General features: G+C 45.3%; 4 protein-coding genes across 6 annotated transcripts; 2 read left to right on the top strand and 2 right to left on the bottom strand.

The window, feature by feature from the left end:
• Positions 1-8,016: 8,016 nt before the first annotated feature.
• On the bottom strand, positions 8,017-32,218 carry TRIM3 (tripartite motif containing 3). 2 transcript variants are annotated; one of them, XM_039218874.1, is made up of 12 exons: positions 32,130-32,218; positions 23,774-23,939; positions 17,916-18,147; positions 17,541-17,692; positions 17,133-17,313; positions 16,143-16,875; positions 15,919-16,022; positions 10,626-10,793; positions 10,270-10,438; positions 9,936-10,006; positions 8,749-8,889; positions 8,017-8,599 (listed from the first exon to the last, which is right to left on the bottom strand). In XM_039218874.1, exons 2-12 carry the CDS (start codon positions 23,902-23,904, stop codon positions 8,447-8,449), a joined length of 2,235 nt encoding a protein of 744 aa, XP_039074805.1. In that variant the 5' UTR covers positions 23,905-23,939; positions 32,130-32,218; the 3' UTR covers positions 8,017-8,446. The 2 variants fall into 2 exon arrangements, with proteins under 2 accessions (XP_039074805.1, XP_039074807.1); XM_039218876.1 differs by lacking the exon at positions 32,130-32,218 and adding an exon at positions 31,920-32,063.
• Positions 32,219-34,593: 2,375 nt separating this feature from the next.
• On the bottom strand, positions 34,594-39,473 carry ARFIP2 (ADP ribosylation factor interacting protein 2). 2 transcript variants are annotated; one of them, XM_039218862.1, is made up of 8 exons: positions 39,330-39,473; positions 38,409-38,549; positions 38,054-38,150; positions 37,215-37,333; positions 36,807-37,028; positions 36,122-36,279; positions 35,802-35,976; positions 34,594-35,410 (listed from the first exon to the last, which is right to left on the bottom strand). In XM_039218862.1, the coding sequence occupies exons 2-8, from the start codon at positions 38,505-38,507 to the stop codon at positions 35,231-35,233; spliced, it is 1,050 nt and encodes a 349-aa protein (XP_039074793.1). In that variant the 5' UTR covers positions 38,508-38,549; positions 39,330-39,473; the 3' UTR covers positions 34,594-35,230. The 2 variants fall into 2 exon arrangements, with proteins under 2 accessions (XP_039074793.1, XP_039074794.1); XM_039218863.1 differs by having other exon boundaries at positions 34,594-35,358.
• A 113-nt stretch (positions 39,474-39,586) lies between these two features.
• Positions 39,587-40,444, top strand: TIMM10B (translocase of inner mitochondrial membrane 10B). The gene is made up of 3 exons (XM_039218812.1): positions 39,587-39,662; positions 39,839-39,934; positions 40,108-40,444. Exons 1-3 carry the CDS (start codon positions 39,624-39,626, stop codon positions 40,282-40,284), a joined length of 312 nt encoding a protein of 103 aa, XP_039074743.1. The 5' UTR covers positions 39,587-39,623; the 3' UTR covers positions 40,285-40,444.
• A 12,986-nt stretch (positions 40,445-53,430) lies between these two features.
• DNHD1 (dynein heavy chain domain 1) lies at positions 53,431-131,502 on the top strand. Its single transcript, XM_039218861.1, is given in 43 exon segments — positions 53,431-53,531; positions 53,800-54,628; positions 57,820-57,993; positions 63,450-63,653; positions 63,733-63,843; positions 65,894-66,050; positions 74,542-74,796; positions 74,906-75,043; positions 75,181-75,232; positions 83,380-83,645; positions 83,736-83,979; positions 91,111-91,268; positions 91,729-91,896; positions 91,898-92,225; positions 97,501-97,628; positions 97,725-97,923; positions 98,332-98,426; positions 98,949-99,156; positions 100,677-100,802; positions 101,108-101,205; positions 101,307-104,190; positions 104,395-104,572; positions 104,747-104,939; positions 105,201-105,489; positions 113,777-115,385; positions 115,572-115,780; positions 115,980-116,184; positions 116,257-116,359; positions 119,445-119,594; positions 119,830-120,012; positions 120,143-120,574; positions 120,793-121,252; positions 125,475-125,756; positions 125,980-126,132; positions 126,311-126,489; positions 126,620-127,585; positions 127,784-127,970; positions 128,177-128,299; positions 128,385-128,586; positions 129,556-129,647; positions 129,779-129,928; positions 130,143-130,942; positions 131,121-131,502. Coding segments are annotated over 43 exon segments (14,382 nt in total). The 5' UTR covers positions 53,431-53,467; the 3' UTR covers positions 131,472-131,502.
• Positions 131,503-142,109: the final 10,607 nt, after the last annotated feature.

The following is a 142,109-nucleotide window of genomic DNA, read 5'->3' as shown; positions in this document are numbered from 1 at the left end:
CACAGGACGGCTCCGGGCACCTGGCTGAGGCCTCTATATAGATACGGCAGCAGCACCACCCCCACCATGAGCCTGCTGAAACTCCAAGTGCTGTCTGTCAGAACTATGCCAATATTGGCTGATTACATCAACGCAAATAAGGTCAGGGTCTGGACAGAAATCTGAGTCCAAGACTAACTCTTCCCGGCAAAAGGCCCCATCCCCCTTCAATGACTTCTGAGCAGTAACTAGCCCATGCCATTGATGCCCAGTTGTGACTCTCATCACCTCGGTGATGGGTCCATAGATTGATTGAGGAGCACCTTTCTGTGGTTGGATTTACCTCTATAATGAGGGAGGAAAGAGGAAACTACCACTTTTGTGTACTAAGTGTCAATCCCTGCTCTAAGACAGCTAAAAGTTTGATACTTACACATATTTAGCAACCACACATTCATACAAACATACTTAGACATACTCAGAGAACAGCTTTTTCCAAGCTTCATCAAGGGTCTTTCTGGGAGCATTCCCAAACCTCTTCAGCTTTGCCCTTGATGGGTCAATAATATTTCACTGTCACCAAATATCCAAGTCCCACCTGCAGCCCCACCCCTACTGGAAAAGAGCTTAGAAAAATCACCTGGCAGGGAAGGGCTAAATGGAGAAGAAAGAGGTGTCTCTCTCCCAGATTGCATTTCTAGTAATTAGTCTTTCTTGGTAGTTTCCACCTTAAGGGAAAAGTACTTTATTTACCCATCACAGAATAAATAAAACTGTAACTGGGGTTTCACAATATTTACTGCTGAGTCTTGCTTAAATGCTATCTTCTCAATGAAGCCTTTCTTGACCACCTTATTAGCCATTTCAGACACTTGCGTATTTCCTTTACGCCACTTAATTAAAACTTGAAATTATTTAATCTATTATTTGTTGTTCTGTTTGTTTTGCCCATCCTCTTTACCATTACATTCTATCCACCTATAATAGAACCTGGCGCATAATAGATGCCCAATAACTATTTGTTGAATGGGGGAGAAACAGATTTCAACTACCAACTACTGTTGCTAATGTTGCAGTCGAATTTATGACAATTTGTTTTCCTTCTGGGGAGAGGGGAATATCAGGAATTGGGGGTGTGTTAATGATGGGAGGCATATTGTGATCAAGGAGTCACACGTCCCCTTGTCACTGCCTTTCAGCTGATGGTCTTGTTTCTCTTTGTCCCATCCCCACATCCCTCTCTCGCGCCAGCCCTGGGATCTCACCTGCTATCTCTAGTATCTGCTATCTTCAGTACTCCTTGGGGCCACTCCCAAAACCTGCCCCATTTCCATCTGAGACATGACTTCTGAGTCAGAAGGCAAATACAGACAGTCAGCTATGGGCCAGGCTGAGTTTCCAGGACCCTTATTCCCTAGCCCAGCCTGAAAGGGCCCTGATTCCTCTCAGATGGCCCTATGCCCCCAGCCTTCCCCCATGTAGTCTTAGCAAAAGTCTCAGATCCCTCTTCTACTCTACAAAGTTTCCTCCCAACAGAAAAACAAAGATTTCTGGGACCTCTGGAACAATCTGTCACTAGGCCTCTGCCATCAGGCTCAGTGGACCTCTGCCCTCAGGCTCAATATTCTCCTCTGACTTACAGATGAAAATATGCCTTTTTACATCATTCCTCCTTAATGGGCAAAGCTGGACTTCCCGAGCCTTTGCCAGTATGGGCAAATGTCAGGGCTCCTATAGCAGACGCTGACACCCACTTTCTCCCTACTGCAGGGCACCTCTGGCAGGACCTGCTCTGCCCCAGCTTCTGGGCACTGGATACAGAGAGCACTACCTCCAGACTTGCTCTCACCTGTTTGTTTGTTTGTTTGTTTGTTTGTTTGTTTGCCTCCCTCTCAGTCTCTAAAACCTCATATAACCTTCCTGGAATTATCCCTTCTGAGCACCCAGTGACCCTTCCTTAGCAACCTCCTCAACCACTGTCTCTAGCTCCAGACCTGTGCCTACATGTTCTACAAGATTTCACTGAGCCTACCAGGGGAGATGGAGTTTTTCACACTGAGTCACAAACACCCCTCAGAAAAGCCATGGTGAGGGTCTTCAACAGCTGTATTATCAGGGCTCTGCATGACCCTGCCGCCCCAGGGGAGCAGCCTACCCTCTGGCCTAGCAGGACATTTTGAGGGGAGACAGCACATATACTGGATGGTGGTTTTTCAGCTTGGCCTCTTTTTCTCCACACAGCTCTGGTCCCCTTCACAGCATCCCTGGGTCTATCTTTCCTAGAAGAGTGATTTGTGGCACTTTCTCACTGTTGTTTCCTAATTCTCTTGTCTACCCTAAGGGCGCTTAGATAGCATTATAGGAGACTTTCTCTTCCCTCTCTGTCCCCCAAACCCCCACCACCCCCCTACCCCAACTCCCCTGTCCCACCCTCCCAGGGACTAGACCAGTAGAGTCTTTTGAAAGGCAGGCAGTTCTGTTCTGAAGCTCAAGTTCTGAGCAGGAGCTGAGAGGCAGAGGACTTTGTCCATTTGGGAACCTAGCTGTGGATATGTTGGCCATTCTGGTGCTGGTCACAGGGCACAAGGCAACTCTTCTCAGGGGACCCATATAGGACTGGCCTTGCTTCTCTGCTCACTTGAGGTGGCCATTTCAGCTTGTCCTGAGTCCTTCCCAGCCTTCTGGACTGGGCTGAGAAAGTACTTGTCCATACTTGGGCCTGAGCGCCCCCTGGAGGCCAAAAGGTTCAGTGTGCACCCACCCTGCAAAGGGAGGCCAGTTTTCCTACCTGAAACTTGGCTCTCCACAGCCTTCTTTCCCCACTCCTCTTAGCCTGGCTGTGGGGCCTTAGTGGTACATCCCTTCCTCCTTAAACTTCTGCTGCCCTCTGGGGAACCTCAGTTTCCTGCTTGATTTCCTGGGGAATTCAAGCCCAGAAAGAGCCAACTATCCCTCTTCCTTGTGGTCTTCTCAATCCTCCTATCCAGCAACTTTCAGGCTTCCCACAAAGGGGATCTTGAATGTGGGTCTGCAAATATCTTCATGAACACAGCCTCCTCTTGCATTGCACAGGCTACATTACAGACCACCGTCCCCTGGAATCCCCTGGCCAGTCCCACCTCTGGTCTGAGTTCTCTGATCTCAATGATTTCTCCTGGGGCCCACTCAGTGCTTGTGTGTGCTGGGCCTGCAGCCTGTGGCTATGTACTCCCAGGAGCAGAGCCTGGATTTCTTTCCCTTGACTTAGAAGGCTTGGGATAAAGCTCCAGGCATAAAAAAGAGTTAGCTGCTCCCAATTGACCCCTCCAACATGCACATTTTCTCTTGTTCTGTCTATAATGGGCCTTCCTGCATAGTCCATTCCTGCTTCTCTGTCAATAAATATATTAATAATTTGCTCATTATCTATTGGACACATGCATGTGCTTGGCAATGTGCTTGACATGGATTATTTCATTAAATCACATATATGACATATATACATACAGGATACTATTAGTCCCATTTTACAAATGAGGAAACTAATATTAGGTATTGTAGCCAAATCCCATTGTCAGCAAGTGGTAGAGCCATGATTAAGTTCTGGTTGCCTGACTTTTCAGGGTGTGCTCATTACCCTCTCAAAGGGTATACTTGTACATAACAGCCAGCTTTCCAGAAAGGAAAAAACCATGATTGTAGCATTGCTAATTTCTGTGGTGTAAATCTCCTATTGTGGCCACCATCAAACTACAAACAAGACAACATCAAAGTGGAATTACGAAGAAATGCACAGGAACGTACTACTTACTATAACCACAAGAACACAGGTGATAGTAAAATACAGTAAAATAATTAGGAAGTGATGAGTTTTGAGTACTATATTTGATTTCAATAAAATGTATTTAATCTTAAATTTACATAATTTAATTTTAATAATGGCTGGGTTGCAACAATCAGCTGTCACAATACCTGAAAATTCAACAATGAGCCCTTGTGAGCCAGTATGAACCAGTTCCAGCACCCCACTGCCCACCAGTCTTCTTTAATGAACAGGACAAGGATGTCATCTGCTTTATTCACTGCTATATCTGCAGTACTTAGAGCAGTGCTTGAAATGCGGTATATGTTTAATAAATATTGAATCCTGTTGTTCCTAACTTTCTAAGTATACCTAAAATTTATGTACTTCTCTCTGCCTCCCTTGAAGTGCAAACATCATCATTCCTTGTTTGACCACTGAAATCACTTCTGCCCCTCTACAATACAGTCTTCATAGCAAGAACAGTAATTTTCAAAAACTACCTAAAACAAGCTTATGCTTCTGTTTAAAAGTTTTTTTCCCTTGAAGACAAAAGTCAATTTTAATTCTACTAACCAGAGAACACTACTATTAATATTCTATTTATTCCATTCTTTTTCTGTTCTTTCCACATCCCCTCAGAAACAAAGATATAATTTTATAAAGCTTTTTTCTTCCTTAGTGTATCTTAGACACTGGCATTTTTAAAGGATGCATATAATTCCATTATATATTTAAGCAAAACTTTATATAGCCATTCCCTGATAGTGGACATTTAGGTTTCTCTGGGATTATTATTTCCCATTATAAATAAAGCCATGACACACGTTGTTACACACACCTCTTTGTGCTTTTGCCCAGTTATTTCCTCAGAAAACATACCTAGAACTGGAAGACTATAGATGATTTTAGGGTATCTGTGGTCTGCAAGGGGAACAGTTTAGAGATGTTGAATTTTCCTCTGTTCTTTCTTCTCACTTTTCTTTCCACCCCACAGTGTCACTGTCCAGATGCTAGTTCATCCCAAAAGGCAGCTTTCACCTCTTTCTGTGGTTTACTATTATATTCTGGATCAAATCCAAACTCTTTATCTGAGTTAAATGATCCAATGTAGGCCTGACTCTCCAAACTTATTCTTTCCTCTCTCCCTCCACCTTCCTTCCTCCCCAACACCCAGGTCTCTTTTCAGGTCCTCCCAAACACTGAGATCATGACTCCCCAGGACCTTTGTATCTGTTCTGTCTTTATCTGGAAATCTCTACCTCCTCCTCCTCTTTTTTTTTTTTTAAGTTTATTTATTTACTTTGAGAGAGAGGGAGACAGCACATGAGCAGGGGAAGGGCAGAGAAAAGGAAGAGAGAGAGTCCCAAGCAGGTTCCACACTGCTAGTACAGAGCCTGATATGAGGCTTGAATTCACAAACTGAGATCATAACCTGAGCTGAAATCAAAAGCCAGACGCTTAACTGACTGAGCCAACCAGGTGCCCCTCTACCTCCTCTTCCTAAAATAGGTGGTTCCCTACCCACCACCCACCCCAGCCTGCAGGTCACTGCACAAAGAGGCCTTATTTGGGACACCTGAGTGGCTCAGTGGGTTGAATGACCAACTCTCTGTTCGAAGCAGGGCTCAAACCCATGAACCATGAGACCATGACCTGAGTTGAAATTAGATGCTTAACTGACTGAGCCACCCAGGTGCCCCTTGAGTGACCAACTCTTAATTTCGGCTTAGGTCATGATTCCAGGGTTGTGGGATTGAGCCCTGAGTTGGGCTCCCCATTGAGTGTCAAGCCTGCTTAAGATTCTCTCTCTCTCTCTCTCTCTCTCTCTCTGCCCCTCTCCCTTGCTTGTGCTCTCTTTAAAAAAATTGTTATAGGGGTGCCTGGGTGGCTCAGTCAGTTAAGCATCTGACTTCGGCTCAGGTCATGATCTCACGGTTCGTGGGTTCAAGTCCTGCGTCGGGCTCTGAGCTCACAGCTAGCTCAGAGCCTGGAGCCTGTTTCAGATTCTGTGTCTCCCTTTCTCTCTTACCCTTCCCTGTTCATGCTGTCTCTCTCAGAAATAAATAAAACATAAAACATTTTTAAAATTTTTGTAAATTTTTTAAAAAATTTAAAAATTTTTAAAATTTTAAAAAATTAAAAATGTGTGTGTGTGTATATATATATGTATATATATATATAAAGAGAGAGAGAGGCCTTCCTTGTGTACCCTATTTAACACCATATTCTTTTATTTATTGCTTTCTATTTATTTCCATTACAGCTTTAACACAACTGTTACTATACATTTGCTTCCTTGTGTTTACTTATTTGCCTGCCTTCCTCACCGTACTATCAACTTCATAACGGCAAAGAACATTTCTGTCTATATTCCCAGGGCCCACCACTCTGACTGGTAGTAAATGCACACAAGCACTCGAATGAATACATGATCCCGCAGGCCACACATGGCCAGAGGGACGTTCTTCTCACTTGATTACCCTATGTAAGCAGGTGTGAGTCCTTGCGGGACCACAGAATAACTTTCTGACCTGTCCCAGCAAGGATTCTACTGCGATCTCCAAGTCTGTAAAGATTATTTAAGACTTATGCCAAATAAGTAAAGGCATAGCCTCCACTGCCAGGCACCACTTCTGCCTACTTCTGGGCCCACAGACTTAATTGGGGGGAAATGCCCACTGTGATCAGGTCTAAGAGGAAGTAAAGTAACCCTACCTTGAGACACCTTCTGCATGGCTTAGGCAGACAACCTAATCTGGTATCTATGGGAATCAGCCCAGCAGCTATTCTTGGGCTGGTAGGAAAGCCATCTGGGGCTTCCCACCCAAGAGACTTCATTTCTATTGCCATTTTATTTCCCTGCTACTTTTAGGTGTCAAGAATGTAAGCGTGTGAGAGTTGACAGCTGGGAACTTTGAGCTTCCACCCTCAATGCCACCGCTGGTGCTTTGTCAAGAAGGGAGTACATACACCTGAAACTAAGATAACATTATGTGTCAACCATACTTCAATAAAAAATAAATATAAAGAAGGAAGTGCAGGGGACTATCACCTGAGGGCTCCCAGTCACTCCCAACAGTCTAGTGGTGCTGAGTGACTGATAATTGAACATACCATTTATGCTGGCCAGGGCATGGGTTCAGGCGATCCTACTTGTAGTGCAGAAGTGCAGGCCCTATAAGAACACTTGCTCTAGAACTTCAGGGAGTTCACCTGTCCCTACACCTGCCTACCAGGTCCCAACCAGTAGGGACAAAGAGGCTCAGGGAGGTGAATAAAACCAAGACTTCCATGTGGGAGGTGAATATAACCAAGACTTCCATGTGGTCTGCCTGGTGCCCCCTTGATCTCTGTAAAGTCCCCATGGTCTCTGTGGACAGGGCCTCCTAACCCCAGGAATCAAACTATCCCAGGACAATGTCGAGCTTTCCCATGACCTCTCATAACCAACCTTCCCTGATCCGTCCTTCCCCAAACCTCGTGGAGTGCTTTCTCTGCTGGCTACTATGCCAGATGTAAGGAATGTAATGATGAGTAAGTGCTACAGTTTTCAGGTTAGGAGTATGACAGCTACAGATTCCAGTCCAGGCTCTGCTCTTCATCAGCCATATGCCCTATTCCTCTGAGCCTCAGCCTTTTGTAGAGGGAGAAGTCAGAGCCCCTGCCTCCCAAATCACCAATAATCTCCAAATTATCCCTGGAACTGGCAGCCAACCCCAGGAGACCGGAACTCAGGAAGGGTGCAAGGACTCTCACTGCATTGTGGAGAAGGGGCTACGATCATGGAATGGAGAACAGGAGGATGAAGCAGGGCCCCACGGCTTCAGCACTAAGCTTGAAAATTGGCCCTGGAGTCTCCCACACCTGGCTTCCACCTGGGCTAGCCCCAAGATCCCCAACCCAAGCCTGGGCTTCAGGAATTACTGTCATACCCTCAAACTGTTCTCCCTACAGCTGTTGGCTGGGTTCTGGGCGAGGGTCATTTTTTCCCAGGCTCCTTCTCAGCTGTAGGGCACAGAGCCAAAGAACTCACGATTTCTGCAGAAGACATGGGCCTAGGGACAGGCATTTGGCAGGTGGCTAAGAGTCCCAAGGGTTCACCCTCTCTTGTCCTCCACTCCTGAAACTTTAAAACATCAGGGCTCTTAGGCCTCTGGATCCCCTGCCTGCCTGCTTGTCCACCTTTTAGTTCAGAGTGAATCCCACCCTCCCATACCCGAGCAGCCCCACCCCACAAGAAAGCAACAAAACCATCTTGGTGAACACATTTACTTAATATGGGGGGGTGGGGTATTGCTGTCTCTGTCAGTGTGTATGGTGTGGTAGGGAGACAACCAGAGGGACTTCTGCCCTGGAGTGAGAGGCTGTTCTGGCCCCAGGCTGGGGGGATGGGGGGCAGACTGAGGGGATAGGGCAGGTGTGTAAGGTGGGGAGAGGGGGAAGGGTGAAGCTCTGCACACATCCTTGGGACCACAGTCCAGGCCCACCCAGTCACCAAAGCAAGAACCGAATAAATAAAGTGCAACCGTGGGATTGGGAGATGGGGAGAGGGAGGGCACTGGGCACACCCATGCCCACAGCCCACATTCAGTGCTGCCAGGTCCGGCTCAACTCCCGGCCAGACCCTCTTGTCCAATCCCCCCATGTCTGTCCCTCCATGAGCCAGGCAGGGCCCCTTTGCAGCTACTGGAGGTAGCGATAAGCTTTAAAGCAGTGGTTGCCAGCATCGGCCACCACCACGTGTCCATCTGAGGTCAGTGCCAGGCCCTGGGGCCCATACAGTGGCTCTGCAGACGTGTTGATGTAGGACAGGAAGGAGCCAGAGCTGTCGAATACCTGGGGAATGAGTGGACAATGGAGGGAGAGGTGAGATCAGGCAGATGAGAGGCATTTCCAGGGGTATGGCAGGGGGTTGCGGAGGTCGGGGGGTGGGGTACACGGAGCACAGCAGGAAACCTCACCCCCATGCCATTCCTGGGCCTTACCTGGATGCGGCTGTTGCCCCAGTCAGCCACGATGATGTTCCCATTGGAGTCAACTGCTACTCCCGTGGGGGCATTGAACTGCCCATTGCCCTCGCCATGGGAGCCAAACTTGAACAGGAACTCTCCATCAGCAGTGTACACCTGGCAGGGAAAAGGCTGGGGACTGGGGACCTGGCCTTGGGCAGAGCCTTTGAGGAGGATAGGATGAAGCCCCAGGCCTGAGGACCCCCAGATCTACAGCTCCGGCCCAGTTCTTCATCCCAGGCTTCACATCCATGCTTCCCACTGCCTACTGAATAGGTCTGGCCAATTTCCTTGGGCTTATCAAATCCAACAGCTTCACTTCTCTGCGTTCTTTCTTGGTGAATGTCAATGCCCATTTGGCCAGGAGACATTCTCAACTCCACCTTCTCCTCTGCTTGACAGCCAGTGAATCAACACAAACTGCTGATTCTCTCAAATCTGAACCCTACTGTATATATTGCCACTGCAGCAGTCCTCAACATTTCTCATCTAGATTACTACGAGACAGATCTTCCTGACACCAGTCTCACCCCAGCCAGAGTGATCTTTCTAAAATACAGGACTGCATTACCCCGCTGCCTGCAACTCTTCAGTGACTCCCCATAGCTCTTAGGAAGAGAGCAAGCCCCTTAGCAGAGTACACAAGATTCATCTGCACTTGATCCATACTCCCCTCTTCAAACCCAGTCTGACCTACTGGTGGTTTCTCAAGCACACTATAAGGGTTCCCACCTCCAAATCTTGGCTCCTCCTGTCCTCCATGCCTCAAATCATCTCTTCCTTCTCTCTCTTCTGGTTAAGTCCCCGCTGCTTTAGATGGTTCTCAGTCTCACCTGAATCAAATACTTCTGCCATGCCCTCACACAGTGCCCTGCACTTCCCTACCACAGAATCTATCACATCATACTGTAATATAATAATACACTGTAATATGCTGCTTTACCTCTTCCCTACTAGACCATAACCAAGAAGAGAGCGTATTTGCTTTATTCATCTCTGTATCCTCAGCTTCTAGCATAGTGCCTGGGACAAAGTAGATATGCCACAAATGTTTATTGTTCAAATGAATGATCTCAAGAGGGGATAATGGTGAGGGAAAGAGGAGTCTTGCAAAAGAGGAAAAGATGTCAGGACAGGGTCACAGAGTGAAGAAAGACACTGACCTTCACTGAATGGTTATGGAAATCCGTCACTACAATCTCATTCTTGTTGTTTACAGCCACAAAATGGGGCCCTGAAATAGAAAGAAGTCTCTAGGGTAGTAAACTGGGATACTGAGTGGGATGAAGAATATCTGAGATGATAAAGCTGGGGTGTTGGAAAAGGGGTGGGGTGTCAGAGGCTGACAAGTGCCTTTGAGATGATGGTACTAGGGTACAGTGAAGGGAGGGGGTGCCCTGGGGTCAGGATATAGGAGGGGTAGTTAAAGCTGGAGTATCCAGGGTAGTTCTCTGGGACTGGGGTATCAGAATAGATCTCTGAATTATTCCCCAATACCTGCAAAGTGGCGATCAGTGGCCCCACGGCCCCCAAAACGGCCAACCAGCTTGCCGTTGGGCTGGAAGGTAAAGACGCAGCAAGACTTGTTGTCGACCACAATGATATGTCCATTCCGGTCTACAGCCACTCCTTTAGGGCCCATGAGGCGGCCAGCTCCAATCTTGGTCTAGAAGAAGGGGATACCCATTAAAGCCTTTATCCTACCTGGTCGGGAGAGTAGTCCCAGCCTGACACTAAAGGAGAACCTTGGGCTGGGGATGGACGATTGCAGTCTCTGACCACCAGGAGGCACTAGAATGCTCACCTGAGCTGGCCATTAGGAATATAGAGCACAGTGACAGTAGGCCTCTCACCTTGAATTTGCCCTCAGGGGAGAAGATGCTGACCCAACGGTTGTCATAGTCTGCCACAATAATGTCTCCATTGGTGTCCACTGCCACACCTGTAGGGCGCTGCAGCTGCCCAGGTGAGCGCCCTCGGACCCCAAAGCGGAACTTGAACTGGCCTTCATTGGAGAAAACCTGGAGCAGAGGAGCAAGGGAGGGAACGGGTAGGAGGGGAGAGACTGTGGGCACAGAGGGAAGGGAGCAAGATCCTGAGGGAGGAGGACCCCCCCATTCATTCAGTCATTCAACAAGCATTAATCGACACCATGCTGGGGCTACAGTGAAGAATCAGACAAGGCTGCAGACCTGAAGTGACATATAGCACAGTGAATGGGACTGTAAGAATATGACAGGGAATATGGGGTGCCTGGGTGGCTCAGTCGGCTAAGCGTCCAACTTCAGCTCAGGTCATGATCTTATGGTTTGTGGGTTTGAGCCCCATATCAATCAAGCTCTGTGCTGACAGCTCAGAGCCTCGAGCCTCCTTCAGATTCTGTGTCTCCCTCTCTCTCTGCCCCTCCCCTGCTCACACTCTGTCTCTTAAAAAAAAAAAAAAAAAAAAAAAAAAGAATATGAGAGGGATGACAAGGAATGGCCAGGAAGGCTCTAAAAGAGGAATATCTGAGCTAATAGCCTAATAAAGATGCCAAGAGATGAACCAAAGCTGCCCAGTAAAGGAGGTGGAAAGGCATTTAAGCAGAGTGAACAGTGTGTAAAAGGCCCAGGGTCCAGTATGGGCACTGCTCGTCCAGTGAGGCTGGGTTGCAGGGAACACTCCCATAAACAGCAGGAGTAAGGTTTTACCCTGGGTATAATGAGAATTGACTGAAAATTTCTGGGCAGGGGAGTGACAAGATGAGATTTCGTTTTGTGGTATAACAAGAAATATATTTGGTCTTTGTCCCCAGTGCATGGCACAGAGCTCCTCAAACTTTTGGAATTTCCTGATTAATAGGATTATCTTTTGTCATTCACAAGGAGCCCCTTTTGAGTTTATGCTAATGAGGTGACTGGGGGGGGGCCCTATGAAGCTTCAGGATGAGGCTGGTCACCAGAAAGACCCAATGATTAAAGAAAGGGCTGGAACTTTCAGCCCTACCCACCAACCTCTGATAAGGAAAAGAGGGGAATGGTACAGATCTTTAGTGCTTCCACGTTGGTGCCGGGAGGGTGATTCACCCCAGTTCCACAGGAACCAAACTTCCCACACTAGAGACTCTTTCAGACCTCACCCTGTGTACTTCTCCATCTGGCTGTTCGTCTGTAAGCTTTATAGTATCCTCTGTAGTAAACTGGTAAACAGAATAAAATGCTCCTCTGAGTTCCATGAGCCACTCTAGCAAATTAATAGAACTCGAGGAGGGGGGTCGTATGATCCTCCAATTTATAGCTGGTCAGTCAGAAGCATAAGTAACAACCCAGACCTGTGACTGGCATCTGATGTGGGGGCAGTCTTGTGGACGTGACGCTATCTCTAGGTACACAGTGTCAAAACTGAGTTAAATTTGCAGGACGCCTAATCAGTGTCCACTGAGAGTTGCTTGGTGGTGTTGGAAAAAACACAGGGAAGCTTTTAAGAAAGAGCACACTGGAGTCAACACCGGACACTGGCTGGGCAGTCAGAGGCACTGCACTAGTACAGGTGAGAAGTGATGATGGCTTTGACTAGGGTACTTGCTGGAGTGAAGATGGACTCAAGAAACATGGGAGGAAGACAAGACTTGGTAGCAGACAAGAAAGAGCAGGGTGTGGACAAGTATGAGCACATCCAGGCTAAGAGGCTGACAAGGTAAACTTCCTCCTGGACAGAGTGAACCTTCCAAACTCTTTCTCTCTTACCTCCTCTCTTAGCTGCCCAACATGCTCAGGTCTCCCCACCCTTCAATTATCCCTCCCTCTATAGCCTCTTGCTTCTCCTTCACAGCCAAAACATCACTCACTACACAAGTCTCACATGCTCTGCTTTGTTATCGACTCTAGGGACACAAGATGAGTCAGAGCCAGGAGCAGCCTTGGGGAACTCAAGTTCTGGGCCCTAGCCTTGCTCTTCCATCCAGACCTGCTCCCCCTAAGTGGGCTAGGCTCCCTGCTCCTGCTCCATGCCTCAGGCCTGCAGGGCTGTTTGAACTGATCCTCCCTCCTGATGTGGACTTCTACCATGCCCTCAGCTGGCAGGCTAGCACAGCCCTGGGGTTTGCCCTGGTCTCCTGTGGCAGGCCAGCACTAGCTAGCAAGAGAGGGAGGCACCGTGATCTGGAGAGATGATGTGAGAGCGACTAAAGGTACTACTAGATCAGCAGTGAGGCTGTGCACGTGCCTCCTCCAGTCTGAACAGCTCAGTTTTCAGCTCAACGCTGAGGCTTGCAGTAGGGGGGAGGGGAAGTGGATAGGCTCTTCCCATCCTATCCTATCCCACCCCTGACACCTAGTCAACTCCTACTCATCTTTTGATTCTTAGAAATTTCCAGGTCACTTTTTCAGAAAAGCCTTTAATGATCAAGACCAGCCCCTAAATCAATATATACACATAAAGGTAAGCCTCCATGATATATGCTTTACAGTTCTTTTGCTAACAACTGACACTTCTGGAACTAACTGCTAAACACCCTTGTCTCCAAAGGATGTAAGCCTCAGGTGGGACAGGGACTGTGTTTCTTGTTTGCTGCTGCATTTACAGCATTGTTACAGCACCAATAAGGACATGAATTCCTCAGCTCAATCTCAGACAGAACTAGCCATCACCACTTGGGTGCCACGCAGCCATCTCACACTCAACATGTGCACAAGAGAATTCATCAACTTATACCCAGGCCTGCTCCTGAATGGCAGCACCAGCTACCCAGTGCACCAAGACCTGCCATTCTTGACCCCTTCTCTCCTTTGACATCTGGTGGCTCATCATCATCTGCCATGCTTGCTTTCTTAACCTCTCTAGAATCTGTTGGTGGCCTAGTTTGGTCCTAACATCGCACTCCTGTACCACAGTGGCACTAAGTAACTTCAGGATCTGAGTCTAGTTGAGGGGAGAGAGACTAAATAAAATAAAATGAAACAAAACAAACAAACCAGAGATGCTGGTAAAGTATGAAAAGTACGATAGCAAACGCTGAGGGAACGCAAAGGAGAATGTGATTAATATTCTTCCTGAAGGAGATGAGGAAGTTTTCACAGAAGAGCTGATAAAATTTCTGGACTAAGACGATTACACAAGGATATAATATATACAAATCAAATTCTTCATTCAAAATCACAAAATGTTTTTTCCCTCTGTCAGCTGATGCTGATTTGGCACAACGAGGGGATTTGCCTCAGCTGTCACTACAGATGACCCAGAGGAGGAAAAGTTCACAAAGTCACCAAACCTCACGAACAGGTTGGGAGGGCAACATCCACCTGAGGCCCGCCCCATACCAAGCTGGAGGACCCCAAAATAAAAGAAGCAGAAACTCAGCTCTGGGATCCAAGAGTCCACCTCCTAGTGGTTATGCTGCTGGGGTGCCAGTAGTAGGAATGAGAAGGAGGGCTGCCATAGGAGTGGCAGGTGTCTGGAAGGGAGGAGGGCTGCCCCAGGCCCTCCCTCTCAATTCCCCAGCCCCTCATCAGGGAGACTAAGCAGCATGCATCTTTGTGTGCATATGTGCATATGAGCACTCATGTGTGTGCACACCAGGGAAGGCTTCCCAAATCTCAGCTCTTGTGCTGAGAAGGCATCCCTGGCATAAGGAGGAGGAAAAGAGCTGGAAGGTGAAGGGTGGGACTGAGTGGGGCCCCGGCACCAGCCCTACTCACTTCATCCCTCTCCCACTATCTGGCCTGGACCCAAATGCTTCCATGTGCTGCCCTATGCCTCTCCATTCTTCTGCTCTTAGGAGGAGGGTAGGAATCAAAGCAGGCGGGACGGGACTGGGAATGTGATCATGGAAGAGTTCCTGGCACTTTCAGCCTGCTACATGGAAAGCAGGGGTTGGGAGGAGCTGACACTGCAGCGACGGACCTTTGGCAGAGCCAGGTCTGTAACGGGGGTACTCAGTCAGGGTTAGAAAGGACTTTAAATGTATAGGTGTAGTGAAGTAAGGATCTTCAAGAAAAGTTGTGCCACCTGATAAGATGTTTCCAAAAACTGAATGAAGTGCTTGGTCGTTAGAAACAATCCTGCACGGGATAAAAATCACAATTCCACAGCATCCTCTCTAAAACCATATACAACGTTACCTCAGCTACTGGGCTTCTAACAGTAATCCACCTCTAGTCGCTGGAATCCTTCCAGTTCCCTGAACAACCCCCTCCAGCACTTTCCCACCTCCTGGCTTTTGTTTACAGTCTCCACCTGGACAATGATATTTTTAACAATAGCTAACATTAGAAGGTTCACCAGGTGTCATGCACAGTGCATTATGTCATTTTAATGCTCCCAGCAACTCCATGAGGTATTCTTTTCCTAATTTTACACATGAGTTCACTGAAGCTCAGGGAGGTCACATGACTTGTCAGTAAGTGGCAGAGCTAAGATTCCAGCTCAGGTGTCTGGTTTCAGAGCCTGAGCTTTTAACTGCTATACTGTGTCTGCCAAGCTGGTGCCTGTCACTAGGCTCTGGGCTCACTATACAGAATACAGAGAGAAAACCACACTTCCTGGCTTTAAGGAGCTCAAAGTGCAGCACAGCCATGTCCATTTGTGTGGCAGATGTTTGAATCAGATATGTGAGGGCCTGGGAGCACCAAGAGCAGCACCACCTGTGAGGTTGTACTGTAGCCTCTGGAAGACACTTCTTTTCACAAGTTACCCCCTCTTGACTGTCTAGCCAACTAGTTGTTTGCAGAGACTGGCACAGACAAGATACACTCTGGAGCCAGGCTGGCATGATGGAAGAAAGCAGGGGAGGGCAGAGCCTGCATTCTGACCACATGGAAAAAAGGAGACAAAGAGGGCCAGCCAGGTGGAGGCTCAAAGGGAGACAGAGGGGCATGAAGAAAGAACCAGATCTTCAGGGTCCAGGAGCTGGTCTGGCCTGAGCCCCAACCTGGGAGGTAGAGGCTGCAAGCACAGGAAGACCCTGGGGCCTAACTGTGACGGTGCTGGACAGTGTGGCCAGTGGAAGCGGGTGGGTGCGGGTGGTGCTATGATTTATTGTTCTTTAAGGACTGACACTCTCTTCAAGGACTGGCTCACCTTTCAGGAGGTGACCTGTATGCTGTTTTTTCAGAGGGCTGTAGTTTGAGAACCTTTATTGGGTCAAGGGAGAGTGGGAAAGGTGCTTACCTGGATACACTGGTTGTTGCTGTCTGCTACCACTATGCGGCCGCTGCTAGCTGCCGACACGCCCTGTAAATTGGTGAATTCACCCTTCTCCCTTCCTCGACTGCCTGTGGGGAAGGCAGGGGAGGAAAACAAAAGAATTCACTCTTTGGTCATTTTGAGCCCTCTCCCAGGTCTGCCCAGCCCACGGCCCGCCCCCATCTGGCTAGGCCCTTGGCCATCTGTACCAACTCGGAAGACAAGTTCGTCCTCAATGGGGTTGTCCTTCCGTTTGCCGCCGGTGCTGTACATGGAGCTGGGCCTGCGCACCGCCTTCTGGCGTACGTGGCTGCCCGGGCCGCCGGGGGACTTGACACGGCGCTTGACGTCGTCTGGGGAAGGTGGCAGGTCCCCAGGACGCAGGGCACGCACGCGGAAGGGGCTGCCACGCACTGGCTGGCCGTAGAGTAGCACCGAGAGGAGCAGCTCTCCTTCGGTGCGCGCCGTGTACACCAGCTCGTACGTGCCGTTCTTGTGGTCCACCACCGGCACAGGAAGGCGCGTGCCATCGGGGCCCGTGATCTCCGCGCGCAGCTCCGCGCTGCCTGTGCGCACCAGCCTCCCATCCTTGTCTTTGGTAGTGACGGTGAGCGAGGCGGGCTGGCCCACGAGCGCCTGGCGCAGGCCCTCGCCCGTGGCCACGGTCTCATGTGCAGTGGCGCTCGTGGTGAGCAGCGCGCCGAGATTGAGCACCGATCGCCGCAGCCCGTCGACCTCCAGGACCAGTTCCAGCTGCGCATTCTCATGTGGCCGCTCAGGGAAGGCCTGAGCCGCCAGCGCAGCCAGACGCTCTCGCATGTGCTTCCGCACCAGCAACACCTCCGGGGCGGAGCCCAGACGCAGTGCTTGCTCCGCGAAGCTGCAGCTACTGCCAATATGTTCCTGCCCCTGGCGCAGTGTGTCTAACTGGGTCTGCAACACCTGAGAAGGGGACAGGGGGAGGTTGTTCACAGAGACAGGGTCTCTGTGATTCCTTGGGAACTTACAGTACTATAGCATGAAAGAAGTGCAAGAGGGTGAGTATGGACAGGAGACACAGATACCGTGGTACCTATGGGACAGTGTCAGAAACATATATTCTAGGGAAAGGGTTGCCCAGGTGTGGAAAGCAGAGAAAGCGTGGAGGCAATAAGGCCATGTCACAGTGGGTAGTGGTGGAGAAGAGTGAACAGACGCACCTTCTGCTTGGCCCCACAAATGGCTTCCAGGTCGCTGACCAGAGCCTGCTTGCGCTGCTGCAGTGCTTGCTCCAGGTCCTCAAAGGCTGCGCTGATCTGAGCCAGGGCCTCTGCTTTGCGCTCCTGCAGCTGCTGGCTGATGCCCCCCACTAAGGCGATAGCTGCGGACAGCTGTGGCAGTCTGGGGAAGGGAAACATCTCATATCCCGTTGCTTGAGGATGCCTTCACCAAACCAGTCCTTCTCAGGGGGCACCCCACTGTGCCCTCTAGGAGAGGCCCTACCTCAACCTCCCTGCCCTCCCTAAGAATTTTATTTCTGCCCTCCCCAGGGTCCCTCCCCTGCCCGCTGCCCCAGTTGAGATGCTCCCAGATGGCCCCACCAGCCGGGGTTCCCACCAGGCTCCTACCGGCCGCGCACCGCCTCGAGCTGGCGCTGCAGGGCCGCCTTGTGCTGTTCCACCACATCGCGCAGCAGCACCGTGCCGTGCTCTCGGTGCTCGCCCGCGCGGCATTCGCCACACATGGCCGTCTCACAGGCTTCACAGTAAAACTCCATCGTCTGGTGGCATAAGCACTCCAGTCAGGCAATGGCTACACCCCAGGTTTCTTTGTCTCCTCCCCTCCCCACCTGCCCTCCTTGCTCCTCGCCTTCCAGGTGCATCCCCTACCTGGACCACTCATCCAGAAAAACACCCTCTTACCCACACCCACTTGGCCCCTCCCCCAGCCTCTCCTCCCCCTCCACCCCAAGTCCTGGCCTCACTGGGCCTGCTTGGGCCCACCTTGCCTTCATGGTTGGGGCAGGAGAGGGGGCGGCCAGCCACTGCGCTGAGGGGGTGGGGGTCCTCGGGGTCGTGGGCCCCATCAGGTGCCTGCTGCATGGCCTCCATGAGGCTGCTGATGAAGAAGTTGTTCTGCAGTGCGGAGACGCCCTGCTCGGGGAGGATGGACGTCTGCCGACACACCGGACAGGACAGCGTCAGGCTCTGGGCAGGGATGTAGTTCTGGAGGCATCTGGCCAAGGAGGAGGGGGAGTCAAAGGAATGAGGGGTGTGCAAAATCAGCGCACCCCTCCTCATGCCTTCCAAGGATGCCAATCCTTCTCTCAATCATACACTTCATTTTGAAACCTCTCTGGTTGGCTCACACATCTTGTCCTGCCAACGGGTGTAAAGGGCCTCACCTTTCACAATTAAGTGGAAACACATCCCTGATCTCTCTCAGAAGAGCAGATAGATCTGCATTCCTCACAGTGTGTACAGACACAGGCTCACCTTCCACAGGTGTTTACAAACCCTTCTCACAGAAAATGCGCAACTAGCTCCCCCTCCCGTTACGTCATTAAACATTTACTGCCTACTCTTGCCAAATTTGTGCAAAGCTCTAGGGATACAAAGATAAAGCACAGGGCCCATCTCTAAAATACTTACAAATCTAAAAAGAAAAAAAAAAGTCACAGAAGGAGTTTAGAGAAGTTAATAGTATAATGATAAGGGCATGGGTCCTGGAGTTAGGCTGCCTGGGTTCAATTCTTAGGTCAGTCATCTATTATACTACGTGACCCCTGACAAGTTACTTAAATTTTATGAGTCAAAGATCCTTGCTTTGTAAAATGGAGATAGCACAGACTTCACAGGGTGCTGGAGGAAGGATTAAATGTGAAGTGCTTACATGCTGACTCATGGCAAGCACTATATATTGTAGGGCATTAGGATTATTTATTATTAACATAAAGAAGACTGTACATGCAGTGATAAGGAAATGCACAGAATGGGCGTCTGGCCCAGGGTGGGAGGAGAGAACAGCTTCAGAGGAAAGGCTTCAGAGGAGATGGTGTAAGCTAAATCTTCCTGGATACATCATTGTTAGCCTAACCAAAGCGAAGTGCAGGGAGAAGAGAAGAGCTGTTCCAGAGAAAGAAGGCGGCCAGAAACAGCATCATGTAAGTAGGGAAGCAGTTTGAGGTGGCTAGAGACCAAGTCCAAGGAAAGAAATGTAAGAGATGTCTGTAGAAAGGGGCAGGGGCCAATCATGGAGGGCCACATGGACCACATGAGGAGCTTATAAATTAACCCAATAGCAAGAGGTAGCAGTAGGAATATGATACAGCCAGGTTTACATTTCATCCTCCTCATTGCCTCTGTGTGGAGGATGAATTTGAATGTGATGAGACAGCAAACAGGGTGTGGTAGCATCATCGTCGTCATCATCCAGTTACCATTTATTAAGTACTATGTCCCAGGTGCTATGCTTTGTGCTTTATGTTTATATTAATAGACTAAAAAGGGTAAGTCATCCACAGTAACAAAACGAGTGAGCACTGAAGCCTGGATTCAAATCCAAGACAAAACATGTGCTTAGCCAAGATACTCTTGCAATCACCTTGTAAGAGATCTTGCAGTAGATGAGAAAAACCTGGAATTAGGCAGTAGCAATGCAGACTATGAGCTGGAACAAATTTGAAAAGTATTTAAGAAGTAAAGCAGTGGGAGGTGTTAGGTCTGAGTAGATACGGGGAGTGAGAGATGAGTCTTGGTTGACTCCCAGATTCCTATCTTAGAGGACTGAGTGGATGACAGTGACAGTCACTAAGGTGAGAAACACATTAAAAGGAGTGGTTTATAAAGGCATTCACCTTTGACCTGGCTGAGTTTACTGGAACAGTGGGACATCCAGGGGGTGGGGAGCAGGAGATGGTTGGGGAAAAAGTAGGTTAGAGAGAGATGGGGATGCCATCAACACTGAGATGGCCTTTGTAGCCACAGAAGAGGTTGAGATCAGCCCAAAAGGTGGATTCAGTGACAAGAGCAGGGCAGAGCACACAGGAAATACTGAATGAGGAGAGCAAAGAGGAACCAGTAGAGAGGTAAGAGGAGAGACACTGTGAAGACAGCGAAGAGACCAGTGCATTTCCAGATGGAGGGAAGGAGCAGTCATCAGTGTCAAAAGCAGCTGAGGAGTCAGGGGAGGAAAGGATTTGAAAACGCCCCCTGAATTTGGCCAATGTGACAGTACTTTTGTCTGTAAGGAAAAGGGGTGAGTGAGTGTGGGGTAGGGGTGGGGGTAGGAGAGCTTGACTGCTGCCAGTTGAAGAACGAATGGGAGGTTTGGAGTTTGGGCAAGAAGGGGGTTGAAGGACTGCTTGGCAGCTAGCTGGGACAAAGGGACAAAGGAGAGAGCTTATCTGTTTGTAATGGGAGCCTTGAGCATGTTTATGCATTGAGGAGCCAGTAGAGAGGGGGACAGAAGAGACAAGAAGTGTGGACAGGTAATGGCTCCGGTTGGCCTGAAAAGGAGGAGTGGACCCCATCCTGTGAATGGGGGGAAGAGGGAAAGAGATGTGGATGTACTTGAGCACAGGGGTGAAGTTAGAGACCATGCTTCATTTGCCTCAGGCAAGACCAGCTGCTGAGAGTGAAGGAGGGGTACAGGAGACCGTTGAGTGCTGGGATTAGTCACTGGAGAGAGGACGAGAGGAAGCTTGCTAGAAACACACAGACTGTAGCTGTGTTGGGAGACCACGATCTGCATGGTGTACACTTTCCCATATCCTCAATCTCTTCTCTTAATGTTCTATACACCTCTGGATCTGCATTAACTAATTTTTATTTATTTAACAAACATGATGTGCCAGGCACGATTCTAAGTGCTTCACAGATATTAACTTATTTGCGACCTAGTTTTCCCTGCAGTCTTTTCAAGTAGAGAGTGGCTTTGTCTCACATTCCACATTCCTTAGGGCCAGAAGGTGGGGTTGAGTCCTCCCTGCCCCCAACTGGAACATTTCTATTCTTCTTCAGCTCCTTGGAAGCTCATGCCTTCTGTCCATATCACCCCTCCTGTTATTATCTCCATTGACCTCATGGGTGCTTCTCCCAGTTCCTAAGTCTTTCTTCTGGCTCACTCTCTTCTTCTGTTACTGTTGCCCCCCTCAAACCAGCACCCCCTCCAACCCATGCACTCCTGCCATCATTCTCAGGGGCTCTGACATCCACGACATGGTCCATCCACCATCAGCATCTCTTAATTCCTAGACCTCCTCATGCCCATTGATCTTTTCCTCCACTTCACTTCATGTCTACTCCCATGCTCCCCCCACTTCCCGTTTCTCATCTTCAGTCACTGCATCAACCCTGAAATCTGAATTTCAGCCATTCTACTCCATCCCCCTGCAGCTCTCTTCCCAGCTCACTGAATCTGGGCTTTCCTCTGCAAAATACTTGTAAACTTGTCAAGACCTCCTTCCCATGTGTTGAGTATACCTGGCTTACACTACCTTCCTAACTGGTTTCCTTTTTCCATTCTTGCTCCTCTGTAATCCATTCTCCACACAGCAGCCAGAGTGAGTTTTAAAAATCTAATTTATTTCACATTATTTCCCTGCCTTAAAAAAACAAAACAAAACAACAACAACAACAAAAAACCTCTTCCCATGGTTTCCCACTGTGTTTAGAAATAAAATCTAAACAACTCTCCTAAAACCAAGTCCCTCCATGAGTTGCCCTGATGCTTTTGGACCTTACTTTATCCTCCTCATTCAGCCACACTCACTTCTTTTGATCTCTGAACATGCCCAGTCTACTCCTTCCTGAAGGCTTTGGCATGGGTTTTTCCCATTTCCTGGAACAATCTGCAAGTCTGTCTCCTCATCGGGTCCCAGGTCCATGTCACCTCTTCAGGGAAGCCTTCCCTGATGACTCTATGTAGATGACTCTATGGCCCAACTACCCCCCACTCACTCCCTGTTTATTTCCTGCAAAGCACTTAGCACAGGCTGTGACTCCTGTTGGACTATTGCTTGCTTACTGTCAGTCACCATCCATGAGAGCATAAGCTCTATGAGAGCAGGGACCAAGAGATAAATGAATGAGTAGTAATTAACAGTGAAAGCCCTACAGTCAAACCTGGATTCAGACCTTGGCTACTTACTTACTACGGAGCGTCAGAAATATTTCTCAATATAGCCATTTCTCAGTGGCTCTGAACCCTAGTTTACTCCCCTATAAAATGGGGGTAATAAAGTATCTATTGTGAGAATTAAGTAATTCAATGCATGTATATCAGTCCCTGGCCAATAATAAGCAATCAATACATTGTAGCTCCTGCTAGCATAATTTCTCAGGCACTGATTTTCTCCAGAAGCTGTCAGTGATCGGGCCTAGGAGGAGGTGCAGAGATGTCCAGTTACCGTTCTGGTCCAGGTTTGAGTGTCTGCTGCATGGGTTCTGAAAAGAACAAAGACCTGAGGGAACCGGGCAGCCAGTCAGATGCTCAGCCATCCCAGGGGAAAAGGATGGAGCTGGCAGCTGGGAGAAGAGTTGAGGGGGCTACGTGTCTATACCCAGTCAAAGGTGCCACAGTAGGAGTGGGATAATGGGAGCCAGGAGTGGGATACCAGAGTTTATGCCTACAGAAGTGATATTATTCTGAGTACAGCTGGGAGAAAGTATGACTGAGGAGGTATGGAGGATGTTCCTGGAGAAACAGTAGAGAACCAAGAGGCCAAAGTGAGTAGTGAAGCCACCCAGGTTGATGGAAGAGCATGGAATAGGCCAGAAGGCTGAGAGTGTTTCCAGCTGACAAAGGGGAGAGAGCAGCAGAGCTGAAATCTTAAAGAGCATGGGGGCTGGGGATGCTGGAAGGGAAGCGGTGTCCATGTGGCAGAAATGAGTTTCCATGAAGGCAGGAGGTAGCTGGAAGGTGTGAATGGAGGCAATGGCAAAAAGACCCAGGGACCAAAGGCTCTCAGGGTAAAGGCAGAGTTCCTTAACAGGTGTACAAAGCCCCCTGTGGTGTGGGCCCCACCTGCCTGTGTGGCTTCACCTTTACCACCTCAACCACACTTGCTATGCTCCAGCCTCACCAGACTTCCTCCAGGCCCTCCTGACACGTTCCCTCATGCCACACGCCTTTTCCCACGTTCTTCCTTCTGCCTAGAATGCTTGTAGCACTCCCTTCACTTAGCTAACTTACTAACTTCACTTAGTGCACCCTCTGCGTCATACCTCAGGGAGGCCTTCCCTCATTCTCTGAACTATAACAGATCCTACCTAAACTCTCATATTTTAGCACTTTACTTGCAGCCTTATAAAGGGAGCAGTGCTTACATTTATCTGTAGTCTGGCTGTATGCTCCTTTGATCACTGGCTTTCTGCTTAACTATACTCTAAGAGCAAGTATCACATCTGTTTGCTTATCATACCCAATGCCTGGGACAGGTATGGCACATAGTAGGTGTTTAATAAATAATATTTGTTGAATGAGTAAATAATGGATAAAAGCCTGAAGGCTAGGGGTGGTTTCCTTTCACTCAGTGCCTCAGGATAACCATGAAGACAAGCAGGTGACAAACTCTTCTGAGGCTGCAGCTTGTTGAGAGTCTTGGCTATGTTTGAATTCTGTGATGGTGTTAAAAGCTGCCTTGAGGTTTGGGAAGGGGCAGGGCACGGCCCAGTGTTAGCAGCTTCTGGTCCTCTCTCACATATTCTTGCACCAAACCCTCATCTCCTGCAGGTTGGGGTACATCTGCTTCCCTCCATGTGTACCCATTTTCCTCACCTCCTACAGGTTTGCACAGGCAACCCACTCTCAGCAGGGCTGGCGAGGTCCTCACCCCTCCCTGGTACACACTCCCTCTCACCTCTCACAAAAGGTATGCAGGCAAGGCAGGACCTTGGGGCACCGGTACCGATCCAGGCAGATACTGCACACCAGAAACTGCTTGTCCATCGGCTGGACCTCTGGGCCAGGGCTGTCGTCCCTCTTTGCCATGGTGTTCACGGATGGCTCCTGCCACTCACACCAGCCTGTATACAGAGACAAGGTCAGCCCCAGGGAAGCTTGTACTTCCTCTCCCCACCTGATCCCCACTACTGAAATCCCCTGCAGAGAACTAACCCCATTTCTTCCCAGACAGAGGCAGGACAAGCAGTGATTGGGAGGGAACAGGGTGAGGAAGGTGGGCTGAGTGACCCCTGAGCATGGTGCTCTGGTTAAAACCACAGATTTAGGGTTAGGTTGAGTTTCAAGCCCAGGGTAGCCAGGGTAGCTATGTGACCTTGGGCAATTCATACAACCTCTCTGAGCCTCAGTTTCCTGATTTGCAATTATAGGAATAATCCATACCTCAAATGGATGTTTTAAGAATTTGCAATAGTGTCTGTTGAGCACAAAGTACAGAGATGCCCACTTTCTTTTTTTTTTTTTTTTTAATTTTTTAAAAAATGTTTTATTTATTTCTGAGAGAGAGAGCGAGTGAGCAGGGGAGGGTTAGAGAGAGGGGGAGACACAGAATCTGAAGCCAGCTCCAGGCTCTGAGCTAGCTGTCAGCACAGAGCCCGATGCAGGGCTCGAACCCACAAACCATGAGATCATGACCTGAGCTGAAGTTGTACGCTTAACTGACTGAGCCACCCAGGTGCCCCCAGAGATGCCCACTTTCAATGACACACCTGTCCTTCACTTCCTCTGCCTTCCCCAAATCCTCATCCTACTGAGTCTCTCCTGTGATACAACAGCCTCCTAACTGGTATCCTCGTTTCCTTGCTTGTGCCTTCTCATCTATCTCCCTTGCAACTAGACTGAGGCTCCTAAGACACAGGTGCCATCTTGTCACTTACTCCCTATTAAAATCCCTCATTGGTTCTCTATTGTCCAGAGAACAAAGTCCAAACTCCTTATGTCAGCCAACAAGGTTTAGCTTTTTGGACCATAAGTCCCTCTACTACCTCATGTCTCATGATTCTTGATCAATCACAGGGTGCCTGGATGGCTCCGTCGGTTGAGTGTCCAACTCTTAATTTCAGCTCAGGTCATGATCTCATGGTTCATGAGCTTCAGGCTCTGCACTGGCAGCACGGAGGCTTCTTGGGATTCTCTCTCTCTCCCTCTCTCCCTGCCCCTCCCTTGCTCATGCTCTCTCTTAAAAATGAATAAACATTTATTTTTTTAAAAATCACAGTGGCTTCTTTTCAGTTCCTGGGAAATTCTTTGTTCTCTTCTGCTTCTGGGCAGTCACACATTCTGTTCCCTTAGTCTGAGATCCTCTTACAAGCCCCCCTTTGCCTGGCTGACTCTCACTGATCTTTCAGGTCTCCACATAAATGTCATTTCCTCCAGAAGGTCTTCCCTGATTTCCTGAAGTCTGGGTTCAGTATTCCACCTTTGTGTCCCTCCATACCCTGTATTTCTTCCATTCTAGCCGATATATGCTATACTATAATTTCCTTGTAACTTGTCTACTTCCTCCACTGCATGAAGAGCTCTTGAAGGCAGACATAATATTTTACTTTTTTTTATCCCTAAAAGTTAGCAGAGAGCCTGACATAAAGATTGATCTATATGTATTGAATAATTATTCCATAGTTCAACAAATATTTATTAAGTGCCTACTTTGTTCAGGCGCTGGGGATAGAGTCATAAAACAGATATGGTCACTGTCCTTGTAGTGGGGAGGTTTTAAAAGTAAGCAAACAAATACATACTTACAAACTTCAGGGGAGGGGAGTGCTATAAAAAAGAAAGGATCCTATGAGAAACAACACTGTTTCATTTGGGTGATCAGAGAAGGCCTCTCCAAGCAGGTAACTTGTAAGCTGAGCTCTGAGAGATGGAAGGAAAATGGTACGGATGAGGGTGGGGGCATCAAAGGCTGAGGAAAGGAAATTATTCTGGGCTGAAGGAATAGTAAGAATGAAATTCTTAGGGAGAAGGCTCACTGAGAACCCAAAAGGACCATGTGGTCAGTGTGAAGTGAATAAAAGACAAGAGGTGAGTCTGGGAAATGAGGCTGAAATGAGATCACCAAGGACCTTGATGTTAAGAATATGGACTTTATCCTGATTGGGCGTGAGGGGGAGGGATGATGCAATTTACAAAAAATAAAAATAAAGTAGGGGCGCCTGGGTGGCTTAGTCGGTTAAGCGTCTGACTTTCGCTTAGGTCATGATCTCGCGGTTCGTGGGTTCCAGCCCCGCGTCGGGCTCTGTGCTGACTGCCAGCTCAGAGCCTGGAGCCTGTTTCAGTCTGTGACTCCCTCTCTCTGACCCTCCCCTGCTCACTCTGTCTCTCTCTCTCTCCTAGAAATAAATAAAAAAACATTTAAAATAAATAAATAAATAAAGTAAAAAGCTCTTCTGGTAGCTATGAGGATTCAGGAGAGGCCAGAGTGGAAGCAGGGTTAGAAAGCTGCCTCAGTCCTTCGGGTCAGATGATGTTGGGTATTGGCAGAGATATAGGCAAAAAGGTAGAATGATTTGAGAAATACTCATTAGACTGAATAAAAAAAACATCACAAAGGATTGGGTGTGAGAGGGAAAAGGGAATGCCAATAATGACTCCCAGGTTTCTCACTTAAGCAAATGGTGGGCCATGCCCAAGACAGTGAAAGCTGAAGAACTGATCTGGGGCGTTCTGGTTTTGTCATGCTAAGTTTGAGATGCTGTATGGTATCTGGGGAGAGATGTCAAGTAAGGAATAGAATAGAATCTGGCTGGTTACTGATTTGGAAGCATTGGCATATTAACAGCACTTAAAGCAATGAGAATGGATGAGGCTGCCTAGAGACAGAAAGTGGAGAGTGAAGGAGAACCCAAAGGAATAGGAAAAAAAAAAACCCAAGAGACTATGGGACCAAATGAATCCAAGGAAGAGAATGATTCTAGAAAGAAAGGATGGTGAAGTCAGATGAGGACTGGAATGCCCACCAGGTTTGCTTCTGGTGGCACAGCAGGGGCAGCAGCCAGGTTAGAGTTGAATGATGAATGGAAATGAAGAAATTAACATAGAGGAGTAGACAATTCATGAGAGAAATGTGGCTGTGAAGGAAGGCAGAAAGATAGCTGGACTACTTCAAAATAGGGGGTGACTAGAATCAGGTCACCACCATCTGTACCCAGCTCAGTGTATCATGGTCTTCTGAAAGACAATGAATGAATGAATACAAGCATGCATGCGTGCAGTGGGTCCAGTCCAGAGTCTTCTCCAGGTATGAGGAGAAACAGAGGGCTGAACTGCATGTGTCTTATGTTTGTATAAGGGTGGGCATGAGTAGGAACAGAATAGGAAGGGCATCCCTGTGAGAGCATCCTCTCCTGATGTGGGCACTGGGACTCAGAGATTCTCTCTCCAGAGAGACTTAACACCAGGACGACATAGCAGAAAGAGGACAGATTGAGGGTTGGTGGAAGGAACAGGAGGTGGGAGCAGTTTGGCGAAGGGGAGGGCTGGGAGGAAAAGTAGGAGTGGTCTACCGGGCCCTGCTGGGGCAGCTGGATGCCAGGCTCCGCCTCTCTCTAAGCCCAAGGGGCTCTCCCAGCCGGTCACACAGGGGCGGGGACTGGGCTACATCCAGGGACCGACAGCTCCTCCCTCCCTTCCCCTTCCTGCTTCAGTTCCCCACCCAGAGTTGCCAGGCATGCAACCGCTGAGGCCATATCCCAGCCTGAATCACTAAGATTCCCTTCTCCTGGGCTTCTATTCCCACCTCTCCCATCCCACCTACAGATCTGCCCCCAAGGTCCTCTAGGCGATGGTTTAAGTGGACTGTTTATCACAGCAGAAACTTGGAGGATCTTGAACTCAAACCTGAGATTTCACCCTCCTTCCTCAGGCTGCCACTGCCATCCCCGCATCCCTTATCCTACCCATCTTTTATGGCTCAATTCTAACGGCACCTCATTTCCCCAATCAGCATTCACTCAATACCTCTGTTAGGACTGGGAACACAAAGATAAATGGTCACAGTGCAGCATTCATGGATTCCAGTCTAATAAACAAATGACTCCACGGTAAATATGGAAGGCTTTGTGGGGAAGCACAGGTTGCTCCAGGAGCACAAAGGTCACCTAACCTAGAGCTGGGGCAGGGGAGGGGGGTTAGTGGAGGTTGGGAGTCAAGGGGGTTCTCCTGAAGAAAATGCCATTCATGCTGAGAGCTCCAGGCTGTGTAAGAGTTACAGAGCATGATGCCTTCTGCATCTGGAGACTGAATCACACACTGACAGGGGAGGGCTAAGAAACGAGATACAGTAACAGGTAGGAGCTAGATCATACAATGTTTTGTTGCCTGTATTAAGGAGTTTAGACTTTACTCTTCCCTGCTTGGGGATTAAGGCTTTATCCAAAGTGCAAAGGAAACCTTGAGTAGGGTAGGGTGAGGGGTAGGTGGGCAGAGAAGGTTTATGTAGAAAGTGTTAGAGCCAAAAGATAGCTTTTTGACTGCTGTGTGAAAAACAGTTTGGAGAGGTTACCAGGGGAAAGGTGAGACTGCATGATATTCCACAGGAGAGGTGATGGTGGCTTTGACTAGGGAAGTAGCAAATGGGAGGTGGGCAGAAGTAGATTTCACAGGGAGGAATCAACAGAAATTGATGACTGGTTGGTGTGATGTGAAGAGTAGATGGAGAAGAAAGAACTGGAGATGATTCCTTCTTTTCTGGCTTGGAAACTCTGGGAGAGAAGCAGCTGGATGAGAGGATAAGTTCAGTGTTTTAGCAAGACAGATCTGAGGAGCCTACTGGACATTTTGAGTGGAGAGGTCCAGCTGGCAGTGGGAAAGTTAGGCTGGAGCCTAGGAAAGAGATCTGCCTGGAGACAGGGATTTGGGAGTTACTGGTGTAGACATGGTGCCTGAAGCCATGGTATTAGCTGACATCACCCAGATGGAGCATAAGGAGAGAATGGAGAGCCTGTAACTGTGCTGAGGAACCTCAACATTTAAGGGATAGGCCCAGGAAACAAAGCTTGCAAAGGAATTGAAAAGGTATAGCCAGAGAAGCAGGAGAAACAGGAAAGAGATATCATAAAGACCAAGGAAGATGAAGCTTCAAGAATAAGGGAACAATCTTCATTGTGAAATGCTGCAAAGAATCCCCAGGATCTAAAGCCAAAATGAAGCTTTCATTAACTTTAGGGAGTGTCGTTTCCAGGGGCTGGAGGAAAGGAAGCCAGATCCAGAGGGCTGAGGAGGAAGTTGATTGTGAGCAGATGAAGAAAGCCAGTGCTGACTCCACTAGATCCTTGGCATCTGTAAAAGATATGTCTCAAGGCTTTTCAGTTTCTCCAAATTCTCAAACAGCATCCAATTTCCCCCATGACTTCCTCCTACAGCCTTACGAGAGTCCAATATACATGCTTTACACAGCTGTGACTGGAGGTAGGTGACCAAGGCATTGTTAAAAAATGATGCAAGAGGTCATCTAGGCTCACTTGTTTCCTAAAGTCAATTGTTCCCCTTCACTAGCCCCCAAGTGTATTTGATGATTGGAGACCTCAGAAAAAAAAAGAAATATAACTTTAGGTTACAGTTTTGGGGGCTTCTCTAGGACAGAGAAGCCTTGGAAGAGGTAGAGTCCTGAAAGCAAAGGAATCCTTTCAATAAGATTGGCAGGGAAGGAAAGTGATGCAATTCACAGTGCCATCTCCCCCATCACTGCCAGACTGAGCAGAAGGATGAACCATTTAATCCGCTGATCAACCTATGAAACAATCAAACTTCCCTGGGCATACTCTGGGCCAGGCTCTTAAACTGGGAACTGGAGACACAGAGCTGAAGCAGATGCACTCCCTGTCGTTCACGAATTCTCAAACTAGTGTGGGGAAGAGACATGAAAATACAGAACTATAATGTGGTAACTGTCATGATATTGACATATTCTAACTATTATGGACAAAAAGAGGAGGAAGTATCTAACTCTGAAGGTGCTGAGGAAGAATAAAGAAGGCTTTCAGAGAAAGGGATATATGAGTTGACTCTTGAGGGCGTTTGACAGGTACACTAGGAAAACAGTGAGTAAAGGAATCGAAGCATGAAAAATTAAGAAATATGGACCAGTTGAGGCAAGAGAGCAAGACTCAGAGAGAAAGACTCAAAAGGACAGAGGTTGTCCTAGATGTTCTTAGAACACACTCACGGAGGACTCTGCACCTGCCTCTCTAGCTGTGTCTTCACTGCTCATTCCTTAAATGTTTAGCTCCCAAGGTCCTTGATCTGGGGCCTCTTCTCTTAGTTTCATATACTCTCCCTGGGAAATCTCACCATCTCCCGTGGCTTCAGTAACCATCCACCTGACTCTCAAAGCCTTATCTCTGCAGAAAACTTTCTTGCACACCAGACCCATATACCCAGCTGTATCTTGAACATCTCTATGTGGATGATGCATAGAGATTAGTCTAAAACTGATTTTCCTCCTAACCTACTCTTCCTGCTGGCCTTTCTTATCTCAACGAAAGGTACCATCATCCACCTGGCCACAGCAGCCAGAATTATGGGAATCTTCTCAATTCTTCCTGTTCTTTCACCTTTCAGATACCAACTATGATTATATCCTTGATTCTGCTTCTAAAATGTGTCAAAGTTAAAAGGTCAGGAGATTTAGGAGGCAGTCTTGACTCTGTCACTAATCTCACTAATTCAAGGTAAGACGCTGGACAAGTTTCTACTCCAGCCCCTTGTAAATTGGGATGGGGAGGGTCTTTTTGTTCTCCAAATCTGCAATTCCTGGGGTTCTCTTTCCAGCCAAATGTCCCTACAGACTGTAATATGTGCCATGATTAAATCTCATCTTGTACCACCTTGAGGATTTGATTACTGCTTTCCATGGTAAGGTTAGGTGTGCAGCTGTTTCCACTGCCCTTCCAGAATAAACATCTGCTAAGTTTAGGGCACCCATGACACTCCCTCTGGGCACCCTCTCTTCAGCCATAGGGTTTTGCTGATTTTCTGGACACAGGCTGTACTATCACAACCATGGGCCTTTGCTCAAGCTCTTCTCTCAGCAAGAATGCCATTGTCCCCTAAGTGGCTGAGGCAGCACCTGGCACACAGAGGGTGCTCAGTATATGTTGGTGACAGGAGAGCCATGTTTAAATCACTGCAGTTTCCTCTCACCAGACAGAGACGCAAAAGCACAGACAATAACAAGACAAGAGAACAAAGTTCCAAGGAAAAAGACCTCTGCTTAGCATACAAAAGCTTCCCCACAGCATAAGGTAGTAAGTGCTCTGTCACTGGAGGCATGTAAGCCAAGAGAGGCAGGGCACCTGTCGGGCCTGCAGCTAATTCCAATCCTGCAGCAAATCAGAGCCCTACTTAGGGGATGAATGGGCACTGGTGAGCTGGACAAACAGGGAGAGACCTGTAAAAAAGACCTCCGTACCGATTGCACCGACTCCAACCTCCCAGATTTCATCTTCCTACTGGGGCTAGTCCTGGGTGTATGGTGTCTATATCAGAGACCCTTCACACAAGAAACAAGCCCAGCACCTGCCTTCAGTCAGATCGCCCTCTCTGGGGTGCAGCCTGCCCCTCCAACCTGCAACCCATCTGTCCCTGCAGGTTTGCAGCCCAGGATCTGAAGCCAAGTCCAGAAGGGAGGAGGCTGAAACCAGGGAGGGGCCTGGGGTCCTCCAGGCAGGGCCCAGGCTGAAGGGGAACCGGAGGGGTCCTTTCCTACAACAAGCAGCCTCCGGATGAGGCTTCCTGTCAAGGGAGCAGCACTAGAGGAGGAAAGAGGGTCCTCCACCCTGGCTGGTGGGCTTCTGGGTGTCTGAGGAGGATGGTGGGGGAAGCTAGGGGTGGAAGTGTCTGCATCCAGGGAGAAAGGAACCCTTCAGACAAGCTGGGCCACAAGATTCCAGAGTTCCATTCAGCAACCCCACCCGCCACACCACCGCCACCCTCGGCCGCAGCGTTCGACACCCTCCGTCAACATATAGAAGCTCCCAAACCCCGCGCTCTTCCAAGGAACCATCACCCATCCACCCGCGCCTCCCCCCTCAAACATGGACCTCACGTGAGCAGCCACAGCCCGAAGAATCCCCCCACTGCTCTCACGGACACGGACACGCCTCACGTGGACAGAGACAGGCACAGCTTTTGAAAAGCATCTGTGCCCCCACCCACAGATACTCGGACGACACACCGCGGCTCGGATCTGGACACGGACCCGAGCAAACAGGGACACAAACGCGCCCCTGGGGGCCGCCCGTCGCACTCACCGCGGCGGAGCAGGATGGGAGGGCCAAGGCCCAGACTGCGGCCACTCGGAGCGGCCCGCGGCGCTGCCCCCGCTGCCAGCGCCCGTCCGCCCGGCCCTGCCCGCGGCGCCGCCCCACGTCCCGCGCCTCCGCCTGTCCCCGCGCCGGCGCCGCCGCCGGACCCGCCGCACAGGCCGGAGGGAGGGGCCGGGGCGGGGCTGCGGACCCGCCGGGGGAGGGGGCGGCTCGGGTGCTGAAGACCCACCCACGACCCGCCCGCCGCCGCGGAGGCCCCACCCCCTTTACCCCACCCGCCCGGCTCCCCCAACCCCCTCGAGGCTCCTACGGGAGCTGCCTCAGCCCGCGGGTAGGGGAACGCGTGAGCCGGATCCCGGATCCACGATCTCTGCCAGCTGCCTCCGGCTCCCCACCGCTCCGAGGCAGTTCTCAGGGACTGGGGTGAGGCTCCGTCAAGAAAACGCAGCTGAGCAGCAGAAATTTCGGACTCTGGGAGCCGGTCCGGGCCCTCCAGGAGGTGCACTTCCCAGCTTTCTTCGGGGGCTCCTTGGGAATATGCTAGCGTGTTCCCTGCTGCGCAGGGGGACACGGGATAGTCTGTACCTCTGCATGGATCTCTAGGCGACAGAAGGGCCCCCAGGTGGAAGGGCAGTACCCAGACCGCTAGGAGAAGGAGTGGACGGGGTGAAAGGTGGGGGACTTGATTTGGCTGTAGGTGAGGAGCCCCCTTGCGAGGAGATTATGGTTCAGACCATCCAGCGACTCCCTTCCACACTCCAAAGACCAGAGCAATTCAGTCATCGCATTGTGGAAAAGCAGCCCCGGTGGAAAATAATAAAAATTATAATAACAGTTAACAGGGACTGAGTGCTTATTATGTGCCAGACACATAACGAATCACTTTACATATATTATCTCCTTCAATATTCATAATCTTAATAGGTATCTTCTTTTATTAGATGTGTTTTACAGCAGAAGAAACTGAGGGCCCTTGGCTCCCCAGACGTTAACCCTGATCAGCTAACTCAGCTAGAAAGTGGTGTAGCCAGGGTTAGAGCACTGCTTTAGATCTTGCCCCCAGTCACCTGGAGACTCAGTATATTTCATGTTGGAAGTCCCCAATGGCCCATAAGTTGGGGGGGGGGGGGATTGTACGTGGACCACCCAACCTAATAATCAAACTCCAGTCAGATGACTGCAGGCTGACCAAAACCCAGAAAGGCTGCCTGGGAGCTGCAGAGTCAGTGACAAAGAGCAAAACCAGGCTGCAGATCTCAGGTCTATGAGAATCTGCTGACTGGGTTGTCCCCTTCTTGCAGCTCTCCAGAGGTAGGGGAGAACATTGAAAAATCTGGAGCTCTCCTTGGCCAAGGAGCACAGAAGTGATGGTACCTGGGCCCTGACTGAGTCAAAGTGCTGTTGGAGTGCTTTCTTGCCCCACACAAGGTTGATAAGGGTTCAACATCTGGGTGCACCCTCAACCTCTCATCCACTTGATGAGGTCTGGCACCCAGCACAGGTGCTCTAATGTTTCTGAATGAGCCTCAGGGTTCATGCTTGCTTTGGGGTTTTGGGCCAGGGCGACTAGACTACCCAATGTGAGGGAGCCAGGGTCTGTATAACACTATTTCAGGCTTCATGAGGACTACTTTCTCAACCATAGATTTCTCCCATCCCATCAAACTTGTGCTTGAAAAAGCTTCACAGCTCCCTTTCTCCTCTAAGGACAAAAGTTCTTAATGAGCCTGAACAGGCCCAGTGCAACCCCTCACTGCCTCACCTCTGTAGTCATCCTCTAGCCACTCCCCTTCCACTTTTCCTTCCAAAGTGAATTGCACTCTGGTTCTATCATGGCCAACACATATACTGGTATCTCTGCCTAGGTTGCTCTTCTCCCTACTCTTTGCTGGCTGTGCCTATTTGCCATTCGGGTCTTAGTTTTCAAGTTGACATCTCATCTCTGCTCTAGTCTGGGCTAGACGCCCCTCATCTGCACTCCCATAGCTCCCTGAACTTCTGTATCCTAGTACTCATCACTGTATTGTAGTTGCCTGGTTACTGGTCTCTATCCCCCACTAGGCCATGAGCGCTGTGGGCAGGGACTGTGTTTTATTCACTGATGTTTCCCCAGGGTCTAGCGCAGTGCCTGGCAAATAAAAGCACTTAGTAAATATTTGCTGTATGAATGAATGGATGATGAAGGTCAGCGGGCCCAACCCCCTCTAGGCCCTGTGCTTTTAAGACCATAGCTATCTCGGTGCTGGCCTAAAGAGCAAATAAAGCTTAGGCTCCAGATGGGGCTGGGGGAGGAGTAGGATCTCGAGACTGTTTGTGAAACCTGTGACTTCAGCTATCTGGCCTCTGCTCTTCTGACTTGATAGGATTTTGGTGTATGATCAGACTGAGTACTTCTCCACCCAGCCCGCCCTCCTAAAGTCCCCCCTCCACAAATTGACCTCACTGGGCCTGCTTTTATGAAAGGTTTATTCCTAGTGCTAGGTCCCAATCTTCCAGGGCTCTAAGCACAATTAAACTGGGTGGGTAGGTGAGGGGAAGCCCATTCAGATGCAGGGCTAGAAATGGGGCTCCCCATTATCCCCACCCCTTTGGTCCCAGTCCCCTCCTCTGCAATGGGGACGCATAGAGGAGGGACAAAGGGTATTGGAGGCAACATCATTGGCCCTGGGGAGCCCAAGAAGAGCTGCCATTGGCTGACAGGGCCTTTTGAGGCTCTGCCATTGGTCAGGGGGCACACCCCAGGAGCTGGGGATAGGCCTGAGGAGTAATGCCATTGGCCAGGGAGTGGTTTTGTCATAGCCTTTGGCTTTGGAGTGGAAGGAAAAGATCTGGGAATGAAGCCCAGTGGCCAGGAAGATAAAGGACAGGGCAGCAGCTGCTGGGCCTGCAGGCCCCCTCCCTACCACAGCAGTTTGGGCAAAACTGGTGTGAGGCCCCAGCCAGGGAAAAGGAACCCAAGCCAGAGGGCTGGTGGCAAGGGATGTCCCATGTCCAATCTCTCCCACCCTGGGACTGCCTCTCCCAATGTCCTTGATAGCCAGGTTTGGCTAGGAGCAGCTCACTGCTCCTCTAGCCAGGAGGGCTTCTCAGCGCCTGGAGGCCGCAGCTTGATGTTGAACTGCTGCAGGGTCTGCTCCAGTTGTTTCTGGTTCCCAGCAAAGTAGGCTGACACGGCATTGTGGAAGAGCAGCAGCTGCTTGTGCATCACCTTGATCTGGGGGTCCAGCAGGGTCAGCTGAGACTGGACTCAGATGCCCTTCTTGAGCCTGAGCCCAGACCAGGGGTACATGGATTCTGCTCTGATGATGCTTTTAGGGTGGGGGCTGAACTCCACTAATGGAATCAAAGGATAAGGGCAATCTGATGGGAGAAAGCTGACTTGATTTGCTGGGCCTGGCGTTCTGGTACCCCAGCCCAGGGTTGGGGGCGATTTTTCCCAGTTATGTTCCTGGGATCAGCAATGAAATACTCCAATAGAAAAGGGTCAGGGATTGGAGGGTGGGTGACTGAAAAGGTCCAGGAGGTGAAGGGGCTGGGGGAAAGATCTCACTTCTTAGCCAGGCTGCATTTCCCCATCCAGTGATGGGGAGGGTTTTAGGGGTAGGTCAGTGTTACAGATGGGGAAGTGGACTGGGGTCAAAGGGGTGGGGTTGGCACCTTGTTTTCTTCCAGGAACTTGAGCTTGATGGCCACATCTCCCCGCAGCTTCTCATATTTGTCCCGATGGGCCTGGAAAGTGGCTTGGGCGCTCTCGAGTCGACCACGCGTCCCTGCATCCCGAGGGCCTAGGCTCAGCTCCTCTAAGTCTGTTCGGTAGGCATCATATTCCAGTCTGGGGAAGGGGTGATACAGGCTGGTCTCCACCCCTGTGTCACACATACTCTTCCTTTCCTTCCTCAATTCTTATAACCCCAAAGCTCAAACTTCCACCCATGCCAGCCAACTCCCAAAACCCTGGGCCCTGCTGATGCCCACACCTGGCAGCCTCATACTGTTTGACAGTCATGAGCGTGTCTTCCATGGTCTTGGTGACCAACGTGTTGATGCTAGAGACAAAGAAGTTCACAGCCCCTAGCAGTGTCTCTCCATTCTTGCACAGCAGCTTCTGTGTCTCTGCATTGTAGCCAAATTCCTCCTGAAGGCAGAAGAGGAGGACAGCCTTGAGTAACAGTTCCTACCTGAATCAAGCTGTAGGGCCCTCATTCCCCTCCTCCCCAGGGAGGAAACAGCCATTGAAACTGGAATAACAAAGGACTGCCTCCAGCAAGGCTCTCTCTTAGCCAGAAAGTTGGTGGGACCACCCAGAGATGCCTAGGGTAGGAATGTGGGAGTGGGATTCTCAGATAAGTTCACAGGACTAGAATAAGGAAAGCTAGTGCAGCAGGCAAGGGAAGGGCTCTGATTAGGCCGAGCACTGATGCAGAAAAGGGTTACTTGTGAGGCATCTAGTGTGTCGTCTCCCCCACCCCTCCAACTTCTGAACCTCTGTACAAACCCTTAGGCTGCCTCCACAGGTGAGTGCTGCCGGGGGTAGGGCTGGGCCCACCCTGGAGGGGTTCTCCCTCTGGGCTGCAGGAGGGAGGGAGGGAGGGAGGCTGAGGGCTGACTGCCTGGGAGGGCCCGGGCCCAGTCCCCCCACCCTCTTTGGCCTGACCAAGGCACCTGAAGCTCTGGGGACTTCTGGCTGAGGTCAGCAAAGGCGTCACCTAGTGCATGCTGAGTCTGCAGCAGGCTGTAGAGGTGAGCTGTCAGTGCCCGGCCCAGCTGCAGGACACTCTCATACTTGCGCTTCGTCTCACGCAGCAGCTCAATCTGCAGCTCCAGCTCCAGGTCCACGGTCCGGGAGCCTCGGCCAAATCGTTCTGATAACAGCTGCTTTGTGCACTGATTGGGAAATGGGGGAATAGGTCAGAGACCTGCCCCCCACCCCCCACCCCTGCCCCTCCAAACTGGTATCTACCCTAGCATCCCCAGGCTCCTAGTCTCAGCCGTAGATGGAATAGTGGAATCCAGATGGGAAAAGGGTAGCCAGGGGGAGTTTGGGGAAAGGGAAAGGTGCTTAAATCCCACCTTATATGTATTGATGCCCCATTTCTTGACGATGTCAAACTTCTCTCCAGCGATGCCCCGAGCCACCTCATCTCCAGGGCCAGCAGGAGTGGTACTGTGAGATGGATGGCGGCCAGACCCTAAAGGACCAAGTTCTCTGACACCAGCCTCTCTCAGATATAATCAAATGTCTCTGTGGCTCCACCCATACCTCCCACCCAGCATATGAAAATTACTTCCCTGAAGTAGCAGAAACTACAGACAATGAGATTCTCCTACTCACTAGGAAGAACTCATACCTTGTCCCCTGAGACCCAAACCCCAATATACATCTGGCCTCCTTCTGAGGTGGTGATGGGGGCTGGAGTGGGGGAGAGAGTTGCTGGTGTATGGGGACAGAGGAAACTGAAAAAAATACATTGAATATGGGGTGGCAGGTCAAGGATGGTGGATCACTAACATTCCCATGTGGAACCCTAGTCAGTGTGAGATTCAGGGACTTTTGCTCCTCTAAGCTTTAGAGTCTAAGTAAAACTCTAAGAAGCTTCAGAGTTCCAAATCAGGCTCAAGCTCTAGAGCATGGAGAATTTCTGTGAAACAAGAGTTCTTAACATGATTCAGGTGGTGGTAGCAGAGAAAGGACACATTGACACATGTAGGGGCTAAGTGGCAAGTGGGAGCAGCTGGACAACCCTGGGCACTAGCTTTGGGCTGAGGACAGTCCATATGGTTCATACTAGCACAAGTTCCCAAGATCTCCAGACATAATTCAAGCTTTCTTTGACATATCCTATACTCCCCAGAATCATTCCTCTCTCTCTCTGCACTAAAGCTTCCTGTCCTGTTCTGATCATTCATACCTGTGGGGATAAGTCCATCACCAGAGCCCCCATAGCCACCAGACACAATGCTGGTTTCATTGAGGTTGGGTCCCGACACCATCACCTGCTGGAGGTCCTATAGGCCAGAGAAGAGGGGGGCTTCAGGAACATAGGGGCAGCTGAAGCATTTAGGGGGTCAGAACAAGCTTGGATTGAAGCATCACAGAGAGAGCACACAAGGGAAGTCTGCATAGAATCAGAACGAAGATTTGTAAAAAGATTAGAGGGAGTTGGAGAAGTTAGGGGAAGGCTATTGGAATGGGGTGAGAGCCCAGGGCTTATGATTTGGGATTCCTAAACTGAAAGAATATGGAGAAGAATCAAACAGAAGCACCTGTTCCAGCCCATCATCCTCAGGAAGCTGCCCCGCTTCACCGTTCCCATGGATGGGGATCTCCATCGTGGCTGCCTTCCCTAGGATCCCGTCCGTCATGGCTAGGGAAGGGATTGGAGTCAAAGTCTCCACCCCAGCGCCCTGCAAAGCCCAACAGAGACAGTTCTGGAAACTGGCCAGTACTCCAGAAAGAAAGGTCTCCTTGCCATTTCAGAAGTTTTAGAGGTTGTCCTAGGACTTGAGTATTCTGGGGTTCAGCCACCACTCCTTTCTTCTCATGGATATGTATTTTTCCTCTCCAAGGCACATTATTTTTACACATGCACACCAAAGCCCCAAGTGTCTTCTCGTGAACCCTCAACCCCACCAGGGCTCCAGTGTTCATTCATGCATTCAGTCATTCGACAGACACTTAATGAGTGCCTACTATGTGTCATGCATTATTTGAGGTGACAGCAGTGACCAAGAGAGATAAAGTGTGTGCTGTCTTGGAGCTTATCCCCATGCATCTGTTTCCCCTCATCAGATTAACCCCTTTCCAAGGCTCAAGAGCCTACTCCTCCCATCCAGGTATGTTTTTCTTTGCTTGGCCTTTCACACTCCTGTAGTGTTTCTTCCCCTTTTCTTCAGGTGGTCTCCTCCTCCTCCATCTCATGCACCTCCTCTTCCTCGGGCCCTCCCCCCCAAGGCCTTAGTTGAAGCAGTTGGTGTATGTTCCCGGCCTCTGGGAAAAGCCTCTTTTTTCCAGGACATAGGTGATCCCTTCCAAAGTCAGTTATGTCCCCCAGGTGTGTGAGTCCCCGCCCCCCCTACACCTGGGCATCAGGTGTGTCCTCATCCTTCCCCAGAGCTCAGTGGCATCTTTCCCTCAGGGCAGGTTCGTGCGTTCAACTTCCCCTCGCCCAAGTATGTCCTTCTCACCTCCGGCCGGGCCGCTCTTCCCCTTAGGGCGCCAGGCCCGGGCCGCGCGAGGACCTCGGGCTCCAGTTCCCGTCGCGATCCTAGCAGCAGGTCAGGGATTCGGTGGAAGTGACGTCCCCTCCCGGGCAGAAGAAGCCGGCCACGTCGCAGATTATAAGGGCGGAAATGATGTTAAAGCCGGGGGTAGGGCGATCTTTGAGCCAACCCCTCAGTCCCTGTGGAAGGAGGAAAGATCACTTCCGGGGCGTTACCAAGAAGCTGTGGAGAAGTGACGTAGGGTGCGCCGGTGGCGCGATGGAGGCACAGCAGCAGCAGCAACAGCAGCTGAGAAACGTGAGTGTGCCCTAAGTTGCTGCAGGGTCATAAGTTCAGTCAGCATCCGTGTACGTTTGGCTGGAGATCTGAGGGCTGGGAACGTCGGACTGCGGCGCGGGGCCCTGTGAAATCTCGGAAGACGCGGCCTCGAGTTAACCCCTTATCGCTGAGTTCTTTGTCCCCTTTTCTCTTAGTTGCGGGATTTCCTGTTGGTCTACAATCGGATGACGGAACTCTGCTTCCAGCGCTGCGTGCCCAGCCTGCACCACCGAGCTCTGGATGCTGAGGAGGTTAGGCGGGGAGCTCAGTAGGGAGGTGCGCCGAAGACTGTTCCCAACCGCCACTCCCCGTACCTCTGTCCCTGGCCTTTCCACGACCCTCACCCCTAGGCTAGGGATGGGAAGGAAAGAGACGGACCCGAGAGGACACCTTTGGCCTCTGCTTCACCCTGTCTTCCTTCCAGGAGGCCTGTTTGCACAGCTGTGCTGGAAAGCTGATCCATTCCAACCACCGCCTCATGGCCGCTTACGTGCAGCTCATGCCTGCCCTGGTACAGCGCCGCATCGCAGACTACGAGACTGCCTCAGCTGGGCCAGGTGTTGCTGCTGAACAGCCCGGAACCTCGCCGTCAGGCAGCTAGCCCTCCCCAGCCCCGGGAAGGGAGGCACTGGATGGACCCTCAAATTGAAGGAGCCAGTGAACCTTGGGCTGGATGCAGCCTTTATGTAGAGTGAGGGATTGCCTGAGAGCTGGGTGCTATTGCTCCTTTCCCTGGAGCCAATAAACCCGCTTTTACTCTGTTTGGTTTATGTTCTGGGCAGGCGGCTTTGCCTACTTTATTGGCACCATCCTTTTCTGTCCGTTATTGCATATCTGCTGGCCTTAGCCCTGTCAGTGGAAAAATTGCCTTCTATGTGTAGAAGATTCCCGGGCACCTGGTTAAAGCAAGGTCTGTAGGTACAATTTTAATGTTGGTAATAGCAACAGGAAGTTGGTTCCTGCCCAGATGACAGGGAAAATGAGAGCTTTTTCTAGCTGTCCTTCACTTAAATCTGTCTGACTTAAATGGCTCATTTGTGAGCCAGATATGCATTCATTCATAACTATTTTTTCATGGACTCTATCTTACAAGAAGAAATTCAGCTAAATTTAGGGCAAGGAGGAGATATTTAAGGACAATAGATTAAGAAATCACAGGGCTTTTAGGGAACGCCTCTTGGAAAGTCAGTATCCCAGAACAGAGATGAAACCTATAAGAATTTTGGGGTGTTTTGGAACTTCAACCATTTCCCCAAGTTGTTACTTTCTATTTTCTGTCTTCCGCAGGATGAGCAGTATAGCCTCTAAACAGAAAAGGTCTATGTGCTTGTCTTCAGGAGCAGTCAGAAAGGGGAAACTTGAGGGACTATATTCTGTAATAACAGCCAGATCTGAGGGAGAGGAACCCAAGGGAGAAGTAGATGATGATGATGGTTATGGGGGGAGGGGGGGAAGGGATAACACAAATCCTTGGGACCTCTTTAATGTTACCTGCATGTCTGTAATCTAATTCCAGCTCTTCCATCCTTTATACCACCTTGTCACGCAGTCTCTGTTCTTTCTATATTGAGCCTCTCCATTTTCCTCTCATTATCGCCCTCCTGGGGGAATTTACTTCTGTATTCACCAGTCTGAATGGCCTATCCATCACTGCATTTTCTTGCCTCCTTTGCATCCTCGTCCTCATTGTGTCATTCCAGTTGTTTTATCTTTTCTGGTCCTCTGTTCAGGCTGCTAGAGAAAAACATAGCTGTGTAATAAGTGCCACTGAGTACTCCAGGTCTCCAACCTCAACCAAGCCCTCACTACCAACAAGCAATCCTTTTTGGGTACCTGGTGTATTTCCTCTCCTAATTACCATGGCAGTTATTTTACACCTTCACTGCTCTCACCCCCCATTTCACCCTCAACTACCCCCATCAGGTGACCATGTTTTATTTTTTACGGAGGAAATGGAAGCTTTTAGACATTGGCTCCCACAGTAATTTAAAAAACTCCTTACAATCACACACAAGAGACATTTTTCTCCCCTGTGTGGATTAGGAAGTTGAAATTCTTTAGTAGCAGACCCTATATTAGAATAAAGACCTGACTATTTTTTTTAATGTTTTTTATTTATTTTTGAGAGAGAGCATGAGTCGGGGAGGGGCAGAGAGACAGGGGAGAGAGAATCCGAAGCAGGCTTTGTGCTGTTGGCACAGAGCCTAATGTAGGGCTTGAACTCTTGGACCGTGAGATCATGACCTGAGCCAAGATCAAGAGTCAGACACTTAACTGACTGAACCACCCAGGTGCCCCTAGATCTGACTTTAAAATCCCATGTTCTTTTTTTTACACCAGGCTGCTTCTCAAAATATCCATTGAATCACCCAATTTGTATGGGCTCTTATGCTGATATGTCTTAGTTATTCTTTATAGCAAAACTACAAGAGGTAGTATTCCCACTTAATGGAAGAAGCAAGAATCCAGAATGTACCAGAAGCCCATCTTATACCTAATTACTGTTTGAGAAAAGTGGCTCCAAACAGCTTTTTGCCTCTTTGGCTCTTTATCGTGAACAGAAAGTTTTGTTAGGAATGTAGCAGTTGCTGACCAGGAACTTCCCTACTGAGTGGCTTCATGTCTACTCAATAGAGTTCTCTCCTGGGAAAGTACAAGTGCAGGTGAAACCACTTGTAAATGTAACAATTCCAAGATGCGGGGAATGGGGATCTGGAATATTGTGCTGCTGCTGAAAGGACTATTCCGCTTGGACATTTGTATGTATCCTTGTGCCAGTAAATGTCCATTGTGAATTGTCTGGGTTTCCATGCCACTTAATTATTACCGCTGGAGAAGGGCCAGGAACAGGATCTGTCTGGGCTCTAAAGGCTATGTTCTTTGAACTTGCAGAGGCTTATCTTTGCTTGCTTATCTGTACCCAACCTGTCCCTAGGCATGGGAAAACAAGTATCTCTCAATCTAATCCATCATTTAATCCCTACCTTTTTAATATCGTCTTTCCTCTCTGTTTATAAATATGCTCAGTACTTAGGAGAAGAATCCTGCTGTTACCTATCTATAGTCACTGACAGTTCCTTCAGGTCTTGCCATAAAGTGATAGCCATTGGCATAATGAAAACAACGTGATGTTTCAAGCACAACACAAGAGTAAGTGTTAACAAAGCTTTATCCCTTATACATACTGGTGATAGCGTTCATGTTCTTCCCATTCATTGTAGCTTCAGAACTTAACTCATTTGCAAAGTCTAATTCCTTTGAACCTATTCAGCTATACCACAGTCTCATTACTGTCCTTAGTAACCACCAATCCTACTTTCCTCTAAGTAGCTAGCCCTTGGTCTTCCCATCATTCCCTTGATGGTTTAATGTTACATGGACAGTCCATTCAGTATTTTGGTTTCTTGTTCCTTGACCCAGTCTCCAATAATTTTCACTCTCTCTTAGCCACCCACTCCCTTAGTTATGTCCTGGCCATTGTCATTACCCCAAATTAAAACACTATTACCAGCATCTTATTCACTGACTGTATTCCTTCCACTTTGTTTATTGATCTATTTCTCCAATATTATTCTTTGATTTCACTGGAGCATTCAAGCCATTGATTCTACCTTCTCTCCATTAACGCCTTCTGTTAATATCTTTCGATTCCTGTCCAGCTTAAATTCCAGTGACTCTTGGAACAGGCTAGATTTCTTTGTCAGTTCTTTTTTGGAATCAGATAAAATGAGACATTTGCCTGTGTCTGCATTTGGACAGCTAAAAGCCCAAGGAAATCACTACAGAGCAGATTTACATCACAATGAATTCATGATTACCAGTGTCAAATGGGGTCTCAGCCCCTATAATCCCACTATTTTCTAGTCTCTCCCTCTGCAATGACTATTTCAAACCAATATTCTTAAACCTTATTACCCTCACCCCATTCTCTTAAGTTTTCTGCAGGTAACATTTTTTAATTTATAGGTAAAAGTAGAAGCTATCAGTTGGGAGCTGCCACAAAATGTTACAACAAAACTTGGTCACCCACCTACATCTGCATCATTCTCTTTCCCTCACACCTCTTCAGGCCAGTGCCTCTTCCTGCTCTGAATCCTAGTCCTTCCTTCTTTGGGAATCTCTGACGTAGGTTTTTCCTATTTTACTATATTCTCACCATTGTTTAAACATGCTAAAGACTTCCTGTTACAACAAACAAACCGCCCTACTTATTTTCCCTTCAGTTACCATCCTGTTTGGTCCCTCTCTATAGCTTAACTTCTCAAAACAGTTGGATGCTTTTTCTGTCTCCATTCCCATTCATCCACTCAGTCTGTTTTGACTTCTACAACCTTTATTGAAACCGTTCTTAATAAGGTTACTCTTGCTCACCAAGTGACTTTCATGTCTCTGAATTCAGTGATGGTTTCCCAGTCTTCAGTTTACTTCACTTCTCAGTACCATCTGTTACTATTAACTAGTTCCTCATCATTAACAGTCTTTTGTTGGTGTCCGTGATTCCACTCATGGTTGTACAGCTACTTTAACTGCAGCTTCATAGCCTCTGTTGAGGCTCACCTGCCTCTAGCCTTTACATCTAAACATTTCTTTAGGGCCTTTTTCGAGAATTGTTTCCTCCCTATTCTGAGCTTCAATTACTGATGACTCCCAGATCTCTCTTCTCAGTTACTTGATTGACATCCCCACTTAGGTGTCTTAAAAACAGCCCTAGCTCAACATATTTTCCTCATCAATTTTCATTCTATACGTAGTACTCCTCCAGTTGCAGAAGATAGGAACCTCACTCATCCCCTCACTCAGTTGCCAAATCTCATCAATTTACATTTTACATTTCTAAATAGCCCTTGATTCTGTCTGCTTCTCCCCATCTTCACAATCTTCCGTCAAGGTTACTGCAATTGCTACATTACCTTATGTCCGCTTTTGCATCCCTCCAATCTGTTTCTCCATTCTTAGGCCAGAAAACACAAACTGATGCTTAAAACCTTGCAATAGCTTCCCATTCTTCTTAGGATAAAACATATTCTACATGTGACCTGTAGGCCTTGCATGATCCAGCACTTGCCCACCCTAGTTTTATCTTATTGGCTGTCAAACGTTGGACTGTCAGTACTGTTTGTTGAATTGAATTGAACCACACCTCTCTTGCTCCCTCTCTGTGCCCTAACCACATTGCCTTCTCAGTTCTTCTAACCTGTAATGTGCTATTCCATCTCAGGGCCTTTGTACCTGCTATCCCCTGGCTTGCAGTGCTTTCCCCCGTACTTTACATAGTTAACTTGTATTCATTCTTGAGTACTTAGCTCAAATGCTGTTTCCTCAGATAACTCCTCCTAGACTCTAGCTCCCATAATTCCTCATGTTTTTTTGCATGTAGCACTTCTAACAGTTGGTAATTAATTATCTACCTCATGAGGTCACAATCCATGACTGTATCGGTCACCATTGTATCCTTATCATAGTGCCTGGCACATAATATGTGCTTGGCAAATATTTATTGAATGAACATCTTTGACTTTCCTCCCAGTTCAGTTTACTATTTACATATCAAGAGTTAAATCTGCATTTAACTTTTGACCCTTTGCCAATGATTTGGAGGTGTTTTTCATTCAAAACCTCACTGGTTGGTATCTTCTACTCTTAATATTCACAGATCAGTCAACACCTGAAAGAAAGCCTCCATCTGGAGTGAATCAGTCATTCTAGTTTCCACTTACTTTCTAAGTATTGTAGTTCTGCCTAAATATTTTTTCAACCCTTTCTTTTCTCTCCATCTCCTTTGTCACACCTTAATCACGCTTTCATCAGCTCTTCTATAGATTACAGCAGCAGTCATCTTTCTTTCTTGAGCCTGGACACCTTTGATTAGCATTTAGCTAAGGTATATATAACAGACTAAAAATGACAGTGACTTACAAACTTTTATTTCTCTTTCAAGTAAAAATCTAGTCCAAAACTGACATGACATCAGTCAACTGAGAACCAAGCTACTCGTCAGCTTTCTGCTTGTTGTATCCGTGTATGGCCCTCAAGTTTGTGACCCAAGATGGAGTTTTACTTCTCACACAAACATTCCAAGGGGTAGAATGGAGGAAGACGTGGGTGAAGGGGCATGCCCTCCCTTTAAGGACACATCCTAGAAGTTGCACATCAGAACTTTGTCACGTGGTCAGACCTTGTCACAAGGGAAGCTGGGAGATCTCACTTTATTCTTGCTCATTATTTTTTTACTCAGTTAAAAATTGGGAGCTCTGTTACTAACAGTGAAGAGAATGGCTATTAGGAGATATCTACCAATCTATTTTCCATATTAATCAAGAGTGATTCTTATAAAATATAAATTTAACCATGGTGCTCATCTACTTAATGCCTTCCATGACCTTCAGCCTCTTTAGCTTCATAACAGTCTTTCTCAGGTAATCAGGTTTCAGGTGATCTCTCTGGCCTCATCTTCAACCCCCTTTTCCTCAGTTTTTGATTCTCTTACCCTTGGTTATAAAAGGGTCAATTTATTTGTGGTGCTCAGATACATCATGCCAATTCTGGACTCTCCTTTTCTGAGTGTGCCCCACTTTTCATTCATATATTCAGTACTTCACAAATACCTGAGCAACTGCATTTTCTAGCACTGTTAAGCCCTGCAGATGTAGAGGTGAATGAGAGAGATGCAAACCTTGTTCTCTTGGAATTTAACATAGGTATGGTGAAGGTCAATATAGAACGAGTAATCACAACTGTGGTGAATGTTACAAAGAAGTATGTGTTGTGATGGGAACATACAGTGGTAGGAATATACTTGGTGTGGGGAGTGAAAGAGAGCTTCCCAGAGAAGTGATTTGGAGGCTGAGATCTGAAGGATGAGTTAGCGTTAACCAAGCAAAAGATAAGGAAAAGGGCTGCCCTCCTTTCCTTCATGCCTTTGCTTAGATGTCATCTTTTTATTAAGGCTTGTTCTGATAACATTTAATTTTTTTTAATGTTTACTTATTTTTGGAAGAGAGAGACAGACAGACAGTGCAAGCTGGGGAGAGGCAGAGAGAGAGAGGAGACACGGAACCTAAAGCAGGTTTCAGGCTCTGAGCTGTCAGCCATTAAAAGGAATGAGATCTTGCCACTTGCAACAGTGTGGATGGAGCTAGAGAGTATTATACTAAGCAAAATAAGTCAGAGAAAGAAATACCTTATGATTTCACTTATAAGTGGAATTTAAGAAACAAAACAGATGAACTTTGAGAAAGGGGGAAAAAAGAGGGAAACCAACCATAAGAGACTCTTTACCATGGAAAACAAACAGGGTTGATGTAGGGAGGTGGTTAGGGATGGGCTAAATAGGTAATGGGTATTAAGGAGGACACTTGTGATAGGCACTGGATGTTAAATGTAAGTGTTTAATCACTAAATTCTACTGAAAACAAAAATAACATATATACATACACACATACATAGATACATACATTGCAACCCATCCTCTCCTTAGACATTCCTGATCCTCTCTATTCTGTTTTTCTATAGCACTATCATTTCTCACATAATATGTGATTTACTCATTTTGTTCTTTGTTTTTAATTCTGAATCAAGATTCTATTAATATTTGGTCATATATTGCTATGATTATATAAAATTGTTTATATTGGCATTGTTTACTGCAGTGTTTTACACACATTGTTATTTTTTTTTCTGTAAGATTATTTTGGGCTGTTATCACACATAAACAGTACATAGTGTGGACTTTTGGAATAGGCTTGTTTTATCATTTAAACAGGAACTAGGTTAGGATAGAAACCATTATAGGGCTTTTGCAGGTAATTCTCTTCCTTCAGATTCAAGGTATCATTTTCATTCCCAAGACTAGTGATATAAATTCTCTAAATGTGATTCTACTGAAGAGGGTGAAGATTAAGATCAATAATATTTCTATGGAAATTGAGAGTTTTAAATCATACCCTATGTGTTGTCCAGTCTTGTGACTCAATTATATTCTGCCTAGGTTCTATTTATTTTTATTTGTACCTTTAGTCCCCTTCACCCATTGGTGAAATGGTAAAGGAGCTCATTTTGTTTATCATTACTTGTATCTCCCGCTAGAATTTACATTCTATAAATCATAAATTAGGAATTTTGACAATGCTATTGCTTTGTACACTGATGTAACCAAACACCTAAAATAGTGCCTAACAGAGTTGGTGCTCAATAAATATTTGCTGAGTAAGTGAAGGCAAGAAAGTTCTACAGCAAAGGTCTAGAGCTTGGCTTTAGAGAAAGGAGGAGCATCTCATTGATAACAGGATGATGGAGGAATGGATAAAGCAAATCTAAGTAGCAGGTTTTTAATTTGGTATTGGGAGATTGAAAGAGTTTGTTTTTTTAAACATTCTTTTTAATATACTTTTTTGTTTATTTGAGAGAGAAAGCATGTGCGAGGAAGGGAGGGGCAGAAAGAGAGAGAGGAGAGGCAATCCCATCTGCATCAGTGCAGAGCTCAGTGTGGGGCTCTGTGCCACAAACCATGAGATCATGACCTAAGCTGAAATCAAGTGTTAGATGCTTGACCAACTGAGCCACCCAGGTGCCCAAAGAGAGTTTCTTTTAAATACTATGTGTGATGGTTTTTATGTGCCAACTTGGCTAGGTTACAGTGCCCAGTTATTTAATCAAACACCAATCTAGGTATTGCTATGAAGGTATTTGATAGATGTGGTTAACGTCTATAATTAGTCGACTTTAACAGAACCTATTCTGAATGAGGAGGGTGGGCTTCATTTAGTAAGTTGAAGTCCAGAAGAGCAAAACAGATTTCTCAAGAAAGGAGTTTTGCCTCAAGACTGCAGCATTGGAGTGCGTGGGTGGCTCAGTCAGTTAAGCGTCCAATTCTTGGTTTTGGCTCAGGTCATGATCTTGCAGTTTGTGCATTTGAGCCCCGGATCAGGCTCTGCAGCTGGTAATGTGGAGCCTGCTTGGGATTTTCAGTCTCCTTCTGTCTGCCCCTCCCCTGCTCATGCTGTCTCTGCCTCTCTCAAAATAAATAAGTAAACCTTAAAAAAAAAAGACCACAGCATTAATTCCTGCCTGTGTTTCCACAATATTGACCTATCTTACAGATTTTGAACTTGCCAGCCACCACAACCATGTGAGCCAATTCTTTAAAATAAATCTACCTAGGGGTATGCCTGGGTGACTCAGTGGGTTAAGCATCTGACTTCCTGGCTCAGGTCATGATCTCACAGTTAGTGAGTTTGTGCCCTGTACTGGGTTAGCTCAAGCCCTGCTTCAGGTGAGCATGAGCCCGACTTAAGGTAAAAAACAAAAAACAAACAAACAAAAAAAACCCAAGCCCTGCTTCAGGTGAGCCCAGTTTTTCTCCTTTTCTCTCTCTCTCTCTCTTCCTCCCTCTCAATTGGCCCCTTGTGAGATTTTCTCTCTCTCTCCCTCTCTCTCTGCTTCTTGCTCACTTGTGCCCTCTCTCTCTAATAAATAAAGTAAAATCTATCTACCCACCTACTTACCTATGTGTGTGTGTGTGTCCTATTGTTTCTGTTTCTCTGAAGAACTCTGAAACAGCATCTAATTTTTTTTAAATAGGTGAAGTTATCATTGGAGAGTAAAACAAGAAAATGGAAGATGAGAGAGTACACATAAGAAATAGTATTTTCACATAATGGAAGAGTAGATTGACAAAAAGAGTATAATTCAAGTTTTAGGCAGTGTTGAGGGCTCAGTAGAGGCCACTGAACACGATTCCCTTCTGTCCTTGTTTGTCTGGAAAACCATTGTTTTAGGGTCATGAACTTCAAGGCCTTCTGCGACTCTGGGACTCTTCTTTGCCCTTTCCAAGAAGGGCTGCTGGCCTCACTGAACTATTTTGTCTTGTCCACCTTTACCTAAACAGCACTTGGTAGAGTGCCACAAACAAAAACACACAACTTTAGGGGCTCCTGGGTGGCTTAGTCGGTTAAGTGACCGACTTTCACTTAGGTCATGATCTCGCGGTTCGTGGGTTCGAGCCCCGCGTCGGGCTCTGTGCTGACTGCCAGCTCAGAGCCTGGAGCCTGTTTCAGTCTGTGACTCCCTCTCTCTCTGACCCTCCCCTGCTCACCCTGTCTCTCTCTCCTAGAAATAAATAAAACATTAAAAAAATTAAAAAAAACCACACAACTTTACTGTGCTTTATTCTAAGCATTTTATGCACATTAACTCATTTAATCCTCACAGCAATGGTGTTAGGTAGATACTATTATTACCTTTATTTTACTTAAAAAAAAAAATTGAAATGGAGGCAAAATACCCTACAACTAGTGAGTGGTAGGTTTTTGATCCAGATAGCCTGACTCCAGAGGTGATCCCCTTTCTCATCAGTGAAGACTGCTATACATTTATACATTTGTTCCTTAAATATTTTCTGATCACCCACTCATGGTGCCAAGCACCATGGGGATGGAGCAGAGAGCAATCAGAGTCTCTGTCACCATGGAGCTTATGTTTCTGGTCAAGGGAAATAGACAGTAAGCCAATAAGTATTTATGTGAGGTGACATTAAACACTGTGGAGAAAAATAATGCAGGGTAGGAAGGGTAAGGAAGGTGGGAACTGTTGTTATTTTATTCTGGATAGTCAAGAACTCATTGATAAGATCTCTGAGCAGAGACTGGAAATGAGGGAATAAAGCCTTGTGGACATCTGGAAGAAGAGTGCTTCCTATGGTATAAGCTTCTCATTGTCCCCTTCTTTCTTTGCTAATAGAACTCTTGACTTTTATCTGGGCACATGGCCCCTGAAAATAAAAATCAGATTTTACAGCTTTCTTTGCAGCTAGGTGTGCCCTTGTGATCTAGTAATCACATTGCCAAATTGTGCCCTCAACAGTAAAGATGTGCCCCCCTAGGTGTGCCACCTGGGTGGCTCAGTCAGTTAAGTGTCTGACTCTTGATTTTTGTCTCAGGTCACAATCTCACAGTTCATGAGATTAAGCTCTGCGTCAAGCTCTGGGCTGACTTCTTGAAATTCTACCTCTTTCTTTCTCACTGCCCCTCCCCTGCTTGTTCTCTCTCTGTCTCAAAATAAATAAATAAACATGAAAAAATTATTTTAAAAAAGTAAGGCTGTGCCTGCTACTTTTTCCTTCATTGGCTGGGGTGGGACCTAGCAGACATGGTGGTGAGCTCTCTTGGACGTGAAGACAAGGACGACCTTCTTGGAGAAGGTAAAACAACCAAAAGGCTGACATGTTAGCCAGCCGTCAAGTATTTATACTTGGGCAGTTATTTAAGAGGAAAAAGTAAACTTCCATCTGGTTTAAATCACTGTATTTTGGGGTCCTTGTGTTGTTACAACATATGTGGTGGGCAGAATTTTAAGATGGTCCCAAATTTCCCACTCCTTGTGTGCATATCCTACATAATCACTAGGACTATGAGTATGACAGCTTATACTACATGGCATACTTGACTGTAAGAAAGCAATATTACCTGGGTGGGTCTGACCTAAGTACATGAACTTTTTAAAGGCAGGCAGGTTTCTCTGTCTGGATGCAGAAAGATTCCAAGCTTGCAAAGAGTTTGAGGCACCGTTGCTGGCCTGGAGATGGATGAGCCACATGGCAAAGAAGGTGGGTGGCCTCTAGGACCTGAATGTGGTTCCCAACATCTGATGCCCAGAAAGGAGACTGGGATCTAGTCTTACAACTGTGTGGATCTGAATCCACCCAGCAAGGATGAGCTTGGAAGAGAAATTTCCCCCCTGCCTTCAGATGAGAACTCAGCCCAGTCAACCCCTGTTTCTGATACCCTGAGCAGAGAACCCAGCCAAGCCATGCTAGATATGGATCTACAGAACTACGAGGTACTAAATGGGTATTTGTCTCTAAGCTACTTAGTTTGTGGTAACTTGTTACGTAGGCACAGAAAACTTGTACAAAAGCTTATATGTTTCCTAACTGATATACAAGCAGAGATGTACATAGGCTCTGAGATGGGAGCATGTTCGGTGTAATCCAAGCACAGCTCCAGTGGAGTGAATGAGGAGAGTAGGAGAGAAGGAGAGATAGCAGGCAGCTGATCACATAGCAGCTTGTAGGCCATGTAGGACTTTGGCTTTCACCATAGGAAATGAGATAATAGGGCATTAGTGAGTTTTAAGCAGAGGAGTGACAATAGCTGTTCTTGAAAAGGGTCACTGGTTACTCTGAAAAGAACAGGTTGTAGGGACAAGGGTGGAAGGAAGGAGTCCCATTAGAAGGCTATGGAATAATCCAGGTGAGAAGTGATAGTGACACAGACTAAGGTTGTGGCACTCAAGGTGATGAGAAATTGTTGGATTCTGGATAGATTTTGAAGCTATAGCCAACAGAATTTGCCAAAGGATTTGACACGGGAGGTAGGCTGAGGTGTGGGAAGGGAGGGACGGAGAGAGAAATCTAAGGTGACTCCATGCTTTTGACCTCAGCAACTAGAAAAATGGACTTGTCATTTGGGGAAGGCAGTGAAAGGAGCAGGTTTCTTTTGCCATGGGGGCAGGTTTCTTTTGCCATGGGGACAGAGGTGGTAGTTAGAAGTCTGGTTTGGACACTTTAAGATTTTAAGTTTGTAATACTTATCAGATATGCAAATAGAGCCATTAAGGAGGCAGATGGACATACAAATCTGGATTGCAGGGCAGAGGTGGGACTCTTTCTCTCTTCCTCTCTCTTTCTTTCTTCCCTTAAATCATTTAGACCTTCCCACCCCCCATTTTGGGCTTCTTATGATCAAGGGTTTTGTCTTATTAGGGGTTTGCTTGAGGGGGTGGTGGTGACGTGGGATTGGTGGATATGTGGATGGGGTGCACGTAAGGTCTCAAAGACGTAGCTTACTGGTACCTGGCGCTAGCTTAGACGTTCACGTAATACATAAATAGGCACATGGATCACACTTTCCCGCGATGCCCTCATGGTTGCTACTCTCCCAAATCGACAGTGTCATTTCTTTTTCAGACCCAGCCAGGCTGATCACCTGTTCCCAAGGCATGTGGACAGCCAGCAGGTTTGGTCTGGGCCGCAGTGCTTCCCTGTCCTCGCCCTAGCCCCTTGCCCTGCGCTTGTGCGACCTCGGCCCCAGCACCAATGCCGACTCCTCCCCTTTCCGGCTCTTCCGGTGTTCCGGTGTTCAGGGTGTTCCAGAGTTCTGGGGTGAAGGCTCGAGGCTCTTGGGACCCTGTAACCGTTCTAACAGCTGGGAGGGGATGCAACTGCGGTTAAGTCCAGCTTGTAATCTGCTTCCCTTTGCCTTCAGACCTTCCTTGCCACTGCCCCAAGTAAGGTCCCCTCCTCCCACACTCCCATGGACCCATGCCCCTCCCCCTGTCCTCCCCTTCCCTCTCTCCCTCCTTTTTCTCCTCTCATTCCTCCTCCTCCCCTTTTTCCTCCTCCTCCTCCTCCTCCTCCCTCCAGCGTGGTCCTTTGCCACTTTTTCCTCTCCACACCCCCAACCTCATCCCCACCATGTAGTTCTCTGTGCTTTCTGTCCTCAATAGCACCCCTTAGCCCATGGGCAGATGGGCCTGGGACTTTGCTGTCACAGAGTGACCCCCGGATCCTCCCCTTCAGGCCATCCCCAGGCTCCACTCCCAGTGACAGTTCCTTGCTGTTTCCAAAGTTCTCTGAGTGAGCCCCTTCCGGATGTTCATCAGTTTGTCTCTGCAAGTGATCACTTCTCCATGTGCCGGTCTCTGTGTGGGCAGCTGTGAGTAGAGTGAGTGAGCCTGTGCTTGGGCCCTCAGTCCCAGTTTACCAGTTTCTCCAACAGGCAACTAAGATGAAACCTCACCAGCACATCAGTCTCTCTTCCCTTCCATTGCCTCCTGTACCCCTTACACCAGGTGAGGGGGACTGCTTCCTGGGTGGTGGGAAGGAACGCTTGTGCAAAGAGGGCTCCTACCTCTGTCTTGGGCCTTTTCTTACCAGAGTCTTTGGGGGAAGTTGTGGGGAGAGTTGTCCTCTGCTCTTCTGCTCTGCCCTACAGCTCCATCCATTTCCCTGTCCTAAGTCCCTCCCTTCCCCTGTCCCCCAGCCCCTTCAACCCTGAGCATCCCTAGCCCAGAGCCTAAGGCCCCTTCTCTCACCCCTGTTCTGGGCTGGGCCAAACAGGTGAGACCCAGCAGCCAGGAGCTTGGAACTGGCAGTCAGAGCCTGAGCAGTGGGCAAGGTCAATTCGACAGCAGTTGAATGCCCAGCTCCTCTTGGCCTCGGAGCTGAAGGTGTCTCCTGAAGAGGCATCACCTAAAGCCCTTGAATCTCAGCACTCCGTACATGTTCCAGACACGGAAGAGCAGCTCCAGGACTGTCAGAGGACACAGAGGCAGTTCCTGAAGGCAGGGAGTCAGTCAGAGCAGCCCACAGCGCTGGAGCTCCTGGTAACTGAGCTGCAAACTCTGTTCTCAGCTGTGCTGCAGGATGGCAGCCCAGCAGCTTGGCACTACCTGCATGCAGTGCTGCGCCTGCTGCCTCCATATCGTGTGCTGCTTGTTGGTCACCTTGATTTGCTGCCCTTTCTGGAACAGCTGTCCCACTGGGCACCTTGGGTCCAATCCCAGCTCCAGCTGGACCTGCTGGATGCCATAGAGCAGGCCTTTCCCCCAGATACCTCTTTGTTAGAGAGTGCCTCCCATACTGAATGCTGTCCCCAGAAGCACAAGTTCCATCATAGGCCCCCACGCCCAGCCTGCCCTTTTGTGCAGGCCCGCTGGGGTGGGCAGCACGCAAAGGAGGACGTGGCTACATGGTTGCGACCACTGACGCTGCCGGAGCTACAGCGCAGCCTGGGTATTGTTGGTGCCCAGGTGGCTCTGAAAGAGACCTGGTGGCTAGATGGCCTTAGCCTCCTGCCCTTGGCACTGGCCACAGACATCCCTGTCCAGTATGAAAGCAGGGACACTGATGACACAGAGGAAGAGCCTGCTGGAAGAAAAGAGACTAAGTAAGTGAGGGACCTAGAGTGGGGCTCTGAGCAGAGGGGAGAAAGAGGCCAGGTAATGGATGCCTCCAGCATCACTTCAGTGTCTAGGGTCAGCTCCCCATTGATTTTAGGCATTAGCCTGACCCCAAGCTATGCTGGTTGAAGCTACTTCTCTCTCCCTTTTTGTCTGCAAATAAACTGAGTGGTCTTAGTGTTAATCCCCATCCGGCAATGCAGAAATTCATGAAAATCAAGTCAGCTATAAAGAAGTCAAAGCCTCAGAAAACAGCTTGAGTTTCTGCAGTTTCCAGATCTTTCTCAGATGCTGCTAGAAGCTTCTTTATTTCCCTTTCTCGCTTATTCATAATCTCTGAGCCTCTCCTCTGGGCCTACCTAGTGCTGGGTGCTGGATGTTGGATACAGGTCCTTCCCTCAGGATGCTCCTAGGTGAATGCTTGTCTGAAGGGCCTTTCCACTCATGTCTGTGTGAACTAAGCCAGCCCCAAAGCAGATTAGAGTTGGCAGCATGGGCAAATAGAACTTTCGTTCTGACCTTTCCAGATCCTCTTCCTGCCCTGCCAGTGTGGGCATCCTGGTCCCCTGAGTGCTGATTGTTTCCCCCAATCTGGCTTTCATTGCTCTTTTCAGGATTTCAGAGTGTCTACAGAGATCTCCTCTTTTGAGGGATCTCTAACACTAGTCTTAGAATTTCCCCCCATCCTCTGGCCTGATTTTCTAAGCGCTTTGCAGCTTGTATAGGACACATTCACTGTCTGGGAAGAAGGGTAGCTTTACCTTTAATCTGGGTTGGCTTCCTCAGTTTTTGCTCTAAGTTTATGGCTGGGTGAAAGTTTTTCCTAAAACTTTAAAGCCATAATGGTGGACAGATAGGTAGTCTCCTGGGGCCCTGATGGAAGGGGACAGTGCTGACAATTTATGTCTTCAAGACCCCCAGAAGACTTTCTTTTTCCAAGACCTGCCTGTGCCCTGGATATGTTTCCTTTCCTGGGAGTATGTAACTGAAGTGAGAATGGACTGAGATGTTGGAAATGGGTCAAGTTCTTTGTCTTTCTCTTTGGATCCGGTGAAAAGTCTCTGAGGCCCAGCTAATGTGGTTTCACTTGCATGAAGTTCTCCAGGTCTGTTCCCCCAGGCATCCATTCATTCAATAAGTATTACTGGATACCACAATAGGTATTAGGAACTGCTGGATGCTGGAGATACAGATATGAACAAGACACACTCATTCTCTTTCTTTGGAATTTTACAGTTCAGTTAGGGGAATAGATAGTAAATAATTTGGTGCCAGTAAAATACAATTACAAATTGTAATAAGTGCTATATAATAAGAAAACACTGCCTTTCTCCTGGCTGCTGCTGCTGCTGCTGCTGCTGCTGCTGCTGTGTGTGTGTGTGTGTGTGTGTGTGTGTGTGTGTGTGTATGTATGTACATGTAGGGGAAAGCACATCAGAGGTACTTCAGTTTAGATTGGAGTTATTAACAAAATGTCTTGCAGGTTATGAGGTGAAATAAGAGGAGAGTTTCAAGGAGGAGGAAGCAGTTAGTATTAAATGCTACTGAAGCATGTAAGAAAAATCTGAAAAAATGTTCATTGGTTTTAGTAACAAGGAGGAGGTTGGGGAAAGCGATTTATTTCAGGGGAGTTGTGAAGAGGAAGCCAGATTTTAGTGCATTCAAGAGCAAATGGGAGATGAGGAAGTAGGAATTACATTTTACTATTCTTTCATGAAGCTTGGCTTGAAAGGGAGAGAGAGATAATGGAACAGTGGTGTCTGGATAGGACTCCTAAAAAAAAAAAAAAAAAAAGATGGAGAGATGTTCATAGCCCTTATGGCAGTGCTTGAGAAGTGGGTATTCAATAATATTTGCATAGTGAGTGAATAAATATAGGCTAACAGTAAGAAAAGAAAGCGATTGAAAATACAGCCTGAAGAGAGGATAAAGGATCCATTTCACAAATGGAGGAATTAGTCTTGCAGAGAAGAAAGGACATTGCTTCCGCTCAAGTTGATTAGGATGGGATTAGGATGGGTATCTGGGCAGATAAATGTGTGGGAAGGCAGTTGAACTAGGGGAAGTTAGTTGATGGCTGAGAGCCTCAGTTTTCTCTGGGCAGGGAAGGAGGCAGAGAAGGAGACGCGGTGGGGGCCTGGCAGGGCTGGGCATGGGGCTGGGTGGAAGCCTGGAATAGCAGCTGAGGGGACTGAAAGAGATAGCTGCCTGAGAACCTGTATGAAGACACCAGAGCAGCATGAGCCCATAGTTGAGATCAGATATCAGGAATCCATCGAGAGGCTGATATTCCTGGTTCTGCAATTGTCTGAACTAATTTAGATCATGTAGGACTCTTAACTGTTGGGGAAATGAAGCTTTAATAGCTGTTACACAGTTCAGATGTCCTGATCTAACATCAAAGTTACAAGCCTTATTGTTGATACGAACTATTAGAATAGGATTGCACTGTTATCCCTGGGGTAACTTGTTCTGTTAATCTAGGTTTGGGTCAATTAGTGACCTTGCTATACTTGACTGGTATAGTGCAGGTATCTAGTTTTCGGTTTCTTGGAAAATTAATTTTTATGTCAATTTTGCTGGCTGGCATTGAAGGGTAAGATGATTGAAAATACTGGTGCAGGCTTGAGGGGATTGAAGAATGCACCATTGGATCCTGGCTGGAAAGGAAAGGACGTGAAACTAGAAGTTGGGTGGTGATGGAGGAAGAGCAAGAAAGACTCACAGGCATGGAAACCATGCATAATTGGAAAGGAGGCATAATGGGGGCAAAGATAGGAGATCTAGGTTAGGAAGCAATGGTAGAGAAATCCAGGACTGTGGGCTTGCTAGGTGATGAGTTGGGAAAACAAAGTATTCCCATTTCACTCAGTATTATGTAATACTGACTTCATAGTAATCAAAAGAAGTCCAGAGTGATTATTCATTTGTCAGAAAGGGAAGGGTTGGTTGCTCATTGATTGGTCTGTGTGAATATAGCTGCTTGACTGTATTTGCTGGTTTGTGAATACTTCTGGGTATAGGTGGTAGACAGGCGCTGACAATACCACATCACATTCTCTTTAGCACCCAGTCTAGCTTCTCCTTTCACTGGCTAACAGTGACAAGATGACTCCTTGCTCTGTCTCTTTTCTCCTTTTTTTTTTTTTTTTTTTTTTTTTTTTTTTTTATCATACAGGTCTCAGCTTGATCCAGAAATTCCTAGGAAGAAGACCTTACAGAAGAGAAGCTCTGGCTTCTCATTTCAGATGTCCCTCCTGGGTAGCCAGGTGATGACCATTATAAAGACAGAGAGATACCTGAAGAAGATCCAATTCCTCTATCTCAATGTAGCTCCCAGCCGGTACTTTAGGTAAGTCCAGACCCCTTTTACTCTGGCCACTTCCTGGTTTCCTCCCCCGCTGTCCCCCACCTCCCTTCCTCTCCTTATCCATTCCTCTCCTGTCCTTTCTTCTCTCTGGCTCCTTCTCCTCTGTCTTCCAGTTTGCTTCCCTCATCCCTTCTCAGCTTCCTCCTTTCCGTTCTGCACCTCTTCTTTGCTCCCCTTTGCTCTCACAGCCTTTTCTACTTTCGGTTCTGTCTTCTTTAATCTGTCCTAAAATGGTAGATACATTTGGTCGTAGACTTGGAAGGGAATTTAATGGTGATCTCTTCCAACTCCAGTGCAGGAATCTGGTGGTTGAACAGTGAGGGGAAGCTTTGAGTTTCCCAACGCATCCCATTCCTTAGACTGAACCAAACCCTACTTTCTTTTATTTATTTATTTTTTAAATGTTTTATTTATTTCTAGGAGAGAGAGAGAGAGAGACAGCGTGAGCAGGGGAGGGTCAGAGAGAGAGGGAGTCACAGACTGAAACAGGCTCCAGGCTCTGAGCTGGCAGTCAGCACAGAGCCCGACGCGGGGCTCGAACCCACGAACCGCGAGATCATGACCTAAGCGAAAGTCGGACGCTTAACCGCCTAAGCCACCCAGGCGCCCCAACCCTACTTTCTTTTAATTTCTACCTTCTGGTCCTGGTTTTAGCTCTGGGGCTATAAAAACAAGTCCCCTCCTTCCATATGACTCAGGACGTGTTCATTTTCTTCTGTTAGCTCTAAAATTTATGTATGTCTCAAAGCCCTGTTCAAGTCCCATCTCTTCCCAGAAATAATAATGACCATTAATCAGTTTTTTCCAGGCATTGTCCTATCATTATTATTTTTATATATAAGAAGGGTGCCCTGAGGCATAAAGAGGTTAAGTAACTTGTCACATAGTAAGTGGTAGAAACAGACAAACCTAGCACTGTCTTAACCCAAAAGTCCATGCTCTTCAGCAGTGTGTCGTATACCCTCCCAGAAGGTTTTATTTCCTACATACACTGCTGTCTTTCTCCTGAGCTTACATAGCACTAATGGAGCATATCATCCATGCATTTACTGATCGGGTCATTTAACAAGTTCTGACTGAGAGCGTTGTGCCAGTTATTAGGCCGTTGTCTTTTGGCTCTCATTCTCCTCTTCTCTCTCTGCTTCATGACACTGGGGCTGAGACTCTGCAAACTATTCCTCCTTTTTCAGCTGGCCTCCTGTTAGGTTTGATTGGTAGGAGGTGCTAGAAGGAGACTGGACAGCAAGATTAGAGAAGGGACTTCCTCTTTCCCTGGCTTGCTCTTTCTGTCAGGATTGGTCCTTCACACTGGTGGCAGTGGTCACCTCCTGAATTAGCTTCTTCCCGATTCTGATGGCACCAGCACCAGCCGGGTGGCACCTGCCCGTCAGCGCTCTGCATCTTGACTGTGTGGCCCCTCCTCCAAGCTCCATAGGTCCTAGTACCAGTCTGGCAGCGCCTCCTCTGAAGTCCAGGCCCCAGATCTACAAGCCACTCTTCCAAGCTCATGGCTTCTTAGAATCCAGACCTCTGCCTTATGTTCCTCTCATTCTCGGGCTGGCATCCATTCCTGCAGTTTTTGTAACTGTGCCACATTAGTGTTCCCTTTCAAGCAGTTTGTTTCTTTAACAACTTAAAAACAAACAAACAAACATGTGCTCTCTGTTAAATTCACTTTGTTGAAATACCTCATTTAGTTTCTGCTTTCCTGATTGGACCCTTGCTGATATTGTGAAAGGAAAGGAGCCTCAAATATGGGATTCTCATATTGGGTCGGTAATGTCCATGGCCTTGAACAGTACTGAGCTCTACAAAAATGGGATATAGGATCCTAGTAATCCATGACATGTAGTGACATCACAGTTAATGAAATGATCACTTGTGGCTGACTGTGGTGAACTACCTGCTGACACCCAGTGTCTACCACACCTGACCGGCTGCCAGTAGAGATAGTAACGGTGGCGGTGTGGGATGGGAGGCTAACTGACTGCAATGGAGAGCTCGCACAAAGAAAATTACAAGCTTAGAACTTTAAACTATCAGCTTCATCATAATCAGAGAAGCAGCACAATCAAAGATAATTAGACACATGGAGAGACAAGAAACCATGAGCAAGAGAACTAAAAAGGCAGTGAATAATTATAGGATGAACATCTGCCAAAGACGGAAACCCAGTGACGTGAGTTTAGCATTTGGTGGTGCTTTTCCCCAAACAGAGATGCCTGTTGAACCCAGTATTGGCAATTGTGTGTCAGTTTTACTATGTGCTCCTGAGCCCGAGCTTTGGACAGGCACAGACAGCCAAAGACCAGAGGCCACACGCAGCTGGGGTCCACACCCAGAAGAGCTGTATTTTCTGCTTCAACCTTTATTGTGACTGGGGTCCCAACCCAGAGCCCACGGCATTTAATTTTGACTTCCCTGATGTGTCCATACAGATGATTTTCGTAGTTTACCCATTCGTTTTGCCTTTTTTTAGTTGTTCTCAAGTGAGAGTGTTGTTCCAAATTCCTACTGCACCATCAGTTAAAGTAGAACCCTGGCCTTTATTGTTTCATTTTGTTTATTGGCCATGTAACAGGGTTTTTTTTTTTTCCAGTGTGTTTGAATTGATCATCTTTTTTCTTGGATTTGTCCCAGATTTTTTAAAATTGTTTTTCATTTTAATTCTAACATAGTTAACATACAGTGTTATATTGATATTTGTCCTGGATGTTGATTCATACTCAGATAGGAGTTTATTCCTTCACTTCCTTAGAGTCTTCACTCAAGTGTCACCTCTCTACCCCACCCCCACCCCCACCCCCCAACTCCCATCCTCCCCTGGCATTGCCAACCTCTTTTTCCTGTACTTTTCCTCCCCTCTCATTTTATTATGTTTACCATCTTTCTTCTTCAGTAGAATGAGAGCTCTGTCAGGGCAGGGATTTTTGTTTGTTATGTTCAAAAGCATACCCTGAGGGTTTAGAACAATTTGGCATGGAGTAGAGACTCAATAACATTTGTTGGATGAATGAATGAATTATCCAGAGTAGAAACAGGCTTGGAGGCAAGGAGATGAGTTCTGTATAGAACTTGCAGTGTTTCAGTAAGGCAGAGAACTTGAGGTGTTTGGGAAGCTGTTGAATACTCTCTAGCATCACTTAATACTCTGACTGATCTGAGCCCTTTGAGGGCAAGGACTATGTAGTGGTTATTTTTATGTCCTCATCTGTAATCACAGTACTTGGACAGAAGGGAAATTTGATAAATGGTTTAATTAAACTCCATATGAAGTCAGGAACTGAATTTTTCTTGTTTACTGCTACATCCTCAGTGCCTAGCACAGCAGTTGGCTTAATAAATATTTGTTGAATGAGTAACTATCCTCCAAAGGGGCAGTGGCTATGGGGAATGAGGAGAGTACCCTCTATCCTCACCGTGTGTAGGGAGAGCAGCATTTAAGGGTGCCTGGCGGACTCGGTCAGTGGCATAAAACTCTTGAACTCACAGTTGTTAAGTTCGATCCCCATGTTGCTTGTAGAGATCGCTTAAAAATAAAATCCCAGGAGAAGGAGAAGAGGGAGAAGAAGGAGGAAGGAATGACCCCTTAGGAGAGCCCGGGTTCAGTTAGGACAGGAAGCTGTGGGAAACTAAGCAGCTCAGTGGTTAAGGGAGGTGGCTTGAGTCAGGAAGATTCAGTTTTAAATCCTATGTTCTTTCCTTAACTATCTTGGACAAAGTTATGACTCTTCTTTGTTTCAGAGAAATGGTTTGGGGAAACGAGTACTGGAGAAAATCTAGTCACTTTGTCAGAAAGGAAACAAAGTGTTACATGACTTGACTTAGTTCATTCTGGATCTAGCTAAATAAATGCTCTTCTGTCATTTGCTTAATCATGTATTCTAGAGAGTTGAGAGAGAAGAGATAGAAGAGGGCCATGTTATCTCTTAGGCATTTCAGGCAGAGGAAATGGGACATAAAAGCTTATAAAGGGCTTTAAAATATATATAATGCTTAAATACATAATTGGCTCCAAGTTATGAAAATAAAACTGTAAAATAGAAGTTGATAAATACTTTATTGAATGTGCCCAAACAGCGCTATGCTAACCAGGCTCCTGCAACTAGATACAACTATATAAATGGCATTTAGTGTGGGATGTAGGTGCATTGTACTGAAGTAAGAGAACTTCGTAGGATTTTAAGGTGGCTCCGGAGGTACATGCCTGGTTCTCTTGGTTGCACTTTTCCTCTTTATTTGCCTGTGTTGTGTTCACCCCCTGCTTTCCCCTGTTCTCAGTTACTCCAAACACCACCCCTGATTTTCTCTGCATGTTATTTCAGTACCTAGGGATATACATATTTTATCATTTCTAAGACGTACTTCTTTTTTTTTTTTTTTTTACATTTTAACATCTCTGAAATTATGATGCATCTTACAAATTGGTAGAGTACCACATTGGCAGCATTTTAAATTTTAATGTTGCATTTTTTAAAAAATGCTGCAGCTTACAACTGATAGTATCTTAGGTTTGATAGAATGTAAAGTATCTGGATCTGGAGATATGAACTTGTTAGAACTGGCTAGGTGCCTTTTTTTTTTTCTTCCGCTATGTATTTTGCTTTCTTTCTTCTTTTTTTAAAATTTTTTTCTTTTATGTTTTATTTATTTCTGAGAGAGAGACAGCATGAACAGGGGAGGGTCAGAGAGAGAGGGAGATACAGAATCTGAAGCAGGCTCCAGGCTCTGAGCTAGCTGTCAGCACAAAGCCCGACGCAGGGCTCAAACCCACGAACCGTGTGATCATCACCTGAGCTGAAGTCAGACACTTAACTGACTGAGCCACCCAGGCACCCCTGGCTTCCTTTATTCTTAATAATATTTGTTTCCTGGGGTGCCTGGGTGTCTCAATCGGTTAAACGTCCAACTTCAGCTCAGGTCATGATCTCATGGTCTGTGGGTTTGAGCCCCACGTCAGGCTCTGTGCTGACAGCTCAGAGCCTGGAGCCTGCTTCAGATTCTGTGTCTCCCTCTCTCTCTTCTCTCCTGCTTGTGTTCTCTCTGTGTACCAAAAATAAATAACATTAAAATTTTTTTTAAAAAATAACAATAATATTTGTTTCCTTGGGGTGCTCAGTTGGTTGAGGGTCCGGCTCTTGATTTTGGCCCAGGTCATGATCTCATGGTTCAGTTTGTGGGACAGAACCCTGTGTGGAGCTCTGCACTGATGTCAGGGAGCCTTGCTCACGCTCTCTCTATCTCAAAATAAACTTTTAAAACATTAATATTTGTTTCCTTTTTTGAGTTTGAAGATCATTCTGTTCTCTTTCCCTTCTTCCCACTTTCTTCCGCCTTCATTCCTGCTACCATGTTTCACCTCTCCATCCTTCTTTTGTCCGTTCCTGAAGTCTGCAGGAGTTCCCAGGGCTCCTGCTGACCAGAGCTCTTTTCTAAAGGCCCTACAGCCTGACGGTGGTGCCACCCAAGAAGGTGAACCCTGAGCACTACATCTTCTCTCCCTTTGGGATCCTGCATGTCCATCCTGTGGAAGGCAGTGAGACGATCACGCTGGGCACCTGGCACCGCCACTCTGTCCTCTGGCAGCAGCTCCAGTCCATCCCATTCTTCAAATATTGCCTCTTACACAAGGCCTTGGCTTGGTAAGTGATGACGGTATGGGGCGTGTGGAGAAGTGTTGCGGGGAGCAGTAGCGTGCTGCCACTGCCCTCTGCTCTGTAGTTGGAAGAGGAGCGTGAAGTTGAGTGGGCTGCACCGGCACCGGACTTTTCTAGGGAAGCATCTGCTCTTGGCTGTGCCCCACTTTGGAGTTGGGCTTCTGCATATTAGCAGGTAAGGTCTTCAAAACACAGTGTCAATGGATCTTTTAAATTATTTTTATAAAAAACAATAACATGCTCCTTACTAAAGTTTTGGAAGTTACCAAAAAGCACAAAGGAAAAAAATCTTTAATCTTACCAACCATAAATAACCATGACAAACATTTTGCTGCATGTCCCTTCTGGTCTTACTTTCTATCACATACATGTCTGTAGTCATACTTGACATACTGTTAAGTAGCCAGTTTTTTTCTTAAATAACATATCCCGAACATATTTTGAGGTAATTATGTATTCCTCACCCAAACCACACAATTATTGAGTATTGGATCTAGGGACATAACTCAGGTGTCTGAATTCAAATTCTCTGCTCTTTCCATGGTATCCTTTGGATTCTTTTATTTTTTTTATTTTTTTGAGGGAAAGCTTAGTTACTCCTGTTTTCAGTACTTTCTTACTTTTCTTGCACTCCTCAGCCACTTTATTATCCTCTGTGATAGAAGTTGCAAGCTCAAATGCCTACAGGGCCTGAGCAGGAGCTATGGAAGAAACATAGTAGGTTAGGTGCAAGACATTAGAGAGTGTGGGGAATACAGTCTGGAGACTGCATCTAAATAGGACAGTCACTACTCAGTTCCAGCTGTCTGTTGCCTCTGGGAATATGGGTACAGCATGCCAGCTGCCTTGTTTTTCAGGATTTCCTGGAAATTCACATTTTGTTGGAAAATGTCTTAATTTTACCTACTTAACTCAAATTTTTATTAAAACAATGTGCTGGCCAACTCTTAGCAGAACATACGAAAACATTTTTAGTCTGGATTTGATCTGTGAGTAACCAGTTTGAAACCCTCTGCTCTGGGAATCCTCCAGTCTAGCCTGATCATCATCATAGTGTAATTAAAAGCATAAGGGCTTAGAGGCTAGACAGATCTGAATTTAAATCCTGAACATTAGCAAGGACTTTACTCTTTGAGCCTTGTTTCCTGATATGAAAACTAGGGATAAAGGTTTCTACTACACAGCTATCATGAGAATTAAGTGAGATTGTAAATATAAAATTCCCTGGGCGACTGGGTGGCTCAGTCGGTTAAGCATCTGACTTCAGCTCAGGTCATGATCTCACAGTTTGTGGGTTTGAGCCCTGTGTTGGGCTATGTGCTGACAGCTAGCTCAGAGCCTGGAGCCTGTTTGGATTCTGTATCTCCCTCTCTCTCTGACCCTCCCGTGCTCTCTCTCTCTCTCTCTCTCTCTCTCTCCTCTCTCTCTCAGAAATAAATAAAACATTTTTTAAAAAGTAAATATAAAATACCATGTTCAATGCCTATTAATAGGTGCTGAATAGATGACACCCATTATGATCATCTTTTGCTTATTGGTGGTCTTTCATCTTTTTCAAGGATTTTGAGAGAAGTAATATTTCAGGGAGGGAGTGGATAACAGAAGCAGGTTTTCTGCTTCTCTATGGATGGTCAGTCCATAGAGAAGTTGGAGGTTCATCACCTTTGATCCTTTTTTTTTTAATTTTCTTAATGGTTTTTTTTTTCTGAGAGAGAGAGAGATAGTGTGAGCAAGGGAGGATCAGAGAGAGAGGGAGACACAGAATCTGAAACAGGCTACAGGCTCTGAGCTGTCAGCACAGAGTCCAACGCGGGGCTCGAACCCATGAACTGTGAGATCATGACCTGAGCCGAAGTCGGACGCTCCCGACTGAGCCACCCAGGTGCCCCCACCTTTGATCCTAAAACTGATCTGCCCTTCTAGATTTTTAGGGCCCTTAGCTTCCCCTCTTTCAAAGAGATCTTCTCCTGGCAGAAAGGTCAGTCAGTAGAAACATTTGCACATAACCCCAGGCCTTTCCCAAAGAATTGCCCGGCCAGCAACTTCCTCAACTTGAATTCTTCCAAAGAATTCTCAAAAGGAATCTGTCTCTGTAGGTCACCAGGAATATTATAATCTTTCTAAACCTTTGCTTACTGAGGTGTGCTGGGCTAGGAAGAGGTCAGAGTTGCTCAAGGAAGGAAGGCTGAGATGCCAGCTCTGAGCAGCTTCGCCATTGATTGCAGGCTTCTGCAGGAACTGCGCTCTGTCTCCTGGCTCCCCCAAGACCCTGATCGATGCTATGGGCTGCTGGACCTGCAGCGGGCTCTAGCCAAGGAGAACCACAGGGCTCTGCAGCTGCTCCATCGCTGCCTGAACCTCTGCACATCCATCCTGCACCTGGTAAGAGGCTACAATGCAGTTTATTATGAGAGTTTTCTCCAAGCTGAGCTTGCCAGAGTCCCAGTCTCCTCTGGGCTCACGCTTCTCCTGGGATCCCCTGTGTGGTCTGGACTCTGAAGTTGGCCCAGAGCCATTGTCCTGCCCAGCACCAGTAGTCTCTGTTGTGAGGTAGATGGATCAATTATAGATGGGCAGAGGCTTGGATTCAACCTTTTTCCTAAAGGTTGGTCCTGGCCTTGAGCAGGGAGAAGAAGGAACATAACAATGATTTTTCTTTAGCTGTTTGTGCCAGAGGCATTAGGGGATTTGAAAGTTGGAATCTGGATCTTTTATGCCACTGGGCTTATTTCTGAGCCTACTTTGAACCTTTGGTAGGCCACTGTGTGATGGAGTCCTTCCTAGTTATGCCTATTTTGCATCGGTAGTACATGCCTTCTGCCTAGGGCTCCTGGAGGCCCTGCTACATATTCCTGTCACTATAGTTTGCTGTCTGTCAGGTGGGGCTGGATATTTACCCACTTCTCTGGCTGGTCGCCATCTCCAGGTAAACTAGATCTGAGAGAAGAGATCCACCCAGATTTTGTGAACATGAGAAATAATGTACAAGAAGCCCTAGGTAGATTCATACAGGGAAATGGCCTTTAGCTTCCAGACAATAATAGCTGGACCTGACATTGCACTAAGCTGACATTGCACTAAGCTGGGAGGTGGGGCAAGCTATTGCACAGCCTTTCTATACCTCCCAGTTCCTAAATCCCACTTTTGTTTTAATGTTACAAAAATATTATACTTTTTAAATAGTAGTTTATTTTGTGGGCACCTGGGTGGTTCAGTCAGTTAAGCATCCGACTCTTGATTTCATCTCAGGTCATGAACCTACAGTTGTGGATCAAGCCCCACGTTGGGCTCCACACTGGACCTGGATTCTCTCTGCCCTTCCCCTGCTCTCTCTCTCTATAAAAATAAAAAAATAAATAAAAATAAAGGTTTATTTTGTTAATTAAGGTAAAGTTTGCATGCAGAAACAAATTGTAAGTGTGCAGTTTGTTGAAATATTTACATGTATCTACATCCATGTAACCATCACCGAGAACAAGATGTAGAACATTTCCAGCACCTCAGCAAACTCTCTGGTACCTCTCCTGTCAATACCCCCAAAAAGGTGACTATTACTCTGATCTCTGTCACCATAGATTAATTTAGTTTTGAATTGCATGTAAATGGAATCAATATGTCTGGCATTTTTTTACCCTCAACATTATGTTAGTGAGGTTTATGCATAATTTTCTAGGAAATAGTGGTTCACTCTTTTGTATGCTGTGTAGCATTTCCCTGTAAGAATGTACCACAATTTATTCTCCTACTGATAGACATTTAAATTTGTTCCAGCTTTTGTTGTTATGAATAATGCTGATGTGAACATTCTTGTACATGTCCTTTGGTGGACATAGCACTTATTTGTTTGGAGTATGTATTCTAGGAGTGAAACTGCTAGAATAGCTATATGTTTGTTTAAAGTACCAAACAGTTTTCTGGAGTGGTTGTACCAGTTTGTATTCCCCAGCAGCATAGGAGACTTCCAGTTTTCCTATGTTCTCATCAACACTTAGTATTGTCAGAGTTTTTAACTTTAGCTGAACTGGTATACAGTGGTATTTCATTGTAGTTTTATTTGTGTGTTTATTTGTTTTAGAGAGAAAGTATGTGCAAGCAGGGGAGGGCCAGAAGGAGAGAAAGAGAAAATCTCAAAAATCTCCACACACAGTGCAGAGCCAGATGCAGGGGTTGATATTACAGCCATGAGATCAAGACCTGAGTTGAAATTAAGAGCCAGATGCTTAACTGACTGAGCCACCCAGGTGCCCCTCACTGTAGTTTTAATTTGTGTTTCAATGATCACGAGAATTGTTGAACATCTTTTCATATGTTTATTGGTTGTTTTGGTGTTCTCTTCTGTGATGGTCTAAGTCTCTTGCTTATTTTAACTGTTTTCTGGTTTTTTTCCTTATTAATATGTAAGAGTCCTTTATATAGTCTAGATATGCATCCTGTATCAAATACACATATTATAGATATTTTCTCCCAGTCTGTTGCTTACCCTTTTACTATTTTAATAGTGTCTATTTTTTTTTTTTTTTAAAGTAAGCTCTATACCCAACATGGGGCTTGAACTCATGGCCCTGAGGCCCTGAAATCAAGAGTTGCATGCTCTACCAATCGAGCCTGGCAGGCACCCCTTAATGAAGTCTTTGATCAACAGAAGTTCTTGATTTTGTTGAAGTTCATCTTATCAATCTTTTTTGATTAGTGCCTTTGAGTCCTGGTTTAAGAAATCTTTGCCTACCCCAAAGTCATGTAGATATTTCCTTGTTTTCTTCTAGAACTTTTATTATATTTTCTTTCACATTTAGGTCTATAGTATATTTCAAATTAACTTTTATATATGGTGTGACATAAAAGCCAAGGTTTATTTTCCCCATTTTTTGAAAAAACTATCCTTTCCCTACTTAATTACAGTGGTATCTTTTTCTTAAATCAGATGACTATATATGTGTGGATCTGTTTCTAGCCTCTCTTCTGTCTGATTAGTCTATTTATCTGTCTTTTTGTCAGTGTCACACCATCTTAATTATTGTAACTTTGTGGTACATCTTGATATCTGGTATTATAGGTTCTGTTACTTTTTATTATACAAGATTTCCCTGGCTATGCTAGGGTCTTTAAATCTCCATATAAAGTTTAGAATCAGCTTGTTAATTTCCACAAAATAACTTACTGGGATTTTTTTTTTATTGGCTTGCTTTGAATTTGTAGGTCAATTTGAGGGAGAATTGATATCTTAATATTGCATTTTCTAGTCATAAACATGGATCTCTTCATTTATTTTGATTTCTTTAATTTCTCCTACTAAGGTTTCATAGGTTTCATGTAAAGGTCTTGAATATATTTCATTAGATTTATCACTAGATATTTGGTATCTTTTTGTTGCTATTGTAAATGGTATTTTAAAACATTATTGTTTTCTAATATTTGCTATACCATATGCAAAAATTAATTCATGGTATATAAAAGACATAAGTGTGAAAAGATCGTTGGGTTTCTTAAACAAATATTAAACAATGTAAACCATAAAAAATCAAAACATTTTTCTATATTAAAACTAACTTTTTGGGGTGCCCAGGTGGCTCAGTTGGTTGAGTATCCAACCTCAGCTCCAGTCATGATCTCGCAGTTCATGTCGAGCCCCACATTGGGCTCTGTGCTGACAGCTCAGAGCTTGGAGGCTGTTTCAGATTCAGATTTGGATTCGGATTCTGTGTCTCCCTCTCTCTCTCTCCCCTGCTTACTCTCTCAAAAATAAATAAACATAAAAAAATTAAAATTAACTGTTTAAAAAGCACCATAGAGGGGCGCCTGGGTGGCTTAGTCGGTTAAGCGTCCGACTTTCGCTTAGGTCATGATCTCACGGTTCGTGGGTTCGAGCCCCGCGTCAGGCTCTGTGCTGACTGCCAGCTCAGAGCCTGGANTTAAAATATGAAGCAATTTCTTGGGGCGCCTGGGTGGCTTAGTCGGTTAAGCGTCCGACTTTCGCTTACGTCATGATCTCGCGGTTCGTGGGTTCGAGCCCCGGGTCAGGCTCTGTGCTGACTGCCAGCTCAGAGCCTGGAGCCTGTTTCAGAGTCTGTGTCTCCCTCTCTCTCTGACCCTCCCCTGTTCACACTGTCTCTCTCTATCCTAGAAATAAAATAAAAATATTAAAAAAAAAAAAAAGCACCATAGAAAGAGTGAAAAGACAAGCAAATGCAACATGTAGAGCTACTTTCTGTGCTGCTGTGTGGAATGGAATGGAACTTGCCCCTGTTGGCAGTCACCCCAAAGGTGAGGGGTGGCGTAGGGGAAGGGGAGGAGCAGTAATCATCCCAACTGGTAACTGGATTGTTATAGAACCAAGATTGTACTCTGTGCTCAATAAAAGCATGCTGCTGCCCAATAAATTGTAGCATTACTAAATAACTACAATAGATTTGAAACACTAAATAAATAATGATATAAAATTTAAGTGTTTGGTAGATAACCTTTATCAATTTTTAAGGATGTTCCCATCAATTCTTAGTTTGCTAAGAGGTTTTATCATGAATGGGTGCTGAGTTTTTGTCCAGTGATTTTTTTTTTTTTCTGATTCTGTTTAAATGATTATGGGAATGTTTCTCCTTTAGTCTAATATGGTGAACTATTGGTGTTACGCCAGCTTTGCATTACTGGGATAAATCCATTTTCTTTCTTTCTTCTTACTTCTTTCTTGTATAACTTTTTATTTTGGTATAAGTTCAAATTTATTAGAAAAGTTGCAAGGATAGTATAATCAACTCTCATTTACCTTTTACCCAGATTATTAGTTTGTCTTATCATTTCTGCTTTTTTTCTTTCTCTATTTAAGTATACATTATCTTCCTGAACCATTTGAGAGTTTTAAGTTGCACATGATAAGTTCCTTTACCCCTAAATATACCAGTGTGTTTCTTTTTAAGAACAAGTACATTTTCTTCCATAACTCCAGTGCAATTATCAAAAATTAGGAGATTTCACTTGGATACTATTTTGTTATCTAACCTACAGTTCTTCCTAGAAATTTGCAAATTATTCCAAAAATGTCCTTTATAACTTTTTTTCCCCTTATTTCAGGATCCAGTCCTGAATTGTGCACTGCATTTGGTGGTCACTTCTCCTTAGTCTCTTTCACATGTCACAGTTCCTCTGCCTTCTTTTTGGCTCCTTTGTCTCATGGAGGGACCGTCCTACAATAAGGTCTTCATTCCAAAGCCACTTCCCTCTCCACATCGGAACAAGAACAGCCTTCACTGAGCTCTTGCTTGACACTTCCCCTTTCTGTTTTGCTTCCCTCTTTCCCTTAGAGGTTTGTTTCCTGAAGACCATTCCTTTAATAAATCACATTTCTCCAAATTCTTTTCTCAGGCTCTGCTTCTAGGGAACTCAGTCTACAAAAATATATATGTTAGACCAAGCTCATTGATTGTTCTGTGTGAATATTCTACAATCACAGTAATTTTTCTTATCCACTTTATCTTTCAGTTTCTGAGAGATACATGTTAAAACCACCCCCTCCTATGACTATAGATTTGCTCATTTCTCCTCGATGTACTTTCATTTTGCAACATGTATGTCAAAATCATGTTGTATACATAAAGATTCATAACAATATTTCTTGGTGACATTGCTATGAAAAGTCTGCATTATTGTTACTGCTTTTCTACTGGGTTTCTCTTTTGTTTGATGTAAACAGCATCAAGCATTTGCTCCATCTATCTTTATCTCTTTGTTTTCAGCCTTCCTTTTTATATTGTTTTATGTGTATCTGTTACAAATAGCTGGAAGACATTTAGGCTGAGAGTCTATGTCTCGCAATAGATTTTTCTCATTTATTATGGTTACTGATAGGTTTGGACTTATTTTTCCCATCTTATTTTGGTGTTTTCTATTTCCTGTGATTTCTGGTTGATTCTTCTTCTTGTGTTCCTTGTCTCTCGTTGGATTGTTTACATTTTTGTTACCATCATTGTCTTCTAATAATTTGGATGTTATACATTTTATTTTTCTCATGGTTGCCCAGGAACCATTCAATGCCTCTTCATCTTCTTAGTTTTAGAATCTTGACTTGGTTTCTTTTCATAGATTTGTAGCTGGAGGAAGCCATGTAACTCTGTTCTGGACAATGAAACATAAGTGGAAGTCACAGCGAAAGCTTTTTTTTTTTTTTTTAATATTTTTATTTATTTCTAGGAGAGAGAGAGAGAGAGAGACAGCGTGAGCAGGGGAGGGTCAGAGAGAGAGGGAAACACAGACTCCGAAATAGGCTACAGGCTCTGAGCTGGCAGGCAGCACAAAGTCCGACGCGGGGCTCGAACCCATGAACCGCGAGATCATGACCTAAGCAAAAGTCGGACGCTTAACCGACTAAGCCACCCAGGCACCCCATCGAAAACTTTTTTAAAAGAGGCATATCCAACTGGGATGTCATTGTGAGCATTTACTCCTGACTTATTGCCTGACCCTTGGATGAAATTTTTGGTGCTAGAGAAGCTTTTGCACCATGATAAGGGCAAAAGTCATATTAAAGATGGAGGAGAAGGAACATAAAGGGGGCTTTGTTCTTTTTTTTTTTTAACATTTTATTTATTTTTGAGAGACAGAGTGCATGTGAGAGAGAGGGAGACAGAGAGAGGGAGACACAGAATCTAAAGCAGCCTCCAGGTTCTGAGTTGTCAGCACAGAGCCCGACTGGGGCTCGAACCCATCAACAGTAAGGTCATGACGTGAACAGAAGTCGGATGCGCAACCAACTGAGCCACCCAGGCGCCTCAAGAAGAGCTTTGTTCTGATCTATATGGTTGGGCCAATATGCCATTAAGGGATTTCTTATTGCACTAAATAAACCCTTTACAGGCTTAAACCACACTTTTTCTAGTTTTCTCTCACTTGCAGCTGAATGCATATGTAAGACATTTATACACCTGCCCAACAGATTTAGCTGTTCCACTTACATTTTTATAACAATGTCTTTCATGTCCTCTTCTAAAAGCACTTTGTCAGAAAGGCCTTCTCTGGGTCACCCTATTTAAAATTGCAAACCCCCACTATTACTAGCATCCCTGATCTGTTTTTCTACTCTGTGTTTCTTTTGCTCATAGCACCTATAGCCTTTTTACATAGAATATAAATTACTTATTATATATTATTATATTATATGATATTATATATTATAGTATTTCTCCCCCAACTTCCAAGAAAGTGGGGATTTGTATTTGTTTCATTCACTGACATATCTCTAGTGCTTATTATAGGTTATGCCATGTAAAAGGTGCTCAGTGAGCGTTTTGAGTGAATGAATGCCAAGTGTAGATTTGTATCCATGTGTTTCTCCGTAGCAGAATAAGAACCTTTACTCTCTTCTGATTTCCTTTCTCTCCTCTCTTCCTCTCCCCACCCTCCACCCTTTTTATTCCACTTATGTTCAGATCTCCTAGAATTTAATTCTAGATTGTTATGAACATTCTTGTTTTGCAGCCTGCTCGTTTAGACCTGGCAATATGTTTTACAAATGTCTTTGCTCATCAAAGCTTCTTGTAGCTCTCATATTCATTTTCCTCTGTCAGAAATATACTTTTGTTTATTTTTTTCACCAATCTGTGGATGGTAAATGTTTGAAGTCTTTGTATATCTAAAAATGTCTTTATTCATTCCCAAACTTCAATGTGATACTGTGGCTAGATACAGAATTACAGATTTGAAAAATTTCCTCAGAACTTTGAAGGTGTTGCTCCTTAGTGGTGAGGCTTTAAAAATATGTACTGATTACATTCTGGTGTAGTAATTATTGTTACTGTATATATGGTTTTATCCTAATTGGCACTCAGTAAGCCCTTTCAGTGTGAGTAATACATTCTGTTTACGTGTCTTGTCGACCATCTGTGCCAGGCACTGTGTTAAGCAATAAATGCGATAAGTTGTGACAGAGGCCTCTTCCTGGAAGAACTGACAGTGCAGTGCACGAGCGATACAAGTAACTAGCTAGCGGTGATGCACTGGACTGTGGGGCTGTGAAGTGGGAAGTACTCTAAGTATGGAGGTTATTTCTAGAGCATGGAAGAGAACATCTTGTCAAGCCGAGGGCACGTTTGTGTATGATGTGTGGCTCAGGCCTCAAGTGCCTTAGGTCTGGGTCTTGGAAGACTGGGGTTTGAGGCTCAGGTTGAGCAGAATACAATCCACACCTATTAGGTCTAACCACAGACTCTACTGATCATCAAAAAAGACAGGAAAGCATCAGGGTCCATCTGGCCTGGTGTATCTTCCTGGTGTCTCCCCTCTGTTTCTCAACAAGACAAGTCCTGAGAGGTGGCAACTGTCAGCAGCCTGTGGAGGCTCAGAAACCTCCCAGATGTGAGAAAGAGCCACCAAGAGGCTCTTAGACTTTTGTACCACATTCTCCATCCTCCAATGGAAAGTCTCTGTCATTGCCCCAAGACAGCATCTGCTGTCACGTAAGGAGTATTATGCTAGCCAGCAGGCCACACCTCACAGCCCTGGTGTTTGGAATCCATGTCCTGGAATTATTGCTGAGCCCTACTTATCCAATCTTTCTCTTCCTTTGTATAGCCTGTGTATTGGTAAGCTTCTCTGTTTATACACGCACACATTTTCTCTTTGAGTTCTATCCTTGGGGCCTTTAGCAGACAGGCCTGGCCTATCAAATTAGCACTGTGGCCTCTTAATGTCTGTTCTCCACTTTGCATCTTCTCTGGTCACTAAAGGATTTCAGGGGCTAATCTCTACTAAAAAGTGGCCCTCTGTGGGTATATCGAAGTGTTAGGTTTCAGGCTCTGAGACCTGAGAGTTTTGCACAGACCAGTGGGTGGCCAGTTTGTTTTCCATCCCCTTTGTCCAGTGAGTTGTCCACTCTCTATGCTGACAGGTTCACGAGGATACATATCACATGCAGCAGGGCCTGCAGGAGCGAGTGAAAAACTGCAAGAGGATTCGGACCGACCAACGCTCAGTGTACCTTCAGAAGGTACAGGGCCAGCAGCTGGAGCAGAAGCTGAGGCAGGCAGAGGCCTGGTTGCTGCAGCTGGGACAGTTGGCCCGCCTGGTATACTACATGATTGGCCAGAGCCTTGTGTCTATCATAGAAGAGGAGATAACCTCCTTCGTGGCCAACATCCTGCAGGTAAGGGGATACTTGGCATGTGTGGAGGCGGGGCAAGTGGTCAAGGCCAGATGGCAGACAGCAGATACTGACATGTAGCCTTACGACCTCTCCTGACCTTTCTTGACAGGCCCCAAGGCAGATACCCTTTCTCTCAGCACTGTTGGTCTTTGACGATTGTGGCCAGCTGTCTCATGAGCCATGTATTGAAAACATGATCCAGATTCTCACTGGGGGCCTGCAGTCTGTCAAGGCCTCTGCCCTGAAGGTATTCTGGATTGGTCAGGGGGGCTGGCTGCAGGAATTCCCAATTCGTATTCCCTATGTAATCAGAAGCTCTCAGCCTGGTCTGAACTCAGTTCCCTGTTTTCCGTTTCTGCCCCCTCTACTTACCTTGGTGTGAAGGTAATGGAATCTACAGACCTGAAGCCCTCCTGGGACTCCTTGTATTCTGAAGGTATTTAAGTAAGGAGATACAGGCAGGGGAGTAGGAAGGATAGAAGGATCGAGGAGAGTCACATGCACAGTGCCAGTGGCATGGCCACAGAGTCAGGCCTTAGGTGTGGATGGAGCAGCTATGACCTAGATACTGCGCACAGGTGTTGGGGGCGGGGTTAGAGAATAGGGGTGTGTCTTTGCTCACTCATGAGCATGCTTGTGTGCATGTGTATGCATGCAGTTGAGTGGAATGAGAGGTGTATGAAAGAATGTGAGTACATTGTCCTTCCTCTCATTCATCCACACTCCGTGATGAGATTTTTCTCTGTCATAATGGCGTTCTGTTTACTATAAAATTTGATTGCCAAATTAATTTTTGCTTACTTGAAGAACTCTGCTTATTTGATATTTGCTTTATTTCATACAATTCTTTTTCTTTTCATATAAAGTAGTCCATTAGTAGTGCTGAGCTTTTATGGTTACCAGTTATTATTGGCTTTCAATCCTCAAACTTTTGTAAGCCATCAGGGAGGAAATAAATGTTCCATTTCCTTTATTTCTAATACTAACCCCATTACAAATAAAGCCATGACATGCATTCAGGCACATCTGACATGTAGGTACTTACCCCCCATGGCCTTGACTCAGCTAGTATGTTTTCAGTAGGATGACTTAAAGACATGAAGTTAATTTTAGGAAATAGATGACAAGAAAGTAGAGGATTCATTGAAGGAGTAGAAGGTTCATTAAATGGTAGAGATCGTTGATATTTGTTTTACATGGTATAATGGAAAGAGATAGGGCTCTAGAACCAACATTAGTTTATTAACCGGTGAAATGGGAATTAAGTATTTTTGTTAAAGTACCTAACTTACAGCATTAAAAGAGGTGATATGTCTAGTATAGTGCTCAGTACATTGTGATACATGCTAAAGATAGTAACTTCTTACCATTATTAGTATTAAGGACTGAGATAAACCAGATATTTCACATTATTCTCTCATAGTTTATACTAATTTGTATTTTGGTATGCTGTAGTATTTTCCTTTGAATGGCAAAACAAACAAAAACCTTAAAATTTTATTCTAAATTCTAATGAAAGTGGAAAGATTCACTTGCAATGTCTTGGGTTATCCTGCGTATTTATTTATTTATTTATTTATTTATTTATTTATTTGAAAGAGAGAGAGAGCACACACAAAGAAGGGGCAGAGAAAGAGACTCTTTCTTAAGCAGGTTCCATGGTAGCCCAATGCAGGGCTTGATCCCACAATCCTGGGATCATGACCTGAGCCGAAATCAAGAGTCAGACACTCAACTGAGCCACCCAGGCACCCCTATCCCTTCTGCCTTTAAAATATCACCATGGTCTGGTTCATTTAGGGGTGAAATGTCCTGATGCTTGTTATCTTACTTTCAAATGTTTTTGGGGAAAGAGAAAAGGAGAAACAAAGCAGTGTGGAAAAATGTTAATAATTGTTGAATCAAAGTGGATAGATAAAAGGGGTTTGTAGTACCTTTAAACTTTCTTACATATTTGAGATTTTTCAAAATCAGCATTTGAAGGAAAAAAATACCAACAGGGAAAATCAAAGTAATATCATGGAGGAACTAGAGCCAAAGTTCTGATTTAGGATTTTTCTGAAGTTCTTGATGAAAATTGGAGTAGTATTTAATAAAACTATCTAGCAGTTAGAACTAGTGATATTTAAGAAACATACATCTATCTGAAAAATCTGTTACTTAAATGAGGCAAAATTTGTATTTTATTTGCATTTTAGTCAAATTACAAAATAATTTCAGTATCTCTACTTATACATAAGAACATGAAAAATCAGCCCCTTACAGTAGAAACCTACACACTGACTAGAGTCTGACCCCAGAAGAAGACTCAATCTGTTATTAATAAAATAGTTGCAACATATTTTGCATTCTTAAGCTTCATTCTCCAACATTTTCCACAGAACAGTCTTAGTACTAGAACATTTTGCAACCAAAAAGAGATGATCAGTATTGTTATCTGATGTCTTTACAATTGTTTCAGCAATTTTGAGCAGTTTAAAACTAGGAAAATACAATCGGATAATGATTTTTCTCATCTAGCAGGTGTGAAGTTCAGGAACTTACGTTAACTTTACCAAACTCAGTGCATCTTTTTCTGTTACACTGAGAAGGGACAGAGGGTTGCCCCATTTTTGTTATAAACTGTTTTCTGTATGTTTTGATTGGGGTGGTGTTTAAGTTATCATAGAGATAGAATGTGAACAATTAAACTGTCATTACTATATTTTTTGGCCAGGGGGGTGCATGTGGCAGGGAGGGTCTCTTGGGAGTGTGACACATAATAAGTATGACCAGCAAGAGGAAGAATAGAGGTAAACAGTGAGTAGATTAGGTAAGCAGTGTAACAGTGAGAAGAGAAGAGAGACTTGTTTTTCCAATCTCCCTGTAAGAAATTCTGAAGAGGTGAAAAGTTCTATAAATATATTTAACGAGAAGCTTTGCTGCTCTGTGGAAAATGTCTGAGTGACTCATTCAAGGAGACCTACAGTAATGGTCTATATTATCTGGTTTTTCACAGATTGATATTTAAAAATGCAGCTTCCAGGTTGACTTACAAATCAATATAATATATATTATATGTATATAATATATATAATATGTATTATACTGATACGTATCTATTTTAAATTGAAGCCCAAATCCCTCAGCGGTGACACATAATTTATGTTTCTTTGATTTAATTGATATCAGACTTCTTGTCATAAGCAAGCTTTATTTCACTCTTCATTTCACTTGACTATGAAGTTGCTAGTGATTCCTGTTTTGTTTTGTGGGATATTACATTCACCAAGTTGTATTAAACATACACCAGATTTTCCTTCCATGGCCCAGAATCACACATGAATGGCCTATATCGCACCATATTGCTTGAGTACTCTTGTGTGTCTTAGTACTTTCAGTCACAGTTCCTCAACCTCGTCTTGTGTTTGGGACCTCACAAAACAGAAAGTTACCAAATTCAATGGCAGAAAAGATGTAATAGCACCACACTTCACAGAAATGGAAACTAGAAAGTCAGGAAGAGAGCCTTGTCTCAAATTGCGACTTGTCCTTTTATCTCTACTTCTCTCTGTGCTTCTTCTCGGTTCCCCTGATCCTCCCCTAAAACTAGCTGGCTCTGCTTCCTTTGAACTTTCTGCTCCCTTATAACTATTGCTTCCAAATGACTCGGGCGTTCTGTGGTACCAACCCCATCCTTGACTCTAGATGATCCGTCAGTTAAGTTTTCCTGTATGTGTGACTAACGTATTTCAAGTTGTCAAGAGGGGGTGCCTGGGTGGCTCAGTGGGTTGAGTGTCCGACTTCGGCTCAGGTCATGATCTCACGGTTCGTGGGTTTGAGCCCCACATCGGGCTCTGTGTGACAGCTAGCTTGGAGCCTGGAGCCTGCTTCGGATTCTGTGTCTCCCTCTCTCTCTGACCCTCCCCTGCTCATGCTGTCTCTGTCTCTCAAAAAAAAAAAAAAATTGTCATTAGAAGGAATATGATTGATTTAGCCTACCCTATAGTGAGAACTACATATCCACATGCTCTGGCAAGGCGCATGGGTCATGGTACAAATTAGTTGGTTTTAGCTACCAGTAATAGCATATCCTCTTAGAAGGGTGTGTATGGTAGAGGAGGCCCCAGCTATGCTTGTATTGGCTATAAACATATATTATGTAGGCCTAAATGTGCAAGTTGGATTTGGATAACATGTTTCCAACCCAGAACTAGGTAGGCAAAAAGGGGAATTTATTGGCTCCCATAACTAAGAAATACATAGACGCAGCTGGATTCAGGCTGAGCTGAATTCAACAACCAGGCAATGTCATCAAGGCTTTATTTCTCTTTATTAGTCTTTTGACTTTGCTTGTGTGCTTGAATTCTGAGTCACTGAGAATACTTTCAGCTGGAAGTAACAGAAGACCTAAGAGTAGCCTAACAGTGAAAACAATTATCTCATATAATGAGAAGTCTCTGTTTCATTTTTGAGCCTTCTCAAAGGCTCAAAGTATCATCAAGTATCTCATTCTCAAAGGTCATCAAACATCATGCTCCTCACATCGGTCCCCTCTCCTTTCTGGGTTTAGCTATAGGTAAGGGCAGATCCTCTTAGAGGGGTGTGTGTGGTAGGGGAGGCTGTAATCAAGTTTCTTTGGGGCACCTGGGTGGCTCAGTCAATTGAGCGTCTGACTCCTGATTTTTGGCTCAGGTTTCATGAATGTGAGCCTTTTGTTGGGTTCTGTGCTGGCAGGCAGGGTAGAGCTTGCTTGGGATTCTCTCTCTTTCTCTGCCCCTGCTCCACTTGCACTGTCTCTGTCTCTCTCAAATAAATAGATTAAACTTTTTTAAAAAGTTTTTTTTCATCCTTAGGCTTATTGCCTTTTAATTGCAAGATAAGCTCCAGCTCCAACCATCCCATTCTTAAGCAAAATCGGGAAAGGGGAATGGACATTGGAGGGAGAGCTCTTCCTGCCCAACTTATATTTAAAAAATATTTTTAAAGGTTTTATTTTTATTATTATTTTTAAAAATAATTTTTTGTCAAATTAGCTGACATACAATGTATACAGTGTGCTCTTGATTTCTGGGATAGATTCCCATGATTAATCCCTTATATACAACACCCAGTGCTCATCCCAACAAGTGCCTTCCTCAATGCCCATCACCCATTTCCCTGCCACCTACCCCTTCCCATCAACCCTCAGTTCTCTGTATTTAAGTCTCTTATGGTTTGCCTCCCTCTCTGTTTAAAACTATTTTTCTTCTGACTCTCACATTTTGTCAGGAAAGGAAATCTTTTCCAAAAAGTCCCCAGCACACTCACTTTTACATCTCATTGTGAAAATCTAGGCCATGTGGCTACCTCCAGCAACAAGAAGGGCTGGGAAGTCAAATGGCTAACATTTCTAATTTCTCATGGAAGATGGGCTCTACCACCACAGAAGAAGGGAGAAGGGAATAGCTGTTGGGTAGTCAGCCAACATGCTTTCCAAGGTTCCAGTCTTCCATTCTCAAAACCTGACAAGCAAGAGAATTACCAGCATTCTCCACAGCACCTTTTCATACTATATTCTTTCTCTTCTAGTAATTGATATTTAATAAAACCTCATTTAATTTCAGTTCTACAAGTAACAATATATTTAAGCAGTCTTTATTGATCAGTCTGTCAGTAATTTTGTTTGTCTGAAGCTAATTCTCTTTAGATTCCCCCAGGAAGGGCTTGCTGAGGCAAAATTTTATTTCCCTTTTTGCCTGGATGCCTGAAACATTTTTTTTTCTTAAAATTCAGTAATTTTAGTAGAGTATGTCTTGCTATTGAACATTCTGAGACAGTATTCTCAGGTATGTTCTATCAAACTGTAGTTTTACATTTTTTTATTTCAGGAGAGTTTTCTTGAAGTTTTTAGTATTGATCTCTTCCTTTGCTGTGGGTATTTCTTTAGGAGCTCCTGTTACATGTATTTTAGATCCTTATCATCTATCCCAAATATTTGTCCCTTCATCTTGAAATTTTAAAAAATCTCTATTTCCTTTTTTTAAATAGTTATCCTTTTTTTTTTTTTTTTTTTACATTTTGTCTCTCTTAAGGCATTACCTGTTAAGTTTATTTGCTCTCAAATTCCTTTTTAGTTAAGTTTCCATTCTGAAATGATTTTCCCTTTATTTCTAATTCTGTCCTGAGTTCTATCAAATGATTTCTGAATTTTTCTAACTCTGATATGTGTTCTTCTTTCATGACATATAACTTTGCTAGTGTCTTTTGCCTAGTTTTGCAATGGGCTTGTTTTACTGTTTCTTGACATGTTCCCATTGTCTCTAAAGATGTTATTCTGTCCGGATTTTTTTTCTTATAAAGGTTTTGTAGGAGTTTGATGTTGATACTTTTCTGTTGCTCACCTTTGAAAAAATGGTGTTTCTGAACTTTTAGGAAGAGGCGAAGTTCAAAATGGCTTTCTAACTTCTCAGTTTCCTTTTCTATTGTTTTTCTGTAGTGTTCAAAAACTGGTGGCCAGCATTCTGAGATTTCCTGCTTCCTGTTTTGCTTTCTCTCTTCTTTTTCTTTATTGCTTCCACTCTGTATAGTTTTAATTCCACCCCCAACACTTTCTCCTTCTTGTCAAGCTTCAGTCCCAGAAGAGAGCCCTGGCCAGTTGGTTTCAGGACTTCATTGGGCATAGATAGCTTCAGTTCCTACAGACTTCATTGTTCTTGGAGTGGGCAAACTCCCTCCACTTTCACCTCCTCTTCTCAGATTGCCCCTCTGCTCCCCAGGGAATGCCTTTGGGCTGTATTGGAGTTTTCCTAGTCTCAGGTCTGTGAGTTATGTCACTGTTCCCTTCTGCTTCCTTCCCTAAAAATGATGATACCATGTAACTCTTGAGGCTGTAGGTGCCTTGTCCCCACCCACTTGTATTTTGGGGTTTGTAAGGATCTCTTAGGCCCATTTTCATTAAAATGTTATCATTGGGTTTGGGGTTTTAGTGTCTATGTGGTATGTCGCTTTTATGTCCTTTTATGTGGGAATTTGGGAGAGATTTCAAAACTGTGCTGGCACTTCCACCATTTTTCCAGAATCCCCCCTGGCATTATTTTTAAAGGGTCATTCTTTATGTTATGTGGGACAGAGACTGTAACATGTTTGAGACAAGGGCCCAAAGCAGGGAGACAAGTTAGAAGGGCATTGAAATATGAAGATCTGATGGTGACGTGGTCTGGGGCAATGGGGCAGATAGTGGTAGTGATGATGAGAGTTGGTTGGATTTTTGATATATTTTTAATGTAGACTCAATGGGGTTTTGTGATGGCTGAGTGTATTATTTGTGATGGAATAGTGAAAGATAACTCAAGTTTTTGACTAGAGCAACTGGAAGGATAGAATTCCCATTTACTGAAGTTGGAAGACTGTAGGAAGAATAATTTAGAGTAAGGGAGAAATCAGAGATCATCTTTGAGGTACATGTTAGACATCCAAGTAGAGATGTGGAATAGGCAGTTGTTTAATTGGGATTGGGATTCAGGGAGAGGTCTGACCTAGACATAAATTTGACAGCAAGTGGATGGTACTTAAAACCATGAAACTGGATGAGTTCTCCTAGAAAGTACAGATGGAGAAGAGAAGAGATCTGAGGACTGAGACTTGTTGGTGGGGAAGCACTGTATGTTTAAGTGTTGGTACTATGCATCTAATTTCTGAACATTCCAATGCTTTCCCCCCACCTTTTTTTTTTTTAAAGTTTATTTATTTATTTTGAGAAAGACAGAGACAGTGCATCTGGGGGAGGGGCGGGGGGGGGGACAGAGGACACAAAGCAGGCTCTGTGCTGACAGCAGAGAGCCCAGTGTGGGCCTCGAACTCATGAATCATGAGATCATGACTTAAGCTGAAGTAGGATGCTTAACTGACTGAGCCACCCAAGCACCCTCCCCCCCACCTTTTTGCACAAAGTTTTAACACAAATACTGAAATTGGCAATTAGCCAGTTTCTAAGAAGTTAAAGGAGAAGCCAGGCTCAAGGATATTTCTTAAGACATACTGAGGACTAGCATGTTCAATCTCTTTGCCATCTCTTCCTCTGTTCCACAGAGGCTGGAGTTCTACAAACTACATTTCCCAGATCTCCTTGCAGCTAGGTGTCGTATGTGCTTTAGATCTGCAAGAGATTTCAGTTCAAAACTAAGGTAAGAGAGAGAGAGAGGCAACACATATTCTATCCATTCTGCTGGAGGAGGTACTGTGCTTTTGTAGCTGGTAGTATTGCAGTGATATCCCAATTTGCCAGGCAGCATAGAGCCATAGATGCTCAGCCTAGAGTGCTTTTGTTTTTCAGCCCTTCTATTTGCAACTCATTTAATATTCCATAACAATTCCCTTACTGCTTATACTAACTAAATTCTGTTTTCTGAACCTGAACCATAACTAATACATTCCCTCAGTGGGTCAGTGTTTGTGATATAGATGTATATATAAACTCACACAGGAGCAGGGAGTGTGTATGTGTGTATGTATGTGTATGTGTGCATGCACGTGTGTGTGTAATGTACACATTCAGGTAGAGGGAGAGGTTGTGTGGAGGCCCAGCAGGGCACTCATGGATAATTATGGCATGTGTCCCACTAGAAGAAGACGAGGAGGAGGACTCAGACAAGGAATTCATGATGCCTAAGCTCCAGAGCCAGCCCAGCGACGCTGTGCACATCTTTTGTGGCCCGAACATAGGATTGGTGTGGCCCTGGAAGTCTCGCACAGCTACTGAAACCCTGGGGGTCCGTGGGTGCCGGTTGCGGGGTCAGTACTTGCCCCCCAATCATAAGCAGCTGCAAGAGGACCTGGACAACAATCCTCGAATCCAGCAGGCACTGACCCTGCAACAGGCCTTGCTGGAGGTGAGAACAGAAGTTTAAGGAGTGGAGTGATGCCCACTAATGCCCATCATAGCTACCCACCTCTGCCCTAAGCACCTTGTCTGCATCTAGGGCATGCTGTGGGAGGTGAAGGAATTCTGCAAGGAACATCAGTGGATGACAGGCATTCATGAGTTCCTGCAAGCCTGGGGGCCTCAGAAGCTGGAGTCCATGAGAGGTTGTCCCATCAAGAACTATATAATGCTGGTAAGCCACGTGAACATGTGGCAGACTCGTGTCTCCAACGTACCTAAGAAGTTGATCACAAAAGGCAGATTGCTGCTGCTGAACTGCCATCACATACAGGCAGAGATGGGTGAGTGCTGCTTATCCTCTTTCCTTCCCTTGCACCTTCCTTATCTCATCTGCTTGGCCCTCCTTGGGCCTGGAATGTCCTTCAAGGACTTTTGGTGAAGGTCCCTCATTGGACCTCTAGAGCCTCCCAAAGTCCCAGGTCCTGGCCCCTTCCCTTTGCAAGTAAAGGTGTGATCATTACGGAGGATAGCCTCTCCATCCATTTTGGCTCTACTTATTCCCCATACTCTTTAGGAATCCTGTTTCTGTCACCTGACACTTTCTATTTTTCTGGCATGGAAGTAGTTGAAACCAAATGTGAGTGAGAAAAATCTTAGCCTACTCCTTAGGCTAGTGAGCTCAGTTTCTTTGCAGATATTCTCAGGAATCAAGAGTGCCCCTCCCCACAGGCAGCAGAGTCCAAATTGACACTATAATTTGCATGTACAAAATGTTACTCTCCTTAACTGATGTCCTCTTACTCTGTAATCCTAACTTCTGCAGATGGCAGAAGAATGTATTTCAATTGAAAGTGAAAGCGCTTTTTGCACTTTTGATCTAATTCAGTCTATTTTGGATATTTGGTCAATTCAAAATTCGTATTACAGTTCTGGGTTGTTTTTGCTCTCAAGCGTCCTCTGCTCCTCTCCCTCCCCAAGGTGGCATCTGACATTGGAGAGGGCTGCTGGGCTGTGTGCTCTTCTTTGCTGGCTTCTGTCAACCCTCACGGAGGTGTGATACATCCCTGCCTGGTCCCTGCCCTCTTTCTGACATTGCTGCTTCTGGTGCAGCGGTGGCCTGAGCTGATGTAACTATGTGTCTCCTCTTGGCGACTAGGAACCCAGAGTGTCTACCTTTGCTAACTCAGCCCTGTGTTGGATCCAGCTGGCTTTGCAGATCCATGGGATTTTAGTCAACCCTTCACTCAATCTTCATCTTAGGCTGGCTACCCCCATAGCTTCTGCTTCAGGGTCCCTCACTCCTCTACATTGGAACCCATCCAGGCCCACTGGTTACTAACACTCCATTATCTTCTCTATCCCCTGCCATTTGGAAGTTGTGGAGGGCTTGGGAGCATGGTATTTAGCCCTCTTTCTGCTGCAACACATCATACTACAATACATCAGAGGTGATTTCTACCTTCCTGTGGGTATCTCATTGTTAGCATGTGGGCAGTCTGCAAGGTGGTATCTTCCCAAAGTTCCACATGGAAGCTGGAGCTGAAGCCCATTCTTTAATCTGTTTCCTCCTCAACAGTTTCCCTCTTGTCTCTATCTGCCCACACTAGATCAAGGCTCAGTTGTTGGTCTCCCTGGGTCACTGAGAAATCTGGTTTAAAACCTAGTTTTGGTCCTTTTTTTCCCCCCTCCCTTCCAATGGGAAGGATGTCTCATGCTATTGTTTACTGGCTAAAGCGTCTCTGCCTAGAAACTGGTCTTAGAAAGGCTCACAGTAGGGTAGATTGGGAAGCCATTGATACTTCTAGGAAACAGAAAGGTGGTTCCATTTTCTCACCTACTTCCTAACAACCAATAGGGTCTGCTTCCTGCCAAGAGCAGATTCTGTCAGACCCATGGTCCCCACGGCTGCTTGTGGGTGGGTGACCTTGGGAGGCTTTGAAAGAGCTTTCTTGAAAGTGCTTGCCTGCCTCACCCTCCTAGTCTTTACTTTTCAACAAATGAAAGCACATGCCAAATTATGTATCTTCTGGGCTGCAAACTCCTCACTTGGCCTTCCACAGCCCCACCTAAATGTATAGAGGATTCAAGCTGCCATGGGAGGAACAGGGAGGGCCTGGGGTTAGCCTGATTTCTTTCTGACCTTGGCTTTGCTTCACTGTTGTTCAGGAAGTCTCTTTTCTTTCTAGTTAGATTCTTAGTCCTTAGTCCAAGATCAGTTGGTCTCTTCAAGAAGAACACATGGAAAGAGAGAAACATGGGGCTCAGAATCCTGACTCTGCTTTTCACTAGTTTGTGTGACCTCAGATCACTGACCTTCAGTTAAATTCTTTGTAACATGGACATGACAATGCAGGGTTATGATAAGGAAGAGTAAATGAGATATTTTTTGCAGTGTTTCTAGCACTGAATAAGACATGCAATAAGTGCTTAATATTTTCACTTAACCTTATCCCCTTTTGTCTACTCTCATCCTTGTGATCTAATTTTGTCTACTTGTCCTCCAACTCTGTTCTTCTGCCTGGGCTTCCCTGAACTGTGAATGACATTATTATTCACTCTTCTGAGTTAGTGTTAATCCTTTATTCTTCCCTTTCCCTAACTCTACCACATCCAACTTGTCTCCAAATCCCTCCTATCCTTCTACCTCCTAAATATCTCTCAATTCTGTTTTCCCATCCGGTCTCTAACTTCTAACCCCCAGCAGCCCTGGTATTTTCAGTCTATCGCTGATTTACACCATACGATGTCGCTGTTGAGCTCCTTTTTTACCATCACCTGCCTGATGCTGCTGGTCTAAAAAGCAGCACAATTGCAACTGCCTAGCTACTGTATGAGGCCACAGGGATAGTCTGAAAAAGTAAGTTCTCTTCCTTGCATTCTGTTCAACCTTGGATGCCCCTCCATGGCTTCCCCCTCTCTCAGTTTTCTCCGAGAAATACCACCACTGGTTCTTGGTATTGAGTCCTATTGGTTACTTCCTTCAAGGCTCCAGATGGGTCATACCCAGTGTGTCTCAGTTATCTGTCCCTGGAACCTCACTTTCTAGTTGCAGAGATGCTCATAAAGGATTAGTCAGTTTATTTTCACCCCTCCAAATATAAAATAAAACAGAATGGCGCCAGGCTGCATCAGTTTGAATCTTTGCCCTGCCACTGTGTGATATATTTTTTAAGTTTTTATTTAAATTCCAGGTAGTTAACATACAGCAAAATATTAGCTTCAGGTGTACAATATAGTGATTCAACACTTCCATACATCACCCGGCGCTCATCACAAGTGTACTTCTTAATCTCCATCACCTGGTTAACCAATCCAGGTTTCTTCTCTATTATAGTTAAGAGTCTGTTTCTTGATTTGCCTCTCTTTCTCTTTTTATTTTTCCCTTTGCTCATTTGTTTTGTTTCTTATATTCCATATAGGAGTGAAAACATATTGTATTTGTCTCTCTCCAATTTATTTCACTTAGCATAATATTCTCTAGCTCCATCCATATTGTTGCACATGACAAGATTTCATTCCTTTTATGGCTGAATAATATGATATGATATAATTTGTATAACAAATTATATAATATATAATATAATAATATTTTACTCTATATACACACACACACCACATCTTTGTCTATTCATCAATGGATGGATACTTGGGCTGCTTCCATAATTTGGCTATTGTAGATAATGCTGCTATAAACACTGTGATGCATGTATCCCTTTGAATTAGTGTTTTTGTATATTTTGAGTAAATGCTCAGTAGTATGATTGCTGGATCATAAGGTAGATCTATTTTTAACTTTTTGAAGAACCTCCACACTGTTTTCCAAAGTGGCTACAACAGTTTGCATTCCTACCAACAGTGTAATTGAGTTCCCCTTTCTCCACATCCTCACCAAGACTTGTTGTTTCTCATGTTGTTGATTTTAGCCATTCTGACAGATGTGAGGTGATACCTCATTATAGTTCATATTTGCATTTCACTGATGATAAGTGATGTTGAGCATCTTTTTATGTGCCTTTTGGCCATCTGAATGCCTTTTTTGGAAAAATGTCTATTTGTGTATTCTGCCTGTTTCTTAATTGGATTATTCATTTTTGGAGTGTTATGCTTTCAAGTTCTTTGTATATTTATATATTTTATATTTATCAGATATGTCATTTGCAAATATCATCTCCATTTTGTAAGATGCCTTTTAGCTTTGTTGATTGTTTTCCTTTGCTGTGCAGAAGCTTTTTATTTTCATGAAGTCCCAATAGTTTATTTTTGCTTTTGTTTCTCTTGCCTCAAGAGACATATCTAGAAAGAAGTTGCTATGGCTGATGTCACAGAGGCTACTGCCTGTATTCTCTTCTAGGATTTTTATGGTTTCAGGTCTTACATGTAGGTCTTCAATTCATTTTGAATTTATTTTTCTGTATGGCATAAGAATAGTCTCGTTTCACTTTTTTGCATGTAGCTGTCCAGTTTTCCCACACTTCTTGTTGAAGAGACAGTATTTTTCCCATTGAATATTCTTTCCTGCTTTATTGCAGATTAATTGACCATACAGCTGTGGGTTCATTTCTGGGTTTTCTGTAATGTTCCATTGATCTATGTGTCTATTTTTATGCTGGTATCATTCTGCTTTGATTACTACAGCATTGTAATGTAACTTGAAGTCTGGAATTATGATGCCTCTAGCTTTGCTTTTCTTTTTGAAGGTTGCCTTAGCTATTCTGGGGCTTTTGTGTTTCTATACGAACTTTAGGATTGTTTATTCTAGCTCTGTGAAAGGTGCTATTGGTATTTTGATAGGGATTGCATTAAATATGTAGATTGCTTTAGGTAGTATAGACATTTTAACAGTATTTGTTCATCCAATCCACAAGCGTGGAATGTCTTTCCATTTCTTTGTGTCATCTTCAGTTTCTTTCATCAGTGTTTTATAGTTTTCAGAGTACAGATCTTTCACCTCTTTGGTTAAGTCTATTCTTAGGTATCTTATTGTTTTCGGTGCAGTTGTAAATGGGATTGATTCCTTAACTTCTCTGTCTGCTGTTTCATTATTGATGTATAGAATGCAATAGATTTCTGTATGTTGATTTTGTATCCTGTAAATTAACTGAATTTGTCAGTTCTAGCAGTTTTTTGGTGGTCTTTTGGGTTTTCTTTTTTTAATTTTTTAAAAGTTTGTATATTTTGAGAGAGAGAGCCCGTGCATGCATGTGAGTAGGGGAGGGGCAGGAGAAAGGGAGAGAGATTGAATCCCAAGCAGTCTCTGCACTATCAGTGCAGAGCTCAATGTTGGGGGTTGGGGAGGGCATGGGGAATTAAACTCAGGAACCATGAGATTATGACCTGAGCTGAAATCAAGTGTTGAAATTGAGTTTGGACGCTCAAGTGACTATGCCACCCAAATGCCCCTCAGGTTTTGTGTATATATAGTATCATGCCATCTACAAATGGTGAAGTGAAAGTTTTACTTCTTCCTTGGCTATTTGGATGTCTTCTTATTTCCTTTTGTTGTGCTAGGACTTCCAGTACTATGGACATCCCTGTCTTGTTCTTGACTCTAGTGGAAAACCACTCACTTTCCCCTCCATTTAGGATGATATTAGCTGTCAGTTTTTCATATATGGCCTTTATTATATTGAGGTGTGTTCCCTCTAAACCTACCTACTTTGTTAAGGATTTTATCATGAATGGATGTTATACTTTGTCAAATGCTTTTCCTGCATCTAATGAAATGATCATATGGTTCTCTTTTATTAATGTAATGTTTCACATTGATTAATCTGTGAATATTGAACCACCTTTGCAACCAGGAATAAATCCCACTTGATTGAGGTGAATGATTTCTTTTTGAGGTGAATGCTTTTTTTTAATGAATTGTTGGATTTGGTTTAATAGTATTTTATTGAGAATTTTTGCACATGTGTTAATCAGGGATATTGGCCTGCAGTTCTCTTTTTTAGTAGTGTCTTAATCTGGTTTTGGTGTCAGAGTAATGCAGGCTTTATAGAATGAATTTAGAAGTTTTCCTTCCTTTTCTATTTTTTGGAATAGTTTGAGAAGAATATTCTTTAAATATTTGGTAGAATTTGCCTATGAAGCCTTCTGTTCCTGGACTTTTGTTGACATTGTGTGATATTGATAAAGCTATTTAACCTGAAGCTTGGTTTGCTTATCTGTAAAACAGGGACAATAATAGCATCTACCTCAAAGGGTTTTGTGAGGATTGAAAGGATTAATATAGGCAAAGTAGATGACATTGTATATGGCATGTAGTAAGCAAGCATTCTATACTGTATTTCCTGGTATACTGCATATCATATTTCTATATTGCATTTTGCTGTCCTGAGCGTATTTTAGCATCTCTGAACTTAAGAGGTGTATTATGATTGATGGCATGTCAGAGTTTAGATGGCATTGATTTTTTCTTTTTGCGTGGTATATAAAATAATGATGCTTCTTATAATCAGTGGTATTTTAGTGGTGTTAGTGATTTGGTGAGGCATCATACTAGTGCTATTCCTGCCCTTAGAAACAGTGGAGTTGCTTATATCACCAAAGGCAGCCTCCAATATTACCTTTTAAGCCCCATGTCCACCTGATAGCTTCTTTTTTTTTTATCTTTAAAAGCAAAAGGCAGATTACACATTTTTTTAAAGATTTTTTAAAACATTTATTTATTTTTAAATAAAGGCCGAGAGAGACAGAGCACTAGTGGGAGAGTAGCAGAGAGAGAGAAAGGGAGACACAGAATATGAAGCAGGCTCCAGGCTCTGAGCTGTCAGCACCGAGCCCCATGTGGGGCTCAAACCCAGGAACCATGAGATCATGACCTGCGCCAAAGTAGGATGCCCAGCTGACTAAGCCACCCAGGTGCCCTGAGATTACACATTTTTCTTGCTACCTCTTCTACTAGAACAAAGCCACTACGACTTCCCAAACAGAAAACTTTTATCTGGATAGGCTCTTCTACTATTCGTGAGCACATTATACCCATGCCTTTGCACATGCTCCTTCATCTGCTTGGTGTGCCTTTGCCCCCTGGAGCATTAGCTACTCAGTGCATTCAGCTCCAGTGTTCCCTCCTGGAAGAGGTCTTTCCCAGCCTCCTCATGCCTCCTCCCCTTTCACTATGTCAGGCTGGGAACTTGCAGTGCATTTATCACACTGGTTTGGAATTGTCCATTTGTTTGTCTGTCTCTGCCACCATGTTGTAAACTTCTGAGGGTGGGAACATTTTCTGTCTCATCCACTCACTCTGGTCTCCTGGTGTCCCGCACAGCCTTTAGTAGCTGTGGATAGCTGTGGCTAGCACCAGTGGATAGCAGCTGACCAGACACTGGACAGGAGTCCAGTAAGTGTTCACTGAGTCAGGGAATGAATTTGTGGTCTGGCTTCCCCATTACCTCTCCCCCACTGTGGACCCACAGCGCTTGCCCAGTACCCCCTTCTCTTTCTAACACCGAACCCCCTCCTGTCTTCAGAATCCAAGCTGGATAGCATCAGGAAGGACATTCTTACACATGTGCAGAATGAGTGCTGGACCCGCAGTCAGCAACTAATAACGGAGCTCACAGATTTCACGGAGGCCTTCCAAACCATCAACTCAGATATTCATATCATTGCACAGTGCTCCCAGAAGGTGGGCTCTTCCCATGCTTCCTTCCCAGCTTATCCGGGGGCCCATCTCGCTCACATGCTCAACACGCTCTCTTCAAATCTCTGCTGAGCTCCCAATGGGGCTTGATGCTTTTTTTTATGCTCATGTATGCAATCTGCCCTTACTAACTCTCATCCTGTTCTCATGGCCCTCAGTTTCCACATGTCAGGGAGAAGCCCTGGTGTGATGAGAGACTCTCTATGACAGTCAGCTAGGGATCTATCACCCTGTCATCAGGATAATGACTTGGTGGGGGAGGAGCCTGCTATCTTCACAAAGACCTAGGTCAGACAGGATCTGATCCCACAGTGCCCCGGTCCCAGTTGGGTAAAGGCGGCTGCTGGAGTCTGGGGCCCCTAGAAGGTGGGAGTGCCCCTCAGGATGAGCCCAAAATGGTGCACAGGGCTGTGGGGGTGCTGGTCTCATGCTGTAGCCTCTGCAGTTGAACAAGGCCAACGAGCAGTACGCGGAGCTGGAGAAGCGAATGGAATACGTACGGGCACTCCACGAACTCATCCGCAACCACTTTAGCCTCTTTAGTGCTGAGAATGAGGCTTTGGACATCTCGGTGAGAAGGCAGTTGAGGATGTCACCCATGCCTCCCAGTCCCCGTCCCTCCCCCACAACTGCACCTACCTGACTGCACTCCGCTTGCCCCACAGCTACTGGATGTGTGGGAGGCATTTCAATTTGAAAAAAGCCAGGCCTCAGAGTTCCTGCTCAGCAAGAGACATTCCATCGTGCCCAAGCTGCAGCAGCTGATAGCAGCCGCACTTGTGGAGCTGGAAGGCCTGATTGAGAAGGCCCTCTCTGGCCCCTTCATGGACCCTGCGCAAGAACAGAAGAGCATGGAGCGCCAGCTCATCTCCCTGGAGCGTCAGTTCCAGAACACAGCCAGCCACCTCAGTGAACTGCACCATGCCTATGCCACCTTCACTGGTACTGAGGATCCCTGCCCCCTCCACCACCATCCTGTGAGAGACCCTCCAACTGAGATAAGGGTCTTATGTCCTGAGTGTCCCTAAGCAGGTCTCAGGAATCACATACCTTCATTTTAGTCTCTTTTACAAATGAAAATTATAGGACAGAATCTTCGTATATTGACTATGTTAAGGGCTCTGCTTGGAGTAGGAAGACAGAGGGCTTATAGTCTGGTAGAGAAGGCAGATCAGTGAATGTTCCATTAGACTATGATGGGGCTGGAGGGCTAAAAGCCTGTGCAGGGGAAATGCAAAGTTGCCCTCATTATAGTTCTTAGCTGATTCAACCCAGTCCTGTACCAGGATGCAGGTCCCAGATACAAATAGGTCTTGAGCACTGGGTGTTATGTGGAAACTAATTTGACAATAAACTATTTGTAAAAAAAAAAAAAAAAATAGGTCTTGATAAGCCTTAGCCAGTGCTTCCAGCCCATGTGGTATAGAGGGGCAGCTGCTGAGGGTCTCTCTGAACCACAGGAGAAGACCAGGGAAAACTATTGGTCTTAGCCCTCTGTACAAAGGTGAAGCTAGACTGGTTCTCTTCTGCACATAAAGAACTTTGGGGCTCAAGTTTCACTTTTCAGATTCAGTCACTTCTTTTGGTTCCTTTTATCCCCTGGAAGGGCACACTGCTTCTGAGTTGCCCCCTGGCCAACTACCAACTATTACCAACTCTGTCTATGGGCATCCCTAGTTCCAGGACTGTTTGGCCAATTGTAGGGTGGAGAGGACACCTTGGGACCATCCTCAAGTAAGGGACTTTTTTCTTCGGCCAAGTATGGAGAGACCCTGTAACTGATATAGACCACAAACCTTGAACTTTCCTCTGGGGATTGAGGATGTTTGTGAAAAGGCGGAGTAGAGGCCTCAAGCCTTATGATGCTAGGCCCAGAAAGTCCCAGAGCATGCTTTTAGTTCCATTGTCCATCCCTAGCTCTTCACCAAACCCCCAGCTTTTTTTTTTTTTTAATGTTTTATTTATTTCTGAGAGAGAGAGAGAGAGACAGCATGAGCAGGGGAGGGTCAGAGAGAGGGGGAGATACAGAATCTGAAACAGGCTCCAGACTCTGAGCTAGCTGTCAGCACAGGGCCAGAAGCGGGGGCTCAAACCCACAAACCGTGAGATCATGACCTGAGCCGAAGTCGGACACTTAACCAACCAACTGAGCCACCCAGGCACCCCACCAAACTCCCAGCTTTTGTTAAAATAATCCAGAACCTTAAAGGTAGATTATTAATACTATTCTTTATTTTCCATTATGTATCTTTTATTTTACTCAATACTTTTTATCAAAAAAGTTTATTTTCAGAGAGAGAGAGAGAGAGCACAAGTGGAGGAGGGGTAGAGAGAGAGGGAGAGAGAGAGAGAATCCCGAGAAGGTTTCACACCATCAGCACAGAGCCTGACACGGGACCTGAACCCACGAACAGTGAGATCAGGACCTGAGCCAGAATCAAGAGTCAGACACTTAACTGACTGAGCCTCCTTGGCACCCCAATTTTACTCAGTACTTTTGACATTTGCTTGGTTTTATAACCAAGTTATCAACTATTTTCACATCTAAGGTTCACTAGTTTTGTTTTCCCACTACCATTTTTTTTTAATTGATGTGGTTAACAACCAGTGTTAGAGTAGTTTCAGGTGTACAAGCTAGTGATTTCTGCTTTTTGTTTTATTTATTTACTGGTTTTGTTTTTTCAGATTCCACACATGATTGATATCACATGGTATTTGTCTCTCTCTGTCTGACTCATTTCATTTAGCATAATGCCCACTAGGTCCATCCATATTGTTGTACTACCTTTTTTAGAAATAACACATCTTTTCATTATTTTCATCCTTTACTTATGTCGTGGTGATATTTATTTTTCCAAGAAGGGAGTTGGAAGTGTTAAAATTTCTAAGTTCTTTATGCCTAGAATGACTTTACAATGTCCTTGTATCACAGATTGGGTAAATATTGAATTCTGAAGTCACAAACATTTTTTCTCCAAACTTAAGATATTGCATCATTGCCTTCTGATATTTAGCATTGTGGGCAAATCTGCTCTCAATCTGATTTTTTTTTCCTGGGTAGGTAATCTGTTTATCAGTTATTTGATAATGGCTCTTATATTTGCTCTGGTCTCCTTCCAGAATTCATACTTGTATATTGGATTTTCTGGATCTCCTCCATTTCTTTTATCTTCATCATCACTTGTTCCTTTATTCTGAATTTTGAGGAAATATCATGAGCTTGTCTTATAAACCTCCACTTCCTGTGGAATCTACTCTGTAATTTCCATTGCATTTAGAAATACACACATACTGTATGTATACGCATGCTTATGTGCACATGTATATGTATATGTGTACACATATGTGTATATATACCTGAGTGTATTTCCTAGCCCTGTGTGCTGAAGAGACTAAGAAGCAAAGACACTCCAACAGCAAGAAGCAACTTTGTGCCCTGGTCTTAGTTGCTAATATCATTCCCTACCAGGGCTTCTCAGAGAGTGGGTGACCCCAGGGCTGTCACAGGTTAGGTACACGATGAGCCTTTCTGACACAGGGCCTGAAATCATGAACTGTGAGATCATGACCTGAGTCAAAATCAAGAGTCAAACCTTAACTGACTGAGCCACCCTCGCACCCCTTAACAAATGGTATCTTTTTAATCCAGAAAGTAATAATGGAGAAATTGGGCAACATTTTGACCAGTTGATAAGAGTTAGCATCAGCAGTGAGGGACAGATAGACATCATGTGCCTTCAGACATGATACCCAGAGGACACAACTATTCAGTAGTTCAGCTGAGAATGAATAACTTCAGTCATGAAGAGAATCATACAAACACAACATGAGGAACTTTCTGTTAACGAAAAGGGGGAGAAAGGGGTCAGTATACTTCAAAAAAGTCTATTAGAAAAGATGAAGGCGGTGGGGAATGTTGTAGATTTAAAAAAGTTAAAGAGACATGACAAGTAAATGGAGTACTTGATCCTGGACTGGATACTGTACTTGAGGGGAAAAAATGCTATATAGGACCTTATTAGGTCAACTGACAACATTGGAACATGGACTATAGATTAAAAAATTGTATCAATGTAATATATGAAGTTGATAAGTATAGTTATATAAAAAATCCCTATTCTTAAGGAATACACAGTATTTGGGGGATAAATAGGGCCATGATATATGTAACTTACCCTTAAATATCTCAGTAAAGAATTATGTGTTGGTGTATACATACTGCATACACACACAGAGCCTATAAACACAAGCAATAAAGAAAATGGGTAAAATGTTAACAAATGGTATACAGATATTCTATTTACTGCTTTTTCTTGCAACTTTAAAAAATTTGAAATCACTTCTAAATAAAAAGTTTTAAGATGCAGTGAAACTTACTCAGTAGATACCACAGCAAATGTCTGTCAGAGGATATTTGCTGTTAATCCTCAAGTTTGTCTTTGTCTTCTCATGTGTCTGGAGATACAATGCCTGCTCTTTTCTTACAAAGGAAGTTCTTTACTTGTCCAAGATTTGATGTTGAGACAACTGCTATCAAAGGTTATATGAGTCTCTAGTCAGATCTTTTGAGTTCAGACAAAGGAAGATTAGAAGGGTTTCAATTTACCATCTTTTTTTTTTTCTGGTCATATGCGAGTTTTGATAGCCTCATAGTGATTCTCAGTCTTTCATTCTGCTTTCCATGATGGATGATGCTTACACATGTAAAATTCATGATTCCCAGCGATTGAGTATTATTTTATTACTTTTTCTCTCACTGAAGAAAGTATACTGGAATTCAGATGAATGAGAATGACAACTTTACTGTAATATCCTTGAGTCTGGTCAATATATTTTAAGTATTACAAATCTCAGTACTATAATTATTGTTAACAGCAAATTACTTTTGACACATATCTCCCAACCAAATGTAAATAATTGGTCAAGGAATAATGCAGCAGCTTATGAGATGAAGGGAGGGAATAATGGCCAGAAGCACACAAAATAGGAAGCATCACCATTTACTCCTTACAGTCCTCTCTGTGGGCCAGATCATTTTTCATATGCATCTCATGGATTTATTCATTTGTCTAACAGGTACTCATTGAGTGCCTATACTGTGCACCAGGCTTGAGGTATATCAATGGATAAATAACAACCCCCACCCCCCACCCTCATGGGCCCAACATTGTAGCTGGGAGAGAAAGACAACAAATCATAAACATAAAATATAGGGGCGCCTGGGTGGCTCAGTTGGTTAAGCGTCCAATTTCGGCTCAGGTCATGATCTCACAGTTTGTGGGTTCGAGCCCCACGTCAGGCTCTGTGCTGACTGCCAGCTCAGAGCCTGGAGCCTGCTTCAGATTCTTTGTCTCCCTCTCTCTCTGACCCTCTCCTGCTCACGCTGTCTTTCTCTCTCTCAGAAATAAATAAAAACATTAAAATTTAAAAAAAAAACATAAAATATAACCAACTTATGGAGGCACCTTGGGTGGTTTAGTCAGTTAAGTATCTGACTCTTGATTTCTGTTCAGGTCATGATCTCATAGTTTGTGGGACTGAGCCCCATGTTGGCCTCTGCACTGTAAGTGGATCCTGCTTGGGATTCTCTTTCCCTCTCTCTTTGCCCCTCCCCTACTTGCATGCAGGCTCTCTCTCTCAAAATAAATAAACTTTAAAAAAATGTAGGTATATATCTAACCAAATTATGGAGTACATTAGAAGGTGATAAGTTGCATGGAAAAAAAATAATAGAGAAGGTAAGAGGTGTTGAGAATTCCAGAGAGGGTAGAGAGCAGTTTTTAACGGGTTGGGCTACACAGCCATCATGCAGATGGACTTGAATTTGATGAAGAAGTGAGGTATATGGTTCTCTAAGGGAAGAGTGTTCCAGAAAGAATGAGCTACCAGTCAGAAGCTCTCAGCAAGAAGGGGCATGCTTGGGGTGTATCCAAGCATCAGGAAAGAGCCTGGTGTGTCGAGCAGAGTGAGATAGAGACTAACAGAAGAGGAACCATTCCCATTTGCCGCCATCACATTCTCCTAGATAGCCTTTTCTTGGAATAACCATCTCTTAGATGGTCCCCTCCTACAATAGCCCCCACTGGACAATTTTGGACACCCCACCGCTGGCACTTTCAAGACCCTCCTTTCTGCCATTATGGGCTCTTAACTGACAACTCCCTGTTGTGCCCCTCCCCCACACCCAGCCCAGGCCTTAATTTGCCCTATCCCTCAGGAGATGAGAGTCCTGTGCCCTTGCCAGTCTGCGGGACCCGTCCGATTGTGCAGCAACAGCGCATCTGGCACCTGTACCGAGTCATCTCTGAAAGCATCAGTGAATGGAAGTGCATGGCTTTTGCCAAGGTGCTGACACCCTTCCTTGGAGCTCCTGCCTCAGAATGGAGAGTCTGCAGGGTTGGGCGGGGATGGGTCTCTAGCTGACAGCATTTCTCCCTCCAGTTCAGCATGACTATGGCCCAGGAGAAGACAGACGGCTGGCTGACTGAGGTGGCCCGGATGAGCACGACCCTGGGGCTGCACAGCCCAGTTCTGCAGCGCTGCATGCACATGCTGGAGGAGTTTCGCATCTACCTGCCAATACTTACCAAACTGGGCAGCTTCCAGCTGCAGAACTTAAACTTCCAGGCCCTCCTGCGAGGTGTGTTTTGGGTAGAGTCAAAGGGGAGGGGAAGGGAAGGACAGGGGGATTAGAAAAAGGTAAGGACTCAGTTCCCTGCTGCTCCTGTAGGAAAACACCTTTCCTCCCTGGGTTGCTCCCTGCCTTTTCGCCACAGGCGAAATGAGGGACAAACATTTCTAACCTCCTACCCACTGTGTGGGTGTCCTCTGCTGACCTGGGATGAACTCAGGCTACAGTCTCAGCTCTGAGCTCTGTGTTGTGTTCTGGACCCTAGGTCCTGGGTTCTTGGCTCTATGTTGTGCTTTGAGATCTGTTTTCTGGGAGCTGGGTCAGGCTGGGCTCAGGGTTGCAGATCTGGGCTCTAGGATATGGGCTGTACTCTGCCATATACTGAATGTTGCTCTGACTTGTCCCCTCTACCTCCAGCCTTAGGGCTAGGCAGTCTTCACAACCTGGAACTCCTAACACTGGGCCAGCTGCTCACTTGTCCGCTTCTAGAATTTGCAGATCGAATCAAACAGGTGGGGCCCTCCAGAAAGAAGGAGTTGATCCAAGCCCAGGACCTATTTACTAAACTCTAATAGAGCCAGCTAAGTCCCAACAGTCCCTTGGGACAGGGAGCAGTAGATACTGGTTTGTGGGTGGGAAGGTGGGAGGTTGAGTTTTTGGTCCTGCCCGGAGGGTGTGGGGATCTGATGAGTGGTTTCAGATTCTGACTGATAGTATGCCAACCCCCAGAAGGAACTGGGTGGCAGCTCCAAATTTGTGGGCACACAGGATGGTAGCTGTCCCCCAACACTTGCTCTGTTCCAACACGAACTGATTAAGGCACTATCTGCTCTGCTGAAGCCTTTCAAAAGAGTAGGCTTCAAGGCAGCATCCCTATGTCAAAGTCTGCTGCTGATGGCCTACCTGTAGCCAAATGGTCCCACTCTCCATTTCTGAGACTTCCATTCCCCTGAGCCCTAGCCCTGGAGTCCTACCTTCAAGGCTATCCCCTGAGCCATCACCAAGTGCTGGCTCCTGAGACCCAGCTGTTCCAGATCTGGCAGTGTGAAAACGAACGAATCCATGCCCAAGAAACTCTACGGCGGATGCAGCGGGTCTGGGAGGCACGCCAGCTGCGATTGATCAACTTCTTCTTGTATGTACCCTATGAATCGCTGGCCTTGGACCACTCCAACATGCAAATGTTCCACAGCCCCCAATGGGAGGTGGTGGGCAAGGATAGTGGCACCTTCATCCTTTCAGGTGAGACTCAGCTGTTGTTGTCTAGTGATAGCCCTCTGCTAGGGGCCACGTTTGTCCACCACATCCACCAATCCCTGCCAGATCTGGCTTCTCTAGCCAGGGCCCCATTCTTACGGAACAGCCTGAGATATCAGTCTGTTCTGAGACAGTGTCTTCCATGTAGCGCCTGTACTATCTTAATCTTGGGAGCCCCCTCCTCCCTCCCTCCTGCCCAATGCCTGGACCCTTCAGCAAAGGTCCTTCTCTTTCTGGGTGCACTAAGAAATCCCTCACAGTCATGTCTCTCCATTTTCCAGTGCTCTTTCCTCTGGATTGCATCCTGCTGTCTGATCTCTTGCCCCATTCATTCACTCTTTTGTCATTCTTGCATCAAACTTACCTGCCTTCTCTGAGCCAAACACAGGAAACCCTGAGATTTACAGACAGAAGTCTTGTCCTCCAGGAGCTCCTAGTCCAGTGAGAGAGGATGACAGAATAGAGATAAGTGCATGATGGAGAATCTAACTGAGGGCAGTAGAATCTCAGAAAGCAGACCAGCTTCAAAGAACCGGAGAGAGTCAGAGGAATCTTTCTTTCCCATAGATAAAGCCTCATTGCTGACTCCTGAAGGAGCAGGAGTTTGCCAAACTTACAAGGAGAGAAGGGCATGCAGGACAGAGGGAACAGCATATACACAGGCACCCAAGTTGGTATAGTTAGGGAACTGCCAATAGAGGAGAAATTCTCTTATCCATTCCACTTGAAGCTCACCTGGCAAATTCACAGTTAAATAGGGAGATCATAAAATATGATGTATATATGGCTTAAGATTTTTACTTTAGCTTAAAATGTATAAACATAACTTAGCCTAAAGACAAGGTCTTGACCTTGATTTGCAGTAACTGATAGAAGTTCCTCGCTGCTTTTCCTATGTTACTGCATTGTCCGCTGTTTCCACTTGCAGTTTCTTTAAAGTTGAGCAATGACATGAAGACACTTGTGAAGTTGCTGGAGTCCAGAATTTTTCTAGACTTTATTATAGTTTCCCAATTTTTAAAAATTAACTGACCTAGGGGTACCTGGGTGTTTCAGTCAGTTAAGCAACTGACTTTTGATCTCAACTCAGGTCTTCATGTCAGGATTTTGAATTCAAGGCCTGTGTTGGGCTCCCTGCTGGGTGTGAAACCTACTTTAAAAAGATGGGCATATATCTAATTTAATATCATGTTTTTATCAGCTCACCTTTACTAAAGGCTTTCCATAGTTTCCATAGAACCAGCAATTCTTCCTCACCCATATTTCAGTAGTTAACATAATATTAGATCAAATTCTGTAATTAAGATTATAACTCACATGGGCAGGCTTTAAACACACTCTGACTCTAGGTGAGCATACTTTCCAACTAGTGGAAGAAAAAATATTTGACTCTTCTAGAGAATAGCTTGAGAACTGTGAGTTTCAGTGTAATTTGGGTATTCACCACCCTTGCCTTGCCCCATCTGCCTGCCAGCTCAGCTCAGCTAGAATCTACTCTTCCTCAGATTACAGCAGCCTACAGGATTCCATCCAGGAAAGTCTTCAGGTATTGTTCAAGATCCTGGCCATCCAAAAGTCAGGAGACTTAAACAAAATAGCTTTGGAGTGGGTCACCATCATGCATAGCCTGAGTGAGTACAGGCCTTTAGCCCCGTGAGTGGGTGGGATCTAGGGAGGGAATGCCCAGAGGGATGGGGTGAGAGGTGGGGGTTGGGTGGGGGAAGACCAGAAGGATAGAGTGAGGAACTTCTTCCTATTTCTTGGGCTCTGGTGACCAGGTAAAAGTTTATTTGTAGTGCAGGTTTACTCTCCAAGGAAGGTACCTGATTCCTGCTGAGTATTTTGGGGTGGAGTACCCTGAGAGGTCAGGGCCAGCTGGATCTTGCAGAAGCTGGAACCCTAGTTTCCTTCCAGTGTTCCTCTGGTGTTCACACAGGTACCCTGCTGGAGGTGTGGGTGACTTTCCAGCAGAAGTGGATTTTTCTGAATAAAGTGCTGTATGAGATGAAGATCGAGTTTCCTAGTTCCGACCTGGTAGGGAAGAGGGGTGAGGCAGGTGGACAAGGACTACTACATAGTGGGGCTTATCATGGGAGGGAGAGCTGCTTTCACTTTTACTCCCTCCCTCACTGCAGAACTCCCGGTTCAAGGCCGTGGATGATCAGTATCGGATCCTGATGCAGACCTCTGTAGCTGATCCCCTGGTTCTGTCACTCGTAGTGCCCAGCATCAAGCGGAGCCCTCACTTCCAAGGCCAGCAGCTACAACAACTGCTGCGAGCAGGCTCGGTGGAGCTGGAGGGCATCATCATGGCCCTGGAAAGCGTGCTCTATGGGGTGTGCACTCACTTCCCCCGCCTCTTCTTCCTCAGCAATAGTGAGCTGGTAGCCCTGCTGGCTGCCCCGCCGGAGTCATGTGAGGCCCAGCTCTGGGTACGACGCTGCTTTCCTCATGTGTATGCTGTGAGCTTTAAGTCCAGCCCAACCGACAAAAACACAGATGACCGGGACTCAAGCCCAAAGCCATCTACTCAGGTGGAGGCATTTGCAGTTCTTGGGGCAGGCGGGGAGAAGATGAAGCTGCAGGGGTCCATTCCTCTACATCCAGATCTCCCCAAATGGCTGGCCCATCTGGAGAAGTGCCTGCGTTTGGCACTGGTGCACATGCTGCAGGGCTGTGTGGCTTCCCGTCTCGCTCTGGGCCCATCCCTAGATGAGGCCTTCAAGCAGCTGCCCCAGCAAGGCCAGCTGCCCCTGCAGCAGTGTGTCCACCACTGGCTAGACTTAGTCCAGGCCTTCCCTTGGCAGTGTGTGATGGTGGCAGAGGAGGTGGTATGGCGGGCGGGGATGGAGGAGGCTCTGCTCAAGGGAAGGACCCTGGCCATGGTCCCCACACATGTGCGCAAGCTTGAGGCACTGGTGCATTTTATACAGGCTCAGAGGGCCTCCCAGAGTGGGCAGCCCCTGCCTTCTGTCCGCCAGACCAGCCTGCTCAGTGCCCTGCTGGTCATTGCAGTGACTCACCGGGATATAGCACAGCTCTTGCAGGAGCACCGTGTCAGTGATCTGACAGATTTCCACTGGGCCCGCCAACTCAAATACCACCTGGGTTCACCTCACACTGTCCCCCAGAAACCCCTGCAGAGTCTCAAGACTATTGCATCTACTGAGACTTCTCTGTCACCAGCTGCATGCTGGATAGATGTGCTGGGTCGGTCCTTCCTGTACAATTATGAATACCTGGGTCCCAGACTAGGGCCTCTACCCAGCCTGCTGCCTGAACGGCCAGCCCTGGTGCTGTTATTGGCCTTGGAGGAGGTGGCCTGCGGGACTCTACTGGGCCCTGAAGGAGTGGGCAAGGCAGACACAGTGAAGAGCATGGCACGGGCCCTGGGACGCCAGCTGGTGACGATGCCCTGCCTGCCTCAAATGGAAGCCCAAAGCCTGAGCAACTACCTGAACGGGGCCTTGCAGGGTGGTGCCTGGCTACTGTTAGAGGAGGCTCAGCGCCTCCCCCTCGGCTTGCTCTCTGCCCTGGGGCAGCGCCTCGCTGAGCTGCACCACCTCTGTGCCCCACTATACCAAGAGGCCTCCCAAAGCACCAGCAGTGTTGACCCCACACACCCCCAGCTCTTGGGCAGTGGCTTCTTTGAGAAACGTCACGTGTACATACGCGTTGGCTATGGCTGTTTCCTGACGCTGCGTTCCCTGAGTCCTGCTGTGCCTGCCAACCTGCACCTGCTGCTGCGGCCTGTGGCACTGACACTTCCTGACCTGCAGCAAGTGGCAGAGCTGACCCTGCTGGGTGCAGGGATGCAGAATGCCTCCCGCATGGCTTCCCGCTTATCTAAATTTTTCTCCCTAGAGCGTGAGCTTGTGTCTGCATCCCTGCCCTGCCGCTTGCCATTGCTTAAGCAGGTATTAGAAAACATGATACAAGATATAAATGTGACCAAGGATCCCAAGTCCCAGCAGCCCTATAGCCTAGCTGTCAACGAGGAGGATGCCCTACTGCGTGCCCTGCTACACTCACCACTGTTCAGCATCCTCAGTGGTGTCCGCCTGCACGACCTGCAAGAGCTGCTCTGTGGGCTCTTTCCTAATGCCCGCCAGGTGCTGGCAGAGCCCGTGACCCACACGCTGAGGAAGCCATTGCTGGTGGGGGAACTGCAGCAGATAGGCCTTCATCCCAGCCCTCAAATTTTGGAATCCCTGGAGCAGCTGAACCAGGCTCTGGGCCGGGTTTCAGGTGTTTTGCTCCTGGGCCCTGCAGGCAGTGGCAAGACCACTTGTTGGCACAGCTTATTTAAGATCCAGAATCGGCTGGCAGCCAGGGAGGACACCTCGGCTCAGGGCTGCCAGGCGGTGGAGATCACCCACCTGTATCCCAATGTTCTCAGCCCACAGGAGTTCCTGGGATGGCTAGAGGGCCCCTGCTGGCACCATGGCGTCTTCCCCAGGCTGTTTCGTGCAGTCAGTCCATGTAAGACGGCAGGCCCAAAGGGCCCATCACAGGAATCGGTAGCAATCCAGCACTGGATAATATGTGATGGGGTCACCAGTGCTGCCTGGCTGGACTCTATCACTTGCCTCCTGAGTGATGCCCCCCAGCTCAGCCTCCCCAACGGTCAGCAGATAGCACAACCCCCAGGTACCTTTCTCCTGATGGAGGTGGGAGATGCAACAGATGTGTCCCCCACAGTGGCAGGCCAGTGTGCCCTCATCTGGTGTGGCGGGGAGCAGACTTGGCAAAGCATGCTTAATGTCCTGATGGCAGCCCTGCCCCATGAGTACCGCCTGCAGCCCCAGACAGTCACTGAGCTCAACTGCCTGGCTGAAACACTGGTGCCAGCGACGTTCCAGTTCCTCACCCGCCAGGGTGCCAGCTCTCTGCTGCAGGTTCATGGGCAGCAGGCCGTTTGCCCGGGTGTGGCCGAAGTCACCAGCTTGGCCCGTATCCTGCGTGGTCTGCTTGACCCCCACCTGTACATAGAGGAAGGGGAGAAGGCACTTGTCTCAGGTGAGGGGAAGGGAAGGGAAGGGATGGCTTGGGACATGGGGCTTTGAGGACAGCTGGCATACAGCTGGGGCCTGGGGCCTGGGTTCTTTACTGAATTTGGGCCTGGGGACCAAAAGTTGGCAGCAGAGCCAATCTCTCCTCACTTCCTCCACCCCCCACTTTTTCCTCCCTGGGCTCCTATTCTGGCCATGGTGACCTTAGCAGAGGACCTCAGCTGTAGTGATCCTGTGGCCCAGAGCTTCAAGTCCTCAAAAAGCAGCTCACTGAACCCATCCCAGGTTGACACTGACGATGTACCAAATAAGTGCAAGGAGCATTTGCTGGCTGTCAGCAGCTTTCTTTTTGCATTGATCTGGGGCTTTGGAGCCCACCTTCCCTCCAGGTATCTGCAGGGGTGGGGCTGGGAGTGGGGAATACAGAGAGCTGAGATGGACTGGCACATGGGAGTTAAAACCCAGGTGACATGGCTGTTGGGGGAGGGTGGAATATGTGAGTGTGTCACAAATGGAATTGTTGTAACTATCTGACACTTTTGCCCATACATCCATCTGAATAGGCTCTGGCCCCTCTTTGATACCTTCATGAGGGATTCTCTTAGTTGCCTCTGCAACTACCCAGAAACACTGCCTTCAGTCTTGGTGTTTGATCTACATGTATGCCCTGAAAATGGGACACTGGTACCCTTCACTGGCCATTACCTGGCCAGCCGCATCAGAGGAATTCCAGGCACCTTCAACCCTTCTCCCCAGGTGTGAAGACAATTGGGCAGCAGCTGGGCTTGGGGCTCAAGGACATATCCTGGGGGAGTCTATGTTCTGGGACCAGCCGAGGCTCCCCCACCCCACCCCATCCTATCCCTGCTTCCATTCTTTGATATGTTTTCATAATCACAAGGATATATGAAGTGTTCTGCAGGTGCAGCTTTAAGACAAGACCCCTAGATCTTTGCTTTCAGCTAGATTACTGCCTAAACTGGCACTGCCCCAGTAAGCCCTGCTCCTGTCCTGCAGACTGAACGACTCTTATACGTGGTGGACCTGCTGCTATCAAAGGGATACCCAGTGCTGCTGGCTGGAGAGGCGGCAACAGGGAAGTCAACCTTTGTGGAGTTGCTGGTGGAGCCACATCACCCTTACACGTACAGCCCCATCCACCCTGCCTTTAGTCCCACCCACCTGCGCCTGCTGCTCAGTCAAGGGGTCCAGGGCCAAGTACAAGCTGTTCCATCGCCTGGGCCACACCTGAATTCTAAAGGCTCCCTCCTCTTCCTGCTGGAAGATCTGCACCTGGCCGCTTCTAGTAAGTAGCTGGGCAGAGGAAGAAAGGAGTCATGGTGAGCTCGTGAGACTGTAAAATCCCTAGCAATATTTATTGACTCCCAATTAGACACCTACAAACCAAACCTCAGCGTCCCATTCTTTTTTTTATATATATTTTTATTTATTTCTAGGAGAGAGAGAGAGAGACAGCGTGAGCAGGGGAGGTTCAGAGAGAGAGGGAGATACAGACTCTGAAATAGGTTCCAGGCTCTGAGCTGGGAGTCAGCACAGAGCCCGACNGAGAGAGAGAGAGAGACAGCGTGAGCAGGGGAGGGTCAGAGAGAGAGGGAGATACAGACTCTGAAATAGGTTCCAGGCTCCGAGCTGGCAGTCAGCACAGAGCCCGACACGGGGCTCGAACCCACAAACCGCGAGATCATGACCTAAGCGAAAGTCGGACGCCTAACCAGCTAAGCCACCCAGGCGCCCCTCAGCATCCCATTCTTAATATCCTCTCATTGAAAATGTGCTCCCTGAACAATCACACTCCTCTCATGGCTTCATCCACCAGCTCTATGCTTTGACTACTAAATCTTTATCCCTAGGCCATGCTTTTCTTCTAAGTGCTAGACCTGTTTATCCAGCTACTTACTATCTATCCCTACCTTGATGCCCCACTGGCCCTTCAGACTCAACACTGAACTCATCATCTGACCCCTCAATCCTGTTCCTGTCCTCTTAGTAACTAGTACAATCATCCATCCAGTCTCTTAAGCCAGAAATCTTGTTGACATCTCCCCCTTTCTTACTGAAGTCCAGTCACAATGTCTCTCAATTTTGCATTCTAAATATCTCTCAAATCTTTCCACTTATTTCCATTCCATCTTCCCTAGTTCAGTCAGTCATTACCTGGAACTTTGGTGAATGCTCTTGCAAGATTCCTTGTGATGAGGCTTTCCTCTCTTACACTCTATAACTGAACTCAACTATGTACAGCCATTCAGTAACTCAGGCTTCCTCTAGCATCTGGGATTGCTCTCTTCTCTGTGTTCCCTCTTCTATGTATCTGGCTAAGTCCTTATTCTTTACAAATAAGCTTAGGCAACATAAAGATCTTCCAGGATGGGTTAGATATTCATCTTATGCTCTGTACAAAAACCTGTGACAGCCATGGTTTTATGATTGTGTGTTTACTTCATGATCCTTTCCACTACACTCTGAGCTTCATGAGTAGAGAGATTTGTCTTATTCATTCTGATAGACCAACAGGAAGTGCTCACTAAGAGTTTAAGAAACAAAGATTACAAAGGAAAGGGGAAATTGTGATAAAATTCTGGGACACTGAAGTTTAAAGTTTCTAAAGTGATGATGACAGGTTTGAATGTGGCCATGGGATATGCCCATGGGAATTGGCAGAAGTGAAGTATAAGTACAGGATAATGCAGTCAAGGAAGTCAGTGGGCTAAAGCATTACCTGGATTATCCAGTTAGACACTGAAGTCTTTTATGAAATGTAGAAAACTTGATTCAGGTTGTATACACACTTAATAATAGGCACAATTTATTGAGGACTATGTGTTACCCGCTTTATCTTTAGTTCTTATAAAATCCTATTATGATGGAAATTTGTTATGATCATTTTAAAAATGAAAAAACTGAAAGATTTTTATAACTTGCCGAAGATACTCTAGTCAGTAAATGTCAGTACCAAAATTAAAATTTAAGTCTGTGTAGCAACAAAACCTATAATTTTCTGCAAGTATCTTATTTGGCCCTTTCAGTGAATTTGCACAAATAATCAGATTGTCAGTGGAAAATAGGGCAAATTCAGATCTGAATAACAGCCGAGACGAAATTTCAGCGGGAAGACTGAAAACATTGCAAGCAATGTTGTGAAGTATATTTCAGCTGGCAGTGTAATAGATGTCCTAGGGTGGGGGTGCCTGGGTGACTCAGTTTCTTGGGCGTCTGACTTTGGCTTGGGTCATAATCTCATGGTTCATGAGTTTGAGCCCCACCTCAGGACTCTTCACTGACAGAAAGATTATTTCTCTCTCCCTCTCTCTTTCTCTCTCAAAATAAATAAATGAACTTTAAAAAATATTTTTTAAAAAGATGCCTGAGGGTGACAGCCAACAAAACATCTAGTATAAAATTAAAAAATTAATAGACATACAACAAAACAAAAACTGTGATCCAATGTCTAGAGAAAACAGTCAATAAAAACTGACCTTGAAATGGTCTAGAAGTTGAACTTAGCAAATATTTTATAGCGGCTATTATAAGTAGTCAGATACTTAAAGAAAAATATGATCTTAATGAGTGAATGCATAAGTAATCTCAGCAAAGAAATAGAAACTACCAAAGTAACTAAATGGGAATTTCAGAACTGGAAAACACAATAACTGAAATGAAAAAGTCACTGCATGGTTTAATAGCAGATTAGTGATAACAAAAGTCAATGAATCCTGAAGAACAGAAAAATACTGAATATGAATACAGCTTCAGCATAACACATGTATAACTGGGGTTCCCAAAGGAAAGGTGAGTGAGAATAGGTCAGAAAAAAATCTATAAGGAAATAATGACCAAAATTTTCCTGAATTTCTTGGAAAATACTGACTTTCAGCAATAGAAAACTCAGTTATCCCCAAGTAAAATAATAAAAAGAAAACCACACCTAGGCATATCATAGTCAAATAACTGAAAATCGAAGAAAGAAAAACCTTGAAAGTGGTCAGAGGAAAGATTAACCACATTATGTACAGATGAACAATATTAAGAATGATGGTTAACTTCCCATCAGAAACAACAGAATCCAGAGAATGGCGGAACAACATCTTTAAGGTACTAAAAGGGGAGGGGGACCTGTCATCTTAGAATTCTCTGTCCAGTAAAGATATTCTTCATAAATGAGGATAAAATAAAAATATTCAGATGCATCAAAGCTAAGATGATTTACTGTTGCTAGAGCTGCACTGTAAGAAATGCTAAAAGATGTCCTTCAGGCAGAAGGGAAATAGAGTTGTATGGAAACTCAGATCTATGGAAAAGAAGGAAGAGCACCAGAAATGGTAAAAAAAAAAAAAAAAAAAAATTACCAATTGCAAAAAATGTTAATTGCCAATTACAAAAAAAGTAATTTTTAAATCACTTTTTAAAATAAAAGTAATAACATTTTTGGCAGAAGTAGAAAATAATCTGGAACAATAGCAAAAATAGGGTGGGGAGCAATGAGTAAAAATTATACTATTGTAAGGTTCTTACATTCGTGAAATGTGAACTAGAAAGCAAGGAAGGTCACTCATGAGGTGTGAAGTGGCACAATATTAATTCTAAGTATTGATACATTAAGGAGGCATATTGTTACACTAGAAAAATCACCCAATAATAATAGCAGAGTATAATTTAAAATTCATAATATTTTAAGTGCAAAATAAGTATGTAAAAGGAAACAGGAAATGAGCAATAGAGTAATTTTTAAAAAGAGAGACAAATAGAAGACGTATAACAATATGACGGACTTTAAACCAACCATATGAATAATTATAGTAAATGTAAAGTCCTAAGTACTCCAAAAAGTCCTTCAAGACAAAGGGCATTACCAGAGATAGAGAATTTGACATCTCAGAATTAAAATATTTATCTTATTTTTTTAATGTAATTTATTTTTTTAAATTTACATCCAAGTTAGCATATAGTGCAACAGTGAGTTTAGGAGTAGATTCCTTAATGCCCCTTACCCATTTAGCCCATCCCCCCTCCCACAACCTCTCCTGTAACCCTCTGTTTGTTCTCCATATTTGAGTCTCTTTTTTTTTTTTTAATGTTTATTTTTGAGACAAAGAGAGACAGAGCATGAGTGGGGGAGGGGCAGAGAGAAAGGGAAACAGAATCTGAAGCAGGCTCTGAGCTGCTGAGCTGTCAGCACAGAACCTGATGCCAGGGCTCGAACCCACAAACCATGAGATCATGAACTGAGCTGAAGTCAGATGCTTAACTGACTGAGCCACCCAGCTGCCCCAAGAGTCTCTTATGTTTTTGTCTCCCTCCCTGTTTTTATTTTTACTTCCCTTATGTTCATCTGTTTTGTATCTTAAAGTCCTCATATGAGTGAAGTCATATATTTGTCTTTCTCTGACTAATTTTGCTTAGCAAAATACCCTCTAGTTCCATCCATGTAGTTGCAAATGGCAAGATTTCATTCTTTTTGATTGCCGAGTAATACTCCATTGTATATATATACATCTTCTTTATCCATTCATCCATTGATGGATATTTGGGCTCTTTCCATACTTTGGCTATTGTTGATAGTGCTGCTATAACATTGGGGTGCATGTGCCCCTTTGAAACAGCATACCTGTATCCCTTGGATAAATACCTAGTAGTGCAATTGCTGGGTTGTAGGGTAGTTCTATTTTTAATTTTTTGAGAAACCTCCATACTGTTTTCCAGAGTGGCTGCACGAGTTTGCATTCCCACCAGCAGTGCAAAAGAGATCCTCTTTATTCACATCCTCGGCAACATCAATTGTTGCCTGAGTTGTTAATGTTAGCCATTCTGACAGGTGTGAGGTGCTATCTCATTGTAGTTTTGATTTGGATTTAACAGATCATGAGTGATGTTGAGCATTTTTTCATCTGTCAGTTGGCCATCTGGTTGTCTTCTTTGGAGAAGTGTCTATTCATGTCTTTTGCCTGTTTCTTCACTGCATTATTTGTTTTTCTGGGTACTGAGTTTGGTAAGTTTTTTTATAGATTCTAGATAGTAACCTTTTGTCTGCTATGTCATTTGCAAATGTCTTCTCCCATTCCATTGGTTGCCTTTAGTTTTGCTCAGAATTAAAATATTTAATTAATATTTAAATAAAAATATTTAATTAATTAATCAAAAAGACATAAAAGTCCTAAGTGTGTATGCACTGGAAACAGCTTAAAAACATACAAGGAAGAAGAGCCTGGGTGGCTCTGAAGTCCAACTTCAGGTCAGGTCACAATTTCACGGCTTGTAGGTTCAAGCCCTAAATTGGGCTCTGCAGTTAAGCATCCGACTTCGGCACAGGTCATGATCCCATAACTTGTGGGTTCGAGCCCCACATCGGGCTCTGTGCTGACAGCTCAGAGCATGGAGCCTGCTTCGGATTCTGTGTCTCCCTCTCTCTCTGCCCCTCCACTGCTCATGCTCTGTCTCTCTCTCTAAAGTAAATAAACAAAACTAATTAATTAAATAAACAAACAAACAAAGAAAGAAAAAGAATGGATAGAAATGAGGGACAAAGAGCAAGCCCAAAATCACTGTAGGAGATTTAATAATCCTCTCAATAACTGATAGAACAGGAAAGAGGAAATAAGGATATAGATCTAAATAACACTATCAACTATATTTACATTTACCGAACATCATACCCACCAATTGCAAGAGGCACTTTCTTTTCAAGTGTATGTGGAGTAATTTCCAAGATAAATAATAACGCCTGGCTATAAAATAAGTCTCAACAAATTTCAAAGGATTACAATTTGTAGAATATTTTTTCTGAACTACAATAATAAAACTCAATAACAATAATACACCTGGAAAATTTCGAAATTCTTTGCAATTAAACCACACACTTCTAAATAACTCATGCATCAAGGAAATCACAAGGGAGATTAGAAAATATTTTGAACTGAATAATAATGAAAACAAAACATACCAGAATCTGTGGGATGTAGTTTAAGCAGTGCATTGTGATCAAATAGACTATATTCCCAGAATGTAAAGTTAAGTCAGCATTCAAAAATCTGTGTAATTTGTGACATTAACAATAAATGAGAAAACATGTAAGATCATCTTAATAGATAAAGAGAACGCACTTGATAAAATTCTACACTATTTATGGTAACTCTCAGCAAACTAGGAATAGAAGGGAACTTTCACAGTTTGATGAAGGGCATCTATTAAAACCTACAGCTAATTACATACTTAGTAGTGAAATATTGAACACTTTATAAGATCAGTCACAAAGCAATAGCGTCCACTTTTCACTGTTTCTATTCAGTGTTGCACCAGAGACCCACATCAGTGCAATAAGAAAAAGAAATAAAATCCTTTAAAACTGGAAAAGACAAACTAATACTGTATTTACTGGCATATAACATGATTTTATTTTTTCTTAAATTTTTAGTGTTTATTTTTTGAAACAGAGAGAGAGCAAGCCAGGGAGGGGCAGAGAGAGAGAGGGAGGGAGAGAGAATCTTAAGCAGGCTCTGCAATTTCAACACAGAGCCCGATGTGGGGCTCGAGCTCATGAAGTGTGAGATCATGACCTGAGCTGAAATCAAGAATCGGATACTTAACCGATTGAGCCACCCACACACCCCAACATGATTTTCTACAGAGAATCCTGAGTAGCCTACACCACCAACAACAACAATAAAACAACCCCACAGAACTGCTAGGATGAATAAAGTGTATTTCATTTAGCAGGGTCATAGGATACAATCTATTGAAATCATAAGTATTTCTATATCCTAGTAACAAACTACTGGCAATCAAAAATTTTAACTGTAGTTTAAAATATCATCTGAAACAAAATATTTAGGAATAAATTTAGAGATGTACACTGAAAATCACTAAATATTGCTGAGATAAAAGATACTTAAATAAATAAAGAGATATACCATGTTCGTGGGTCAAAGGAGTCAATGTCATTAAAGGGCTCATTCTTCTTCCCAAATTGATCTATAGATTCAGTGGAATGCCAATCTAAATCTGAGCAGGTTTGGGGTTTTTTGTGTTTTTTTGGTAGAAAATGACAGAATTGATAGGCGTATTCTGAGACTTATATGGAAACATAAAAGACCTAGAAGATCCAAAACAACTTTGAAGAAGAAGAATAAAGTGGAAAGGCTAACACTATTTCAAGGCTTATTTCAAGAGAGTGGGGTATTTGTATAAAGACATGGATACAGACAGACTAATGGAATAAAACAGAGAATCTGATATAATCATATACAGTCAATTGGTTTTCAGCAAATGTGCCAAAATAATTCAATGGGGGAAAGTAAAGTCCTTTCAGTGAAAGGAATTGGAACAACTACATAACTGTTTGGTGAAAAAAAGGAACGCTGAATCCTACTCCATGACATGGACAAAAATTAATTATAAATCAATTAAAGACCTAAATGTAAAAGCTAAAACAATAAAACTTTACGAAAAATGTTAGAGAAAAATCTGTATGACCTTGGTTAGAAGCAATGATTTCTTACCTAATTACAAAAATGTCATACCAATTTCAAAAATCGGATTTTGTGAAAATTAAAAAACCTATGCCCTTCAAAAGATACTGTTAAGAAAATGAAAAAGTAAGCCACAGGCAGAAATATGATATCTGACAAAGGTCTTATACTCAGAATACATAAAAAAAGCTCTTACAACTCAATAAAAAGACAAACTCCATTTTTAAAAGTGGATAAAAGAATAGATACTTCACAAAAGAAAGATTTGTGAGTAGCCAAGAGCACCTGTGGCAGCATTATTCTGCACAGTCAAAACCTGGAAACAACCTAAATGCCCATCAGGGTGTCAGTGGGTCTACAAGTTGTGGTATCTTTATAATGGAATACTACTCCAATAAAACAGAACAAACTGATACACGTGAAACATGGGTGAATCTCAGAATCATGCCAAGTGAAAGAAGCCAGACGTGCTAAACTACATACAATATGATTCCCTTTATATGAAGTTCTAGAACAAGCAAAGCTAAGCAATAGTGATAGAAATCAGATCAGATAGAAGTTCCTGGTACAGTGTGGTAGGGGACTGACTGCAAAGGGTCATGAGGGAACTTTCTGAGGTGATGAAAATGTTCCAAATATCATTGGAGAAGCGGTTACATAGGTGTGCACATTTGTCAGAACTTATGAACTATACATTTAAAATATGTACATTTTATTTTACATAAATCATACCTTAACACTGACTTCACAGAAGTGTGCATGCGGGAACTCCTCTCTCTGACTGTGATTACTGCACTTTCTCCCTATTGTGTCAGATCAGGCTTCCATCCGTCCCAGCTTCCAAACTTCCTGTTGTTAATGAATAATTGGTCACAGAAGTAGGATTCGCAGGGTGAAGAAAGAAAAAATTTCTCGCTTTTAGGGAGGGTGTGTGGGAGAGAGAACAATGTATTCAGCCATGACCAAGTCCTGGCACATCCGGTGTACAAAATTCCTTTAGAACCCTCTGTGTGCCAGAAGAAAACCCAGGGAAGCAGGAATAGGAGAAACAGGGTGACACTGTAATGTGCGCGCCTGCATGTCCTCACTGTCAGTCTTAATGTCCCACAGACCCAGAGAAGAGCTGCCAGCCAGTGTTGGAGACTCTGCGCCAGGCCATAGATGGCACGGTGTATGCCCACAGCACCTTGGAATTGCAGACGCTGCAGCCTCTAGTCAACTTCCTTGCCACTGCCACAGTACCAGGCTTCTGTGAGCGCCCGCTGTGCCCACGTCTCTTTAGACTCTTCACAGTGCTGGCCCTGGGTGGTATGACCCAGGCCATGCTGCTGAGCAGGCACACACCTAGCATCCAGGCCTGGCTTGAGCGCTTTCCCTCTGTGGAATGGGAGGGGGTTCTAGCGAAAGCCCTGGTCCAGGCCTCAGTGGAAGCCTGTGAGGCTGTGGGCAAATGCTTTATGCCTTCCCCACTCCACCCGCATTACCGCTTCTCCCTGCACTCTGTGAGCCAACTACTGGGCAGCTTGCAGCTGCTGCCAACCAGGATGGGCTCCAGAGGTCTTCTGGACTGTCCCAACCATCAGGAGCACTTGCGCCGGGTGTCAGGCTTGCGTGGCACCCGCCTGACAATCATGATGGCCATGCGCAACATGGTGCGTCTTTGGTTGCATGAGGCACAAAGGACCTTTTGTGACCGGCTGGATAGCCCTAGGGAACGCTCCTACTGTGCCAACCTGCTCCTAGAAGTAGCTCAGAGTGTCTTCTGCTGTGGGCCACCACCCCAGCACAGAGGCAAGGGCTATGAGGAGGAGGAAGAAGATGAGGAAGAGAGGGTGCCTGAAGTGGAATCTGAAGGGGAGTTGGCCCAGTGGGATGACTTAAGCAATAGTGGCAGTGAGACAGAGGAGGAGGATGACCCTTATGGCCATCAGGTCACCACAGGCTTACCCTTCAATGATTCAGGTCTAGCACCTTCCACAACACCAGTAAAGAAGGAAAGCACAGAAGTTGTAAGTCAGAAGATAAGTCAGGAGGAAGGCACAAAGGCCTCCAGCTACAAAGTTCAGTTACACAGAAACAAGAGTCGGTGGCAGAAAATGGCCCAGATGGACCGGGTCTCACCTCTATTGCTACCAGTGCTACTACTCTGTCCCTGGGAAAAGCCTTCCGACCTGGTCTTCAGTCAGGAGCTGACACTAGGGTCCAATTCTGAGAGCCCCACCCTGTACCTGGAACGGCAGTGGGAGAGCCTGGAGGAGCAGCTGTCCATCACAGCTGCTCAGCTAAAGTTGAACGCTTCCCTTGCCCGGTGCCACGCCATGGCCAAGCACGTGGCCCGCCTGGTCCGGGTGCTGGCCAGGCCCCGGCAGCATGGCCTACTGCTCTCAGGGGCTCTGGGCACTGGGCGCCGTACTGCCATCACTCTGGCAGCTAGCATTTATCAGGCCCGCCTTTTCCATCTGCCATCTGGCTCAGAGGAGGCTATTCTCCAGTGTCTACAGGATGCCAGCTGGCATGCTGGCATGTTAGGCCAGCCAGTGGCCCTGCTGGTGCCCAAGGGTGTGGATCTTACTACACTTCATCGTCTGCTGGCCTTGGCAACCTCGGGCAGTTTCCCTGACCAGTACACAGAGGCAGATCTGGAAAGTATTGAAGAACATTACCTCAGGGAGAACCTCAATGTCAAGCAGAACATCAAGAAGGAAATACTGTTTCATAGGTGAGGCCAAGAACCGCATACTAGGAGCTGCTTTGCTCTTGCTCTGTCCTGGCCAAAAGGCCAAGAAGAAATCTAAGAGCTGCTGTGAGGGCTCAGATCAGGGCTAAGGGGTCAGGTTTGGGGTTGGGGCCTAGATGGGCAAACAGGGATAAAGGGGAGGACAGTATCTGAGCCCTTGGCCCACAGGTTCTACCAGCAAGTGTGCAACCACCTGCACATGTTCATCCTTATTGGAGATGACCAGCCCCGTGAACAGCTGCCCTCCACCCTTTACCTGAGGCTTCTTCAACTGGCCGTTGCTAGCATTGACCGCTATGAACCCTGGGACCAAGACTCCTTGATCAGTGTGGTCCAGCACTACCTGAAGGGTGCTCAGAATCTATCCATTGATGATGGTGAGCCCTTTTTACCTGTTCTCGCTACTCATCCCAACCAGGTTTTAATGAGGATTCAGGTCAGTCTCTCTCTCTCTCCCTAGAACCTAGTGACCCCCTTCACCTTTTCTGCCCCCCTTCCTGAATCAGAAGAGGGTCCCTTTTCTTCCTCATTCCCCTACAAGTTCACAAACCCAGGCTAAAGTCATGCCCATTTCAGACTCCTTGAAGTGTCCAGACCTCCAGGCGTCAGTTCCCAGTGTGGCCAAAGCCATGGCTCTCATCCACCTTTCGGCTGCCAGCTACCATGGACATCTATGCCCTGAGTTGCCACTAGTCACCCCCAAGACCTTCCTAGACTTTCTGGACACCTTTGTGCTGCTGCAGCGACAGATGAGTCTGCAGATTAAGAAGAAGGCCCAACGGTGAGTGGCCTCATTTCCCACACTACACCTCCTGTTTCCTTGGGTTCACTGATTGGTGTATTGTATCTCCAGGATCCAAAATGCCTTGGAAAATCTGAGAATGCTTATGGATAAGCACACTGCCCACACCAACTTCGTCTATAACTTGGAATGGCTGCTGAAAACCTCTCACAAGGTAAAAGGGGAGAAGATTATGAGGTATGCACAGTAGGGTCAAAGCAGCAGCCCAAAGGGGGACTTCGGAGAAACCAACCAGACTGAACCTCAGGGCTGTTTTGTTTTTTTTTTTAGTCTATTTTTATTTATTTTGAGAGAGAGAGAGAGAGAGAGAGAGCAAGCAAGCAGGGGAGGGGCAGAGAGCAAGGGAGATAGCATCCCAACTGGGCTCGAATTCATGAACCGTGAGATCATGATCTGAGCCAAAATCAAGAGCCAGACATTTCATAACTACTGAGCTACCCAAGTGCCCCTGAACCTCAGTTCTTATCTCTCAAGAGTACTCCTTTCCTCAGGGGATCTCTTTAGTCCCTGCTGCCACCTCCTTTAGAGGTTTGGCTCAAAGTTCCCCATGGCACAGCTGAGACCAGGCTGATTCCTCTAAACACATGAAACCCCAGTGTCTGCTGCTGGTGTCCTCAGTATGTACCTTGACTGTGGGAAGTTCAGTGTGCTTCCCAAGATCTCCATGGATTCTCACTGGGGACAGGGCAGAGATTACAGTCTCATGGTCACCTCTACTCTTATTGCTTGTTCTCCTGGATTCTCTATCATGACTCATTGGTACACCTCTTATAGCCATCCTCTTCTCCCATACAGCTTTGTCTCTGCACCTCTTCCCTGCACAAAAGCACCAACTACACATGGCTCTCGTGTACACTGAGGAAATGTGGATGGGCGATGGCAGAGGGGCAGTTTAGATTTTAGACCAGAACCAGAGACTGACCTCAATGTCCTGAATTTCTTTAGTCATCCTCCACAGGGCATTTCCCAGTAACCAGCTCTTCTCTTCTCCTCCCTCTCCCCATGCCCACTCCACAATGTTATTCAGCCACCCCACTTTTCCTTTAGAACTCCCCCAATACAATTCTCACGTAACAAGAAATATTTTTCTAGTCCAACCATAAATCTCATTTTGTTCTTCATAAGAGAGAATTCTGAAATAGCTTTTCCATTTCTTCCTGCTACACAAGGCTTTGGTGAAGGTTCAGGGATTGCCGCAGAGAAGCGAAATAGTGGTCAACTCTCACACAGACAAATGCATCCCCTCTACTGGGCTTTCAGGCCATACAGCTCCCAGTGGCCAGTCTGTCTCTTTTGCTGGGTGCCTCAGGGATATTACCCAGTGCTGTGCAACTCTATGGGCATCGCTTCCAGTATCTACATGCATAGTTGTCATCGTGTTCTCTGTAAATGATTTTGGAGTTCTTGCAGTACTGGTAGCCTCCTACCATCCACCACCAAGGGTCTAGATAAAACCTCAAGCCTCATTAACATGAAAAAAAATTCACAGGGGGACAGAAATGCCCACTCCAATGTTTTACAAATACCAGTTTCTTGTGTTGGGTCCTGCCATTTCCCAAAGTGATTAATACCAGGAATTGTTGATCTGGTTTAAAGATGCTATTATTCTTTGAGTCAGTTATATGAAAGTGCAACATAAGAAGCCCAAATTTCCAGATAAGAGATGTTCAGAGTGGAGGCACCTGGCTGGCTTAGTCGGAAAAGCATGTGACTCTTGATCTCGGGGTTGTGAGTTCAAGTCCTGTACTGGGTGTAGAGATTACTTAAAAATATAATCTTAAAAGAGGGAGAGAGAGATGTTCATAGTATCAGAGGCATTCAGTGTCAGATCCCTTGGCCATTGACTCAACAGACATAATAGTGTGCACTTCTTTCAGTGTTCCCCACCCCAGGAAATGGCATCACCATCCACTTAGTCACTTAAGCCAAATTCCAGGAGTCATTCTGGAGCCCTCCATCTCCCTTTTCTCTCATATTCCATTGACTCATTTATTCATTACTGTACTCTACAAAAATAAATGGAACTCCACTTTTTTTTTTTTTTGGTCTAGCCACTCAATATTGGTGCCTGTGTCTACATTGGTGTCTACATCTAGATAGATAGGTCAGTAGAATCCTTGCCACAACTTTCTGGGTGGCTATCCTTCCCATCTTACAGATGAGAAAAGTACGATCCAGACAGGTTAGGATGAGGATTAAATGGCATCTTACATGGAAAGCATTTAAAAGTTCTGTCACAGGGGCACCTGAGTGGCTCAGTCGGTTAAGTCGGCCGACTTTGGCTCAGGTCATGATCTTGCAGTTCCTGGGTTCAGGCCCTACATCGGGCTCTGTGCTGACAGCTCAGAGCCTGGAGCCTGCTTCAGATTCTGTCTCCCTCTCTCGCTGCCCCTTCCCCACTCATGCTCCATCTATCTCTGTCTCTCAAAAATGAGTAAACCTTAAAAAAAAAAAAAGGTTTTTAAGTGCTGGCACATAGTAAGAGTTCAATAAATGAGAGCTCCTCCTCAATAACAAAGATAAGGCACTGTCCTTGCCTTCATGGTGCCTAGTGTGCTGGAACATTTAGACTCAGCCAGGCAATTACAAAACAGTGTGTTATCACAAAGTTCAGAGTGCTCTGAAGTATTAAGACTTTCTAGAGAAAGCAAAGTGCCCCAGTGAGTAGCACAGAACCATGTGTAAAACATGGCAAGCACATAGAAACATGGAGGAAACACGGAGGGCACATAGAAGTGTAGGATGAGAAGGTAAGGGGGCCCTGAAACATTGCTGTGGAATATTGAAGGGATGATAGAGGAGGAGACTGAGAAAGAGCGGCCACAAAAGTTGGAGAAAGACAAAGGAGTACACGGGATCACGAAAGTCAAGGGAGGACAATATTTCAAGAGGGAGGGGACTGTCTTGTATGACAAAAGCCACTAATGGGTCAAGTAAGATTAAAGAGTGTAGCATAATGGTTACACATGTGGGCTTTGGAGTCAGACTGCCTGGGGCCGTGTGGCAGTTAAGAAGAAGCAGTCACCCACTGGGAGCTGCATTACCAAGTGTGTAAGTCATAGACCAGTAAGTGGCAGTTCCAGGGCTCAATCTTTATCTGTGGCCTATGTGGAGTTCAGCTTGGTCTCCTGAATATCAAGTGAGCAGTATGCTGCAGTCCCCAGCCCACAGGGCTCCCCTTGGGGTAATCCCATGTGGCCCAGGATCCGGGGCTGCAGAGCCTGGACCTCTGTTTGCAGAACCTCCACCTAGTTCAGCAGAAGCTAGAGCAAGACAAGCTGCTGTACAGGCGGCAGCTGGTGGAGTGTCAGCAGCAGGAGGACCTCATCAAGAATCTGATCAAGCAGCGGGATGTCCTGCGGGCTCAGTATGAGGCTTTCCTGGAGCAGGTGAGCTCTTCCAGATGCTCTTTTCTTGGGAGGGGACAACCCTTCATGGAATGCCCAAAGGAGAGAATGGGGTGACTTGTCATGGAGTCTCCTGGGGGAGGGGCAAAGTAGGATGATGGCTTGAGGAATGGTCCTTCATGGGAACTCCTAGGAAGAGGTGATCGCTCCTGGCAACACCTTGAAGGAAGAGGAGACTTAGGAAACTCACTTCAAGAGTGCATATCTCCTCATTTAGATGGGCAAGGCATTCCTGGGGCCTCTGAGCCAGCTGCAGGTGGCCGACTTTGAGGAGATACGGAGCTATCGAGCACCACCTGAATCTGTGGTCCAGGTGACCAACGCCCTGTGCAACCTGTTCCACTGTGAAACAGGCTGGGCCAGTGCCAAGCAGCTCTTATGCACCGAGGATTTTTATCAGGTAGGGAATGTGGAGCACAATTGAGGAGGAGAGCGGAGGCACAAAGGGGAGACTTGGCAGAATGAGGCTGTTGGGGCCAGATCCAGAGCACCTGTGTCTGCCCCTACCCACTCTTAACACATTTTACCAGGAGCTGGTGTTCTTCCCCAAAGAGAAGATGACAGACTCTGAGATGATAACGTTAGCCAAAGCTCTGAAGGCTCCAGGTATGAGTGATGCAGCTCTGCAGGCAGTGAGCATACCTGCAGCGAGCCTGGCAGCCTGGCTCTGGGCCGTCCTGCGCTATGGGCTGGCACAGCGTCGCGGACTGCCCACCGGCCTGCTGCTGCGGCAGATAGAGGCCACACTGGCTCGGGAGCAGGCCCGCCTGGGCCACCAGCAGTTCCAGGCCCAGGAGACCCTGGAGCACAAACTGGATCTGATCAACAAATTGGAAGACTCCTGGGTTTCACACAATCGTGTGATGGAGAATCTCAGTCGTGCTAAGTGTGGCCAATATCACAAGTGGCCCATAAAGGCTGCACTGCTCACACCCAGGCACTCCTGGACTACAGAGCTCCAGGTAACCAGCCCCTTCCCGGTCTTCTCCCAAAGCTCACTTCTGTCCCACTGCCCCCAACAACCCTGCTCCTCCCTGCGCCTGCACTGCCTCCCTTTGTCCCACTGCCCTCCTTGCCATGCTTTCCTGCATACCCTGCCTCGCTCCCTCTCTGCCAGACCCTCTCTGCCTGCGCCCTCCTCACCAGCCTCCGTGCCTTCTGCTCTTCCCTTCCATGCCAGAAGCTGAAGGGCCACTGCACAACCATGTTTGGGGATGCCCTTTTGTGTTCAGCTGCTGTCGTCTACCTGGGTCCTTTCCCAGCACTGCGGCGCCAGGAGCTACTGGACAAGTGGCTGGCTCTGTGCAGGGGCTTCCAGGAGCCCCTGGGCCCAGATGATGTGGCACAGGCCCTGAAACAGAAGCAGAAATCTGCCATGGTGCCACCAAAGAACCCCCTGCTCTCCACACGCTCTCCCTTCAACCTTCTGACCTTGCTGAGCTCCAAATCTGAACAGTTCCAATGGGACCGAGACCTGAAGCCTCAGGCAAAGTCAGCCCGTCTGGCAGGCCTGCTCCTGAGAAGCCGCACCCACTCCTCCAGCTGCCGTTGTCCGCTGCTGCTTGACCCCAGCAACCAGGCCCCCATCTGGCTGAACCCTCTGCCTCTGCAAGAGACTAGATGCCTGGCCCCAGGTCCAGGTAAAGTGCAGATGTAACGCCAGGGATAATGAAAACATAATGCTTCTCCTTCTCAGGTATCTGAACCACCAACACTCAGCCACATATGGTCCTCCCTTTCATAATTAACACACTAAATTTTTGTGGCCGGCATATCCTAAATTTCATCGGTCTACATGATATTTATAAATTAGGTCACACTTGCATATTGGGACCTATATTGCAATGATTCTGACTCTTCATGTCTGACCAGTCCATGATCTTCCACTTCCCTAGTCTGCTCAGCATTCTTAGAAACTTGGCCTACAACTCAGAGCCTTCCTTACTATCGAAATTTATCCTATGTTCAGGAATTCTGGGGAAATATTTCTATTATCTCTGCTTGGAGCAGAGACCTATCTGGATGGAGTGTAGAAGATGTTTCCTAGGGGAAGGGAGCAAGGGTGTTGGGAAGGGGAAAGAGAATAGGGTGTTTATTTCCCAGAAGGAGTTGGCAGTTGCACTGGGGAGAGTAATAGACACCTACAATGGAAAGTACATAATAAAGTGATCTGTTACATGGGTTCTATAATCAGACTATCTGGGTCAAATACCCGTCCTTTGCTAGCTGTGCAAACCAAGACTCGGTACTTAATCTCTCTAAGCCTAAATTTATTTGCTGATAAAATTAGCATCTTAATTATACCCATCTCATAAAACATTGTATTAAGTAAGATAATTCATATAAAAAGGGTTCACACTGTGCCTAAAAATAATTTCTCAAAAATGTTAGTATTACTACTACTGTATTACTGCTACCATTATTACATCCCATTCCTCGGCTGTCCAGCACACCTTCCATTGTGCCCATATGCCATTATGAAAATACCCGGCATATAACCACCACATGTGCAACTGTAAGTGAATTTAGTCAGGGACACAATGAAGAAACATCTAGCTGCAGAATCCAGTTCTGAGTCCAGGAGCTGTGAACAGTGTTCATTGTTATTGATCAGAGCTAGATGTGGCTCTTTGTGATTCTATAACCTATGACAGAGTACACACTCACTCTCACTATAGCAGTACATTCGATATGCAGAGTGAAGCAAAATCAAATCAAGATAACTGTGGTAAACTTGCTGTTTAGAAACTGGGTAAGGGTAAGCAACACGCACTTATATCATTAGTCTTTAGCATGTACTGTGTAATGCCGGACAGAGATAGGAAGGCAAATGATTAACATCACTTCACTGGCTATAGAGTGAGTTCTTGGGACAGCCATTGTCACCAGGGCTATCTGTGAAAGGAACATTGGGCAAGAGTCCTGTTTGTAGCTGTTCAGCCATACACAGCCACTTCCTATTGGAATGGAATGGGAGCTTAGGATTTGCCTTCAAATTAAGCAAACACTGATCACTTGTTACCAGATGGAGGTTTTCTGGCTAATTCTACTAAATCTCTTACCTTTTTTCCTTCAGATTTCATTTGTAAGGATTCTATTAGGTTTTAACAATGCTAGAAATCTTGGTACACTCTCCTCCTCAAATTTAAAACCTATTTTCTGTCTTCTCTCTTAACATTGGTTCTGGGGACTTGAGAAATTTGACTAAACCTTAATTGCCATGTAACTAAACCTTGGCCCTCATCTCAGAGCTGTAGTAAGAAAATAGTTTGAGTAGTAAACTCAAGGTAATTGGCCATGGGATGTAGCCCCTAATACTTGGAGCTGTATCCAAATCAAAAGGGGGAAGGGAGGCTATTAAATTTTTCAAGCAGGGAATGCATAAAGAGAAGTGCTTGAGATGGATCTGGAGAATTACCTTCCCTGATTTTCCAGGCTCTTCTGATAGCCAATAATTTGCTATTCAATGCAACATGAGGTAGATAATCATCTTTATAAATCAGCAAGGTACGTGAGTATCTGATCATTTTTGGTCTGAAATTGCTTGATATGAGCAGAAAGGAATTTTCTTAAAGTTTTTTTTTCCCCCCTGAGGGTTGTTTCTCTCATCTAAGTAGGGAAGTAGCTAACATTCCTTCTTTTAAATCCAATGAAGTTCAGTGAGCATATGGTCCAAATCCCATGAAATAAACCAACTTCTTATCCACCACACATACTAGTAGAGAAAAGAAAAATCCTTATTTCCTCCCCACTGACTCGCTGTATCAGTTAGAAATGCTGTCACTATCAGTAACAGATGCCCAACTTACCATGGCTTAAGAAATAAGGATTTATTTATCTCATATTATAAGAAGTACTAAGATAAGATAAGCAGGCGCTGGGCTTCTGTGTTGCCTTCAAGTACCCAGATCCTTCCATCTGTCAGCTCAATGATCCCTAGCATGTTGGCTTATCACATTATAGTGGGTTGAATGCAGTGGGTTGAATCCTAACCCACAGAACCTCTATGTTAAACAGTCTTGCAGATATAATTAAGAACCTTGAAATGAGATCACCCTAGATTATCTGAGTTGGCCCTAAATCCAATGACAAGTGTCCTTAGAAAAAAGAGAAGACATAAGTACAGAAAGGGAAAGCTTCATGAAGAGGGAGACAGACAGTAGAGTTATGTAGCCACAAGCCAAGGAACTTCTGGAACCACTAGAAGCTGGAGGAGGCAAGGAAAGAGTCTTCCCTAAAGCCTTCAGAGGGAGTACAGCTTCCTCAACACCTTGATTGTGGACTTCTGGCCTCCACAACTATGAGGAAATAAGTTTCTGATTTTTCCAGCCGCCATATTTGCAGTAACTTGTTACCAAATTGGGTGCTATCCTTCTAAGCATCATGTCAGAGTTGCTGCTAGCCATTTCTGTTCCTGTCATCAGGAAAACAAAAGATCTTCCAGAAGTCTGGATAGCTAAATATGGTAGGCAGAGTTTTGGCCCCCCATCTCCTTTGTCCTCTATTGTTACTCCTGTAATTCTGTTACATGGCACAAAAGACTCTGCAAATGCAAATAAGTTTACTAATCAATTGACCTTAAGATAGAGATATCCTGGGGTCACCTGGGTGGCTCAGTCGACCAAGCATCTGACTCTTGATCTTGGCTTAAGTTATGATCTCACAGTTCATGAGTTTGAGCCCAGGGTCAGGCTCTGTACTGATAGCATAAAGCCGGCTTGGGATTCTCTCTCTCTGTCTCTTTCTGTCTCTCTCTCAAGATATGTAAGTAAACTAAAACAACAACAATAAACAAAGACACACATTAAAAAAAGATAGATACATCCTGAATTATCTGGGTGGGCCCAATGTAATCACATATGCCCTTTGAAGCAAGGAGGAAAGAAGACGCAGTCAAGAAGACTTGAAACAAAGAAGGATTCAAGGAACTATTGCTGGCTGAAAGATGCAGTGGGTTACAGGGAATTTGTGAGATGGAAATGAATTCTGTCAAAAACCAGTAAGCCTGAAAGAGGACCCAAGTCCCAGATTAGAACTGCAGCTCCCATTGATGCCTTGATTAGCCCTGTGTAACCCCAAGCAGAGCATCCCATCATGCTGTGCTGGACTTCTAACCTTCTGAACTCAAACATAACAAATACATGTTGTTTTCAGCTGCTAAGGTAATTTGTGGTGATTTGTTAAGCAATAGGAAATGAATCCACCAAACCGTGGACCCAGCAACCTCCACTTGCCCACTTCTTAAAGCTTAATGCTTTTTAAAAATTCCTAAATTTCTTAATACTTAAAAAGATATTCTCTTTTCTAGCTCTTGCTGTAGAGGAGGCAAAGGAGAAGGCAGCTGGGGAACCAGCCATCTGTGTCCACCATACCATATCCCATGAGTTGGCTAATTCCACAGTTTATGGTCTTTCACTTAGCAGTTGATACTTCCAGGCACTGATTTCTATATTAGCAATGATTCTTTTCATTGTGATAGAAGTAGCTTAGGCAAAAGGAGAAATATACTGACTCTTCTAACCAACCTGCTGAAATACAGAAATGGAGCTGACTTCAGAGATAGCTAGAACCTTTCCCTGGAGTTTTAGAGAAATAATAATGACAGCTACCATTTGTTGAGTGCTTACTATGTCCAGCTGAGTCCTCTCTATGTATCATTTCATGTCATCTTTACAGTAATTCCGTGAGGTACCCACTAATATCAACCCCATGTTATAGCTGAGTCAGAAAGAGCTTAAGTGACTTTCCCGAGGTGTCTTCCTGTGGACTTTCCCTCAAGGGATGGAGCCCTTGGGTGAATGGTGTTCCCTAGAAGCCCAGTTTATCCTCTTAGAGGAGCTCCTTTGCATCTTTCTGTCACAGGGATGGGCTTTGTGAGAAATCAAGAAAAAGAAGAGGCCATGGAAGAAGAAGATGACGAAAGTGAAGAGAGTGATATGACTAAGGGCAAGACAAAAGAGCAGAAGACAGAAGAAAATGAGAAGGAGGGAAACAGGCAAGAGCATGAGGAGGAGGAAGAGAAGACAGAGAGACTGAGGTCAAGGCCAGCCTCAGAGACTGGGGCTCTGCCCCTTCCCTCCCTTCGTGTGCTCTCAGGCACTGACCCAGAGCTGGGTCCTCAGCTCCAGGAGGCAGCTGCCAGTGGTGAGAACTGGTCCCCACCCACTATGTTCCCCTTCTGTGGCCCCATAAGCCTCTCACCGCCAGCCTGACCTCTGCTCTCATCCTTAACCCAAGCACTAACTCTGTTGAAGAGCCCTAAGAGAATCCTATTAGCCGTGAGGGAGCTTCTCAGAGCCAGATTTTGTACGGGGGAAGGGGCTGGCTGTGGCATGGCGGGTAGGGTGTCCTTGCCTCCCCCTCATAGGCCTGCCTGTGCTGCTGACCAACATGGAGTTGGGCCTATGGTGTCAAGAACTGCAATGGCTACTGCAGCGGGAGGACCTGAGCCCACCCCGGGTGCAGCCCGGCTTCTGTCTCTATCTGAGCACTACTGTCCCCCTCAGTGCCTTGGGAAAAGGTAAGCCCCAGTGGGAAAGTTGCCACTGCAGCTCTGTGGACCCACTAGGTCTCCAGCTTCACTCAGTCTGGCCCTGAGCAGCCTCAGGGCTGCAGCAAGATGCCATACTCCCTGCACACCCCACCCCCTGGCTCTGTCAAGGGGTTAAGCATCTCCTATGTCCCTCTGTGACCCCAAGTGCTAGGTTATGACCTGCTAAAGGGGCTGAATGTGCTGGATCTGAGCCTGAACATGGAAACCTTAGAAGAACAGATGCTGCACGAAATCGTGTGCATTGAATGTCCCGAGCTTGAGAGCCGCTGGCAGGACATAAAGATCAGAGCCCTGGACTCCTATGAAGCTGTGGAGGCTGCTGAGGTGCCTGGGGGTCCTCTTATGTGTAGGGATGAGCTCTGGAGGGGCCCAGATATGGGGGCAGAGATGAGTGTGGATGGTTGGGGGCCACGTGAGAAAGACTCAGACCCATGGAACAGGTGACTGTCTGCAGGAGGGGCTGATGCTGATGCTGCTGCTCCAGAACTCAAAACATCAGAAACCAGCCAAATTCCTGCGGGACATGGTGAGGGCCCAGGCAAAGCTATGTCAACTGCGTGCCCACTGCGAGGAGCTAGAAGAAATGAGACTGCAGGAAGTTGTACAGTGGGCACCCTATCGGCGTGTGGCCTGGCATGGAATGGCCATTATAAAGGCCCTTAGCCCACTGCAGAACCTGCTGCCACTCTTCCGTATGCACCCAGAAGACTGGCTGGCAGCCATCAATCAGGCCCTGAACAGTATGAAGCAGCGTGAGATTCATCAAGCCGAGGACCTGCCCAGGCATCTGCTGTACCTCAGAATACAGCTGACCCGCCAGCTACTGGGCAGCACTGTGGCTGCACTGGGTCTGACCCAATTACCGTTGGTGGGTGCTTTGGGTGCTCTGGCTCTGCTGCAAGTGGCAAGGAAGGCACCAGAGCTGGAGAGGCTGGCGCTTTGGCCTGGCCTGGCAGCCTCTCCTAGCACAGGCTATAGCACCCCAAGTGTGGCTCGACCAGCCTGGCTGGGGTTGAGAGCCTGGCAAGAATGTAGGATATTAGAGCTGCTGCCACCATTTTCTGGGCTGTGTGCATCCCTGGCACACCACTCCAATGTTTGGCAGGCTTATCTTTCCCTGTCATCCACAGTGCTGGGTCCTGCGCCTGGGCCTGGGCCTGGGCCTGATCCACTCAGTCTCCTCCAGAAGCTGATTCTGTGGCGTGTGCTGCGACCCGAGTGCCTGGCAGGGGCCCTGGCAGACTTTACCACCAGCCTCCTGGGCCGGCCCCTGGATGAAAACCTGGGTGCCTCCACCATACCCTTCGAACACAGCCAGGCTACTCAGCCCATGCTGATCTTGTTGCCACGACCCGGTCACCCCACAGCCACCATGCACCCCCTGACTGTCATCCAGAAACTGGCTGCGAGGCATGAGCAGGTTTGAGCCTCACTGCTTGGCCACAGAGACACCAGATCTCTGTGGGCTGAGATGGGGTATGGTGGTCCCTCCCAGCATTTCCATTGATCTTTCTGGCTTACTCAGGGACTTTGGGGGTCATTTGTGGCATTACCTTGGGTCCCTTGGGTCACCTAGGATCACTTTGAGTTACTCTGCCACCTCTCTGTTGGTCTTCAGGGACAGAAGCATCTGGAGGTGATTGCCCTGGGCTCTGAAGCCTGGGACCCAGTCTCAGTAACAGTTAGCACTCTATGCAGGGCTATGCACAAAGGGCACTGGCTGGTGCTGGAAAATTGTCATCTGATGCCTCACTGGCCAAAGGAGCTGCTCCAGCCTTTGTGGAGGCTGTTGGACAGAACCAGGGGTGCGTTTGCTACCTAAAGATGGCTTCTAGGACCCTATCCAGTACCTGGCCTGACCTTGAACTCTCTCAGGCCTCATGGCTGATCCCCTCACTCCAAGTCTGTCCCTTGTATCTGACCCCCGAACCCTGAGCCTCAAGTCTGATCCCTAAGTTTGCGTCTGACCCTTTACACAGTGATTGATCTCAGCCCCATGTCTGACCCCTAGTGGTCTCGGACCTGGAGTTAGAACTGCTTCTAGCCCAGCCTGCAAGCAGGAACGTGGCCACTGTCCACAGAGATTTTCGTCTTTGGCTTATTTTGCCTGCAGAGGCTATTGCTTCCTTACCAGGTGAGGAGCTCCCTGCTATAGTCTCTCAGATTGGAGGAGGATGGTACCTGTGCTGTGCTGACCCAGCACTCTCCTTCTGCCCCAGCTGTACTGACTCAGCACTCCATGCCTGTTTTCTGGGACCAGTCTCTGGAGCTGGGCCACGTCTTGATCAACAGCATAGAACTAGACCAACAAGGACTGCACGTGCAATCCCTAACCAGGACACTGCCTCTGGTTCTCCTACATGGCCTCCTGCTACACCGGCAGCTCTATGGAACAAAGTTGCAGGCACACAGAGGGCGCTGGTAAGGGACTGCTTCCATCTTGCTTGGTCAGTCACTCAGCAAACACTGTGCATTTTCCACATCCTGGATGAGGATGACTAATTCATGCCTGGGCAGCACCAAAGTGTGAGGGCAGGGGGGAGTTAAGAAAGTCTCTTCCAAGGACTTTGAGTGAGATCTAACTTTGAATTCAGTCTTGGAAGCGGAGGCAGATCAGGTGGAGATGGGGCCTTTCTGAGCAGAGGGAACCAGCCTCAGCAGTAGGGAGATTTCGGTGTGGCTGAGGTGGGCATGCTGGGGGTTGAGTGGGGAGAGGTGAGGCTTATGGTAAAGGGCCTTTAAGATCATGGCAAGGAGCTGGATTTTATCCTGAGGACAGTGGGAAGACACTGGAGGGTTTTAGGTAGGAGAAGAAATGTGATCCTAGTTGTCTGTTGGAAAGATCACTCTGACTGACTGCAGTGTGGAAAATGGACCAGATGGGATAGGGCTGGAGGCAAGCAGAGCAATTTTAAAGGAGGCTCTGGCAGTCTCAACGGACAAGACCATGGTATGGGTGATAGGGACTAGGGTAGTTACAGTAGAGATAGACAGTAAATATGGAGTAAGGAAGGAGGAGGATTCAAGAGAGGCTCCCAGATTTCTACCTAAGACAATAGGGTGGCTGGTATGGGGGACATATGATAATTTCAGTTAAAAAGCAAGCTGTATTAGGGCACCTGGATGGCTCAGTTGGTTAAGCATCTGACTCTTGATGTCAGCTCAGGTCTTCATCTAAAGGTCCTGAGTTCAAGCCCTGTGTTGGGCTCAGGGCTGGGCATGAAGCCTACTTACAAAACAACAACAACAACAACAACAACCCAAGTTGTATTGGAAGTGGTAAGTGCAAATGACTAGTGAGCCCTTATGAGTTGGGAGCTTAGCCTAGAAAGACCAGAGTCCTCAGCATCTAATGGTTCTGAAACCCAGGTTCCTGTTCCCCTCCCCCAGGAGTCAAGCAACCCTGACCCAGGTCCTTCAGATCCAAGACCAGCTGTGGTCCAGCCTTAGCAATCCCAGTGCTGCCATGCAGGAGCTGGCTGGTGAGAACTTTCCTGTCCCCATGGAAAGCCCTGAAAGGGGTGGGGGAGGGAGTACTGAGGTTTGGGTTTGGGTTTGGGAGCTGGTGGAAACTGGAGGGGAGAGAACTGAGGGGCTCTGACCTCATTCTCAGCTTCAGTTTTCTATGGGGGTCCTGTGGGAGACAGCAAGGACAGGGAGACCCTGAATAGCCTAACACAAGCGTGCCTGAGCCCCAGCAGCAGGAGCTGGGCTCAACCACACACACCCCAGTATCTGCTGGCTACCCTGCTGCCCAGCCCAGGTAAGCTCCAGCCAGGTATCTGTGTTGGGGTAGGGAACAGTGCCTGTCATGCCATTCTCTCAGGAATGTGATCATCATCCTTCAAAGGTATAGGAGGGGGCAATATTCACACAGTTATGGGATGGTGGTTTATATGTCAGAGGAAGGCCTACTCCCTTGAGTCTGGGGCAGGTAGAGTCCATCTTATCTCTCATCCCTCCTCTCCACCTCCAAGAGCTAGGGGAACTGGATGCTTTGGCAGAGTGCAAGGCCCAGATGCACCTACTGCCCACACCTCCTGAACCCCAGAGCTGCGGACTGAGTGCTGGCCCCCAGGCCTGGCTGTTGCGACGCAAGAGTCGCGCTCTCCTGAACGCACTGCAGCAGAGTTTACCCTCATGGGTTCCTGCGGCTCGAGGAGGCTCCCGGCGCGCTGAAAGGTGGCTGCGGCAGCGCCTAGTGCAGGCCAAGCGGAGGCTGGAGTCACTGCAGGCTTTGCTCTCGGACACCGCCCTGCCGGAAGAGCCTGGCGCCGGGTGGGTGCTGCTGCGGCAACAGCCTCTGCAGGCCTTCCTCCAGACCGAGGTGCTGGAACTGAGCCACCTGGCGGGCACGGTGGTAAGCGACCTTGATTGCCTGTTACAGCAGCTGACGGGTGCGACCCCGTGCGCCTCCCGGCGCTGTGCAGCCGTGGCCCACGCTCTCTGGACTGGCCGCCTACCCCCGCCCTGGCGTCCCTATGCGCCTGCCGGCCCGCAGCCGCCTTGGCATTGGCTGCGACAGCTGTCCCGCCGTGGGCAGCTGTTGGTTCGCTACCTGGGCGTCGACGCCCAAGTACCAGGACGCACCTTTCACCTATCAGCCTTTTGCCACCCGCGCCGCCTCCTGCTGTCACTACGTTGGGAGGCTACCTTTGCTACAGCCGCTCTGCACCAGCGTGTGCCCAGCTCGAATCTCCCTCAATGCCAACGCTCTGACTTCAGTGGGCTCCCCCATAAACGTCAGGAGCTAAACAGCAACACTTTGCACCTCCAGGTATCTTCATTCCATCTCTCTGTTTACACTTCCGCCCCCTCAAATCCTTGATTACATCGTGCAACTACCCCATCTTGCCTCTTAGTGATCTTACCCCTTCAGTAGCCCCATCTGCTCGGATCCCCCATACCCCCAGGTCCCGTCCTAGTCTTGCCTGATACGTTTCTGGCGCCCCCAGGTGGTGAGCGGCCCAAATCCTACGGTTCCAGAGATGGGGCTGCTGCTGATTGGGCTACAGCTCCGGAACGCGGAGTGGGACCCATTAGCAGGGGCCCTGCAGGACAGCACCTCCGGCCAGCCCAGCCCTCTGCCTCCGGTCAGCGTCTGCGCCCAGGCCCAGGGCGCTAGTGATCTGCCATCCCCAGCCGGTCTGTCTGTATATTCCTGTCCTGTGTACTTGGAAGGGCCCCTAGGCATCACTAGGCTGCACAGGAGGAACATCCTGATGTACCTGCCCCTGCCCACAAAGCTCAGCCCCGCCACCTGTGACCAACTGAGAGTCCATGTGTGCAGCCCACCCCTGCCATGAGCCCTCCACCAAAATAAAGTTGGGATGATTCGATGAAAGTTTTCTGAGATTTAGTAGTGCAGGGCGGTGTGCACATGGAGAATTGACACGTCAATGGGAAACCCTAGTGTGCACACCTGAGAGGGGGTTGTGGGTATCCTGTGGGAAGATGGGCCTAGTGTTGGTCATGTATCCAAGGCTCTAGGCAGATGAGGATGGCTAATACACAGGATCCTGAATCCTTGCCCAGCTTTCTACTGTGGTCTCAGTACTTGTGCAAATCCACAAGGGATATGGATACACACACACACACACACACACATACATACATTTTTTTCCCACAAGGGATATTTTTATAGAAAACATAAGAACTGAAAATTATTTTTTAAAGCCTTAACTTGTATTACTGAGAATGCCTCATTCTGGCCCTACCAGTCATCCCCTCCCAGGGATGGATCCTCCCAGTGAGTCATACACATAAAAAAAACAAAAGCCAAATTAAGATACAAGGTTTTATATGCCTTCAACAATTACTTATTGAGCACTCCTCTGGGTCACGTGCTCTTCCTGGCACTTATGAGGTTGTTCCAAAGCAGGAAGACAGAGAAGAAAAAGGTCAACATATGGATAAGTTAAATTTGATGATTTCTCTGTTATAAAAAAAATTAAGGAGGTTGATGTGTTAAGGCATGACTAGAGGGAAGCAGTTAGTATAATTTGGGTGGTCAAGGGATGCTTCCTAAATATTGTAAAGGGGGCTATTTGAGGATCTAGGAGGAGTTTCTGGATAGAGCCTTCAATAGGTGCAAAGGTCTTGAGGCAGGACAGGACATGTAGCTGGAGTGTGGTGAACAAGGGGAGGGTGATGCAAAATGATGGAAGGTATCGAAAGGGGTAGGTCACATAGAGCCTTTTTGTGATAATGATCTTGTATTTTATTTTTAAAATCATGAGGAATCTAGTAGAGAGTATTAGGTATCAGAGGACATGATGTAATTTGGATTTTGAAAAGATCATTCTAGCTGTTCTATGGTGGATGGGTGGAAGAAATACCAGAGTTACAAGGAAGAACATATATTTGGAGGCTTGAAGTAATTCTAGTGGAAGATAATGGAGTTTGGATTAGAGTCCCAACAGCAGAGAATTGATGGATTTAGGTAATATTCTGGAGGCAAAGCCAGTAGGATTTGCTGATGGACTGGATTGTGAAGAGTGAAGGAAGAGGACAAATCTAGGATGACTCTAAGATTTAGGCTTGAGCAACTAACTGAGTGGATCATAGTGTCATTAACTGAGATGGGAAATTGGCTGGGAGGAGGGAATCAAGAGTTCTGCTTTGATATGTTCAGTTATTATTAACTGATTGCATGCTATCCCAGGACAAACTTTTCTGATAAAAGTTGGGTTAGTTGTACAGCTGAGCTAAAGACCTACATGGGCTCCTCTCCTTGCTCCTGAGCACCAAAGCTCACTAGGTACAACCTACTTCCCTCACTGTATGGCTAGGTATGAGCTACATGGTGGGAGGTAATGCAAATGGCAGTATATATTGAGCACTGGCACACAACCTCTTCCGGGGCCTCCCCTCACCAGTGACTGTGATGCAACTGATGTCCTTTAACAAAAGGCTGAGCACAGGAGCAAAAAATTCCACTTTCCTCAGAAACCATTTCCTTTTCTTTCCCACAGTCAACCAGAGGCATGGCTGTTCCTTTAAGAGAGTAGATTAGCAGAGTGTTAAAGAAGTCCTTTGGAAAAATGAACCTGCCCTCTATCCATATATGCCATCGCTACTATCTATCCTCCAGTGGGAGCAGGGCGCAACCATCTAAAATTGGTTAGCACGGAACATTTCCTACAAAACCATGCCATTCTCTTGATGGAAATTCAGCTTTTTTCTCTTTTATGTAGGATTTTCTTCTTTTTTTTATTTTTGCAATTTTGGGCTTATTGAGATATAATCAATGGAAATTCATTCCTGAATCATGTCCAGCCAAGTCATTAAACTTAATCAATGAGGGATTATAAAATAAGTACCATATTACTGCATTGCTCAAATACAATGACTGCTATGTAAAAATGTTCCAGATTTAACAGTTTCACTATTGAAATTGTCGACCAGATAAATTAAAACCCCACTAGGAAATCAAAGTCCCAAACACTGAAAGGAAGGAAGAAGACACATGACAAAAGGGAGAAACAGGTCACAACCTGTCCTGATGGATGCAGGTAGATAAAGTAGAGACAAAATCAATCTCATCTGAGACTTTGGGATGAAGGAGTAAACTGAGGTACTAAAGGCAAGGAGGCATTTGCCCTCTTCACTACTGAGACTTTAGAAAAAAACTGCTCTTCAGTGTGGTCCTACCATGACCCAAATAGCATTAAGAGGGCAGAGTGGCATGGCCAGAAAGAAGTGTCCCTTGACTCCTCTATGGTATGGATACTGAACAGAGACCCTTTTGGCTGGATAGAATATGAGGCAGAGAATCACTGGGGTCTGAAGCACTAAAGAGGGTTGTTGAGAGGAGGCCAAAGTGGCAGGAAGGGGCACAAGACCCTGAGAGCAGAGACCACCAATTCATCAGCTTTAGAAGCAGATGTTGGCAGAATGCCTGTGTATAGGACGGGGCCAGCCATACCCAGAAGATTCCAGCTTGCGCACACCCAAAAACCTTTATTAAGCCAGGGGACCCCTTCCTTCTAATATCAAAATGCCACATAAGGCCTCCCTTCTATGCCACTTTGGAGAGGAGTAAAGGTAGAATTTTCTGAGCATTTATTTAATAAATAAATAAATAAATAAATAAATAAAACCTGAAGAGACTAAGTTTATTTCTAGACTCTACTACTATCCAGTGGAGTGGTGGAAGAAGTGAGACTTGTGAGGAAAATCAGGCCAGTAATTAAGAAAGGAGATAAATTTTTTTTGCATATCCCAACTTGTAAGGAAATTTGTGAATCTGCTCTGTATACACAGTATGCACTAATAATCCAAAGACCAAAAATTTCACAGATTACTCCTCTGTAACTCACCTGAAACTCACTTATTTTTGTAGCTTTTCAGTCTAATTTGAAATCCTTATTCAGAAATAGGGGGAAATATCTGAAATGGGGGGGGAGTACCACCTCTACCCACTAATGCCTAAGAAGCTCTGGTATCTATAAGATAGGTACTATTATTATTCCATGTTACAGATGAAAAAACAGACACAGATTCAGTAAATTATCCAAGGTCATAAAGTCAGAAAATGGTAGAGCTAGTTTATGAATCCAGACATTTGTCCTTAGAATCCATTCTTCTTATAACTTTCTATTGCCTCTACCATACCAAATGTGGGGGGTGTGGCAGAAAACAAGCATTCTCATGCACTGTTGGTAGATGGTTATCCTGGTGTAGTTATTCTGGGGAGCAATCTGGTAGCACTTGGTGAAATTAAATATACTATGTGCTAAGGGAAACAAAAGCAAAAATAAACTATTGGGACTACATCAAAATAAAAAGCTTTTGCACAGTGAAGGAAACAACAAAACTAAAAGGCAAAGGCAATCTACAGAATGGAAGAAGACATTTGCGAATGACATCTGATAGTTAGTATTCAAAATATGTAAAGAACTTATATAACTCAACAACCCCCCACACCACCAAATAATCCAATTTAAAATGGGTAAAAGACACTAACATTTTTCTCAAGAAGACATTCAGATGGCTAATACATATACGTGAACTGATGGTCGTCATCACTTATCAGGGAAATGCAAATCAAAACTACAATTAGATATCCCTCACACCTATCAGAATGGCTAAAATCTACAATACAAGAAACAAGTCTTGGAGAAGAAATGGAGAAAATGGAATCCTATTGAACTGTTGGTGGAAATGCAAACTGGTGTAGCCGCTGTAGAAACACAGTTTGGAGATTTCGCAGAAAGTTAAAAAGAACCATCCTACCATCCAGCAACTGCACTATTAGGTATTCACTCAAAGAATACAGAAACACTAATTCAACAGGATATATCCCCTCTGATGTTTATAGCAGCATTATCGACAATAGCCAAATTATGGAAGCAACCCAAGTGCCTATCGATTAATGAATGGATACAAAAGAGGTGATACATAAATGCAATGGAATATTAGTCATAAAAAGAATGAAACCTTGTCATTTGCAACATGGATGGATCTAGATGTTATAATGCTAAGCAAAATAAGAGAAAGACAAATACCATAGGATTTCACTCATATGTGAAATTAAAAAAAAAGCAAAGAGAAAAAAAAGAGACAAACCAAGAAACAGATTCTTAACTAAGAGAACTTTTTATACAGGTAACTCTGATAGAGGGGAGTTGGGTAAGGGAATGGGTTAAATAGGTGATGGGGATAAAGGAGTGCATTTGTGATGAACAATGGGTGATTAAAATAAAAACTTAAAATGTATATTTACTATGTTCTAGTAATTCTGCTCCCAGGTTTAAGTCTTAGTGGGTTACACACAAAGTGAGTTGGAATGTGTTCTCTCCTACTCTACTTTTCTAAAAGAATTTGTGTTGGATTGGCAATTCTTCCTTCCTTAAATGGTTGATAGAATTTGCCAATAAAGCCATCTAGCTGTGGAGTTTTTAGTTTTGTTTTTGTGGAGGAAAGTCTTAAATTATAAGTCCAACTTTAGTAGATTTAAGGCTATCATTTTTTTTATTCCTAGATTTTGAAAGTTCTTTATGTATTCTAGATACTAATCCTTTGTCAGATATGTAGTTTGCAAATATTTTCTCCCACTTTGTAGCATTCTCTTAACAGGATCTTTCACAGAGCAAAGATATTTAGCTTCGATCAAGTCCAATTTATCAATTTTCTTTTATGGATCATACTTTTGATGTCAAGTTTAAAACTCTGCCTCACCATAGATACCAAAGATTTTCCCCTGCTTCTTTTCTAAAGTTCTTTTGTTATTTTACACTTTACATTTACGTCGATGATCTAATTTGAGTTAATTTCTGTATGAGGTGTGAGACTAGGTCAAGGTTCATTTTTTGCCTATGGATGTCCAAGTTCTCCAGCTCCATTTGTTAAAAAGGCTTTCTCCCACCCAATCATTTTTGCACCTTTGTCAAAAATCAGTTGGGCATAGTTGTGTGGGTCTGTTTCTGGGTTTCCTATTCTGTTCTACTAATTTCTGCATTTATTCTTCCCTCTACCAATAGCACAATCTTGATGATTGTAGCTATATAGTAAGTCTTGAAATTGGGTAGACTAATTCCTTCTACTTTATTATTCTTTTTCAAAACTGTCTACTTATTCTAGTTCCCTTGCCTTTCCATACAAATTTTAGAATAATCTTGTCTGTGACTACATAAAATCACACTGAGATTTGTGATTGCACCCTCTGTGGTTTATATATGTACACAAATGATATCTTTACCATGTTATGTTTTGCAATTTGTAAGCATAGTAGGTCTCTACTTAGATTTTTTTACTTCTTTCATCAGCATTGTACAGTTTTTAGCATAGAAATTCTATAAATGTATTTTAGGTTTACAACTAAATATTTAATTTCTTTGTAAGCAAGTGTAAATGGTATTTTTAATTTCACTGTTTACATGTTCACTTCTAGTATACAAAACCATGGTTGTTGTTTTTTTTAATGTTTATTTATTTTTGAGAGAGAGATACAGACAGCGTGAGCAGGGGAGGATCAGAGAGAGAGGGAGATACAGAATCTGAAGACAGGCTACAGCCTCAGAGCTAGCTGTCAGCACAGAGCCCGACACGGGGCTCGAACCCACAATCCGTGAGATCATGAAGTCAGACGCTTAACTGACTCAGCCACCCAGGCGCCCCCAAAACCATGGGGGGTTTTTTTTTGTATGTTTATCCCATATCTTATAACCTTGCTGAACTCACTTATTCTAGGAATTTTTTGTAGATCCTTAGAATTTTCTATATAGACAAATATGTCAACTGTAAATAGGAAGTTTGAGTCTTCTGATCTGTATGCCTTTTATTTCCTTTTCTTACTTTATTGCACTAGCTAGAACTTCTAGCTCTAGCTCTATTTTGAATAAGAGTGGTGAGAGTGGACATCCTTGTATTCTAGGTAAGTATTCCATTTTTTCACCGTTAAGTGTAGTGTTAACTATAGATTTTTTAAAAAGAGATATTCTTGGGGAATCTAGTGGCTCAGTAGTTAAGCATCTGACTCTTGATTTTGGCTCAGGTCATGATCTCAGCGTGTGAGACCAAGCCCCATATCATGCCAAGCTGATGGTGTGGAGCCTGCTTGGGACTTTTCTTTCTCCATCTCTTTCTGCCCCTTCCCCATTTGTGTTCTCTCTCTCTCTCTCCCAAAAAAAATTTTAAAAAAGAGAGATATTCTTTCTGAAGTTGAGCAAATTCCTCTCTATTGCTAGTTTTCTTAGTTTTTATCATGAATGGGTGTTGAATTTTGTCAAATGTCTTTTCTGTATCAATTAATGTAGTCCTGTGGTTTTTCTTTTTTCTTTAGCCTTTAAATGTGGTGAATTACATTGATTTTCTACTATTGAACCAGCTTTTGTATTACTGGAATAAATTCCATTTGGTGATGGCATCTAATTCTTTTTTATATAGTGCTGGATTCTATTCACTAATATTTTGTTAAATATTTTTGTGATTATATTCATCAGGGATATTGTTCTATAGTTTTCTTTGTTTACACCATCTCTTCCTGGTTTTGATATCAGAGTAATACTAGCTTCACAAACTGAATTGGGAAGTGTTCCTTTCAATTTTCTAAAAAAGATGTTTAGAATTAATATTAGTTCTTCTTTAAACACTTGATAGAATTCCCCAGTAAGACAATCTTGCCCTGAAATTTCTTTTCTTGAGAGTTTTAATTTTTTTTTAATGTTTATATTTGAGTGGGAGAAAAACAAGAGTGCAAGCTGGGGAGGAGAGAGAGAGAGGCACAGAATTCAAAGCAGGCTCCAGTCAGCACAGAGCCAAAAGTGGGGCTCAAATCCACAAACTGTGAGATCATGGCATGAGCCAAAATTGGAGGCTTAACCGTCTGGGCCACCCAGGCACCCGATTTCAACTCTTCTAAATCTGTCAAAATTTATTTTATGGCCCAAGATAGAGCCTATATATGTTCCATGAGCAGTTGAAAATAATGTGTATTTTCTTGGGTGGAATATGCTATAAATGTCAGTTAGATCCTATTGATTGGTTCAAAGTGTTGTTGAGTCCTTTTGTATACTTGTTGATTTTCTGTCTTAGTTATTTTACCAGTTGTTGAAAGGGGTGTTGAAGTCTCCAACTGCATTGTGGTTTGCTCTAATTTCTCTTTTCTGTTACATCAGTTTACTTCACATATTTTGTACAATGTTGTTCAGCATATACACATTTAGATTATGTCTTCTTGCTGCAGATTCATTTATCATTACATAATGCCCCTCCCTGTCTTTGCCAAATTCTCCTCTGATAGTAATATAGACACTCCTGCTTTAATTAATTTTTGCATGATAAATCATTTTTACTTTCTTACTTTCAATTTGCCTATACTGTAACATTTAAATTGAATTTCTCATAGACAAAGTACAGTTGAGTCATCTGCCCATCTTTGTTGTTTTATTGGTGTATTCAGTTCATTAACATAAAATGTAATTATTGATATGTTAGGAAGGCAAGTTACCATTTTTTCTTTTCTGATTGCTCCCTCTGACTTTTGCCTGTTTTCTTTTTTATCCCTTTTTAAATTTTTTATCAAAATAGAATTCTATTTTGAGTTATCTACAATTTTGAGTTTATTTGTATAGCTCTCAGTTGTTGCTGTATGTATTGCATTATAAACGCATTACTCAACATGGTCTACTGGTGTTGTCATTTTACCAGTTCAAGATAAGTATAGAAACCTCACCTTTCTTTACCTTCCCCCATTTATAATTACCTTAAATATTTCCCCTACATATATTTAGAACATAAGACAACATTATAATTTTTGCTTCAATCATTAAACACAATTCAGAGAACTGAATTATGAAAGCTAGTTCAATTTGCACATATTTTGTTTACCATGCTCTTTCATCTTTCTTTACGTTCCAAGATTTCTTTATTATTTCCTTTCCATTCAAATAACTCCTTTTTTAACCATTCTTTTAGGGTAGGTCTGCTGGTGACAAATTCTCTTAGTTTTCCTTCATCTGAGAATGTCCAAATGTCCCCTTCATTCCTGAAGAATATTTTCACTGGGTATAATATTCAGAGTTAACAGTTCTTTTCTTTCAAAACCTGAAAAATACTGTACCACTCCCTATAGCTTCCATGGTTGATAAGAAATCTATTGTCAATCAAATTGTTTTTCCTCCTTTAAGTAAGCTGTCATTTTTCTTTATCCACTTTCAATATTTTTATTACTTTTTTTAGTTTTCTGAAGCTTAAATATGATATGTTTGATATGGATTTTTTTTTTCATATTTATCCTGTTCACGGTTCACTCTATTTCTTGTCTCTTACCAAAGTTTGGGAAGTTTTCAGCTATTTTTCATTTAGTGCCTTCTTGGCTCCTTCTGGGATTTTCATGACACAATATTAGATATTTTATTACAGTCCCACAGGCTCCTGAGGCCCTGTCCATTTCTCTCAGTCTGTTTTCTTGGTTACTCCAACTGAGTAATTTGTATTGTCCTTTTCTTTTCACTTTTAGTTATTTATACTTTTCAATTCTAGAATTTCCATTTGGTTCCTTTTAGTAGTTTCTGTCTCTGGCAAGGTTCCTCATCTGTATATTCATTGAGGCCATACTTTCCTTTAGTTTCTTATACATATATTTCCTTTCATTGCTTGAATGAACTAGTAACAGCTACTTTGAAGTATCTGACAGCTAAATCCAATATCTGTGCCTCCTGGAGTTAATTTCTATTGAATGTCTTTTACCCTGAATATAAATGATTGTCTATAATTTCTTGTTTTTATAACAGGATTATAATTTTCTGTTTATTTGTATGTCTGGTCATTTTGGTTAAAAGCTGGTTATTATGGATAATATGTTGTAGTATAAGTTTTCATTCTGTTACAGTATTGGTGTTGTTATAGCAGGCATTTTGGGATGGGAGTCGGCCTAAATTGCAAATTTTTTATTTCCTGTGTTGTATATCAGTAGATGTCTCTGCTTATTTTTATTTTTCAGCTTCTAGCAGAAGCTTGCTTTCTTTCTTTTTTTTTTTTTTTTTTTAAGCCTGGTCTAGAGCATCTCACCTGCACATTTACAGTTTAGTTACTGACCAAAGATCTGGGCAGATTTTGGCTCAGATTTTTGGGCCCACTTCCTCTATAGTCCTTTTGCTTCTGGGGTTTCCCTTTTAAATTTCCAGCTGCTCTCCATTATCAAACCCTGTCCTCTGACACTTCAGTTGCCATCCAAGCTGGACATAAATTGAGGAATGCATTCAGCCAAAAAGCAGGAAATTTGCACATCTCACACAGTGCACCTCTGTCATTCAGGGGAAGACTCTTCTCCAGACTTTGCCAGTTTTATGTGTTAAGTCCCCCTAAGTCTCCTCTATATGTGTATTTTAGCAGTCATGCAAAGGTTTGGGCAGAGATTATGCTCATATTTTGGTTTCACCCCTCATGCCACTCTCTCACTTCCAGGATTTCTGCTCTTAAATTTCCAGCTGCTTTACCAGCCCTGAACTCTGTCCTCTGTCTATTTTGAGCCAGTATGGCTATGGTTTTCTGCCTTTGGAACTGGTAGATGCTGTGGGACTGGGAAAGACTTTCAGGCAAAGACCACAAAATCATAATTTTTATCTATTGCAGTTGAAGTCTTTTAAGGGTAAATTCTCCTCTGGTTCTTACCTGCTTTTCTTCACTTTTCAGTGTCTTCAAATAGTTGTTCTTTGGTTTATATTTTGTTCAGATTTTATAGTTGTTAGTTTTGTTATATTTTCTAGTGATGAATAACTGGCCTGACAAATGAAGTTGAAATCTGGAAGCAAAACTCATATATATATACATATGTATATACATATATATATAAATATATATATATTTAAGAGAACATTTAGAGGAAAATTCTTTACTCAATTTTTTTTGTGGTCACAGTATTTGCAGATTCTAAATGTCTTCAGCTAGGTAAATGGATATGTTAAATGTTCTAAACAGACACTTTGGAACACTAAACAGACATCAGAGGCAAGTAAGTCCTAGATCCTAGGGGTGCAGTACTGAATAAAACAGACCAAGTCCCTGCTGTCTTGGAACTTACATTCTAGTGTGGAGAAATACAAAATAATCATATAAACAAATAAATACGCAATGTAAAAGGTGATGATAAGTTCCTTGAAGAAAATCTAAGTGTGGCATAGCAGTAGAGAGGGAACTATATAAGCTGACATTTCAACAGAGATTTGAATGAAGTGCCTATGTGAGCTAGGTAGATATCATGGAAATAACATTCCATATAGATGCACAATGACCCTGAGGGGAAGGCATGCTGAGAATATTCAAGAAATAGAAAGATAGACGATGTCTCTGAAAAGGCATCAGTAAAGGGAGTGAATGTTAGATAACTAGAATCCAGAAAACACAGGGCCTTTTAGGCTACAATAAGAACTCTGGACTATGTTATGAGTGAGATGGGAAGCTCTTAGAGCATCTGAAGAGGAGGAAAAGTGAGTTAAAGG

Source organism: Hyaena hyaena, unplaced genomic scaffold (genome assembly GCF_003009895.1).
Source record: "Hyaena hyaena isolate Hyena2069 unplaced genomic scaffold, ASM300989v1 scaffold_779, whole genome shotgun sequence".
Taxonomy (NCBI): Eukaryota; Metazoa; Chordata; class Mammalia; order Carnivora; family Hyaenidae; genus Hyaena; species Hyaena hyaena.
This window is presented reverse-complemented; position numbering and strand designations above follow the sequence as displayed.

Bases quoted from the DNA above. Each gene is read 5' to 3' on its own strand.
- TRIM3 (XM_039218874.1), bottom strand. From the start codon at position 23,904: ATGGCAAAGAGGGACGACAGCCCTGGCCCAGAGGTCCAGCCGATGGAC. The intron at 16,876-17,132 runs GTGCGTCTGTTC...TCCCCTTCTCAG, and splicing joins TTTGTGGGGCCAAGCAGAAG to GTGTTGCAGACCCAGTTAGA. The intron at 10,439-10,625 runs GTGAGAGGCCTA...CCCTTCTTCTAG, and splicing joins CCCCTGAGGGCAAATTCAAG to ACCAAGATTGGAGCTGGCCG.
- TIMM10B (XM_039218812.1), top strand. From the start codon at position 39,624: ATGGAGGCACAGCAGCAGCAGCAACAGCAGCTGAGAAAC. The intron at 39,663-39,838 runs GTGAGTGTGCCC...CTTTTCTCTTAG, and splicing joins AGCAACAGCAGCTGAGAAAC to TTGCGGGATTTCCTGTTGGT. The intron at 39,935-40,107 runs GTTAGGCGGGGA...TCTTCCTTCCAG, and splicing joins GAGCTCTGGATGCTGAGGAG to GAGGCCTGTTTGCACAGCTG.
- ARFIP2 (XM_039218862.1), bottom strand. From the start codon at position 38,507: ATGACGGACGGGATCCTAGGGAAGGCAGCCACGATGGAGATCCCCATC. The intron at 37,334-38,053 runs GTATGAATGATC...TTGGTCCTTTAG, and splicing joins TGATGGACTTATCCCCACAG to GGTCTGGCCGCCATCCATCT. The intron at 36,280-36,806 runs GTGCCTTGGTCA...TTCTGCCTTCAG, and splicing joins AGAAGTCCCCAGAGCTTCAG to GAGGAATTTGGCTACAATGC.